General features: G+C 46.3%; 6 protein-coding genes across 16 annotated transcripts; 4 read left to right on the top strand and 2 right to left on the bottom strand.

Annotated features, from left to right (window-relative positions):
- Window positions 1-25,347: 25,347 nt before the first annotated feature.
- PNP (purine nucleoside phosphorylase) lies at window positions 25,348-31,775 on the bottom strand. The gene is made up of 6 exons (XM_032624014.1): window positions 31,625-31,775; window positions 29,646-29,815; window positions 27,222-27,325; window positions 26,848-27,023; window positions 26,544-26,734; window positions 25,348-25,984 (listed from the first exon to the last, which is right to left on the bottom strand). Exons 1-6 carry the CDS (start codon window positions 31,633-31,635, stop codon window positions 25,767-25,769), a joined length of 870 nt encoding a protein of 289 aa, XP_032479905.1. The 5' UTR covers window positions 31,636-31,775; the 3' UTR covers window positions 25,348-25,766.
- Window positions 31,776-39,645: 7,870 nt separating this feature from the next.
- Window positions 39,646-43,336, top strand: PIP4P1 (phosphatidylinositol-4,5-bisphosphate 4-phosphatase 1). Of its 2 annotated transcripts, none has more exons than XM_032624874.1 (7): window positions 39,646-40,040; window positions 40,381-40,571; window positions 40,903-41,009; window positions 41,451-41,556; window positions 41,761-41,813; window positions 41,911-42,001; window positions 42,487-43,336. In XM_032624874.1, exons 1-7 carry the CDS (start codon window positions 39,650-39,652, stop codon window positions 42,628-42,630), a joined length of 1,083 nt encoding a protein of 360 aa, XP_032480765.1. In that variant the 5' UTR covers window positions 39,646-39,649; the 3' UTR covers window positions 42,631-43,336. The 2 variants fall into 2 exon arrangements, with proteins under 2 accessions (XP_032480765.1, XP_032480764.1); XM_032624873.1 differs by having other exon boundaries at window positions 39,646-40,061.
- A 76-nt stretch (window positions 43,337-43,412) lies between these two features.
- Window positions 43,413-46,528, bottom strand: APEX1 (apurinic/apyrimidinic endodeoxyribonuclease 1). Of its 3 annotated transcripts, none has more exons than XM_032624806.1 (5): window positions 46,465-46,528; window positions 46,040-46,165; window positions 45,642-45,829; window positions 44,355-44,547; window positions 43,413-44,213 (listed from the first exon to the last, which is right to left on the bottom strand). In XM_032624806.1, exons 2-5 carry the CDS (start codon window positions 46,095-46,097, stop codon window positions 43,696-43,698), a joined length of 957 nt encoding a protein of 318 aa, XP_032480697.1. In that variant the 5' UTR covers window positions 46,098-46,165; window positions 46,465-46,528; the 3' UTR covers window positions 43,413-43,695. The 3 variants fall into 3 exon arrangements, with proteins under 3 accessions (XP_032480697.1, XP_032480698.1, XP_032480699.1); XM_032624807.1 differs by having other exon boundaries at window positions 43,415-44,213; window positions 46,339-46,502; XM_032624808.1 differs by lacking the exon at window positions 46,465-46,528 and having other exon boundaries at window positions 43,415-44,213; window positions 45,966-46,051.
- Window positions 46,529-46,830: 302 nt separating this feature from the next.
- Window positions 46,831-53,682, top strand: OSGEP (O-sialoglycoprotein endopeptidase). Its single transcript, XM_032624346.1, has 11 exons — window positions 46,831-47,180; window positions 48,281-48,400; window positions 48,582-48,757; window positions 51,400-51,495; window positions 51,633-51,682; window positions 51,829-51,907; window positions 52,545-52,610; window positions 52,723-52,813; window positions 53,052-53,127; window positions 53,228-53,326; window positions 53,481-53,682. Exons 1-11 carry the CDS (start codon window positions 47,066-47,068, stop codon window positions 53,518-53,520), a joined length of 1,008 nt encoding a protein of 335 aa, XP_032480237.1. The 5' UTR covers window positions 46,831-47,065; the 3' UTR covers window positions 53,521-53,682.
- A 3,104-nt stretch (window positions 53,683-56,786) lies between these two features.
- On the top strand, window positions 56,787-86,193 carry KLHL33 (kelch like family member 33). Of its 4 annotated transcripts, XR_004348360.1 has the most exons (9): window positions 56,787-58,723; window positions 59,477-59,564; window positions 61,451-61,569; window positions 62,789-62,961; window positions 63,409-64,185; window positions 68,124-69,048; window positions 69,164-69,331; window positions 69,438-70,650; window positions 86,183-86,193. XR_004348360.1 is itself a non-coding variant. In XM_032622128.1 (8 exons), exons 5-8 carry the CDS (start codon window positions 63,429-63,431, stop codon window positions 69,988-69,990), a joined length of 2,403 nt encoding a protein of 800 aa, XP_032478019.1. In that variant the 5' UTR covers window positions 56,787-58,723; window positions 59,477-59,564; window positions 61,451-61,569; window positions 62,789-62,961; window positions 63,409-63,428; the 3' UTR covers window positions 69,991-71,997. The 4 variants fall into 4 exon arrangements, 3 of the variants coding, with proteins under 3 accessions (XP_032478019.1, XP_032478020.1, XP_032478022.1); XM_032622128.1 differs by lacking the exon at window positions 86,183-86,193 and having other exon boundaries at window positions 69,438-71,997; XM_032622129.1 differs by lacking the exons at window positions 61,451-61,569; window positions 86,183-86,193 and having other exon boundaries at window positions 69,438-71,997.
- On the top strand, window positions 79,107-121,350 carry TEP1 (telomerase associated protein 1). 5 transcript variants are annotated; one of them, XR_004348358.1, is made up of 55 exons: window positions 79,107-79,345; window positions 83,186-83,866; window positions 86,306-86,488; window positions 86,767-86,901; window positions 87,646-87,807; window positions 88,218-88,379; window positions 88,680-88,754; window positions 90,295-90,419; window positions 90,634-90,791; window positions 95,713-95,822; window positions 96,256-96,346; window positions 96,574-96,760; window positions 99,857-100,025; window positions 100,514-100,672; window positions 101,130-101,207; window positions 102,706-102,836; window positions 103,163-103,222; window positions 104,446-104,604; window positions 105,319-105,495; window positions 105,658-105,778; window positions 106,330-106,454; window positions 106,725-106,838; window positions 106,933-107,050; window positions 107,209-107,403; window positions 107,530-107,705; window positions 107,793-107,949; window positions 108,042-108,221; window positions 108,680-108,772; window positions 109,049-109,181; window positions 109,321-109,471; window positions 109,723-109,856; window positions 110,045-110,133; window positions 110,421-110,535; window positions 110,979-111,219; window positions 111,414-111,537; window positions 112,349-112,473; window positions 112,594-112,693; window positions 112,903-113,058; window positions 113,205-113,417; window positions 113,632-113,785; window positions 113,895-114,107; window positions 114,739-114,899; window positions 115,127-115,240; window positions 116,221-116,328; window positions 116,935-117,067; window positions 117,151-117,227; window positions 117,334-117,450; window positions 117,602-117,738; window positions 117,898-118,022; window positions 119,117-119,260; window positions 119,408-119,504; window positions 120,237-120,342; window positions 120,449-120,654; window positions 120,784-120,888; window positions 121,118-121,350. XR_004348358.1 is itself a non-coding variant. In XM_032622125.1 (55 exons), exons 2-55 carry the CDS (start codon window positions 83,210-83,212, stop codon window positions 121,238-121,240), a joined length of 7,974 nt encoding a protein of 2,657 aa, XP_032478016.1. In that variant the 5' UTR covers window positions 79,107-79,345; window positions 83,186-83,209; the 3' UTR covers window positions 121,241-121,350. The 5 variants fall into 5 exon arrangements, 2 of the variants coding, with proteins under 2 accessions (XP_032478016.1, XP_032478017.1); XM_032622125.1 differs by having other exon boundaries at window positions 117,334-117,466; XM_032622126.1 differs by lacking the exons at window positions 120,784-120,888; window positions 121,118-121,350 and having other exon boundaries at window positions 117,334-117,466; window positions 120,471-120,647.
- Window positions 121,351-127,238: the final 5,888 nt, after the last annotated feature.

Raw genomic sequence — 127,238 nt, 5'->3', positions numbered from 1 at the left:
TGCAGGGAGTTTCTAGGCCACTTGGCACAGAGAGGGGAACCCAGGCAGGGTCTATCAGTCTGTCTGAGTTGAGGAGATGGAAGTGCAAGGAAACCAAGGCAACTAGAGTTCACTGCAGAGTACCAGAGGGGACAGGACTGCAGAGAAAGAGCTCCAGGGAGCCACATCAGAATGGCTAAAATTAAAAAGTAGTAACAACGTGGTCCTACTATATAGCACAGGGAACTATACTCAATATCCTGTGATAAACCATAATGGAAGAGAATTTTTTTAAAAAACAATGTCTATATGGGTATAACTGAGTCACTCTGCTGTACAGCAGAGATTGGCACATTGTAAATCAACTATGCTTCGATAAACGCGTGCGCGCGCGCACACACACACACACGGAAGTAGTGACAAAACCAAACACCGATAAGGATGCAGAGGAACTGGATCTCTCATACACTGCTGGTAGGAATTTAAAATGATACAGTGACACTGGAAAACAGTTTGGCATATTCTTAAAATATTAAACATATAATTATACAACCCAGCAATTGCACTCCTGGGCACTTATCCCAGAGAAACAAAAACATAGGTCCACACAAAACCTGTACATGAATGTTCACAGCAGTTTTGTTCAGATTAGCCCAAAACTAGAAATAGCTCAATTATCTTTCAAGAGGTGAAGGACTGAACAAACTGTGGTGCTTGTATCCCATGGAATATCTATACACCTGACAACCTGCGTAGAGCTCAAGGGCATTATTCTGAGTGGAAAACTAATACTATTAAATGGTCGTTATTGTATAATTCCATTTATATAATATGGAGAACATAGTAATGTTTGCCAGGGGTTAGGATGGTAGGATAGGAATACAGATGTGACTATAAAGTTGTACTACAAGGCAGACCTTTATAGTGTTGAAATAGTTCTGGATCTTGATTGCAGTGGTGGTTACATGAATCTATACATGAAATAAGATGACACAGAACTACACACACACACACACACACACACACACACACACACACACACACACACATTATGCTAATGTCAATTTCTTGGTTTTGATATTACACTATAGGTAAGATGTAGGGCTTCCCTGGTGGCCCAGTGGTTGAGAGTCCACCTGCCGATGCAGGAGACATGGATTCGTGCCCCGGTCCTGGAAGATCCCACATGCAGCGGAGCGGCTGGGCCCGTGAGCCATGGCCGCTGAGCCTGCGCGTCCAGAGCCTGTGCTCCGCAATGGGAGAGGCCACAACAGTGAGAGGCCCATGTACCACAAAAAAAAAAAAAAAAAAGATAGTTTTACACAATAATAAAGAGAAACACACACACAAGATCCTCATCAAGACTGTCATTTACATTTTGGTGTACATCCTTGCAGTCTCCTCCCATACCACCCAACCCTGTGTTGATGCTAAGTTCAACATGTCTATTAAAATTACATTTCAAGGTGTCAAACGGCAGTTGAACATAGTGAATACAGGAGTCAAGTTCAAAGGAGTCTGAGCTGCAGATATAAATTTAGGAGACATCAGCATAGGACTAGGTATATAAAGTCACAAGACTGGAGAAGACTGAGTGTCAAGGAAAGGTTGGTGTTTTACTTTTTTTTTTTTTAAGATGGGAAAAATAACAGCTTGTTTACTGATAATAAAGACCAAATAGAGAGGACAACCTGATAAGGCAGGAGAGCAAGGAAGGAATTGTTAAAACAATAATTCTGAGTGCTTAGACTCTGAAGATGCATTGCCTGGGTTTACGAGTATAAATGTGTTATTTTATCTAGGACTTACCCTACAGGATAGTAAAAGGGACATACAACATGTTTGCTATAAAAGATTGAATCTAGTCACATGGTTGAGAAGCACTGGTTTAAAAGAATTAGTAATGGTCAGTGGCCTTGTTACACTATGGACGGGAGAACTTTTCCCTCATTCTGCAGTAGCAAATGTTACGGCTTGTTACAATTGACTGGATATGAGAATCCAGGTCAGCCTTGGGCTGGAAGCTCTCCAGCTGCGAGGAGTTTCTTAGGATAGGAGACATAGAAACAAAAGAAGGGTAAGAATGCTGAACAATGTCTTACTAATAAGGAATCCAACTCTGCTTGGGTCCCAACTAAGCTTTTTTCCCAGGGTTTTTATCACTCACATGCCCTCCAGATAACACAAAAGTCCAGGGATGAGGGCGGTCACTTTTTTCAAAGCTGGACACATTATTTGAGATGACCTGTTATCTAAACACTGACCATTGTTAGATCCCAGAGTGCTCATTTGTGTACAGAACTTAGCATCAGTTTACTCTGACCCACTGAACACAATAAGGTCTAGTCTATTAAGGGTATCGGCAAATATCCTGCTAGTGAATGCTTCCTTATGATATTATGTAGTGTAGTTCTTACAGAAACCGTTCTAAAGGTTATGCTCTGCTCCCCAGCCAAGGGGACAAGTAGAGAGTAAAACCTAATTCGTGCTCTGCTCAGCAAACTGTACAAACTGGCACAGAGCTGATTTCCCCCAGAGCAAGGGGCTTCTCTTCCAATCCATGCAAAGGTGGTGTTTAGGTTTTCTAGGGACCTAAATAGATGGCTTTGCATTTTAGTGCATTTTCTCAGAAATGACCTCATATGACCCTTACGACTTCTACACAAAGTAAGAAGCACTAGAATTATTTCTCCTTTTTTAAAATCAAACTGAGGCCACAGAGCTAATGGGTGGCAGGACAAGAATGGAATCCTGATCTACCTACTCCCACGGATTGTTCCTTCTCTTACACTATCCACCTTGCCCCTGATAGTTTGTTCCAGTTAAAGTCATTTCCTTATGGATCTAGAGAACAATCGGTTACCATTGATGCCCAAAACAATCTTGCATATATATAAGATGGGTATTTTCAGTTATTATTGAGAATCATAACAAATCACATTTGTAAAATGTAATACACAGACTGGCTCACAATCTGTAGAACCCAGCCCTGCTAACCTCGGCCAGATCTTTCCCTCTCATAATCCTTTCATCCCCTGTCTAATCACTGCAGTTCTCCTGATTCAGGCTTTTACCTTTTCAGGTCCTGCGTAGCCCTCGGTCTAACTGGTAGATGACCCTATGGGGGTGTTATGTCTTGTTCTTTCTAAATGAGTGATTTGGGCAGCTCTGTGACATTGGAGGAGTTTCGTTAATAACATATGATCAATGAAAGTGACCACAGCCACCTTACTCTGATGCAACGAGAACTTTCAGAACCAACAAAGTCTAAAGAAGGAGCTCCCCCAAATCACATCCAACCTTCGACTCCTCTATCCAAGTTCTCTGTCTTCTCACAGCCTACACCTTTGCTAGGAAATATGCAGCTCACTGACATTCTGGGTTGTATTCTCTATAAAAATTATGTTCATCCGTTTTTATCAATCAAAACATTCACTGACTTCTTTGAAATAGGCTTAACAACTATCTTTAGAGACATTTTGTCTAGAAAAATTTTTGATATGACTTTATTACCTGGTTTTGCATGCCAAAGAAGCAAACAAATTTCCCTGAAGTTATACTATTCTTAGTATGAAAATTATCAGCTACAAAGTAATCACAGGCATTTTAAGGCCCTGTTACCTTCAGATAGTTTTTGTTTTACTCTAATGCTTGCCTGAAGCCTCCCCTATAAACTACAGGCCAGAATTTGTATCTTCAATTAAAAAAAGAGACCATCGGCCTTCCCTGGAGGCGCAGTGGTTGAGAGTTCGCCTGCCGATGCAGGGGACGCAGGTTCGTGCCCCGGTCCGGGAGGATCCCACATGCCGCGGAGCGGCTGGGCCCGTGAGCCATGGCCGCTGAGCCTGCGTGTCCGGAGCCTGTGCTCCGCAACGGGAGAGGCCACAACAGTGAGAGGCCCGCGTACCGCAAAAAATAATAATAATAATAATAAAAAGAACTGGACCAGATACTTCAAGCCATTGACACTTTAAAGCATAAACTCTCTTAAGTACAGTGTACCCTCCATATCCTCGAGCGTGGAACCCGAGAATACAGAAGGCCAATTGTACTGCGCCATTCTACGCATACAAGGGACTTGAGCATCCCTGGATTTTGATATTCCCAGGGGTTCTGGAACAAATCCCCTGCGGATACCAAGGGACAGCTGTACTGGCTTTTGAATTGACATAACTTAGACATCTTTCATACCAAACCAGTGGACTGAGTCAGGATTTCTAAAACTCTTTTTAGTCAAAAGCAGACAGCTTCTGAGGCTGCTGACTTAAAATCCAGCAGAACAAGAATTAGTTGCATAAGACTGAATGAACTAATAAGGAACATTTGTGGTTATTTGTTAGGAATATTGTTTTAATGTTCTGCCTTAATGCTAATGCTGTTTTAATGTTCTATTCTGAATATATAAATATGGCTTTTTTCTTTCTTCTTAAACTCTGTGTAATCCATAACAAATTACTAGACTCTGTTTTGTTCTTTTTTTTTTTTTTTTTTTTTTTTTTAGCTACACCACACAGCATATGGGATCTCACTTCCCGGACCAGGGATGATCTCACTTCCCGGACCAGGGATGATCTCACTTCCCACACCAGGGATGGAACCCATGCCCCGCTGCGATGGAAGCATGGAGTCTTAACCACTGGACCGCAGGGAAGTCCCTAGACTCTGCTTTTTTAACTGAAATAAACATTCAAAGATGATATTTGATTCTCACTGACTCACGCATTTGACCCATAACTTAACCAAATCTCCGTACTTTTCATGGCAATATAGCTATTTGCATAGGTTCAGTAAGAACCTGCCCTCCTTTTACTAACATATAATGGAAAAATCAGTTATGCAACCAAGGCCTTGCCCAGATATCATTTTTGAGAATGATGCTTTTTAAATCTAATATGATGAATCAATACTTACAAAGTCTTCTCAGGAAAACATCTCAGGACCTGGCTTACTGGATTGTAGGTTTGCAGGAGATAAGGAAGATCACTTCCTGGCAGGCCAGGAACTTTAAGAAATTGTAAGAACCTTGAGAAAAAAGGGATTCACCCAAATTTATATGTACTATAGGTGAAATCTGGTGGAAAGAGTTTCTTGGGCTTGGTTTCTCCAAACTCAAGATAGCAAATGATAGAGGCTTTCAACAGTCCAATCTGAGATTCCTTAAGGAAACTTCCAGAAAGAAGTTACTCTTGTGGCCTTATCAATGAATATGGCTCTAGATTTACAAAGAAGATTTAAGGAGCCTATACGGTAAATTAACCTTGCTGCACCTGCATGAATAATCAGGCCAAACAAAGAGCCTTGCCCCTTTGCTTTTTTTCTTTCTCGCCGAACTGAAAGTTTCTTATCCTATCGCTCTTCTATTCTCAGTGCCTAGCCCAGTGTCTGGCATAAAGAAGGTAACTAACATTATTTATTAGAAAAGTCAATATCAGTTTATGAAACTGTATTCGCACCTGATTCCGACTGTGAGGCAGTGAGGAGAGCTAGGGAGGCAGGGTGAGGAGTCGAACCCACCACACGTGGTTCCCTCCATCCAAACCCCAGCTTTAACTCAGGGAGAAGGACAGTCGTTAGAAATAAACTCATCAGGACTTCCTGGCTGTCCAGTGGTTAAGATGCTGCGCTTCCAATGCACGGAGCGCGGATTCGATCCATGCTGAGGGAACAAAGATCCCACATGCTGCGCAGGACAGCAAAAAAATTAAAAAAAATAACTCATAATTAGCTTAAAAATACTCTAGGAATAAATGAGCACAGATAAAAATAATAAAATAAGAAGGAGAAACGAAACAAGATAGGCAAAACTTTGATTATTGTTGGAGTTGCATGTGGTAGGCACTTGGAAACTAATCATACTCTTCTTTCTACTTCAGGGCATGTCTGAATATTATTCATAATAAAAAGTTTTTAAAAATCACCTTGAAGGGGAAGGAAAGTACAAAAAAGGGAGTCTGAGAGCTCTGTGTGGAAGGAGGTGAGGGATGAGTGAGCTCAGGTAGTTTTTCTGCTTTGTTTGGGGATTTTTGCACGTAGTGATTCAAACTACTCCCTGACTTACTTCTGCTTTCCCTAGCTGACTGTTCAGGAAGAAGATATGCAAAACATCAGAGGTTTCAGGGAAAAGTGAGCTTTAGGAGGAAGTGCTCAAGAGGCTTTGTGTTAGCCCTGAGTGCTGGCAAGCCTCACCCTACACAGGAGCCTTTGGCTGAGCCAAGTCAGATCTGAGACTGGGCAGTGACCAGATATCTCCGTGAGTAGAATAGGAATGGAATGCTCTAAGGTCTGAGGGTAGGGCAGGGAAGGGGTAAGATGTAGGTGGGCTGAACCAGTGGAATCACTGCTAGAGACCACGGGAGAGACAGGACGGACGAAGGTGGGAAGCACTGTGCCCTCTATTTGTCATTTTCTACCACAGCGCTGACACTGCAGGGAATCTGGAGCAAGTGGAGTCCTGGAAGAAAGAAAGCAAGAGAAAGAACAGAGGGCTTCCCTGGTGGCTCAGTTGTTGAGAATCCGCCTGACAATGCAGGGGACATGGGTTTGAGCCCTGGTCCGGGAGGATCCCACATGCCGTGGAGCAACTGGGCCCGTGTGCCACAACTGCTGAGCCTGCTCTCTAGAGCCCGCGCACAGCAACCAAGACCCAACGCAGCCAAAAATAATAAATAAATAAAATAAATAAATTTAAAAAGAAAAAAAGAGAGAAAGAACAGATGTTGCTCACTTGCATTAAACTACAAACTTTCCTTCAGATCATCTCAAGATCTCCATGGCTGCACATAGAGCCAGCCTTATTTGTGAAAACAGGATAAAAATCACCGAATGACATTCATCTTTCCCTGCCCTTTCTTTTTTTAAATGAAATGATCCCCCCAAAAGGTTGACACATTTAATTGGGTTTAAAGTCAATATCAACTTAGCTAACACAACATTGTAAATCAACTATACTCCAATCAAAATTAATTTAAAAATTAAAAAAAATAAAGTCAATATCAACTTAGTGTGATTTCCTATAATGGGACGCCTTGCCACTAGGAGATGAAAAGAAATAATAGCTAGCGTTTATAAAGTGCTGATTAAGTGCCAGGGAATTGTCTTAAGTATCTCACCTAATACTGTGAGGTAACTGATACTATATTCCCATTTTACAAATGTGAAAACAAAGCATTAGGAACCTTAGTAAAATACCCAGGATCATAGAGCTAGTAAATGACAAGGGCAGCATTTGAACTTGGATCGGTCTGACTAAAAGTCTATGTTCTTGGAAGTTCTAGTATGAACAGGAAGAAGTATGGAGATAGATGGTCAGGTCAGCGAGGGATTCTTGGCAATTCCTGAGGTGCATAACGGTACTAGACACTAAGAGTGAGAAAGAAAGAACACTAGTAAAGAAATGTGTGGTGTGTGAGTGTGTGTGTCTCTTGGAGTGGAAGATGACCATTTGTAAAATGGCTGAAAGGTCATTGTAACACAACTCTTTTAGAACAAAACACTGAAGCAGTAAAATTCACAGGGAAAGGACCAAACTTCAAATAATTGTCACTGTGTGGTATTTCAACTTGAGGCAGTCGTCAAACAAGTTTTAGTGGAACCACATTTAATTCAAGTGGCAAAAAGCCTCTGAAGTCAAAAGAAGATATACCAGTTAAAATGATGGCTTCTAGGACTTCCCTGGTGGTCCAGTGGTTAAGGGTCCAGTGGTTAAGACTCTGTGCTTCTACTGCCAGGGGCAGGGGTTCAATCCCTGGTTGGGGAACTAAGATCCTGCAAGCTGTGTGGTATAGCCAAAACCAAAAACAAACAAAAAAACCTGGTGACTTCTAATCTTTTAATTACCAAAGACAATTTTATTATTCCCAGACCTCTTGGTTCCTGATAACCTATATTTGTTAAGCTACAATGATTCTCTTGTTTAGACTGAGGTGAGATAACAAAAGCATCCAGCAAAGCCAGATGGCCACGCAGGCACGGCTTCAAGTGGTGGAGTCAGCACAATGACCCAAGCCACACTGGGTCCGTCCTCAACTCACGGGTCCACGTTTGATTTTGTCTGGATTGACTCACACCAACCTATCCCCAAATAAAACCATAAGCAAGAGCTACATTGAAAAATTTGGACAGTGAAAAATAAACCTGCCCCAATATTTTCTCCCTGACTTAAGTGGGAGAGAAAACCGTGAAGAGATATTTGCTTGGTGAGCAGGAGAGGTGAGTAGCGTTGAGGTTTATTCACGCCAGGACGAGGGTGGGGAAACATTTCTCACTCAGAATTAAGGACTGAGCCAGCGTCTTGCCCCTGAGCAGTGGTGGCTTACAAGGAGGCAATTCCCGAAATTTAGAATTTCCCTTTCTAATCTCCAAGCTTCCCAAGCTCCTCCTTAACATACATTAGCATGCTTGTTGGTTTGTATTCTTTTATACTCCACCTATTCCAAGGTAGGATTAAAGGCAGGTTGTAAAACTACCTACAATAAATGACAACACAAATCAAATTTAGGTAAGAGAAAAAAGGCAAGATACACTTTGATTGATTGTATTTTAGCTGTGAGGATGCTAAAATCGCTGTACTTCCCTAAGCCTACATTTTGGTCCCCAAACTGGAATCTGTGGGTTCTTAGTGGCCACCCCCAACTCCACTAATACATTTGGAATTTCAGTGGTTTGATTTTACAAATGGTGTCAACTGAAGAAAAACACACAACTTAAAATTTGCGTGTTATGTTTTATTCAGTGACCCTACTGAGGACTATAGCCCAGGAGACAGCCTCTCAGATAGCTCTGAGGAACTGTTCCCAAGACGTAAGGGAGGGGGCTTCTGTGGTGGTGCAGTGGTTGGGAATCCACCTGCCAATGCAGGGGACACGGGTTTGAGCCCTGGTCCGGGAAGATCCCACATGTTGCGGAGCAACTAAGCCCGTGTGCCACACCTACTGAGCCTGTGAGCCACAACTACTGAGACCGTGTGCCACAACTACTGAAGCCTGCATGCCTAGAGCCCGTGCTCCACAACAAGAGAAGCCACTGCAGTGAGAAGCCTGCACACCACAACGAAGAGTAGCCCCCGCTCACCGCAACTAGAGAAAGCCTGCGTGCAGCAACGAAGACCCAACGCAGCCAAAAATGAATAAATTAAATAAATAAATTTTAAAAAATAAAAGAAGTAAGGGAGGAGCCAGGATATATAGGAGTGTTTGCTGAAAAAAAAATGTAGTTGGACATCAAAAGATTACTGCTAATTGCAAAAAACAGACATCTCAAGTTAATGATTTTAGTTCTTTTCTATGTATGGGAAAATACAAGAGTCTGGGGCTCACTGAAATAGTTCCTTAGATATGCATCTTAACTGTCTAGGGCCAGTATCCTGTTTTTTTCCATCTTGAATTCCCACAGGGTGTACAATCAGGGCGTACTGTCAGGGCAGCAGCACTGACTAACGGCTTGGTGGTGGGCAACGTTTCTTGTTTACTGGAATGGCAAGTGATGTTTTTTGTCCACAGTGGCTACTATTTACCAACTGCTGATCTAACCAGATTTAATTCTCAGATGGCACTAAAAATTTCAAGTTTTAAGAAAAGTTTGCTAAAAAAAAAAAAGAGGAAAGTCTGCTGTTATACTTATGAATCACCACAATGTAATTTTTCCATTTGTATTAATAAAAAATAAAAAAAACCTTGCCAAAATCTTTGATAAGGATGGGATAACCAGGGTTGCCATAATGCATTGCTATCATTCAGATAAACTTTGTTTTAGTTAGCATGTTGCAGTCTTATTTAGAGTAAATTTGTGGTCTTCATTAAGATTTCTGAAATGGGGCTTCCCTGATGGTGCAGTGGTTAAGAATCTGCCTGCCAATGAGGGGGACATGGGTTCGAGTCCTGGTCTGGGAAGATCCCACATGCCATGGAGCAGCTAAGCCCATGCACCACAACTACTAAGCCTGCGCTCTAGAGCCCGCGAGCCACAACTACTGAGCCCCCGTGCCTCAACTACTGAAGCCCGAATACCTAGAGCCTGTGCTCCACAACAAGAGAAGCCACTGTAATGAGAAGCCCATGCACCACAACGAAGACCCAATACAAGCAAAAAATAAAAATAAAAAACTTTCTGAAATGTTAAAATTATCTCACAGACCTCCATGTTTACCTTCTTATACCTAGGAACATTCTTGAAAGGACAACCAACAACTCTATCCAAAAACAAACAAATAAACAAAAAAGCCTGAGCCAACAAAGTAATCACAGGTGCCCTTCAATTTGCAAATCAGATATTTTCCCTGCACAAAGAATTATCCCATGGGAGAGCAACTCAGCTAAAATTTCAGGGTAAAGGTGTTTGCTTTCTCTTCATGAAACTGTGTCTTGCGCTCTGGTCAGGTAATGACGATCATCAGGGCAACTATCAGTTCAAGAAACACAGGCTTTTTTCCCCAGGAAGCTCCTCATATACTCTGGTAAGATCAGCAGATGGGTAAGCCAGTCCTATGGGCATGATGCTCCTAAATGACAGGTTACAGACCAAGGGGGCCTGGGTTCGATCCCTGGTTGGGGAGCTAGATCCCACATGCCTGCCACAACTAAAGATCCCGCGCGCCACAACTAAGACCCAGCGCAGCCTAAATAAATGAATAAATTTTTTTTTTTTAATGAACTGACATGATGTCTGCAACAATTTACTTTCAAACGGCTCAGAAAAAAAAGGAAGTGTATATGTGGCTAAGAGTTAACAATTGACGAATTAAGTGTGATAAATGAAATATTGCCTGCCATATCAGTAAACGAAGGATGTCACAGTCATCAGCGATTACAGTCACAGCAGATGGTGAGCTGGTGAGCCCTGAGGGAACTCAGGAAGGGAAAGAATACCTGCCATCTAGCAGCCACCAGCAGCCCTGGTTAGCCCTGAGGAAACTCAGGACATGGAAACACAGGATACTGGCCCCAGATAGCTGAGGTACATATCAAAGAAATGACTTAAGTGAGGCCAGACTCTTGCATCTTCCCATACACAGAAAAGCGCTAAATTCCTTAACTTGACATATCTGGGTTTTTTTTAATTAACAATAATCTTTTGACATTCAGACTACCTGCCTTTTGTTGCAAAACTCCTATATATCCTGGCTCCCCACCCTCGCCTCCTTGAAGCAGTTCTCTCAGGGTTACTTGAGGTGCTGCCTTCTGGGCTTGAAGTCCTAAAAATTCCCACCAAATAAAACATAACTCTCAACTTGTAGGTTGTGAATATATTTTTTTAGTCGACAGGTAGAAGGTATACTAGTGTTCATTGCACTATTCTTTCCACTTTTCTATAGGCTTGAAGATTTTCAAAGTATACAGTTGGGGAGAAAATGAACATTAAAAATTTCCAAAATTAACAACATGGATTTACTATATAGCACGGGGATCTATATGCAATATCTTGTAATAAACTATAATGGAAAAGAACTTTTAAAAAAAGGTATAGATATATACATATGTATACGTATAACCAAATCACTTTACTGTATACCTGAAACTAACACAATATTGTAAATCAACTATACTTTAAAAATTTTTTTCCAAAAAAATTAAAAATCCATAGTAAGTGCACCAAACTGCTAACAGTGCTTATCTTGGCTGAGGTGATATAGGGGTTCTTTTTTTTTTTCTTTATATAGTCCAGTTGTTCTACTGAACTGTATTGTTTTTGTAATCATATAATATTTTTATTTCAACTTTTAAATATGTATATGCATATATTTTTTAAAGGCCACAGTGGGGACTCTTTTTTTTGTCCCTGTGGCCTCTTTCTGCACAAAACACCCGCCAGCCTCACGGCCCCAGCAATGCAAGCCCCCTACAAACCACATTTCTCAACAAGTGCTTTCATGCATATCACTAGCCCCATATCTCCATTCCCCACAAACACTTCCCTCATGAACTACTGCCCACACAAAACATACTCCTTCTAAACTGCTCTCCCGGAACAAATGGCTTTCTTCACCACTGACTGCACTTCTGGCAAGGCTTCCGCCCATAAATCACTCCTTCCTCAAAGTTCCTGTGTAACCCTTCCACACCTATCCTTTCGGAGTTACTGCCTCAGTCCCCTGGTGAATTCCTCCGGGTGTGCTGCTAAAGATTTCTCAACTGCTGAGTTTCCCGTCTGATGAAGCGGTGAATTGCTTCCAATTTGGTCTGGAATCAGTCACAGCTCCCAACTCTTCCTAATCTAGCCTCCCAACTCCTCACCTCTTACCTTCTTCAAGAAGAAGTGGACATGCATAAACATATAATTATTGCAACATGAATGTATAGTGTAACATCTAATCTTCCTTCCATATAACTTAAGTGTTGGGGAACTGTACCAATCAGGCTTTTGCAAACAAGTCTTGATGTTTCAAGCTACTTGATTTTTAGTGTTGGGGAAGAGTATCATCGTTATTCAGGCTTTTCCAAACAAGTCTTAATGTTTCAAGGTACTTGATTTGCATAGAATTTTAGAGGTTGTAAGGTCAAAGATTTCTCTCTATGGCTTTGCCAAATATTCATCTAGCCCCTGTTTCCACACTTGAAGAACTTAACAATTTCTTTTTTGTGGAGCTCTTCACAAATTGAGTGGAACCTCTCTTCCGGTCTAATCTTAACTCACCAAAATTGCACAAAATAATTTTGATTCTTCTTTTACATCAACAATCCTTTAAAACGACAGAAGACAGTTCCTCACTACTCCATTTCATCTCCAATTTGCCACCAAGCATAACTCCATCGGACCTTCATTTTCAGCCCAAACATGTGATGTGTTTCCACACAGTACCCACCCACATCACTCTCTGTAGATTCAAAGATTTGGAGACAAAAGTTGTGAATATGAATCTTAGCTTAGTCATTCCTTTGCTGTGTGATGGTGGAAAAGTCAGGTGACCTTTCTCTAAGCCTCTCTTTTTTCATCTGAGAAATGAAAATGAGAATAATATTAATGATACTCAATAGTCTCCATAAATATCAAAACTAAAAAGGACAAAGAATGTAAAATCTTTTGTAGATTGTAAAGCACTTTGTACATGTTACATGCTACGGTTATTCACATTAAAGATCCAGTCACAGCAGGAGTGTCTTCCTCTCTCCCCACCCTCTTCCCCTTACAGATTAAATCTTTCTCTACTTGACTTTTTTTGGCTTTTTTTTTTTGTAAACTTTGGCCACACACTTTGAGATTCAGCCTCAATGGGTCCTTTGGAATGATTGTGGCAGTGAATACTCCCCCAGAATCAGTTTATTTATACTAACAATGGTCTAGCCTCATTCTTTTTAAGGATGCTTCCACAAAATAGCTGCAACTTCCCTCCGTACTGGCCATTCCTCCACATTCAATTAACTTTACAATTGCTTCCTTACCTGCTTCCTTACCTCCAGATCTCAAAGCCTGGCCACACTATCTGAGAATGTCCCACAGTCTGGAGGCTTTGGGGTCTCCAAGCTGAATTTTAGCATTGAGGTTCTGGGAAGGAAGGGCTCAGTTCCCTCTAATATCTTTGAAAATTATGTAATATTACCCTGCAGGGACAACCTTGCAGGGCTCTTTCTCTGCTGCCCTCTTATGGACAGCTATCAAGTCAAAGTCCAAGCTATCAGTGTGGACTCATTTCTTTTCACTATCAAGAGTCCCTATCGCACGGCGCAGTTGTAACTATGCGATAAACAAGTCATCGGGTACTGCATGGATAATCAACTAAAGGTCCCATTTAACTCCCAGTCAATAGTATAAACCATCTTGTCTCCTCCCTCATATCATATGCAAGTCCCATTTGGGGCCTCTCTGTTTCAAGGTGTCTCCCATCGTTAAAAAATTTAAAAAAAATTTTTTTTAAAGCCTCTTTCTTAGACCTCACATCTTTCCTCCAACCACTACTCCCCTATGTAGCAAAATTTCTCAAATGAGTTATTTGTACATGCTGTCTCTACTTCCTCATCTCTCATTCTTTCTGGTGTCCAGTCTAATCAAGGTGTGGAAGCTGAATCCGGCCTCTGTACCCCGACACCGAATTAAATCTCGGAGACAAAGTTTTGGATGCAGTAGAAAAGAATAGCTTTATTGCTTTGCAAGGCAAAGGGGACCACAGAGGGTTAATGCCCTCACAATTGTGTTTTGAGGCAACCTGAAGGGGGTAGTGAGGAGTTTTATAGTAATGGTTCACAGAGGGCGTGATCAGCTAGTGGACATTCTTCTGATCGGTTGGTGGTGAGGTAAGTGGGAGTCAGCATCATCAACCTTCGGGTTCCAACCAGTCTACGTGCTGGTGAACAGCATACAGTTAACTTCTCCTACCAGGTGGGGGTTTCAGTATCTGCAAAACAGCTCAAAGATATTGTTATGCATATCCCTTGAGGGCTGGAACAAGGACTCTGCCCCAAGGTTGCGCTATTGTTTCTTGCCTCTTCCTCCCTTGTCTCTGCATCCCTTCCCTTCCCTAATTAGCATCTGTTTGAACCCGCCCATTGGAACTCAGAGAAGGTCATGGAGTCTGAAAGAAGCCTATTTCCTGTAACCAAGAAGTGGGGGCGGAGGGGAATTCCATGGCGGTTCAGTGGTTAGGACTCCGTGCTTCCACTTCAGGGGACACAGGTTTGATCCCCGGTCCGGGAACTAAGATCCCTCATGCCACGAGGTGTGGCCAACAAACAAACAAAAAGAAGTGGGGGTCACAGAAAGGCTTTTGTGCCCAGGAGCCCCACAGGGTCCTGCTTGGTATCAGTGTCGTTCTTGTTGCTCCACTAAGACTGAAACAGGAGGGGAGGGGGCAGGGCACGACATTTGAAAGAATGACATAGCCTGAGGACAGGATATAAATGGATTAGAACCAAATGAGTCCAAGATGGCGGACAAGTTGACTTCCACTAGACCCTGAGCCTCAGTATACGCTCACTGTAACACATCAGCAAGCTAAATGACACATCCACAGGCGCCATGACAGTTCCAAGGCCGACCATAAGGATCAAAAAGTGTGCAGTGGCCCAATTCCTGGAAATCCCCGTCCCTTCCCAAAAGAGCTGGAATACTCCTCCCACTCATTAGCCTATGAAATTACCCACTCCTATAAAAACTGACAGTCACATACCCTGGTGCCTTTCTCACCTTCTGGGATGGCCCACACGCTGTCTGTGGAGTGTGTTTTTCTCTAAATAAATCCACTTCTTACCTATCACTTTGTCTCTCACTGAATTCTTTCTGCCATGAGACATCAAGAACCTGAGCTTCATTAAGTCCTAAAACCAGGTGTGCGATCTCAGTTGGAAGACTGTGGGTTTTGGCTGGGTTCGAGTCCCGGCTGCGTGGGTTCAAGTCCCAATCTGAGGTGCATGGTTTCAGGACTACATGTCAAGGTAAGCAGTGAGTGACTTTGACTGCTCTCTTCACTTGTCCTCCAAGACATCCTATTTTCTGATTTTCCTCCTACCTCACTAATGGGTCATTCCCAAATTCCTTTGCTGAATCATTCCCTACATCCTGATTTCTGTCCCCTAGATAATATCATTTAGATCATTTGCTTTAATGCCATCTACATGCTAATGACTTCCAAATTTATGTACCTAGCTTAAATCTCCTTTGATTCCAGACTCATTTATCCAACTGCATACCCCACGTGTCCACCTGGAGGTCTAGACTTTTAATACTTATCAGCTATAAAAGCAAACTGCTCCTCCCTAAGCGTCTCATCTCAGTAAATGGCAGCTCCATTCACCTCACCTATTGGGGCAAAAAGTTAGGAACAATTCTTGATTCTTCTTTTCTTCTCATAGTTTTTTCCAATCTATCAGAAATTCTTGTCTGCTCTATCTTCAAAATATCTCCAAATTCTGACCTCATCTTACCACCTCCTTCACCATCACTGATGCAAACCAACTTTTAACCTGGTCTACCACAATGGTCTCTTCTCTGATCACCCTACTTCAATTTTTGCTCCATACCATGGATTTTCTACAAAATAGGCAGTTGAGTTGTTTGTTGTGGTTGTGTTGTTTAGGGTAAATCAGTTTTAAAAATCCTTTCATGCTCAAAATAAAATCCAAACTTCTTACCATGACCTACAACACCTGCCCACATCTCCAACTTTGTCTCCCACCATTATTTCCATTGTTCATGCTACTCTAATAATATTGGCCTTCTTGCTGCTGCTAAATTGCTAAGTTCCCTCAGAACCTTCATGCTAGCTGCTTGAACACTCTTCCCTAGTCATTCCATTGCTCACTCCCTCCTCTACTCAGGTGTCTATTCAAATGCCAGCTCCTCAGGGAGGCCTTTCCAGCACTAACCTATTCGAGAAATCTCTTGCTTCTTTATTACTTTCTCTCCCTCTCCCTTTTTTCTTTCCCCTTGGCCATGCTGTGCGGCTTGCAGGATCTTAGTTCCCGACCAGGGATTGAACCTGGTCCCTTGGCAGTGAAAGCATGGAATTCTAAGCACTGGACCACCAGGGAATTCCCTCTTTTGTTTAATAGCCTTAATGAGGTATATTTTACATGTCATAAAATTCACCCATTTCAAGCGTACAATTCGATGATTTTTAGTAACTTTACTCAGTCGTGTGACCACAACCATAAATCAGGTCTGGAACATTTTTACCCCCTGAATAAGATCGCTTATGCCCATTTACATTAATCTCCTTTTCTACTCTGAGCCCCAGGAAACCATTAATCTACTTTCTGTCTCTATAAGTTTGTCTTTTCTGGATATTTCATATAAACAGAATCATAGGATACATGTTCTTTTGTATCTGAACTGTCTTACTCAGCATGTTTTTGAAGCTCATCCATGATGCAGCATGTGTCTACAGTTTGTTCCTTTTTATTGTTGAAAAGTATTCCATGGTATGGCCATACGTTTTATCTATCCATTCACCAGTTGTTTCCAGTTTCCATTATTAGTAAATGTTGCTGTAAACATTTATGTGTTAAGTCTTTGTGTGGTTGTGTTTTTATTTCGCTTGAGTAGATACCTAGAAGTGGAATTGCTGGGTCACATAGTGGTTTTAATTTTTTGAGAAACTGTCAAAGTGTTTATCCAAAGTGGCTACACCATTTTACATTCCCAGCAGTAATGTATGAGGGTTCTTGTTTCTCTGTATCCTGCCAACACTTGTTAATGTCTGTCTTATCTATTATAGACATAATAGTGAGTGTGAAATGGTATCTCACTGTAGTTTTAACTTGCCTTTCCTTCCTCTATTACTTTCCATCCCCTTATTTTGATTATTTTTTCTTAACACTTATTGTTACCTTAGATTTTTTTTTTACATTTGTATTTATTTGTCGTCTGACTCCTGAGTTAAATATAAACTCCTTGAAGGCAAGAACATTGTCTTGTTCTTCTCTGTTTCCCCAGTCTCTAGAACATTTGTTAGTAAATGGATAAACAAACCCTCTTCACGTTTATCTTTCTGTCTGCGCAGCAGCCTGGAGAGGTGCACTCAAGTTTTCATGGACAGACAACAGTTTATAAGTTGATAATTTGGGGGTTTAGCATACATATATGTATGTGTATATGCATATGTATGTACACACACACACACACACACACACACACACACACCCCTTGGCATTTCTATATAAGCCTTAATACATCTGATTATCAAAAGGACATAGTTCAAAATAATTGTGGAAAAAATGAACAAATATCAATGCAATACAGTGTTGTCAAGTAAATGTTATAGTTATCTGAGTGACCTTTGTTGAAAAATGTCAATACTGGGTAAAGGCTGATGACAAGACCTGACACAAACATCACTTGAATAACCAAACAGGGTTATTTATCCAAAGGGCACAAAATAAAGTCAGCTCAGTCAGAGAGATGAATAAATGTTTCAATTCAGACAGAAGTACAGACATCTTAGAAAACAAACTTATGCTTACCAGGGGGGAAAGGGGGTGGGGAGGGATAAATTGGGAGACTGGGATTGACATATACACACTACTATGTATAAAATAGACAATAAGTACCTACCATATGGCACAGGGAACTCTACTCAATACTCTGTAATGGCCTGTATGGGAAAAGAATCTAAAAAAGAGTGGATATATGTATATGTATAACTGATTCACTTTGCTAGACACCTGAAATTAACACAACATTGTAAATCAACTATACTCCAATAAAAAATTTTTTAAAAAAAAGCACAAACATCTTGACTCCAGCACCTTCACCAGAAGGTGTATTATTACTGAAAACTTTAAGTAAGTGAGAGTCATATTAGACTCTATGGAAATATAACAGTATTTCTCTGTCTAGTCCACTTGTACTCCTAAGCAAGTGTGGATATGCCCAGAGCCCCTCCTTGGGTAGAAGCACCTCAAGTTTCTGGTTTATACAATGTACAATCCTATTGCAGGGTACAGTTTGGTTCTCTAAGGCACCTCTCTCAGACTCTCCAGGCTAGTATATTCTGGTCTGAGAACATTCCTGAATCCAGTATTGTGTAACCTTACCAAGGATCAGTTTTCTAGATCTTTGGGAGTCCTGCTAACAAGCCTTTAGACCAAATGTAGAGCTATCCTGAAGTAACGAGTCCGTAGGTAGGAAATATTTCAGAAGCTGGACACCATAAAGAACGGCAGAATGGCAGAACATATCCAAAATTACCCTTACCATAATTCCATATTTGTTTTTTTAAACAGTGTTGGTTCCTATCTGTTTGTGAAGGAGGAGGGTAATTTAGGGGAGCAAGCATCCAAGGAAACCTAATGACTTCCTTCTGTCCCTCCAGATTCATGATCTTGCAGGTCTATCAGTGAAACTCCAGAGTGAGAACCTTCCCACCTCCAAAACAAGTATATCAGAAACAATCACTGTGGGCTTCCATGGTGGTGCAGTGGTTAAAAATCCAACTGCCAGTGCAGGGGACATGGGTTCGAGCCCTGGTCCAGGAAGATCCCACATGCAGTGGAGCAACTAACCCCGTGAGCCACAACTATTGAGTGCACGTGCTGCAACTACTGAAGCTTGTGAGCTTAGAGCCCATGATCCACAGCAAGAGAAGCCACTGCAATGAGAAGCCCGCACACCACAATGAAGAGTAGCCCCCACTTGCCGCAACTAGAGAAAGCCTGCACGTAGCAACGAAGATCCAACACAGCCAAACATAAATAAATAAAAAATAAATTTATTAAAAATAACAACAACCACTGTGCCAAATATCAACTATATTCCTTGATGGCAATTAAATTATTTTCACACTTCATTTGATGGAATGGGTAGGATATTAACAATGGTAGTAGCTCTACAGTATTATTTGGAGGGAACAGTGGAGATTAATACTGTGAACTGGAATTGACCTGGACGGTCTTTGATGGGTAAAAAGAACACTGGATAGAACTAGAACACGTCAGGCTACATATAAAGTCATACTATATTCCTACCAATCTTTTATTGTAAAATTATAGCCAAAGCTCAAGTAGAAACAGCTCAAAATAAAATAGGAAAAGCAAAGAAAAAGACCAATATCAAATAGCTGGCTGACAAGCAAAATGGTATTTTAAAAAATGAATAAAAGAGAGAAGGGAAAGAGGACAAGAGAAAAAGTGATTTGCAAATGAGCTAAAGTAAGCCTCCTAAATGAACAAACTCAGAATGGAAGTGAAAATGAAAACCCGATGGAGGGGTGGAGGAGTTCTCTGACCCGACCCCAAAACAAGAGAACAAAGGCAGATTAATACCAAACAATTTCAAATCTAATTTAGACTAAAGCTAAACGTCTGGCAAAAAGATTAAAGACAGGAAATTTTCCATTTTTATTAAAATCCAAATTTACAATAACAGAAAAACAAGGCAGATAGCCAGTGTTTATTCAAATGGCGTCCCTTAGAAACAAAATGTAATTATGAAAAACAGAGGCCTATTTACAAGAAAGAGCAATGCAAATCTAAGCCAGATCAAATTTAGATGCAAGGCACAGCACGGAAGGAACAGTTCCATTCTTCTTCACCTTCTTGTTTTAAAGGGGCAGCAACTCTTCGTATCTATTTGTAATAGTAATCAACTCAGACTGGGAAATAGCTAAAAACAAACAAACAAAAAACAAAAAAACCCCAAGCATACTCTTCCTTTGGTTCTAAAAAATTTGAGTGACAGACATGTATTCTTGACAGCATGGACCTAATTCATCAAGTAAGCACAATAATTAACAGATGTGAAAAGATCTCCAAGATACATTAAGGTAAAATAAAATAGCAAGGTGTAGAACAAGAAGTATAACATGCTAACTTCTGTGTATAATAATAGGAGAAAAAATAAAAATATGTATTTTTATTTGTTTATATTTTTATAAATCCTGGAAGAATGCACAGGAAGCTAATAAAAGTGATTCCTAGTGGGGTGGGGAAGGAAGGGTAGATGGAGGAGACAACTGAGATGAATATTTTCACTGTATACATTTTTTGTGGCATAATTTTTTAACTATGTGATTATATCACCTATTCAAATTTTAATCCAAAAAAAAGAGAAAACTAATTTGACTTAAGTGTATATTTTTATTTCTAAATTGCTTACACTCTTGTCTTTATGTTTTTTGTTTTATCTGTGGTACGCGGGCCTCTCCCGTTGCGGAGCACAGGCTCTGGACGCGCAAGCTCAGCAGCCATGGCTCACGGGCCCAGCCGCTCCGCGGAATCTGGGATCTTCCCGGACCAGGGATCGAACCCGTGTTCCCTGCATTGGCAGGTGGATTCTTAACCACTACGCCACCAGGGAAGCCCTGGCAGGTGGATTTTTAACCACTGTGCCACCGGAGAAGTCAGAAGCCTCCCCCCTTCTGGTTAGGCTTTAATCCATCAAAATACTACAGTGTGATTTTCCCATCAGTCCTTAGTTAAAAAGCCTTCAATGGCTGGCCACTTGCCTAGAGAATAAGGTTCGTACTCCTTAGCCTGAGATCAGAGCTCTAAACAATCTAGCCCCTCTCCACCTTATCTCCAACTGCTCGCATTCATGCTTTCTTCATTTTAACCTTTCCAGTCTGTTAAATTAGACATTCCTGAATTGGCTTGCATGTAGTGCTTTCAGCTATATCCTCCTCACCTCTCTTTCCTATAAAGCCTAACTTGAGTCCTACCAATCCTTTACCCATTCCCCATCCTCTGTAGCACGTTATCATTGGCACTTAGCATGTACTACTTTTCACACATTATTGTATTCCTCTTTCAAAAACAATTTTTCTAAACAATGACAATATAACACACAAAAAGACTAAAAGTAGGCATAGAGGGTACCATTAATTCAGCCTTGTTTTTCCTTTTTTATGCGTATATCCTGTCCCCTGTCTAGACTGAAAGCACTTTGCCTTATTACCAATTTATATTATGGTTTTTAAGACAATGTTCTATACAAAATACATGATTAGTAACATTTGTTTTTTTGCTGTACGCGGGCCTCTCACTGTTGTGGCCTCTCCCGTTGTGGAACAACAGGCTCCGGACGCGCAGGCTCAGCGGCCATGGCTCACGGGCGCAGCTGCTCCGCGGCATGTGGGATCTTCCCGGACCGGGGCACGAACCCGTGTGCCCTGCATCGGCAGGTGGACTCTCAACCACTGCGCCACCAGGGAAGCCCAGTAACATTATTTTTTTTTAATAAGTTTACTTATTTATTTTTGGCTGTGTTGGGTCTTTGTTACTGTGTGCGGGTTTTCTCTAGTTGTGGCGAGCGGAGGCTACTTTTCGTTGCGGTGCGCAGGCTTCTCATTGTGGTGGCTTCCCTTGCTGCAGAGCACGGGCTCTAGGTGCATAGGCTTCAGTAACTGTGGCACGTGAGCTCAGTAGTTGTGGCTTGGGGGCTCTAGCGCACAGACTCAGTAGTTGTGGTGCATGGACTTAGTTGCTCTGCAGCATGTGGGATCTTCCTGGACCAGGGCTTGAACCTGTGTCCCCTGCATTAGCAGGCAGATTCTTAACCACTGTGCCACCAGGGGAGTCCTAGTAACATTACTGATGTAGGTAGAGATGACCATGATAGGGTCAGGGAAGAGAACATGACTTGATGGGGTAAGTGTGTTTTGATACATATGATGAGGCTCAAGAAACTGAACCCATTTTTTAGGCATTCTGTAGGCCCCTCTGGAGAGTTTTTTTTTCGAGAACTACCCTTCTGTAGGCGCCCCCCCCAGACCTATCTCTCTGACTTTGTGTTTTTATTCTTTTGCTCACCTCAATTGATACATTCATCTTGGGCTGGGTTGGTTGGCATTTTGAAACTGAAAATACTTGATAAACCAAATGTGGTGTAGCCATACAAGGGAATATTATTTGGTTATAAAAAGGAAGGGGCTTCCCTGGCGGCGCAGTGGTTGGGAGTCCGCCTGCCGATGCAGGGGACATGGGTTCGTGCCCCGGTCTGGGAAGATCCCACATGCTGCGGAGCGGCTGGGCCGGTGAGCCATGGCCACCGAGCCTGTGCGTCCAGAGCCTGTGCTCCACAATGGGAGAGGCCACAGCAGTGAGAGGCCCACATACCACAAAAAAAAAAAAAAAAAAGGAAGGAAATACTGATACACGTTACAACTTAGATGAACCTTGAAAACATTATGCTAAGTGAAAGAAGCCAGTCACAAAGTCCATATCATTCCATATATGATTCTATTCATATGAAAGCCCAAAATAGTTCACTCTACAGAGCAGAAAGTAGATTAGTGGTTGTCTGGGGCCAGGGAGGGTGGGAGTGGGGGTGGAGTGTAGAGTGACAGCTAAAAGGTATAGGTTTCCTTTGGAGGTGATGGAAGTGTTCTAAAATTGACTCTGATGACGACTGATTGTACTTATCTGTGAACATACTAAAAATCTTTGAATTATACACTTTAAATGGATGAATTTTATTTTATGTGAATTATATCTCAGTAAAGCTGTTTTCTAAAAATATTGAAGACACTGTGTGGTCATGTTTTTCCTCCCCAGCCCATACCCACCTTGAAACTAGAATTCTAGTGAATTTAGAATTAATAATTATTATCTATAATTAAATGACTAGGGACTTCCTTCGTGGTCCATGCTCCCAACGCAGGGGGCCCGGTTCGCTACCTGGTCAGGGAACTAGATCCTGCATGCCGTAACTAGAGATCCCGCACATCGTAACTAAATATCCCGTGTGCCGCAACTAAGACTCGGAGCAGACAAATAAATAAATATATTTTTAAAAATGATTATTACTTGCCTGTAGCTACTTTCCTTGTCATAGCTTACTTTGTACTATAAAGAATATATAATTTTGTTTTCTGTCACCATGGGGGTATATTTAATGCCCTAACATGAATATAGTAATATATACTTGTATAAAGTAGGTGAGTCCTAATTTTTGTGCTTAGATCTAAGGAATTAGACTCTTGAATTAGGACATCAAATGCATAATCTTCTTCATTAATCTAGTATTCTATTATGAAATACAAGATACCTTCTAAATCTAAAAAGCTAGAAATGCCCTTAAATATTCCACTCAAGTCTCTCTGGGACATATTTTTCAGATGACACCATTCTGATTCCTGATCCATCTCACCAAGAAGCAGATCCAGGGTAAGAAAGCCAAGCACCAAATGCAGCCCTCCTCTAACCCCCAAGTACCCATCTGCTATGTCTCCATGTCTTCTGTTCTAGTCACACCTGATGTGACAATGACCCACAAACATTGTGAGTGCTTCAGCTCACCCTGATGTGAAATCCTTCCTCCCTTTCATCCTTGAAGACTAAGCTCAAAGTTAAACAACCTTTCTCTCAATAACCAATCTCAAAGTCCAGTGTATACTTAAAATCAGTTCATCCTTTGGACTCGCATAACATGTGACTTGTACCTATTTTATACTGCCTTATATGAACAATTAATAGCTTTACAAATGTGTATCTGTTAAGACTGTAGGGCCCTTGAGAGGGAAAGACCATTTTTATATTCTCAATTTAACATTTTATTAGGCTAAGAGTGTTATACAGAAATATTCAATAACTTGATTAAAAAGAAATGTAACTGTGAATCACTGTATTGTACATCTATAACATAGAATATTGTACAACTATATTTCAATTAAAAAAATAAATTAAAAAAATGTCTATAAGCATCTCATCAGATGAACAAGTTACTGTGATGTGTATGTATCTAAAGGATGCACAGTCCTTCCCTCTACACCAGCTCTCTCAGAGACAAATGACAGACGCTAGCAGATTGCCAGGTAGGGTTTTAGAGGTGGATGAAGGTACAAAGAACGAATGAAAAGAAGAGTAGTTACAGGGCCACTTCAGGATACTTTTTCTTTGTGCTGGGCTCAGCTAGGTAGGTCAGGTAGCAAACAAAGGATGATTTGAAAGTTTTCGAAAGCTTTCCTGCCAAAATGCCTCTTCCATGTTTGTTTTTTTTTTTTTATGCGGTATGCGGGCCTCTCACTGTTGAGAGGCCTGTCACTGTTGAGGAGCACAGGCTCCGGACGCACAGGCTCAGCCGCTCCGCGGCACGTGGGATCTTCCCGGACTAGGGCACGAACCAGCGTCCCCTACATCGGCAGACGGATTCTCAACCACTGCTCCACCAGGGAATCCCACCTCTTCCATGTTATACTACTAACTGAAATGTTACCACTGTTGTAGAGTCATCCAGCTCTACCCGCTGTCAAAAGGCAAACAGAACTGAGGGGGTGGAGATAGTATGATTTTCAAACGTGCCAGCCAGCTGAATGCAAGTTGATAAGCGCCAGCAGTGCAATGGGCCAAAAAAAGGTAATGCCTAGGCTCCTGTCACAGGGAGGTTCTGACCAAGAATGGTGAAAAGGAAAACTAACACCCAGAAAGAAAGCAATAGGAAGCAAGGAAGTGCTCCAAGAGAAGAGGCCAGAGTATGAGTCAACTTCACAGGGGCTGGCAGGACGCTAACCAGCAGTGGAGCTGCCGGCAGCAGAGAAAGGGGTATTTGCCACTGCACTGTCGGAATGGAGTGACAGAATGTATGGGTGTCACGAACTATGGCAGAGGTTAGCGGCGGCGGTGGGGGGGGCGGAATTGAAGGAAACCAACAAGAAATACAATTAGGGCTTACCAAGGATGTGGCAACTATGGAACATAAGCTGAGATCAGTGAACGAATTCGGATATTCATGAGAGCTGACAGAGAGAAACAACCAGAAAGCCAAAGGACAGGGGCAAGACTGATCTGAGGGAAGTGGCCATCATGCACAGTCCTTCCTTATCTTCTAACACTGTCTTTCACCTCTTTGCCTTTCCTCCATCCTTTCCTGCATTCACATACCATCTACCTCAATTCTTAGCTGTCTGAGAGGCAGAGAGTCAAACCACAAGACATGTGGTCTCGTGATTGGTTTCATGCCAGTCTTGGCCTGTGCCCCACCCTTATCCCAAATTACACAAAAATAAAGAAATTATTTCATCTTTCTCTTTATTCTCAAAATATGATAGTATAAAACTCCAAAAGGAAGAGGCTGTTCCTTGTGTGGTCTCCAGTGCTTTGAGGAGCAGAGCTGAGCCCCCAGGAATGTAAGAGGATCATCTCAAAAAGCTAGCAGTAGCTACTAGGCTGAGTTCGACAGCCCCAAGTCAAATCCCTGGATGTGTGGTAGGGCTTGGGCTCTTTAAGAGGAATAGGGGTGGAAATCATTTTGTGATGACAGCTGAGCAGAAGAGCACTCTGTATCAGAAAGGTCTGGTGGGAGAAGCAGGGCAGGTGACACTCCTTTCTGCCACTACCTAAGGGCAGAGGCACGTGACTCCAGCAAGAGGCCAAAGTAGGTAGTAGCTCCTTGGATCCCAGAAGGGAGATGCCAGACCACTCCAGGGCTGGTTAACTGGCATTGTCAGGCAGTGGAATGCTAGCCATAAGAATGGAGACAAATTGCTCCAATTTCTGCGCAACTTGCTTCCCAGCATCTAGTACTTCCTTGTGATTGGCCTTCTGCTGGCTTTCATAATCCAAGATGACCTTGTTAGTGATGAGGGAGAAGCCAAAGACTCGAAGTCCACAGTGCCTTGCAACTATAACTTCTGGTACTGTGCTCATGCCTGATGTGGAGAAAGAGGGAAACCAACTGTCAGGATCCGCAAATGACTCTTTTCCTCGCCCTTTAGCCTCACCTCCATTAATCACCTCGTTGACAATTTAGCATCAAGAAAACATCCAAAGCAGCAGCTAAATTCGTGTCAAGCTTAGGCTGTTCTGTATTGCCTAAAAGAGTCGGGCCTCAGAGGGCCTTGCACATCTCTTATAAATAGAAATTTCTGTTTGTGGTCATTCTAAAGTCAGTTCTAATGATGCAATTCTATCTTCCAGCCAAAGGGTATAGAAGGTGGCTATAATGATATTTGTTAAAATAATCAGAAACAGTCATCAAATTATGGACCGGTCATTAGCATTACAGTGGTTAGAGCCCTTGGTGGTGGGTGGTGAGTTGATGGCTACGATGCAAACCTTCCACCACCTTTCAAGTCAGTTTAATTCAATCTTCCCTTAAGTCAGGCCCTCTTTCAGTTTATCATCTAGGTCTACAATCTTTTTCTCTTTTCCATCTTATTTTACCAGAACCCTCCCTCTTCAAGCCTCCAGCCAAGTTCCCCTCCTCACCAACAGCATCTGCCCCCAGCTTCTGCAGCAGACGACACTCTGCCACAGTCTCAAAGCTGGGGCCTGCCACCATCACATAGGTTCCTTCCTGTAACTCTCTCTGCTCTCCCATTTGTTTCCAGGTACTGTGAGCCTTCTGCCTCATATCCCGGTCGTAGGCATCAGACATGGCAGGGAAACGAACTCCAAACCTAGGGCACAGGTTAGATTATCTCAGATTAATGGAATAGAGTAAGCTCTCTCCCAACTCCCAGACAAGTCCTTAGAGCCTACCCATCTATACAAAGAGGAGCAGGATAGCTACCTTTCATCATTGGGCCCTCTGAGAGGGTTCTCACCGCAGAAACCAGGTAGATTGATGTGATCGCGGATCAGCATGATATCTCCAACCTCAAACTCGGGGTTGAGCCCTCCAGCTGCATTGGTGACCACTAGAGTGTCCACACCCAGAAGATGGAAAACCCTCACTGGGAATGTCACCTTAGAAGCAAAAGATAAAAGATCAGAGAGTGTTCTTTAAAATGTCACCAATCCACCCATGCAGATAAACATGATACAGCATAAAAGACGAGAAAGAAGGGGACCAAAAATCTACTTTGCCCGGGTAGTTAGGTAATAAAATAGGAGAGCTCTCTCCCCCTTCGTCCAGACCCAATCAGGTTTGTGTCCCTGATTTACCTTCCAGAGCGGGTAGCCTTCATACATGTGGAACCTGCCCTGCATCATCACACAGCCTCTGCCATTCAAGATCCCAAACACCAGTCGGCCAGCATGACCTGGCACTGTACACAAAAAAGAAAGGGAAATGCATGGACAGATGCTTTCATACAACACATATCCACTGAGTACCTACTCTGAGCCAACTCACTGTGCTCAACAGGTGAGGGTATACTTAATCAAAAGAAAACATTATCATCTCCACTCTCAGAAAGTTTAAGTCTGGTGGGGGAGATAGAAATTAATCATAAACTTAGATATAAGTACATCCTGAGATTAGAGCTATGGGGGTGAGGATGTTCAATGTGAACACACATCAGTTTCTTTTTAAAGAAATTTCAAAAGAATGAGAAAGCCATACTGTAAGAGAATAAAAGAATAAAAAATAGAATAAGTGAGTAATAATGAATGCAGTGAGTGTCGTAATTATAGACCTCTTTTCCAAAATTTCCAAAACTCTCAAAATCTGTATCCTTACTACCCTAACTAAACTATATGCTTCCTCCCTCCTGAGAGGGAGCTCATGGTATATTCTAGCTTCCTAAGGAGGCTAGGAACAAGGAAAGGGGCTGAGGTTGGACCCATACAAGTCTCCTTTGTGACCCACAAAACAATCCTGTGGGAATACGTACCCTGAATGGGGCATGCAGGGGCATGGGAGTGCAAAGATAACTCTCCACACAGACACAGTAACCATTATTACCATTTCTCTCATCTAACATTTCTCCTTTAATGGACATGGCTAACCTATCCCTTAGAGAATGGATGGTCTGGGAGAGGGACCAAAACAAAGAGGGAGAGTTGAGGGATACTCAGAGATTGAGGAGCTTGCTTATAAAAAAATTACAGGGCTTCCCTGATGGCGCAGTGGTTAAGAATCCGCCTGCCAATGCAGGGGACATGGGTTCAAGCCCTGGTCCGGGAAGATCCCACATGCCACGGAGCAGCTAAGCCCGTGAGCCACAGCTACTGAGCCTGCACTCTAGAGCCCGCGAGCCACAACTACTGAGTCTGCGCTCTAGAGCCCGCGAGCCACAACTACTGAGCCCACGCGCCACAACTACTGAAGCCCGTGCGCCTAGAGCCCGTGCTCCGCAACAAGAGAAGCCACCGCAATGAGAAGCCGGCACACTGAGACGAAGCCCACACGCAGCAACAAAGACCTGACACAGCCAATAAATAAATAAATTTATTTTTTAAAAAATTGCCAGTAGTAGAGCAGAGGTGACACAGTTAGGGAAACCCAAATAAAGTATAAAAAGTAAATTGGTAAAGTTTTAAAAAATTAATCCACTCAGTGCAGTGCCCTTCTCACTGCAGGTAGGAGTGGCAGGTGGAGCCAGTCACTACTATCTCTCTTAGAAAACTTTGCACTCCCTTCTCTCACTTTTTAATATTTCCTTCTCCAACCCCATCCCCACCTCCCTGCTCTGGTCTCCCAGTCTTGCTCCAAAGGGCATGAAAAATATCTGTTAAAACTCTTAACTCTCCAGGGAAAGAGGAAGGAAAGTAGAATCTGAAAAATTAATAAATAAACCAACAGAAGTTAGTTATCTGAGAAATTAATAAGTAAACCAAATAAACTACTCTTGCCCTTTACTTGGCCCTATTTTACCTGGCCCTTCTCTAAGCCTCATCCTCAGCATGCGGAACTTCCCCGACCAGGGACTGAACCCACGCCGTTGCAGTGGAAGTGTGGAGTCTTAGCCACTGGACCACCACGGAAGCCCAGCCTTAGAGCTTTTGGCTGCTATTAGGATGCTGGATACACTATCCTCAGAACTCCACTGTGCATAGGGGGCCCTTTCCCCCTCCAAAGGGTCAGTGTGAATCAAGTCTTGTGTATTCATGTATCACCTGGGTATTTGTCTGCAAGAACGTGGCAGTCTGTGTGTTCATTTGTTGCTGTGCACCAGTGTGTGCCTTACCCTAGGACTGGAGTTAGAGCTGGGGAGATTGGGAATGGCAGGAACACATGGGACAGGGAAGGCCTGACTTTGTCTGGGAGCTTACAGGCACTGCTCTTTCCACTTAGGCTATAGACTGAAAGAAATGAGAGAGGTGTATGAGGATATGGTGACCATAGTGTGTATGGGGAAAGAGTGTGCAGGGGAAGTGTTGTAGAGCTTTAGGGAGCTGAGTCATTAAAGCACAGGAAATATGTCATCATACAGTAACATTGACATAAACATGCCCTACTAAAACATTTCTACTGGGGGAATTTCCTTCTAAAGTCATTCTGATTCTTGGTGGGTTTTTCCCTCTGTTACAACAGTTATCTCTAGTCAAATGCTATAGAGGATAGCCAGGGTGTAGAAGCATCGCCCTCCCATCAGAATCACATCAATATCCCTCAGTCCTATCCCTCCTCCCCCTTGCCAGCACCTGTACTTTTGGGAAAGTTCGGTATTTCACTGTAGTCAAAGATCTGGGCCTGAGTTAATCTGTCACTCAGACCTCCTAACCCAGAACCACAGATCACCGCCACTTGAGGTCGGTGTTTGGTGTGAGACAAAAGCCATTTTGCAGTGTTCTGATAATCTTCATACTTGAATCTAGGAAAAAAAGGAAAACCAAGGTGAGTTTCACTTCCATCCCAAGGGTATCATAAACTAATGACCTTCAGCGTACAAAGGCTGACTGAGGTACCAAGGTGACAGGGGACAGAGAAGTTGGCCAAGGAGCTAGACAAGCCACTGCACAAAAAAGCAAACCCAGGCCACAATTTTGATTGTCAACGGCTGGAGCAGAACTGACTGCATAAGTTTCTCAGCAGCTGCTTGTGAAAACTAGACTCTGGAGCCCACCCCTACAGAATGGGGAGAGACCCCAGAATCGCTATTTCTTACAAAAGTGCCTCAGGTAATTCTGATTCAAAAACCAGGTTTCAGAATTCTAGTCTTGAGGAAGCAGAACTCAACAGGGATTCTAGTCCCAATTTTGTCTTTTTTAGGCAAGTAACTTGTGCTTCAAATTCTTTCCTCTAATGTAAAGCAAGGGAATGTAATCGGCCTCACTTATCTAACAGGCTCAGTTTGAAAATGAATTTAAAATTTACTAACAAGCTCCAAAGACCTTTGACTCCATAAATCATGGTTCAGGTCCACAGCACCTGAACCTCTTTTACAACTTTCCCCCCCTGTCCGTGTTTCCTCCCTGCCTTCTCCCATCTTTCCTTCTCTTCATCAAGGTCCAAGGTCCTTTGCCCTTCAGAGACCTAAAGGCATACGCTTATGCAGAACCCAGACATCCCCAAGAATCAACTGGGAATTTTTCTCACAATTCCAGTCCAATTCTCTCATACCTAGTTGGAAAAAACAAGGAGGGACGGGGCAGGGGAGGAAACGACGACTGAGGTGTGACAGAGCTGAACACAACTAACCAAGCCTCCAGAGGAAACCTCTTTCTTCAAAAGTGCTGCCTTTACAATACACCGGGCTACCCTCAGGGAAGTAGCTGGGTAAGGGACCGGGTTGGGGCAATAGAACCGGGGTCATAGAATGATGAAGAGAGAAGCAGTGAGATGGTAAAAGTGAATCAAATAGCTTCCCCAACAGGTGCCAAGGAAATGAAATATGTGTGAAGCCCTGGCCACCCAGCACATCTAGCCACAGCTTACAGGACTTCCTCATTGGCCAGCAGTCTCCCAAGAATGCCCTGAATCCCTGGGTACCCAAAAGCCACTTTGATCCCTACTGCTGGAGACTTGGGCTGGGACTTCAAGGACCAAAGCCGAAATAAGCGTTTTCAAAGGTGAAGTGGGGGGAGTAGGCAGGATCTGTTGCTCAATTCAGTGATTAAGAATTTCCTTCTCTCCTTGGAGACGACATCCCCAACTTAATTGAAACTCCACCTTGGAGGAAAGAGAGGCGTTGTCGAGGGACGTGAGCAATCTCTCCTCTGAAGGAGGAACTCTAGATATGGGCGCCAAAAGTACCTCGCGGCTTTACTTAGACTCTAGAATGGGAATCTGTGACGAGCACGTGGGTTGAAAAGACCTCTTCTCTGTATGTGGGTGGGGGAGTACGCTCCCTCTACATTCACATCGCAACGCGTGCGTGCACGCACACACACCGGCTTCTTTGGCGAGTCGTCTACGGTCTACTAACCTGTCCCCTTCCTGCTCTGGTGGCGCCACCCCTACTCGATTCCCGCGCGCGCCCCTGCCAGCGCTGGCCGCCCCACTGCTCTGCCGCTTTGCCCCTGATACTGGGCTCCGAGCCAGGCCTCTCTGCATCCCCGGGGCACTCGTTCCCTCTCCTGGCCTTCTCGGGGCCCAGAGTACTGGGTTTCCAGTTCTCGATGACAGCCATTTCCCCTCCCCAGGGGCCTACGGGGTTCCCTGGGCCTGGTGCCCGCCTCACCCGTCGTCCATGGTCCCGCCGACGCCCTCTCGATCAGTTTGCCCTTCTCCGCTCAGACCTACTCCACTGAGCTGAGCTACAGCCAGTCACTGGGTACGATCCACACAGCGCGTTGTTTGCAACGCGCTGGCTTATATCCCCAGCTCAGGAGTCCCAGCCAATGGCAGGCGAGTACGCGGCTGGCCCCGTCTCCATGGTGACACGCCCCGACTCAATCGCCGGAGGCTAGGGTGTCAACCTAATCTGAGGTCTTCCCAGCTGCAGTACCTTTCTTGATCCTCACCCTACCCACCGCGGGGGAGGGGTAGGAGCATCCAGCATTTCGCCGCTGCACCCATTTCTAACTGCAGGTCCGGAGTTTCCGGCACGGAAGCCTATGAGGGAAGAGGGTAGGAGTCGGGAGGAGAGACCCCGAACCATCTACCTGAAACCCCATTCCTGGTTGTGTCTACAGCAAATCATGAGATATTTGAACAGAGAAAAATTTAAACCTTACGTGGTGCAAATCCAGAATAAAATTAAGTGAGCCTGTGTCTGAGTTGCTTCCTGGGCAAAGGAAAAAGGGTCGACTCTAGCAATAATGCTGCTCTGGAGGTTACAGGATATGGGAGAACACATAAGGGGTCTAAATCCAGGCCCAGAGGAGGAGAAGACAAATTTCTTCGGGTAAGTATCCCAGGATCCTCGCAGGAGGATGCAGCAAATCCCCTTCTCCAGGTGTTTCCAAATTCCCTATAGATATTAAGCTTTGGGATTTGGGAATGAGAAGTAGGAATTTCCCAGTATTCCCCAAATTATAAGTTATTCATAGAATACTTACTTCCATACATTCTTTACTCATTATTATGGATATCTAAAAAAATTGTTATATAAATAAGAAACAGTAGTATTTACAAAGAATTGTAACCTATAATAAAGTTTTATTGGAAAACACACACACACAATTCCTGGATCCTTGATACAAAGGATGGTGATAGGGTGGGGATGGGAAGGGGAAATGCAGACAGACCCTTGATTTACACGATACTCATACTCGATCCAAGGAATTCAGATAATTACAGAAGGATTCTTCCCCAAAATGAAAATTCCTGTAACAGAACTACGCAGCATAATGTCTTTGTAAGAATTTAGCTATTTTCTGCCTCCACTTTTATAATTTTAACCAAATTCACATCAAATCACAAATTGTCCTTGCTTAGCTATTGGAATCCTCCACCTATTTCCACCCTCCTGAGCTCTAACCTTTCCTGCTTGCTGTGTTAGCCAACACCATGACCCAAACCACTGTTTCCCAGCCCCGTTTCTATCTCATTCATGTAACAAATACTTATTGAGCATCAACTATGTACCAGAACTGTTCTAGTGTTAGGGACACAAGAGTAATGACAATATATGTAAACACAAAAATAACATATATAAAGAACTGAGGACAGTGCCAAATGAACGGTTTATTCTACTGTCATTATTGGATTATTATTATTATCCTTATTCATCCAGTAATTTTAGCAAAGGTAACAATAGGGTGAGCTAAAGGTAAAGTTTCACCTTAGTAATGTAACTCTGTACAATTGAGACACTGAAAGCATGATTTTGAATGATGGGTAAGTTCAGTCATAAGTAAAAATCAGCCCAAGGGTAATATGTATCAATATTTGATTGCTGAAAGTTTTTTGCGGTACGCGGGCCTCTCACTGCTGTGGCCTCTTCCGCCACAGAGCACAGGCTCCCGACGCACAGACCCAGTGGCCATGGCTCACAGGCCCAGCCGCTCCGGGGCATGTGGGATCCTCTCGGACCGGGGCACGAACCGGCATCCCCTGCATCAGTAGGCGGACTCCCAACCACTGCACCACCAGGGAAGCCCTGAAAATTCCTTTTTAAACACCTCAAATCCAATCAAGTTTACACAAAAAACAAGAGTAGAACATAATTACATCTAAGAAAGCACAAACTTAATTAATTTTTTTTTTTTTTTTTTTGGCCTTGCGGGGAGGCTTGTGGGATCCTAGTTCCCTGACTCTCGTCAGTGAAACCACTAAGTCCTAACCACTGGACCACCAGGGAATTCCCTTAATTAATTTTAATGGACTCTGTCTAAAGTAAGTGTAGATGATCTTCAATATATCTACAAAAGGAAAACTGAGGGACAAGGCTCAATCTTCTGTAGTGTTTCTCCTATGTCATGTAGGGAGGAACATACAGAATATATAAACATTCTGGGCACCAAAGAAATGTACTGCTATATGACAGGCAAGGACAGGTTACCAGACTGCACCTTGGCCAGGATCATATAACCTTCAGAACCATACAATATACTTTATTCTGAATTCAAGGTCAGCAACCAAGCTTCTGAACAATCATTTGGACCCCCAATCTTTTTAATCTCGGATTCACCAGTGGCCCTTTGAGTTACCCTATGAGGCCTAGCAGGCCTCCTCAGGACACATCTTAGTGGTCTATCCAACAGAAGGGCCCAGGTTCCAGATTGCATCAAGCCCTTGAGTCCCATCCTACCTCTAACCTTGGTTTGTTTGCATCTCTCATTGCTTTCCTCACAGGATTTTTACCTTTAAAGGGTACAGATTTAGGCGTTCTGTGTGTGTCTGTATATGTGTGTGTGTGTGTGTGTGTAAAATACTTAATGATCATATATATGAAATGTCCACTAAATGTCTATTATTTCTCTTTAGGCCATCTCAAGCCAAGCGTCCATAGTCCATTTTGATCTCTTTGCAATACCCCAGTCCAGAGGTTCCCAGTTTCTTAATTTATAGGGCACTTAGGAGCTCAGAAATTTTTTCACAGCACCCCTAGGTCCAAAGAAATACCTAAGAGTTTTGCTTTTTAGGTAGCTGGTGCCTAACATCTTAGTAACCATTTGAAAAAATAATACAGACAAGTTGAAAGAAAAAATATTTTTTGTTTTTTTCTTAAATAAGCACAAATAGTTACTAATGGAATGTGTGTGCCTGTTGGGCACTGCCCAACTTCTCAAACCTTGCAGTCCAGCACTACTACCCACATTTCCTGTTCTGGGCTGATTTCCACACAGTACTTACTTTTTTATCAGACGACCTCCTAAAAGCCAGCTTTGCAAAGATATTTTGTCATCAAAGGAATGTAGCAAGTCTTTTTTTATTTTTTATAAATTTATTTATTTATTTTTGGCTGCATTGGGTCCTCGTTGCTGCGCGTGGGCTTTCTCTAGTTGCAGTGAGCTGGGGCTACTCTTCCTTGAGGTGCGTGGGCTTCTCATTGCGGTGGCTTCTCTCGTTGCGGGGCACGGGCTCTAGGTGCTTGGGCTTCCGTGGTTGTGGCACGTGGGCTCAGTAGTTGTGGCGCACAGGCTTTGCTGCTCCGCAGCATGTGGGGTCTTCCCAGAGCAGGGCTCCAACCCGTGTCCCCTGTGCCACCAGGGAAGTCCCAATGTAGCACAATCTAATGTTCAAATTGTGAACTACCTTGAGCTAGCAGTTCTCATAGTATACAAGAGATGTCAAATATTGCTGTGTTTCCCTTAAAAAAATTTAAATATCCCACAGTACTCCTGTGAATTTGCCCTTTGGCACAGAGTTTGGGAACTATGGCCCCAGGCACTCCTTGCCACCTCATTCCTGAATCTGTGTAGTGTAAATGAGTGGACTCTAATCAAACTACCTGTGAATGAATTCCATCTCCACCCGTTACCTACCAGCTTGTGATCCAAAGCAAGTAAAAAAAAAAAAAATCTCATTATGCCTCAGTTTTCTCATCTGTAAAATGGTGATAATAATAGTACTTACTCTTGTTGCAAGGATTATATAAAATGCCAGTTAAATGTTTAGATAAGTGCCTGGAATTATAGTAAGTACACAGTAAATATTGACTATTATTATTTTTCCCCTTTGTCTCTTTTTCTTTTTGATTTCTCTAGACCCACCTAACCATGAATTGGATCAGAACAAAAACTAGAGGTACGCCCAGCCCATCAACAGCAACTCTAATCCTGCATTGTTTAAAACAGAAGCCACTAGCCAAATATGGCTATTTCAATTTAATAAAATTAAAAGATAAAATAAAAAGTAAAAATTCAGTTCTTAGTTATACTAACCACATTTAAACTGCTCAAAAGCTACATGTGGCTAGTGGCTACCACATTGCAAAGCACAGAAACATTTCAATCATTACAGAGAGAATAGTGCACAACACTATTCTTACCTTTTCTAGTCACTGCTCCCCAGTCTCCACATTTTACAAAGCTGGAGCTATGTTTTATTCTGTACTTGTAGGGTTCCTGTAGTCAGGAACCAAACAATTATCAACTTTAGGGTGATTATAGCTCATTACTGCCTTATTACTCTTTTTCTATCTTCTTCTCACCCCTCTTTGAAGTTCTGAGGTACTCCCATGTCCAGGCACACATGCAGTAACACACCCATCTTCCATGCTCAATATCAAGGAAACTGAAGAATGGAAGTGGTAGTTTCTAAGTCACTAAGTATTGGCTTATGGAGTGGGAAGATATCTCGAGATAGTGACTCCTAATGGCAACTTTTATAGAAGGAGGCTCAGCCTCTTAGGACTTTTTAGGCAGGAAACCTATTTTATTCCTGCCATCTCAACTGAAATTTCTCATTCTCTCTAGACCACAAGATAGTTGTTCTCCTATTTAAATACCTACCCCACCATCACCAAGAATCTTTGACCTTCCATTTTCTCCAATTCCTGAAACTAAAATGTTATTTTAGTTTAGTTCCTCCCGCCCCACCCCCACTCCCTCCACCTCCCCGTAAAAGGATCACTTTCATTTCTCTTCTCTGTGTGAGATCCCTATTTGTGCCTCATTCAGTGCAGGAACAGAGTGAAGATAAACAGACTGACCTAACAGATCAATCCCCAGATAGAGAAGCTGACTACACCCTAAAGGAAGGGGCAAAGCACTGGGGCATGGAAAGGACACAAAACAGAAGGGAACAAAAGTGTAGAGTGATAAAGAGAAATAACCCCTTAAAACTAGACCACACCCTACCCCACTCCATCCAACTGCCCATACTACACCTCATCTTGGTTAATTCACTCTGCACATTACCAGAAACATTCTTTGCCCTGGAAATGGAGTAAGGGACTGTGTTGGTTTCACACAGGTGGCAAACTACCACCTCAGGAAAGGGTGAAGAAGAAATAGGGTAAGTGGAAAGAGAAATCAAATTGGGACCCTGGGTGGCAGAAGCCCAGCAGATGCCTCCAGCCCCATTCTCTGCCATCTACACCGTGTGATAGTTACCACTTGGTTGGAAGCCTGAAGAAAAAAACCTTCCAAATCTTTGCAGTGTCTTTCTTTATATCCTCCTGTTATGGACTCTTAGGGACTATCTCAAAACTCACATGTTGAAGCCCTAATCCCTTAACCCCAAAGTGACTATATTTGGAGATAGGGTCTTTAAAGAGATAATTAGGTTAAATGAGGTCACAAGGGGCCCTAATTCCTTATAAGAAGAGGAAGAGACAGCAGGGATGTGTGCTCAGAGGGAAAAGGCCCTGTGAGGACACAGTGGAGAAGGTGGTTATCTGCAAACCAAAGGCAGAGGCCTGCTGACACCTTGATCTTGGGCTTCAAGGTTCCAGAACTGTGAGAAAATAAATTTCTGTTGTTTAAGCCACCCAGTCCGTGATATTTTATTATGGCAGTCCTAGCAAACAAATGTACCTCCATAGCCTGATTTTTCTCAGTCTATGTGAGAAGCCCCCATCCCATAAGTAAGATACCTGGTACCAGGGGTAACATTGAAATTATTTACCTGTATAGTACAGGAGCCAACCAATCAGAACAAATGCCAGCCATAAACTGATACCAGCCACACTGGAGTGTCCCAGCTGAATATCCACCCAGCTTGGGACTACAGCTGACGGTATTGCTCAGTACACAAATTTCCCTCAAGATAGGGCTTAAGGTAATTAATTAATTAGTTTAATAGTCATTTATCTGGCAACTTCTTTGTGCCAGGTATTGAGCATCAAAAGGCCTCCATCCCAGATACCATGCATTCTGCCACCTCTGCACTTCTGCATTTTCTATATGCCTAGTAGATGATGTGCGTGCAAAAGCATTAAATCATAAGTCAGGGACTTCCCTGGTGGTCCAGTGGTTAAGACTCCACGCTCCCAATGCAGGGAGCACAGGTTCAATCCCTGGTTGGGGAACTAAGATCCCACATGCTGCACAATGCGGCCCAAAAAAAAAGAACCATAAGTCAGAAGACCTCGACTTGGTACGGTGAGGGGAAAGAACAAGCTATGAAAAACTGAGATGTTGTCAGTTAACAGGGTGCTAGAAAGAACTTATTATAGAAATGGGCTTGTGTTAAGAGATTTTGAAAGTGTTTAAGGAAATGGGATTTTGCTCTGGATTGAATGCTGTCAGGAAGTAGAGTAATTCTATGATTGGGTATCTAATACATTTTGTCTAGGAGAGAAGACCAGATAGAGGCTAAGCTCTAATACGTAAAGAAGTAGCAGTCAGGGCTTCCCTGGTGGCGCAGTGGTTGCGAGTCTGCCTACAGATGCAGGGGACACGGGTTCGTGCCCCGGTCCGAAGAGATCCCACATGCCGCGGAGCAGCTGGGCCCGTGAGCCATGGCCGCTGAGCCTGCGCGTCCGGAGCCTGTGCTCCGCAACAGAAGAGGCCACAAGAGTGAGAGGCCCGCGTACCAAAGAATAAAAAAAAATGAAGTAGCAGTCATTCATATTAGCTGGGGGAGGAGGATATTGGGGATTTTTGTAGCTTGGAGTATGTTCATGTTTTGTTTTGTTTTAAATTTTTTAAAATTTGATTTATTTTACTTTATTTTTGGCTCCCTTGGGTCTTCGTTGTTGCGCGGAGGCTTTCTCTAGTCGCGGTGAGCAGAGGCTACTCTGTTGTGGTGTGCAGGCTTCCCGCTGCGGTGGTTTCTCTTGTTACGAAGCACGGGCTCGAGGCACACAGGCTTCACTAGTTGTGGCACGTGGGCTCGGTAGTTGTGGCACACGGGCTTAGTTGCTCCGCGGCAGGTGGGAATCTTCGCGAGCCAGGGATTGAACCCATGTCCCCTGCATTGGCAGGCGGATTCTTAACCACTGCGCCACCTGGGAAGTCCTGGTTGTATGTTTAAATGTTTGAGCTGCTTAAGATCTTTTCCGATACTTGTCAGAAAAACCTCCATTAGCAGTCTCCTGGCTGGGGGCAAAGCAGAGACAAGTCTAAAGACTGTTATGCCATATAAGGTGACTAAAATCTCTTTGAACTTGATTGGTAACTCAGTCAAAAAACTCTTATCATACATATATGTTTATAATTGGGGGTCACAAAATTGAGTAAAATGATGAGACATCCTTGCAGCGATAGAGACAGACTCATACAAAGATGCTTTCATAATTTAACCAGGGATGGTGGGAGGGTGAGATCTGCAAAGCAGCTTCCTGGAGAAGCCGGTCTTGTGTCCTGTTCCAGAAGTGAATTCAGTGAGAAAGCCTGGGGTGAAAATCTTAACGTTTTAATTCATTTCCTTCTGGCACATCTTCACCCTCACTTTTTACAGGTATTCCTTTGAGTAGAGTGGCTAACTATTGCCTACCGTTCCTACTCCCGGTGCTTAGAACAGCCCAAACTCCCTCACGCTTTCACTGCAGCTCATTGAGCCACGCCTCCAGGTTCTGGCTCTAAGTTCGGGCCAATAAAGTTGCGCTCCAAGGATCGCAGGACCAGGGAAGGGAAGCCTCCAGCCAATGAGAGGCCAATTATAACCTCAAAGAGTAGAAAAATCTTTTAGTGATGTTTTTGGACTAATGAGGAGCAATGACTATGCGCCCGCTCTGGGCGACTAACAGAGGACCGGCGGCTGCCTGAAACACCAGTGAGCTGAAGCAGCCCTGCCCCACCTCCTGGTCTGGAGGTAGCGCGATGGGCCACGCTTCCAATAGCTCGAAGAACTTCTCGTCACGTGCAGTTTTTGCAGGCCCAGCGGCGTCCTGAAAGTCATGTGACAGTTGACGATGGCGCCACGCTCCCCAATGGAAAATAGGAGCTGCCTTCACAGGACCAGAAATTGGTTTGTCTCCGCGAATAATAGCACGACGGGGGCGGGGATAGCCTATCAAGTGCTGTGGGCGAAACGGGGCGGGGCAGGCCACTGGTTGCGGGCGAGCTGGCCGCGCGGCGCGCAGGCGCCCTGGGGACCCGGTAGCGGCGGCGGTGGCTGCGGTGACGGCGGCGGCGAAGAGCCGGATCCTTGGCCAAAGCGGGAGGCGGCGGTGGAGGCCATGGCGGCAGATGGAGAGCGATCCCCGCTGCTCTCTGAGCCCATCGACGGTGGCGCCGGCGGCAACGGATTAGTGGGGCCGGGCGGGAGTGGGGCTGGGCCCGGGGGAGGCCTGACCCCCTCCGCACCACCGTACGGAGCCGGTAAACATGCCCCGCCCCAGGGTAAGACGGGGCGGGTCCGAGGTGTTCCCGGGGGTACTCTGAGAGGAGCAGGGGGCGGGACCGAGGGCGGGGGCGGGGCCCAAGCGCCAGGTGCGGAGCTGTTGCACCTGTGACCGGGGGCGGCTTCCTTCCCTCCGCAATCGCGACCGGAGCTTCGGAGCGGAAGGGGGTTCTGAGGAATCTGATCGAAGCACTGATCATAAGATCCCGCTGAGCTTGTCAGAAGGCTTGAGGACCAGCAAGAGTTGCCTTACTCCGTGTAGCTTCAGTGGGGGTGTCAGCAACTGATGCCAGCCCTTCTTTTTACCTTCCTCTCCAGCATTTCCCCCGTTCCCCGAGGGACACCCAGCCGTGTTGCCTGGGGAGGACCCACCCCCCTATTCACCCCTGACCAGCCCGGACAGTGGGAGTGCTCCCATGATCACCTGCAGAGTCTGCCAGTCTCTCATCAACGTGGAAGGCAAGATGCATCAGCATGTAGTCAAATGTGGCGTCTGCAATGAAGCCACTGTGAGTTATACAAATCTGTGAAATGGGCCCTGTTTCCTAGATCCTCTTTCTGATCCCTTGATTCTAGACCCGGACCTTCAGGCGTTAGCTAAGTGCTCTTGATGAAACCCAGGTTTCAGTGCCAGGAGTCTCACACAGCCATTTCCCCAGAAGCCACTCACCAAAGCTAATATTTACCATCCCTCACCTTCATACCTATCTTGGATGCTTAAGCTTAGTTTTCATTTGCAAATCTCATGTTACATGCCTTTCATTTCTCTGTCCCGTCTAAGATTTTATCTCTCTGATTGGGATTAGAGGTTTGCTTACCGATGTCCCCATTATTCTCTAGCCAATCAAGAATGCACCCCCAGGGAAAAAATATGTTCGATGCCCCTGCAACTGTCTCCTTATCTGCAAAGTGACTTCCCAGCGGATCGCCTGCCCTCGGCCATACTGGTGAGAGGGATAATTTGGGGAAGGGCATTAGTGGGGAAAATCGGAAAGCCGAAAAAGGGTGAATGTTTATCGAGAATGTAAAGGTGAGAGAGCCTGGTGTTTATTTAGAAGGAGAAAAAGCTAAGGACTGTTGTGTTATAGCCATCTTTCTCATCTCTCAATAAAAAGATTGGGAGAAAAGTGGTGTCCTTTAGGAAGATGGAGAGTCTCAGAGACTGGGTGAATTATCCTGAGGTAAAAGGGAAATTAGAGGCCTGAAGTTTAAGCGATGCTCTTCCTCAAGGATTCTCTGCGGTAGAGCTTGGGGGGGGCAGAGTATCTTAAATGTACAGAGAAGTAGAGGGACTTAGAGAGCCAGGGAGTGGGGGATGTAAAGGAGGAATAATGTAGGGATCCTTAGGATTGAAAACTTTAAAAGCATAGTCTTTTTCTTCTGTACAGCAAAAGAATCATCAACCTGGGGCCTGTGCATCCGGGACCTTTGAGTCCAGAACCACAACCTGTGGGTGTCAGAGTCATCTGTGGACATTGCAAGAATACTTTTCTGGTGAGGAGAGGTATTGGGAAGCCCTGGGGGACGGGGGGTGGGCAGCGGAGAAGTAGTCATGAATATATTTCTGAGTTATGATAATGAATCCTGAAAAGGTCTGTTTTATGAGGACCCATTTCCCAGCCTCCACTGCCCCAGGGCTCTCATTGAAGATGACGCTGCTTCTACTATTTATTGGTTTCTCTTTTCCTTTCTCCGTAGTGGACAGAGTTCACAGACCGAACCTTGGCCCGTTGCCCTCACTGCAGGAAAGTGTGAGTGATTCGAGAGCGGCATCGTTGAGCTGGGTAGTGAATAGAGTAAAAGCTACAGGGCCATTGTAAGTATCCATTTTTGTTTGCCTCCCCACAGGTCATCTATCGGGCGCAGGTATCCACGAAAGAGATGTATCTGCTGCTTCTTGCTTGGCTTACTCTTGGCAGTCACTGCCACTGGCCTTGCTGTGAGTAACCTTGATCCAACCCCTTTCATTCTGCAGCCTCGTCTCTGTAGGCTAAGATTGGGGAAATGGCTATCCTAAAAGGAAGTGAAAGAAAGTGTTTTTGTTTGTCTTGTTTTAACGTGTAGATGAACTGAAGTTGAAGGAGACTGATAAACGGTCTTCACTGTTACTATCAGAGTAGAAAACAGCTATCTTCTTTATGCAGAGGATAGAACAATAGAGCAGTGGTTTAGATTGAGTTGCTATTAGGAAACCTGGCTTGGTTGTCCGACATGAAGAAAAACTGACAGATGTCTGGGATTGTTTATGTTCCTGCCTAGTGGAGGGAGCTAGACAGCTGGGCCTTTTAAAAGGTCCCTGAAGGCGGCTGCATGTGGATAGGGGGACAGAGACTGAAGCTTGAGTTCCATGTTACTGTTACTAGGGCTCCTACAAAGTGGTGAGAGATCAACAGTAACCTCATTTTCCGTTTTCTTCTTCATCAGTTTGGCACATGGAAGCATGCACAACGATACGGAGGCATCTATGCAGCCTGGGCATTTGTCATCCTGTTGGCTGTGCTGTGTTTGGGCCGGGCCCTCTATTGGGCCTGTATGAAGGTCAGCCACCCTGTCCAGAACTTCTCCTGAGCCCCACGATGACCCACAGACTGCCTGGGCCCGTCCAGGTGGGGACAGTGACACTATAAAGGGAGTGATGGTAAAAGGCTCCCTGGGCTTCTGTAAGGGGAGCCAAGCCAAGCAGCTGCCTTCCTTTTCCCTGCAGAGAGGTAGGAAGGAACCAGGCCCTCACCTAGGTTTGGAGGAATAAGTAAACCACTGCTGGCCATCTGCTTTCCTCCAGTGGTTGCTGTGTTTAGGGTGAAGTAGGCGGAAAGTTTCCCCTAAACCTGGGTCCTAAAAGACGGTTCTAGCCTTGTCCTTCCTATATGCTCCCTGAGAGCCATTCCTGTCCCTTACACATTCCAGGGCAGGGTGGGGGTGGGTAGCCCTGGGGGTCTCCCTCCCTCTTGTGCACCATTAGGACCTTGCTGCTGCTATTGCACTTCATCAGGGGCTGGCTCTGGTCTCAGCACCCTCAGTCTCCTCTCCCCCATTCCACGTCCTCTGGGGGTGGGGTCAGCCGCTGCTCTGTACAGAACCACAGGAACTGATGTATATATAACTATTTAATGTGGGGTATGGTCCCCTAGTCCTGTATTTCCTATAATTCCTCCTTTTCAACCTTACCCCCCAGTTGCAGTATTTAACTGGGCTGGGTAGGGTTGCTCTGTCATGGGGGAAGTTAGGGAGTCATCCTGTGCTTGTAAATAAATAAGGTCATGACTCTACTCTTCCAGTTGTTAAATCTGTGTGTATGAAAGGAGGGGAATTTGTAGCCCCACAAAGGGGTAGAATACAAAGACAGCAAGGCTGAAACTATGACTCTTTATTTTCACATGGACAGTTCAAAGGAAGTCATCAGTAGTTTTGTTTAATGTAAAAAAAAAATCCCCCACCCCCAACAACACACACACACATAAGTCATGGAGAACTTAAGTCTGTTTCTAGAAGCCTGGTTAAAGAATTCATAGTTTAGAAGGGAAATAACAGTGCAGGTTTCTCTAGAGAGCAGTTTTTAAAGCTTGGGAGTAAGAAGTTTAAAGCTAGTTTAGTGGGCTTATTTCCCAGGCTCAAAGTGATTTGGGGGAGGTGTCACAGTGCTAGATATAGGGTGATGGGACAGTGGTCACTGCCCAGAGCCTTGGAACGGATCTTGCTGTCACACAAAGCAGGCAACAGAGAGTGAGACAATAAGAAATAATCAAGGCGCCAACCAACGTTTTTGGATCGCGCGTTCATCATGTATGTCCAAAAGGTATAGGCATAGGCCGTGTTGGGGTAGAGGTGCCGGAAACTGTCAGTCAGTGGCACAGCCTGCAGCAATTCCCCAAAGCCACGACGCTCTTCTGGAGTGAAGCCAGCATTCTTTTTGTTTCCCTTTGGGTTGCGAAGATCAATTTCTTCATGAGCCACATTGAGGTCCCCACATAGCACAAGGGGCTTGCGGGAAGCCAAACCCTTCAGGAATTTGCGAAAGGCTTCATCCCAGCGCTGCCGGTACTCCAGGCGCACCAGACCTCGGCCTGCATTAGGTACATAGGCTGTCACCAGCACAAATGCATCATATTCAGCCACAATCACTCTGCCTTCCTGATCATGTTCCTCTTCACCTACAGAAACAATGAAACAATTAGCAAAAAGAAGTTTAAGAAAGGGAAAGCAAAGAATAAAGGGATCAAGAATTGGGGCTGGAGTGGGATATCAGCAACTGGTTTGGAAGAGCTGCGCTTTAGGAATCAACAGGGTCTCACCAATGCCATAGGAGACTTTGAGTGGGCACTGGCGGGAGAGTAGGCCCACACCACTGTACCCTTCCTTGTCTGAAGGAGCTGACCAGTACTGATGGGATAGTCCAGAGAGTGCTTGAAGTTCAGCTGGTAGTTTGTTCTCAGAACATTTGGTCTCTTGGAGGCACAGGATATCTGGGGCTTCCTCCTTTACCCACTGTGAGCGAAATGAAAGGTAGAAAAAGTATTATCAATTCAGCAGACATTTACTGAAGAATCTATGTGCTAAGTACTAGAGATACACAGGTGAGGGACTTCCCTGATGGCACAGTGGTTAAGAATCCACCTGCCAATGCCCGGGACATGGGTTCATCCCTGGTCCGGGAAGATCCCACATGCTGCGGAGCTACTAATCTCGTGTGCCACAACTACTGAGCCTGTGGGCCTAGAGCCCGTGTTCTGCAACAAGAGAAGCCACAGCAATGAAAACCCTGTGCACCACAACAAAGAGTAGCCCCTGCTCACCCCAACTAGAGAAAGCCCGTGCGCAGCAACGAAGACCCAGTGCAGCCATAAATAAATAAATAAGACGGTCTCTGCAGAAGGAGTATAAGTCTAGCAACACAGTATTTGAAGTTATAAATTACATAAGTGGCAGGGAGACAAGAAAGAGTGTTCCATGCAACACTGAGAAGATTGGTTTTTTCCCTATAGGCAATGGATAGCCAGCTAAGATTTTTTAAGTAGTTATTTAAATGTTGGATATGCAGGAAATAAAATGGAGCAAGTCCAGTAACAAGGTTTTTCTGACATGCTAGAAAAAGATGAGGACATTAAATAAAACAACGGCAGTGGAACTGGTGGAATGGCATCTAAGAAATACAAGTGGGGGGCTTCCCTGGTGGCACAGTGGTTAAGAATCCGGCTGCCAATGCAGGGAACACGGGTTCGAGCCCCGGTCGGAAAAATCCCACATGCCACGGAGCAACTAAGCCTGTGCGCCACAACTACCGGGCCTGCGCTCTAGAGCCCCCGCTCCGCAACAAGAAAAGCCACCGCAATGAGAAGCCCCCGCTAACCACAACCAAGAGTAGCCCCTGCTCGCTACAATTAGAGAAAGCTCCCGCTTAGCAACTAAGACCCAACGCAGCCAAAAATAAATAAATTTATAAAGAGAAAAGAAATACAAGTGGTATGACTTGGTGAAAACTTTGTATCTCTGCCACAAGAAAACGACAGTGCTAGGAACTAAAATGGGAAAAGGTGATTAAACCCCAAGATCAGTACCCCCCTCCCCTTAATTCCACTCACATCTAAACCTTTCTTCTTAATCCAGGCTCGAAGCCCATCCACATTCCAGGAGCAGATCTTCAGTGTGGCTGATTTGCCACCGGGTGAGGTTTTCTGATCTGGGGGGTCCTCATACATGACTGTCCCCTCTCCTGTTGCCTCTTTTTCATTTTTTTTTGCTCCCGCCTTGCTCTTCTTGGCCTCTGGCTCTATAAAATAAGTAATACACAATGATGTAAGTTGGCGATAACCAACTTTGATCCGCAGTTAACTATAGATCCACCGAGAGCCTGCAGTTGCCGCGACTTAGCAAACTGCAAAAATGAGTATACAGTCCGTCCGTACCTTCCGTTCATCAAGGGAATTATAGACATTCCCATCGCAGCCTCTAGGGAGATGGGCCTATTTCATTCTCTTACCAATCTTGGGCTCTTCCCCGTCTTCTGCCACCGCTCCCTTTTTCCCACGTTTCGGCATCACTGTAACAAACACCCTTCTGCACCAGTTCCACGTCGCCCACCGAAGCAGTATATTTATCGCGTTGCCTACAGACGCAAAGAAGTAGTGAAACCAGCTAGGCCTGGGGAAGACTCCCCCCTCGGGCACCAAGTCCCGCCTTTCAAACCGTATTATCTCTGAATTCTTTTCCCGCCTCAGTGCACCATCGGCCTTTCAGCCCCTCATTCTCAAGACTAGATCATTTCATAGTGCCTCCTACCCTCCTCACGAGATCGGCCCTCCAGCCAATCGACGGACTTAATTAAGAATCCCGACTTAGGCTTGCCGATCAGAAGTCCAGAGAAGTCCCTACGATGGGCAAAACAACAACAACCCTGTAGCTGACCTGCTTGGGTCGCAGCGTGGCTCCTCCTTAACTCAGCACAAAGAATGGAGCACGATGTGCCCCACGTGGGTAACTGGCGTGGTCACGTGATCCGAGATGCGCCTCCAGTGGCGGAGGAATGCGGGTGATTGGTCTGTTTGTACCACGTGACCGAAAGCTCAGCCTTCCCAGCCTTCTCCGTGACCCCGGGGCACTGAAGGCCCCAATTCTCCATTCTTGGGTTGTTCATCGCTATGCCAGAATCACGACTCCTTCTGCCACCTTGACCGGAGATCCCAGAGCTGTCTGAGAGACAACAAAATCAGTGGAGAAGGCTGGGCTGGACCATGGGAGAGAGGCAGAGGAACGGATAGGAATTTAAGGAGCAGATGCCGACTCAGTGTTCCTGGCAGTTAAGAGAACAGGTCCTCGAAGGGGCCTTAATGGGTCGCCGTGACGACAGGGGTTGGAGCTGGCGCCGGCGCGCTACCAGGGGGAATTCTTTGGTGTCTGTTCTGGTGCGTGCTGCTCCTTAGCGGTCACCGACTCGTTTTCTTCAGCGACCCAGAGTCTGCGTCGCGGACTGGTGCGGGCTCCACGGCCCCAGTGGTAGCTAGGAGCCATGCCGGCGGTTTTGGGTTTTGAAGGCAGCGCCAACAAGATTGGCGTGGGAGTAGTACGGGATGGCGTGGTGCTGGCGAACCCGCGGCGGACTTACGTCACGCCTCCAGGCACAGGTACGGGAGTAGGGAACTTATAGTTTGCGGCGCAGTTCTCCGCACAGCATCACCTGCAGTCTTCCTAAACATTGGTGAAGAAAGGTGTGGAGCGCATTGTCCCCTCATAGTTCTTGATCTGAGTCTCTGAGATTATGTGACAGTGTTATCACAAGGCTGATGGATGGAAGAGTCACAGGCACTTGAACCTGGATCTTCTGAGCTCGTTCAGCATCTTTTACGTGCTAATGTCAGCTGGTTGTTGGCTACAAAAATAGATGTATAAGCTTGTTATGGAGCTGGACATATAGACAGAACTTCACATTACAGTGTGATAAATAGTAGATGCAGTCAAAATACACTAGAATGAGAAAGAGTGTAAAGACTCCCAGCCTAGATGTAGACAGAACTGGCTGGCTTTGCAATATTCAGTAGTTGTTTTTGGACTTCTGTATTCTTAAAATGAGAATGGTAATACCTGCATCATTGGGTCTTAAGAATTAAAGAGCCAGACACATTATCACTTTTAGTAAACGTTATTTGTAAATTATATTGTAACTTGTCTACCCTCCCCGCAAACATCTGCTTATGTAGGAGAAGGCAACTGACTTGCATATACCTGAAAAGCCTCCCTGAGCAGGTGATGTTGTGACAGGTTACTCATTAGGAATGTATATGTATGTTTAGCGCTCACTCTTGGCATTTGGGCACCAAGAATGTGAAGATAAATAGCCAGTGCTTTGAGATGCTCATGGTTAAACTGGGAAAAGTACGGCTAATTATAATGCTATAATTGTTATATGTTACGTAAAGTATGTTAAATTCAATGATGTGTTAAATTCATGCACACGATTTGTAGGGTCTCAGAAGATCACCGAAAAGTATAAGATAGGTATCACTTGAATTGAGTCCTGAGTCGGAGTTGGGTACGAAGAAGGGCATTTCTGAGAGCTGTTTAGCCTAGCTGAACAGGCTGGAAAGACTATATCTGAACACATAGAAGACAGGATGCTTGAGAAAAGGGAAAGGACTCTTCCTACCCCACTAAAACGTCTGTTTTGACTTCTACCTCCCTTTCTATAGAAAAACTCTGTGATCTCTGACTTGTGTCCATCTCTTAGGATTCCTTCCAGGTGCTACTGCCAGGCACCACCGAGCTGTTATCCTGGACCTGCTGCAGGAGGCACTAACAGAGGCTGGATTAACCTCCAAGGATATTGATTGCATTGCATACACCAAAGGTATGGCTGGGAGAGTGGGTGACAATGGAAGAATATACCTGGAGCCTGGCTAGGTCAAAACAGCCTGCAGCTCACCTCTGCTACCACCACTACCGCCACCCAACCTTCACACCCCCTGCTTCCCCCGGCTCTGTTTTTCCCAGTCTCTATAGGATTCTCACTCCCATTTCTGTGCCCGTAGGTCCTGGCATGGGTGCCCCACTGGTTTCTGTGGCCGTTGTAGCCCGTACTATGGCTCAGTTGTGGAATAAGCCATTGCTGGGCGTTAACCACTGCATAGGCCACATTGAGATGGGCCGCCTCATCACTGGAGCCACCAGCCCAACTGTGCTGTATGTCAGTGGAGGAAATACACAGGTATTTAACAGTACTTCACCGTTCCTTCTTTTTGTTTCCCCTCAGATTTTTCGTTATTTTTAATGACTGAAAACAGGTCTAAAACCACAGCTTCTGGAAGAACCATTTGTTCTTGCTGGTCTCTCTTCAGACTTGACCTTGGCCTCTTGTTGGGCCGTGTGTTTAAGAGCAGGGTCTCTGAAGACATGCTTGCTGACAACAGTTTTTTCCAAGGGGATATCCACAGAGTACCTTGTGGGCATGAGGTGATTATAGTTACAAACTTTCACAAAAGACTTGATCTCTGACCTCCTGGCGATTTTCTTCTTGCCAGTGATAGCCATCACTTTGCAGGGATAGCGAGATACCATCATCAGTGTTCTTCATGATGACCCACCAGGAGCAGCACCACCTTCCCAGGTTTCATGAACTTGTCCATTTTGACGGAAACCACTCAGGACTACGGCAGAAAAGCTCCACCATTCCTTCTTAATTTCTAAGGCACTGTACCAGCAACTTTCATGTTCCACCTGAGTGGTGGGAATTGCAAGAGCAAAGCTGGGCTCATCTGAAACTAAAATATGATATACTAGAAAACCCACAACAGAGTTTGTGATATCGTATGTTCGGGCAGTATGATAGAACATTAGATGACCTTTATATATATGGCTGTAGAGATAAGGAATTTCCAGTTTAGAGAAGGAAAGAATGGTAAGGATTGAAGTATTCAAAATAATGAAAGGATTTTCATTTTCATTATTTTGAAGCTTATTTTTCCTATGAATCTTAGCAGTTAAAACTAAGGGGCACTATCCCATTTGTATCTTTACAACAATTGCATGTTTTTAGTTACTGGTGATAAATATATAGAAGTTTTTACTCTAAGAGTATGAAAATATAAATAATTTAGAAAACATTTTATGAATGGCAGAAGGTATTTTAAACTTACAGGTGAAGCCAGAGTTGTTTGGGATACCTTATAAGATCTTTTTAGGTTGGGATTAGAGAACTCCAGGCTTCCTTTCCCACATAACACCTGATGGGATTATTGTCAGGAATGGTCATTGTCTCCAGCTTATGAAAGGGTTATGTTCTAAAACTTCATCTTGTGAAATAGTTATTAAAGATGAAGCACAGGGCTTCCCTGGTGGCGCAGTGGTTGGGAGTCCGCCTGCCGATGCAGGGGACGCGGGTTCGTGCCCCGGTCCGGGAGGATCCCACATGCCGTGGAGCGGCTGGGCCCGTGAGCCGTGGCCGCTGGGCCTGCGCGTCCGGAGCCTGTGCTCCGCGACGGCAGAGGCCACAGCAATGAGAGGCCCGCGTACCGCAAAAAAAAAAAAAAAAAGATGAAGCACAGGGGCTTCCCTGGTGGCGCAGTGGTTGAGAGTCCGCCTGCCGATGCAGGGGACGCGGGTTCGTGCCCCAGTCCAAGAAGATCCCACATGCCGCAGAGCGGCTGGGCCCGTGAGCCATGGCCGCTGAGCCTGTGCGTCCGAAGCCTGTGCTCCGCAACGGGAAAGGCCACAACAGTGAGAGCCCCGCGTACCGCAAAAAAAAAAAGATGAAGCACACATTCCCGTAAAAATAATGTGGCAACTTTAATGGGTAGTGAACAAGTAACTGGTTGAGGCCTGAAGGATATCATACAAGGTTACGGACTTGAGGTGTGGAAAGTATCAGTGGAAGCTTACAAGAGTTTATGGAGATGAGCGGCGATGGAATTTTCTCTTCTTTTCCTCCTCCCTTTTGAAGCCTGCTTAGGTGTGAAAAACAGAAGATGATTGGGTAGGGAAGTGTAGCTGACAGAAGTAGAAAGGCAGAATTTTTTCTTTCCTCTTTTGTTGCCAGCTTTTGACAGTAGAGTAAGAGCTACATCAGAATGAAAGAAAATCCCTAGCAGCACCAGAAAGGGAAAGGGACTTATGGTCCTTAGGAAGTACTCACTGTCAGCAGTATGGAGCATATGTGTCAGTGGGTGATAAATACTCTCTGTGCTAGAAGCTGGTCACGTATGAAGAATGGACATAAGTTGGTTGCCAGTGCTGAGTTGGATGGGCCATTAGTCTGACCCAGAATGGGGTTTTTGAGTTTGGGGTTTTTTTTGTTGTGTTTGCTGCACTGCGTGACTTGTGGATCTTAGTTCCCCAACCAGGGGTTGAACGAGCACCTTCAGCAGTGAAAGAGCAGAGTCCTAACCACTGGACCGCTAGGGAATTCCCTGGGATTTTTGAGTTTCTTTTAACTCTACCTTGGAGGTTTCCAAATACCACCACCCTCGTAGGATAACCTAGAAGAACTCTGGTTTCCTGCTTCCAAGAAGGAAAGCCTTCCCTAGTACACACTGTCTAGACTGCTTTTAAAGGAATATTAGGAACCTCCAAGCAAGAAAAATGCATCCAGAGTGATAATTTGCTTCTCCCCTGACCTAGACTACCTTCTGTAGACTAGGAATCTCCTCTGGGAATCCTTGGGGTATATATAGACTTCTCAGATAAGCGCTATTAAAAAGTACCCATTGAGGGTTTGGGAAAGTAGTTTTTCCCATTGCTTATTGCTTTTTGGAAGCTCTAGTGACCATGTTGATCCTCTGCTGTGTTCTTCCCCAAAGCCAAATGCTCCTCTTTACAGACTTGAGGTTTCATGGACATCCTCATCACCCTTAGGTGATTGCGTATTCAGAACATCGTTACCGCATCTTTGGGGAAACCATCGATATTGCTGTGGGTAATTGTCTGGATCGTTTTGCTCGAGTGCTGAAGGTAAGCCATTGAGGCTACAGAGAACATAAGATGTGAATGTATTTGGGGAGAGCCATGGAAAAGGAGGAGAAAAGTAGTAAATTAGCTTCTTATGCTTCCTGGATACCTGACTTCATCCTCTGTTTTAATTCTGCTAGATTTCCAATGACCCAAGTCCAGGCTACAACATTGAACAGATGGCAAAGCGGTAAGGGGAATAAGGTGGAAGGAGGCTGACTGGTGGGGCGCCAGGGATTTCCTTGTGTATGTGTTAATGAGGTTTGGGAGGGCTATGGAGGGTGAGCAGCCAGCTGACTACAGGCTTAAGTGCCTCATATACTCACTCCCACGTAGAGGCAAGAAGCTAGTTGAGCTGCCATACACTGTAAAGGGGATGGACGTCTCATTCTCAGGGATCTTGTCTTTCATTGAGGTGAGTGTGGGAGAGGTGAGGAGATGGGCACTTCTCATGCTTTTTAATGAAGCACATGTGTTTTGCTCACCAGTGTATTTTCTACATATAGCATAGTACTGGCCCATGTTAGATGCTGAATAAATTCATTTAGCAAATATTTATTGAACGTCTTTTGTGTGCCAGGTGCTGTTCAAGGCAATTGTGATACAAGATGGAGCAAAACAAAAATCCCTGCCTACTTGGAGCTTGCATTTCATCAGTGGGGGTGGGAGACAGAAAAAGAAACAAAAAAAAAAGAAGAGGGGAAATAATAAAATAAAAAGGGTCAGATGGGGACAAGTGCTCTAGAGAAAAATTAACTGGGGTAGGGAATGGAGGGTGCCAGGGTAGACATTCATAATTACTGAGTCTTTTTTTTAAGATAATCACAGTATTTTCTTTTTTAAAAAATTTTTTTCCCATAATTATTGAATGTTGAAAGACTTCTGCTGGTTTTATAGCTCAGTGCCAGTGAAGGGCAAGGTGTCGTATGGGATGTACTGGGAAATTGAATTGTGGTGAAACATGGTGATACTCCAAGTGCACTAATTTTTTGCTCATATGTCATCCCCAAACCACAATTCATTGTTTTGTATGTTTTCCCCTTTAACTATAGGATGTAACCCAGCGGATGCTGGCCACGGGCGAGTGTACTCCTGAGGATCTGTGTTTCTCCCTGCAGGTAATGGAGTGAAAAGCTGGGACAGAAAGTTGAAGCTGGAGGAGCTTTTATATAGTAGACAGAACTAAGCTGGGATTGTCTTTGATGTTTTCACCTTGTTTGCCTTCTGTAGGAAACTGTGTTTGCAATGCTGGTAGAGATCACAGAGCGAGCCATGGCACATTGTGGCTCCCAGGAGGCCCTCATCGTGGGAGGTGTGGGGTGTATGTATCACTGAACTGTGCTTCTCTTTCCTATTTTGGGGCATGTATATCATCCTCCTGATACTCTAAATCTCTAAGGGTTTGGGGAAATTACTCGTTTTATTTCTTGTCCAGTGCTTCCCACTCCTTGCCCCTGGAATCCCTACTTCGTTTTCCTAAGTCAGTGCACATGAGGTGTACAGCCAGACTGTGGAGAAATGGCTAAAAGTAAGCCAACTGTACCCCTACCTCTTTGTAGGTAATATGAGGTTACAGGAAATGATGGAGACGATGTGCCAGGAGCGTGGAGCCCGGCTTTTTGCCACAGATGAGAGGTAAAGGCCCTTTCCCTTTCTTTATTTCTTTTTTTTCCCCTCCAGTTACTGTGATTTTCCATGCTTAGATCATGAATTTCATACCTCTTTTCCTTCCCAGATTCTGCATTGACAACGGAGCCATGATAGCCCAGGCTGGCTGGGAGATGTTTCGGGCTGGACACAGGACTCCTCTCAGTGAATCTGGGGTCACACAGAGGTGAGCAGCCCCTTGGAGGAGGTAAACAGGATTAAATGGGAGGTAGGCAAAAATGATCAGCAGGGAAGAGGATCCAGAATCGTGAGGGCAGAGAAGAATGGAAGGTGCTAAGGGGTAACTGTCCGCCAAGTTCTTCCTATTTTTTTTTTTACAGGTATCGGACAGATGAAGTAGAAGTGACCTGGAGGGACTAACAAGGTTAACAGAGTCGGAGTAGACAGCGCCCTACGTGGAGACCAAGGGACCCTGGGCCTTAATCTTTATCCTGACATAAGAATCCTGGCAAGGCTGTGGATGCCCCTCTCCTATCATTTGAACCTCAAGATGACTCAGCATTAAAAACATTTTTGTTTTTATATGTTGATAATCAACTTGTGTTCAGGAAGGATACACAGTTGGCACTGGATAAATTCTTGTTGATGGGGTGATGGGTAAGGAGGCAAGGGGTCAGAGCGGCACCCTGGCTGACTATGCAGGTTGCCTTGGGAGCTGCTGCTCTGGAGCTAAAATTGAGGGGAATCTCTTAGATATTCTAACATTTTCTTAGTAATGCTATTATCATTGATACTATTTTAGCATCAGATCTTACGCTAATTGCTTTATATTTATCATCTCATTTAAATTCTTTGAAGTATAGGTACTCAGAATTTCCCTGAAAATAGCCTGAAGCCAGGTGTAATTTCATGCTAATTTATAACTCAAAAGTAAAACCATCCCTCTTCCATACACTTAGGCCTACAGACATTTCCATTGGCAGGCTTGAGGGGGCGGGCCCCAGGTATACACATCCTCTCTGAAATTAACAGCCAGTCATTAGCAAAAATCCCACGTATGCTCAACCTTTTCTCTGTATGTTCCCTTTTTATAGTCCTGCTCTGAGCCCTGATTTCTCCTGAGGACTCTGCTTCTTTTAGTAGTGGTGGTGGTTTCTCTCACACCCATTGTAGCACTGGGCCTGGAGGCAGTGCAAGTGTCCGCATTTTTTCTCATACTATATATTTTTTAATATTTATTTATTTGGCTGTGCTGGGTCTTCGTTGCGGCATGCAGGATCTTTAGTTGTGGCATGCGAACTCTTAGTTGCGGCATGTGGGATCTAGTTCCCTGACGAGGGATCGAACCCCGGTCCCCTGCACTAGGAGCATGGAGTCTTAACCACTGGACCGCCAGGAGAGTCCCTTCCTCATACTATTTTTAAGACTGTTCTCTCTCATCTCTAACATACCTCAGCTTTGAAACACAAGTCAGTACCTGTCATAAATCTTGGTGATTTAAATATCCATGTAGATAATCTTTCTAACACTCTGGTCTCAGTTCTTTGCTCCTCCAGTGATCTTGTCCTCCACCCCCACTTCAGCTACTCATTCCCTTGGTCATATTCTAGACCTACCACTACTCCATATCTCAATCTCAAACATCCCACCCTCCCACCATTACTTCCTGTCTTTCCAGTTTATTCCACATGCCTTCATTTCCCTCCTCCCACTAAATTCCAGTCATGAGCCCTTCGTTAAGGGCTTACCTCCCTTGCTTCTCTCTGGCTTTTGTCACACTCAACTCTTCACCAACTTTACTCCTAGATCCATGCAGCTGAAAGGGCTGGGAAGAAACAGGTTGACTTGTCTTTAAATTCATTACCATAAAACTTGAGTGAGTCCTTTATGCTACTAGCAATATCCCCTAGTCCTTTTACTTGCCCTTCCTTTTTTTTTGGCCATGCTGCATGGCTTGCGGGATTGGAGTCCTAACCACTGGACCACCAGGGAATTCTCCACTTGCCCTCGCTTCTGATCCATTAAATCTTCAACATCCCTCATTCTCAGTTTTACTTTGGTAGAAAATAGAAAGAATCAGAAAAGGTTCACAAGCTCCTACCACTATACCTACATACCTTCCAGCATTTATACCTGTAAGCTCTGCTTTCTCTCTTGTTATTGTATACCAGTGATTCTCAACTGGGACTGAGTTTGATCCCAGAGGACATTTGGTTGATCACAACCAAAAGGAGGTGGTGCTGCTGGGTAGAGGCCAGGGATGCTGTAAAATAGCCTACAATGCACAGAACAGCCCTCCACAACAGAACTGTCTGGGCTTAAATGTCATTGGCATCAAGGTTGAGAAATGCTGCTCTAAACAAACTGTCCAGGCTCCTGTCCACCCAGTCCCATCATCTGGCTTTCAAGGACATCTTTCAACAGTTCTCCCTCCTTTTCTGTAGCGTCAGTATTCCCCTTTCTCTCCTGGAATATCCTGTTGGCACACAAATATGGTGTCATTTTTCTTACCTTACAAAGACATAAACCTCTCTTGACCCCATTTCCCCTTCCAGTTGCTTCCAATTTTCCTGCTCAATTTTTTAAAAACGTTTTGTTTGTTACTAAGTTTTTTTTTTTGTTGTTGTTACTAAGTTTTTAAGTTGAATTATAGTTGACTTACAATATTAGTTTCAGATGTACAGCATAGTGATTTAGTAAGTATTCTTACAGGTTATACTCCACTTAAAGTTATAAAATGTTCACTGTATTTCTTGTGCTGTACAATATATCCTTGTAGTTTGTTTATTCTGCTCTGTTTTATAGCAGAACATCTTAAAAGAGTCTTTTCCACTTTCCACCAATTCCCTAGTAAGTCCACTGCACCATGACTGTTCTCATCATGGTCACCAAGGACTTGCACAAACCTAAATCTAATGGCATCTTCTGCTTTATCTTGCACAGGCTATCAACAGCATTTGACACCCCCTCTTTGAAACATTGTCTTTACTTGGCCTTAGGACATATTCTCTGGTTTGCCTCCTAGTTTACCAAGTACTCTTTCTTAGTCTGCTGGTTTCTCCTCATCTCCATAGTGCTCTAGAGTTCAGTCTTTGGACTGCTTTTCTGTTTACATACATACCTGGAGTGATTTCAGCCAGTGTTACACATTAGAGCCATTTCAATGTGGATAACTTCGCATTTTTTTAGCTCCAGTCAGGACTTCTATCCTGAATATCTAGCTGCCCTTGGCATCTCGACTTGGATGCTTAATAGGCATCTCAAATTTAACATATACAAAACCGAACTTATTTTCTCCCCAGCTTGCTGCTGTAGTCTTTCCTATTTCAGGTAATGACAACTCCATCCTTCTAGTTGTTCATGTTAAAGTGTCTTGGTATTATCTTTGGCACCTCTTTTTCATCTCCTCCAATTCATCAGATCACGTTGAGTTTACCTTCAGAATACATCCAGAATCTAATTGGTCACTTCTCTGCTGCCACCCTAGCCCAAGCCACAATTTTCTGCCTCCAAGATCAGGGGTCCCCAACCCCCGGGCCACGGACTGGTACCCGGACTGGTACCCGTCGGTCAGCGGCCTGTTAGGAACCTGGCTGCACAGCAGGAGGTGAGCAGTGGCGGGAGGGCGGGGCGAGCGAGGGAGCGAAGCTTCATCTGCACACACACACACACACCCCCCACCCCCATCGCTCGCGTTACCACCTGAACCATCGCTTGCATTACAGCCTGGAAAAATTGTCTTCCACGAAACTGCTGTCCAAGATTATTGCCGTAGCTGGTCTACCTGCTTCCACCATTTCCCTCTTACAGTCAATTCTCAACACAGCAGCCAGAGTGAATAGTGTTAACACGGAAGCCAGATTGTCACTCTTCTCAAAACCCTCTGTGTTTTCCTACCTCAGAATAAAACCCAGAGCCCTTTAAAGGCCTGTAAAAGCCTCCATGACCTGCTCCACCCTTCCTCAAGTAATGCTTTGACCTCACTTCCTGCTACTTATCTCCTTGTTCACTCTGCTCCAGCACCATTGGCCTTTTGTTCTTCCTTAAACACTGAAGGTGTGCTGCCCCTCAAGGCCTTTAGACTTGTTGCTCCCTCTGCCTGGGAAGCTCTTTCCGGAGGTATAGCCTTTAAATCTGCTCAACTTTTTTTCGTGAGGGCTTCCTGACAACCCTACTTAAAATTGTACTCCTCTAGCGCTTTCTAGCCCACTCCCCTGTTTTATTTCTCTTTGTAGCACTTAGCACCTTGTAATTTAATAGTTGTTTTTATTATGTTCATTGTCTATCTCTTCTTGTTGGAATATAAACTCCCTGAGGGGAGGTGTAGCTTGTATTCATTGGCATATCATCTCCCAGTACTTAAAACAGGGTCTGGCACATAGTGGACATTCAGTTAGTATTTGCTGAATGAATATATAAGCTGATGAGGAACTAAACCAAAGAAATAATCAAAGGACTATAAGGTAAGACTTGAGCTAAAAGATTTTAAAAATTAGGATTACATGAGCTTGGGAAAAGAGGAAGTTTCTGATTACTTACTAAGTAGAAAGTGATGATAAATCCTTTTTTTTTCATTTACAAAGGATAGACGCATAAATGGGTTGAAATGCATTAAGGCGTGGAGGTTTAAAGTAGAAACTTCGAGATGGAAGATAGAAGATAAATTCTTGTTGAATATATTTGAGAACAGGAATAATCTTTTTCTAGGCTTCAGGAGTTTTCAAGTATGTTATTACACAGCCTCAGGTATTTATTTGTAAGTTTTTATTAATATCATGGGGTGGAATGGATTGTGGAGGAAGGACCTTTGGCACTGCAGCCGCAGTTCGTATTGCGTAGTCGGGGGGTTCTCTCCCTAGGAAGCTTTGGGCTGTTGTAAAATCCTTGTGTGTCCAAAGCTTTGGGCTACCCAAGGGTGGACTCAAAAAGTTTGTGGAGCCGGGAGATTAAAATCTTGGCTCCTTGAGTCCTAAATTATGGACTCCTCTTCCTAGCTGTCTTTCCTCCTGAGTCTCACTAACAGTATAGGGTGAGTGTGTACTGCTGATTTCAACAAATGAAGGCAATGGGGGATGTCAGGCCCCTAGACAGCATCTCCAGCCAGGTCATGTATAGGGCCCCAGGGCAGGCTGACTGAGGGATCACAGGTAGGCTCCTGTTACGTACGAAATGGAACCTGTTCTTCAGCTTCTCTAGCCATTGGACTAGTCCTACCCCTGAGCTCTATGCCCCTGCAGTTTGAAATCTTCCCAGATTCATGACTGAGGGCAGCCATAGGACTTCATGAAGGCATGAATATTGTCGTACCACTTTATGAAGGCACATGTGCAACTCTGACTGCATGGTTAGGAAAAGTGAGCAGGGACGAGGTGAGCGCCTTTGTCAGTTTGTGCTCTGGGACGACTGCCCCCACTTTTAACGGCCCTGTTCCTGTATAACTACGTGCTTTTGGTTTGTCTTCAGGTCCTGCTCAGGGATGTAGCCTGAGGGAGCAGGAGTGTTGAGAGGTAGATGCCAAGTTCTCCTTTGGTGGTGGCTTCTGCACCTGCTGTAAGACCACCAAGTCTTCAAAAGCCTTTTGGCTACAGAGAAAGGAAACCCCAGATACAGAAGGGAACAGAAAGTATGTCATCCTCTGAAATTCCTGTCCTTGGGGATTTAGGGATAATAGGGCTTCTTCACTCTTTAGTTTTTCTGTTTTGCTGTCCAGCTGGCATTTCTTTCAAACTGGTAACCATAAACCTGTTCAGATGTAGGTAGACACTAGCCAGTGTCTCCCCACAGCCAGCACCACCCCTGCCACAGAAACTCCTCTTCCATCAGATTTCGGCTCCTCCTACATGAATCCACTTAAGTCATTACTGTTTTTTGAGCATCTACTCTATGCCGGGCAGTGGGCTAGGTAAGCTTTATCTCTCTAATCTTCCCCTCTGGTTCACTCACCTGGTAGTAATCAGAGAGCCCATAGAGGCAAGACCCTGGCTTTCAACATCTGCCGAAGTACCAGCCATACTGGCACTCTGACCCTAGGCAGCGCCCACTCTGCACACCCAGGTCGGTCCTATTTCCTAAAACATCTCAAATCATACAGGAGCCTGGAAATGAGATTTAGGGCACAAACACTCCTTCATGGGAAGAGAACCCCAACCCAAAGCAGTAGGACTGTCTAGGTACCACCAGTGCCAAAGCGGGTAATGGAAGTGTGTGTGCATGGGGTTGGGGGGGACAACCAAATCTGATAATCAAAGAGCACCATACAGTTCATTAATGAAACGGGGGATGGAGAGCACCGGTGGAGGAGGGGATGGGGGCCTACCTGCATATAAGCTACTTTTAATATAATTGATGAATGTCTCTGGCTCATTTCATCACCTAGCCCCTCAGAGAAGCGGAAACCAGGGTTCCAGGTCATTCTGCTGAAGGCAGGAGTGGAGGGCCTTACCAACTGTGGCAGAGATGCCCAGGTAGGAAAGTATGGTCCACGTGATGGCAAGGATGGTTCCTTTGGGGACAGCTGTAGCAGGGTCCGGGGAACAGAAGTTGAACCATCAGTGGAGAGGGAAGAGGGGTGATAGTGTGCTCCATGCCTGGACATCCGTGTCACCTTGAGGTCCCTAGAGATACTGGTCCTGGTGAGTACCCCAGTGGCGGAGGAGAAGAAGATGGAAAACATACCAAGGAAACTGCCCTCTGGACTGTGCCCACCACTGCGGGACAATATTATGAAAGAAAATGCTTTCTACAGAAAGGAACAGAGAGAAAAGATGAGGTTTTGAGGAGCACCTCCTGCCTTCCTCTGTTCAGCCCAAATTATTACCCCTCTACCCAGTTTAGTGTCAGTGACTTAGGTTAGGCTGGGAAGCATAAGGGATTTTTGGCCCAGGGACTTAACAGGACTCTGAGTGGTCTGATGGCCAACTTGTGAATGATATACAGAATCAGAAGTTGAGGGTTCTTTTCTGAGGAGGACACATTTCTCAGTCAGTTTCCCACTGTCTCACCTTGGTACCCAAAGAAGCCAGTGGCTTGTTGGCTGGGGTTTGTGGGGAGGAAGTCCCCAGCAGGTAGTTGGTAAGAGAAAGGAAGACCAGGAAGAAGATAATCTGGGCCTGTAATAGCATAGGTGACACCACCTCCCTCCACAGAGAGAGGGAGAAAGAGGGAGGGAAGAAGGGACAGAGACAGAGAGGTGAGTGGAAGGGAAGTAGTTCTCCTCCTCACTTTTCTTGTCTCATCTTCACTCTTCTCTCCAATCCTCTTGTTCTGTTTCCTACCAACCTCCTCCCATAAAGGAATGTGGCTAAATGGGTGTCCTTTTCCTTCTTGCCTCAAACTACAAAGCATCCCTTCCCATGCCAGGGGGGTGAATATCAACGTTGTAAATACTGGGAGCAAGAAGCAGGGCATTTCTCATCTGGTAGTCATGTCGTGCTCATCCCAACAGATCCTCAGAAGGAGTCCTCCTTACTTTCCCCTTCAAAAACTGGCATGTGGAGTCTCTCCCAGCAGAACCGGCTAGCTTCAGGTCTGGGTCCCTGGAAATCTGCTCTGTCAACTACCCATGCACACAATCCCACATCTCCCCACATTCCGCCCCTTCCTGATCTGTCCAGCTCTCACTGCCATCCCCTTAGTCTTTTCACCCCCAACTCAATTCCCCCTCGCCTGCCTTGGACTCCCACTCCACGCCTGCCAGTGCCAATGCCTACAAGGATAGTCACGGTCACCAGGCCCACCACCCGAAACTCATTTTCAGGATCCATGTTTGGTAGCTGCACCCCATGCTCCTGGAAGGGCAGAACACAGAGGTAGGGGGTCACAGAGATTTTTTTTTTTTTTGCGGTACGTGGGCCTCTCACTGTTGTGGCCTCTCCCGTTGCGGAGCACAGGCTCCGGACGCGTAGGCTCAGCAGCCATGGCTCACGGGCCCAGTCTCTCCATGGCATGTGGGATCTTCCCGGACCGGGGCACGAACCCGTGTCCCCTGTATCGGCAGGCGGACTCTCAACCACTGCGCCACCAGGGAAGCCCAGTCACAGAGATTTTTAATTGGTCCATCTGATTCTTAAAATGACTTGTCCAGGCTGGAGCCACGAAAATGCAAGCTGGGTGGTCAGCTGACTTGAGAAAAGGTTGCATGAAGGAAGGGAATGGGCATTACCCGGAACAGGTCCAAAAGGGTCTCTGTGAAGCCCACTGTATGCACAGCCACAGCTACTGCATAGGAGAAAGCAAATATGATTCCAGTGGAACTGCCAAGCTCCAGACCCAGGCTGTGCAAGACAAGGAAGTAGGTACCACCTGAGAGGAGAGGAAAGAAGAGTCAATCGGTCTCACCAACTCCCAACAGGACCGGGGGCCCTAAGAGGTCATGGAGTCACAACAGACTCACCAGCCTTGACTTTGCCATTGGTGGAGACGGCTGAGATAGACAGGCTGGTGATAGTAGTGACTGAAGCCGAGAGCAAGGTAAGGAGCGATCTGAGCCCTGGAGTGGGATGGGAATGGGGCTCCTTTAATTCACTGAGGCCGCATCCCAAATCCCTTCCTGCTGTCTAGCAGAGTGCTGAGCCCACACCTATGCCGGCCTGAGCAGTAATCCAAGGCAGCTGCAGGTAGAGGATGATGCCCCTGATCATCAGGGAGGGAGGAGTCAAGGTCACCCTCAGCCCTTTCCTCTCACCCTCAGAGGGACCCTTGAGGCTGTCCTCTGGAGCGAAGTTCTCTTTTCCTGCTTCCATCCCGAACCTTTCAGAACCCTAAGCACCAATCCGTTACCATGACTCCCATGACCCAGATGAAGCCAATGGGGCCTTGCCAGGCCTGGCCCCCCAATTCTCCACATCATTTTTGGGGAGTGTGGCTCCACATGGGGCTCCTAAGCAGAGGTGGAAGTAATACTGTCCCCTGGCTGAGATGCCAAGACCCTGCCCCAGTCAGCAGGTCAGCAACAAGAAGGACGGCCAACAGACCTGGAGGTGCTATGGGGGGAGGTCAGTCATAATGCATTTAATGGAGGGTGGATGATTGCACAGAAGAGCAGGTTTCATCCAACCTTCGGGGATTCGCTGTGGGGTATGGGTCCTGCCATGGTGGAGCCGAGCAGAGCCTCCAGAGACTCGTGGCTGTGGTGGAGCTGTCCCAGGACCATGGGGTTGGCAGAGAATGCAGATCAGGGTCCAGTGTCCTTGTCCTTGTTGGCAGAGGGAGGGCAGAGGCTGACCTGGGGCTTGTCTCTGCCAGATAGCGGTTCCTCCTCTTCCTGGTGGGGGCCCAAGGTGTTGGCCACCTTGTCTTGCAAAGGAGAGGCCATAAGAGGATCCACACAGAGGCTGGTCACTATTGCCCATTTCACAAGCCAGGACAACCATGGGCTGCCTCTCTGTTTACCCATTTGGAGGAGTGCAGCCTGAGGGTTGGGTTTGGCTCTCTCACCACCAACTCCACGTTGGCACAGGGAGGAAACCCCTCGCTACGGGTGGGTCACCCATGGTCGGTAGCCCTGACCCATGCCCCTTCACCTCCCCCACTCCTCTGCCCTTGTTGGACCAGATGGATGGGTTATGTTTGAGTTTCACGTCAGGATTGTTCGCTCTAGGGTCCCAGCTTTATCACGCACAGAAAAATCAACAAAGGCCAGGACTGACCCCAAACACACGCTTCACTCTTTCTCCCCACTTTCCTGCAGGTGTGCAGAGTCCAGACTTTCTTCACGCACCCCCTCCAGCCCAGTCCAGTGAAGGAAGACTTTCTGGCCTGGCTCACTCCACCAGATCCCCACATCCTACTTGGCTTCTGAATTTGCCTCGCTCAGCACCAGGGCATGACCTACAAGTGGAAGGGGAGAGGAGGTCATCTCAGGTCAGGCCCAGGGGATTGGGTGTCAGAGTTTGGGCACCTGGAGACCAGCCCCCAGCCTGCCAGCACTGCCTATAATTAGCTGGGTTCGGTCAGGGACGGGGCCCCGGGGGCGCGTTCCCTCTGCCACACTGTCAGGAGTAGAGCAGGCTCAAGTGAGAGGGCAAGCGGAACGCTGGTGTCTTAGGAGGGTGACTACTGGCATAGGGGCAAGACGGGCAGGGTACAGTTCTGGGTACTGGATGTTTACACATAGATCTTGCGCGCTTTGCTGCACCTGGGGAACCTCAGAGTCGCGCGGTGTGGCCTACACGCTCGAGCCCTGGGATGGGGAGAGGGGGTTGAAGTAGGAAGAGGGACTGACATGTCGCCGGACTGGAGGCAGGGCTTCCTCTGGCCTCTGTGGGCCCAGCTCTTACCCTCTCTTCTCTTTCCTCTGCTTACCTGCAGCAATCCAGTGAGCTTGGGCCATGAGCGTCTCGGACTCGGCACATCGTCCCTCAGAGCCTGAACAAGTCTCTCTTCCAGTCCAGAAGGACGGCCTTGGCCTCCCTTTGTCCACCAGGAGAACCCCCTCCTGGCCTCCGTCCCCAGACCAGGATCCTGGTTTGCCCCCCTTTCCTCTGGAAGAGCCTGGCCCCAGGCCCATGGCCCCGGGGAGCCTTCCCTCTCCAGCCTTGTCCCTAGACAAAGAAGAGGAGGAGGAAGAGGATGAGGGCGGAGAAGACGCAGAGGAGCCCGAGGAGCTGCGCAGCGAGGCGCATCCCAGCCAGTTTTTCGCGGAGGCACAGCGGCTGCGAGAGCAGAGGTTGTTGCTGGATGAAGACGTGTCGGTCGGGGGGCGAGTATATGGGGTGCATCGGGTGATCTTGGCCGCAGTCAGCAGCCTCTTCAGAGGCAGGTTGCTGGGCAGCAGAGGTCTGCAATGCCCCCTCAGCCTGGATGTAACCCCCGGGGCCTGGGAGGCCATGCTGACCTTTGCCTATGAGGGGGTGCTGGGACCCGCCCCACGGGAGGATGTGCTGGTCGCGGCTGAAGCCCTGGGCGCACCCCGGGTGAAGGCTGCGGCCCAGTGGGGACGTGAGGGGGCTGGAAGCACCCGGGAAGATGAAAAGCAGCCCAGCCAGGCAGAGGAACTGAGAGAGAACCTGCGCACCATGGAGCTCCTGTACCAAGAAGGCATCGGATGTGACCTGGAGCTGGAGGCAGACGGCTGCCGGCTGCAGGGTGAGGGTCTGTGGGGCATTACGTTAATGCAGGCGCATATGCCACCTGAAATGGTGTGTGCAAGCAGCGGGTGGTTCAGTCCCTACCATAGTGGTTTTGATCCCTGCTGCAGTCAGAATTTCCCCAGGGTGACCTTTGGCACCTCTCCTGACCCACTGAGAATGGAGCATGCGCAGTTGAGTTGTTTTCTTAAGAGCACTGACAGATTTATGCTGTGGCTTTCCCTGTGCCCAGAAACAAGAAATTTACAGTCAGCTGGCTGGAGCTAAGGGTATATAGTCCATGCCAGTAGAACAAGCAGGAGGTGATTGACTCAAACAAAGATTAACCAAAGGCCCTTCTTGGCATCTTCTATTTAGGACACAGGAAAAGCCAGAGGAACACAGTGGAAAAACTCAGTGTGTCCTTTCCCCCCAAGTGAGCTTGACACCATGGCAGACGTGGACCCTACAGCTAGTGAGCAAGGTCTGGTACTGTTTGGCCAGAATCTTAAGGCTACCAGTTCATGGCACTTTGAAGTTAACTCTGCTCATCACCAGGAAAGCTGAAGAGGGTTGAATAAGTTGAGATTTATTCAGATTCTACTAACATTTAGTGAGGTACTGGGTACCAGGAATTTCTTTTACACATGCCATCTCTTTTCATCTCACTGAAAACTAGTGAGTTAGATATCATTATCCCTGGGTGCAGATAAAGAATATTAAATTCAGAGATGTTAACAGGTGAAAACCAGGATACAGGCCCACATCCACTAACCCAGTCTGCTCTCACTAGGCCATGCATTGCCTCCTATGCAGTCAAGTCAAAGACACATAGCACCTGGCAAACGGAGTCAGAGTGCAGACACATAAAAGTTTAACATTAAAAGGGATTTGTTTAGATATTATCTAGTTCAGCTCTTACACTTTATTGATAAGGAAATCGGTCTTAAAGACAAGTCCAAAGTCACATAGCTACTGCTCATTGGAGGAATGCCTGGCACCCAAAGTGCTTCTGGGACTCCCCAAAGGAAAAGGATCCTATCTTAGTCAGCTTGGGCTGCTATAACAAAAATACCATAGACTGGGTGGTTTAACAATAGAAATTTATTTCTCATGGCTCTGGAGGCTGCATCAGGGTGTCAGCAAGGTCAGGTTCTGGTTAGGGCCCTCTTTCTGGTTTGTAGATGACCACCTTCTCACTGTATCTTCACACAGCAGAGAGAGAGGGAGATCATCTCTCTCATGTCTCCTCTTATAAGGGCACTAATCCCATTCATGAGGGTTTCTACTCTCATACATAATTACCTCCCAAAGGCCCCACCTACAGATACTATCACGTTGGAGATCAGGGCTTCAACATATGAATTTGGTGGGGGCGGGGAACACAAACACTCAGTCCATAACAGACTTCTAAAGTGTTTGTTATCATTTCCAATAGCACTAGATGCAGGGGGAATTTAAAATTTCATAGTTATAAAATTCTCACGAGGGTTTGGAATTTAAACATCCTTGTATTCAATATCACTGCTTTCACTTCCTTTAAGAAACATTCCAACTTAGTGGTGGAAACCTGTCACTTAAAATTCTAAGGAATAATGATGAGTGAGAAGGGGCACAGAATACAAGTGGTTGTGAATCCTTTGTCAGTGGCTCTGAGCTATAGGCTGATTGATGGTATGGAAGATGAGATGGCTTACCTGCTTTACGGAATGCAGATTTTCTCAGGCAATATGGAAGCTGTCACTAATGTTTACTGCTTGGGAAGCACCAAGCTACTACCTACTGCTCAAAAAGACAGTGGAAAGCCACTCCGATATCACCTGCCCTTTGAGAGAGGTGAACATGCTGCAACTGATCAAAGCAGCCTGAGGTTCATAAGCCTCACTGGGAGCTTGGGTCTGTGTGACCTGCCCGAGAGGACTTCTAGCAGCATTTCCCCTCTTTTTTTTTAAATAATTAATCAATTAATTTATGTTTGGCTGTGTTGGGTCTTCGTTGCTGTGTGCAGGCTTTCTCTAGTTGCAGCGGGTGGGGCTACTCTTTGTTGCGGTGCGGGGGCTTCTCATTGCGGTGGCTTCTCGTGTTGTGGAGCACGGGCTCTAGGTGCACGGGCTTCAGTAGTTGTGGCATGCGGGCTCAGTAGTTGTGGTGCATGGGCTTAGTTGCTCCGTGGCATGTGGGATCTTCCTGGACCAGGGATCGAACCCGTGTCTCCTGTATTGGCAGGCGGATTATTAACTACTGTGCCACCAGGGAAGTCCTCCTCTCTTTTCTGTTATGAAGCATTTCAAACATAGCAAAGAAAAGAGAATATTAAGGTGAACACTCAAACACCCATCACCCAGACTTAACAATGAACATTTTACTATATTTGTTTCATTTCTTTCTTTATTTTTTGCTGAAGTTTAAAGTAAATCTCAGACATTTCACTCACAAATACTTGGGTATGTGTCTCTCTAAAAGAGGACATTTTCTCATGTAACCACAATTTATCATATCTAACAAAATTAACAATGATTTCTTAATATTGCATAGTCCACATTGAAATTTTCCCACTTGTCCAAAAATGTGTCTTTTAGAGCTGCTCTGTTCAACCCAGGAGCCAATCAAGGTTTGCACTGAACTCAGATATATGTCTCTTAAGCTTCCTTTACTCTCGTACAGTTCTCTCTCCCTTTTTTATGACTTACTGAAGAAACAAGATTAGTTGTCCTATAGAGTGCTCCATGTTCTAGATTTGTAAGCATTTTCCCTCATGGTTTTGTTTAACTCATTCTTTCAGCCTCTCAATTTCCTATAAACTTGAATTTAGATCTGAAGGTTTGATTAGATTTCGGTTAAATATTTTGGTAAGGATACTCCATACTTGATGCCAACTGCCTCAAATTGAGTTACATTAGGGAGCATATAAGGTCTAGTTATTTTATTTTATTTTTTTTGCGGTACGCGGGCCCCTCACCGCTGTGGCCTCTCCCGCTGCAGAACACAGGCTCCGGACGCACAGGCCCAGTGGCCATGGCCCATGGGCCCAGCCGCTCCGCGGCATGCAGGATCCTCCCGGACCGGGGCACAAACCCGTGTCCCCTGCATTAGCAGGCAGACTCTCAACCACTGCGCCACCAGGGAAGCCCAGGTTTAGTTATTTAATAGCTTTTTTGAATAGGATATTTTCAGAGTCACGAGGGCCATGCAGATAAGCAGGGAACTGATACACAAGTATGCTCACTGCAGCCTGACATCAGTTACAGTGATCTGCCCAGACAGCCCCTGTATGGAGATAGAAAATAAATTACTGCCTTTCACTAGGACTCAGTTTTCATATCTTAAAAGGAGCAATTGAAGCAGGTGATTTTGAAGGCTTCCAGTTTACAAGCCCTAAATCTTGGGTAAGAGGAGATGGCAGTTAGATGAGTGTGGCTCACAACCATTCCTGAGTGTGGTACCACTTTCTGAGTAAAATCTGACTAGCAGAATGGCTGATGTCAGTGGCTCTTATAATTGTAGAGGAAAGAACTTTATTCTGTGCACAATATAGAAAGACCTATATAAGTTGCACATCGGTCTTTGCAGTTTATCTTGTACCCCCTCTTAGCAAATGTTCTCTGTAGCATCTTCACTTGATTGATCAAGACCCTTTCTCTAATTGGCCTGCATCAAGAAGACTAAAGCAATGTTTTTCAAAGTGTCTTCAGGCCACTAACATGAGAATCATGCAGGGTGCTTGAATATGTTAAAACACAAATTCCTAGGGTCTGCGTCTAGAGCTACTGAATCAGAATCTCTGGAGGTGGGTCCGTGAAACCCTCACTGTAACAAGCACCCCACGTGGTTCTGGTGCATGTACCGCAGTTTGGCCTGTGGTCTTGGGTGGTTGGCCCAAAGTTGGGGCTGTGAAGACAGGGGAGTGCCTTGCAGTTTGCAACACTCTGGGTCCCCCTCTGCTTCTCCCTCTTGCAGTGCACCGAGCAGCCCTCGCCTGTGGCAGTGAGTTCTTTGGGGCCATGCTCCTGAGCGGGATGAGGGAATCCCAGGGCACAGAGGTGTCTCTGCATACCATCTCTGCCCAGGACCTGCGACTCCTTGTCTCCTTTGCCTACTCTGGGGTTGTGCGGGCAAGGTGGCCGGGACTGCTGAGAGCCACCCAGGCTGCTCTGCGGTACCAGAGCTCTTCCTGCCTGGCTCTGTGCCAGAGAGCCTTGGCACAAGGCCTCAACCCTGCCCGTTGCCTGGCCCTGATCCCCATGGCTGAAGCCCCTGGGCTGGAGAGGCTCTGGAGCAAAGCCCGTCACTACCTCCTCACCCACCTGCCTGCTGTGGCTTTGTGCTCCACTTTCCCGTCCTTACCGGTTGCCTGCCTGGCTGAGCTCCTGGACAGCGATGAGCTACACTTGCAGGAGGAGTTCGAGGCCTTTGCGGCTGCACTGCGTTGGCTAGCTGCCAACCCTGACACCCAGGAGTCAGAGGCCAAGGCCCTGCTTCGATGCGTTCGCTTTGGCCGTATGTCTACCAGGGAGCTGCGGAGGGTATGGGCAGCTGGGCTGCCTCCACCCTTGAGCCCGGACTTGCTGCGTCAGCTGATGGTGGAGGCTGAGGTTCCAGGACAAGAGAGGCGGAGGGAGCCTGACCAGGCACTAGTAGTGATTGGCGGGGACGGGCTCAGATCAGACATGGCCACGAGACAGCCGTCCCGAGAAGTGTGGTGGGCCCGGGCCTTTCGCTGCGGCATAGGACTGGTTCGAACTGTGGAGTGGGGACGGCTGCCTGCCCTGCCTGCCCCCGGGCGCTTTCGGCACGGGGCTGCGAGCCTAGCCGGAAGTGAGCTCTACGTGTGTGGCGGACAGGATTTCTACGGCCACTCTAACACCCTGGCTTCGACTCTCAGGTATGGCCCCCTGAGAGCGGCCGGTCCCAAGGTGGGCAGCTGCGGGAGGTTGGCAGCCCAGCCAACCGCAGACTCCCAGGGTCACTCTTCCCATCTCTTGTCCCACTGTGTCCAGGTGGGACCCCAGGCAAGAGGACTGGGAGGAGATGGCGCCTTTGTGCCAGGCTCGGAGCTTTTTCCCCCTGGTGGTGCTGGATGGACTGCTTTATGCCCTGGGTGGACGAGACAGTGGTGTTGCCCTCAGCTCTGTGGAGACTTATAGCCCCAAGCTCAATATCTGGAGGTGAGCAGGGAAGGGGGTGTTTCAGGCATCAGGGAGAGGCTAGGAGTCTTGGAAGAGGAGAACGGAAGATGACTGTTGCCTGATCACGTGCCCTGTTCTCCCACAGGCCGGCACCTGCCCTTCCAGCACCACGCTTTGCCCACGCAGCTGCTGTTTTGGAGGGCCAGCTGTACGTGAGCGGCGGCTGCAGTGGGACTGGCCAGTACCTGGCCTCGTTGCTGCACTATGACCCCAAACTTGAGAAGCCGGGGACACTTCTGAGCCCTATGGGGGTACCTCGGGCTGGCCACGTCATGGCTGCTCTGGGTGGGCGGCTGTATGTAGCGGGTGGGCTAGGTGAGACTGGGGACCTGCTGAGCTTTGAGGCCTATGAACCAAGGACCGATAGCTGGACTCACCTGACACCCCTGCCCTCGCCCCATGTCGGGGCTGCAGGCGCTGTGCTGCAGGGGGAGCTAGTGGTGCTGGGGGGCTACAGCCACCGTACTTATGCCCCCTCCCACCTTATCCACGCCTTCTGTCCTGGCCTGGGCCGATGGCTGTGCCTGGGAACTCTGCCGAGGCCTCGGGCTGAGATGCCTGCCTGCATCCTGACACTGCCCACCGTGCAGCAAATAGCTTTGGTTCCCACACGACACCAAACTAAACCTGCCGGGTGAAGGGGGAGTGGCGGTGGATGGTGTGAGGAAGGGATAAGAAGCATTTTGAGAGGATAGAAATGATGGGAGCAGGGATAAAGAGAAGGCTTTTTTCACGATCATATTTCATTCTAGCACAGTGCTTTACAACTCACACAGCGCTTTTGTATGTATGATCTGCATTGAGGAAAAGGTGGTTCTGGAATTCCTAGGGAAAGAGCGTTGGGGAAGGAGAGGCAGCTGAATACCTAGGTAAGGAGAGGAGACCCAGGGGCAACTATACAAGGTTTAGATTCTTGGTGGGGAAAGTGCATCTGGCTGGGCAGACAGTCAAGAAGCGTCAATAGCCAAGGTGTAGGGGCCATGAGAGGTCAGTTGGGAAAATGATATTCTGATCAATGGACGAAGGAGAAAAACGTGGAGAGGCCATCCGTGAAAGAGCTGAGGAGTGTGGGGGAAGGACTGCAATTGCTGCTTCTCTTTACTCTCCAATCCCTGGGACACCCAAACCCTCCTGACGAGGTTCTTTCTCAGGTAAACTTGTAGACACAGTCTAACGTTTCCTCAGCCATACACCACAGGCTGCCCCTAAGAGCCCCTTGGTTTTCAATCTGAGGAGGACGCTCCTGTCTGGACCCGGCACAGCACAGGGGCCCGAGATGCCAGGGCGACGAGGTGGGAGTGCTGCAGGCGGGGAAGATGAAGACGGGAAGGAGGGAGGCGCCCATGGCGGCAAAGGGATGAAACAGGATTTGAGGGCATGGGGTGGGAGAAGTCAGGAGCCTGGCTGGCTTCTTTCCTTCCCTTTGGGGTGAATCGAGGGATCAGGAGAGAAAACAGTACAGTGTGGTGTGAGGTCCTAAGTTGTGAGAGGAAGTGGCAGAGAGAAGAGTAAAAGGCAGAGGAGGCCCAGAAAAGTGGTTCCTTCCTCTGTCCCTTTCTTCCAGAGTTTTTTGAATCCATTTCCCTTTTTCTTGGCCAGGGAAAGTTGAGTCAGATGTTTCCTCTCTCTCTTTCTCCACCCTGCTTTTCCTTCCCTCTTTTTGCTCTCTTCTATCTTTTCTCCTTTCTCCCTCACAGTTATTAATTATGTACTGTGTGCCGGGTACGATGTGGGGCACTAAGGATCCCAAGGTCAGGGAGCTCCCGACCAGCACACAGACTTGTAAGCAAATACAAGTTTGACAGTGGACTTAGAGGTATGGACACTCGCCTCATACCTCTCCCGAGAGCCGCGTACCTCACATGCCTCGTAGTTGAAGGTATGAGAGCCCAGAGGATGGAGGAGAGAACTCTGTCCAGGGAAGACTTCTGTTAGGAAGGCATCATCAGATGGGTGTAGATTGAACTGGATCTTGAAGGCTTCCTGGAAACTCACCTTCAGAGAAGGAGGGAGGCATTCCAGTCAAAGGAAAGAAGCAAATGGGGCATGTGGTGCCCTGTGTCTCCATAGCAAAGGGGAAGTCAGTATTCCAGGGATTCTTCAGAGAATTCTGCTCTGTGCCAGCCTACTCTCTTCCCTGGATCCTTCCTGAAGACAGTGGCTTTCACCTAATTGTATGTTCTCTTCCTCCACAACTCCCCTACGTCTTTCCTGTCTGGTATTTCCACTTCTGACCTCTGAGCAGCTTAAGGCAAAGAAGGGCCACTTCTTTGTACAGGTCAATTTTCTCTTACCCTTGCTAATTTAGATTCTCATGCCGCTAAGGGTGAGATGAGGGTGCCTCCCTCGCATCTTTCTTCATCCCAGCCAGGAGAGACTTGACATGTTTTTGTTTATTGTTTTGAGATTTCATTATTTTATTAAGGTTTCCTTCTATATCTCTGTTTAGGAACATAGTTGAAAATGAGGAGGGGTAAGTAGGCTATATATGAGAACAGAGAAGAAAGATTGAAGAAGACAGGGAAGAAGGAAATCGGAAACACTGAGAAACTATGAGGATTGAGTCTTTAGGGTGAACTTCTGTGAACACGCTCTGTGATTTGTATGCAAAGACAGGCTTAAATAAAGGTTTCACCATGACTGAATCATTCTTGTCTGAGTTTCTCTATTGTAAAAAAACATTCAATATCCCTTGTAATTTGGCTTCTGTCTCCACCACACTACTGAAACCATCCTCTTTCATTGTCACCATGACCTACTTCTCACCAAATCAAACAATCTAAGGCCATTCTCATTTTCCTTCATCTTTCTGCAGGAATTGGCTGGCTTGAAAATTGGCCTAAAAATTTCTCCTTCCCTGGCTCCAGAGATAGCACACTCTCCTACTCTTCTTACTTCTCCAATCCGAGGTGGCAGAAAGTCAAATCATAGTGTCCAAGAGGGGGTGGTGCCATCTCAGGCAGAGCTGACAGCCAAAGGTCCAAAATTATGTAGATGGGGGAGTTAGCTGCAAAAGGCTCTAGCTTTCATTTCTTAGTTTTTTTTTTTGTTTTGTTTTGTTTTTGGCTGCACCCCACGGCATGCGAAACCCGTGCCCCCTGCAGGGGAAGCACAGAGTCTTAACCACTGGAGCACGAGGGAAGTCCATTTGTGAAACTGTGGTTAGAATGAGAAGAGAGGAGGTTTCTGATGTGAAGCAGGACACTGGTCTTGCTCTTGGACCACTCTTCAGTGAGAGGGGCCTGATACAGGCAAGGCAACGAGCTGGGGCCCTGGGCAAGTGCACTGAGATTCAGGGTAGTATTTCGACCCCAGAAAGGAAGTAGAGTAAGGATCAGGAATTGGGACAGAAATCATTCCTACAGAGCAGGCAATCATGGCAATCCAGGGATTAGGCTACAGTCTGGTGAGTTCCTAGAGATGTAGGATTCTTATCTTTGGTAAATCAGATAATGAACAAAGGTGTTGTAGGTACTCCCCTACTACCTGCCCCCACTCTTCCTTCAACTCTTCCTTTGTGGGTGAGGGTGGAATTTACACACCTGTGCTCATCTTTTCCAGGTCAACTCAGGAACTGGATAGAACTGGGGGTGTAGGTTCAATACCAATAAGTGTGTTGGACCATATGAGTCTCCTATGCATAATTTTGGGCTGCCCATGTGCTTCTCTTACTTTGCTTCATGATCCTCTTCAGAAAGCTCACCTGTCCTCTATCCCAAGCCTTAATGACTCAACTGGGTTCTAGTCGTATTATTATTATGTTTTTTTAGCAGCCCTCACCTCTACTTGGATTTACCACTGTCATCGGTTCCGACTCATCATGCTTTGCTGGCACTATCGTTTTTCCCTTTTCCTAGACACAAAACTTTGTGCTCATCTTGAGCTTGCTCTCATCTTTTTCTTCACTCAACTCATCATGTAATTTTTTTTTTTGCGGTACGCGGGCCTCTCAGTGTTGCGGCTTCTCCCGTTGCGGAGCACAGGCTCCGGACATGCAGGCTCAGCGGCCATGGCTCACGGGCCCAGCTGATCCACGGCATGTGGGATCTTCCCGGACCGAGGCCCGAACCCGTGTCCCCTGCATCGGCAGGCGGACTCTCAACCACTGCGCCACCAGGGAAGCCCTCATCATGTAACTTTGAACTACCAAAATAGAAACTTACTGGTCTCTTCTCCAGATACTTTCCCTGTCAAATATACTATATATATATATAATGCCCTGGACATCTGGAAAATCGATAACAGAAAAGGTTAAAAAGTGAAAAAAAAAGGAGGGGTAAAAATCACATAGAAATCCTACTAGCTGCAAAACTAAGCGCTATTCTTTATCCAGACTGACAGTCGAGGAGGTAGAAGCAACAATGTCTAACCAAGAGAGTGAAAAACTGGATAGAAAGATTGTTTAATAGAACCACGGAATGAAGAGATTTTGGATAGTGCAATTCAAACCCTTCTCTACACAGTGTAGGAAGCCAAGGCAGGTGGCATAGTCTGGATAATGAACAGGAAGGCTTTTCAATGAGAGCAGTCTCCAGGTGACATCCTTATAACATCAGGACCAAGAGACTCGCTGAGACAAGCATCACAGGTTAGGTCTACAGGCAGGACAGTAATTATGACATAATTACTCTGTCAGGGCCACAGACTACATTTCAAATCCTAGCTAACTCTTGGGATCAAGGGATCATAGGTGGAAAAGTGTGAATTTATCACAACTTTTGCTAATACAACTACAAAAATATACATACATTACATATATATACATGCCTATGCATAAATACATGCATGAATACATGTATATGTCATTAGTGGTGAGATTATAGTCTTTTTTTCTCTGAGAGATAGAGGCTTACGGTATTATTATTATTATGGCTGACGATTCAAGATACAATAACCTGTATTTCTGATTTAGAATTGTGAAAAAAGTATAGCTTGAGAGTGTGAATTAGAGTGAATTAGAATCAGTATCTTGGATTCAAGCCCCAAATCAATTGCTGTTTTGGTAATCATGGGTAAGTCCTTTAATCACTTTGAATACCAGTGTCTTTTATTTTTATATATATACATCTTTATTGGAGTATAATTGCTTTACAATGTTGTGTTAGTTTCTGCTGTACAACAAAGTGAATCAGCTATATGCATATGTATATCACCATATCCCCTCCCTCTTGTGTCTCCCTCCCACCCTCCCTATCCCAGCCCTCTAGGTGGTCACAAAGCACCGAGCTGATCTCCCTGTGCTATGCAGCAGCTTCCCACTAGCTATCTATTTTACATTTGGTAGTGTATATATGTCCATGCTACTCTCTCACTATGTCCCAGGCTCCCCTTCCCCCTCTGTGTCCTCAAGTCCATTCTCAACGTCTGAATACCAGTATCTTAATCCATAAAATAGAGATAATACCTGTGCTATCAACATCATAGTGTTATTATAGTCATGAGCTCCAGAGCTTGGGATAGTCCTAAGGATCTCTACACACATTTCAAAAAGTGTACCCTGGTACTCTGAAATTAAGTTTCCAGGCTATACCCTTTTAGATTAGCAAGCTAGGTGACACCAAACAGGGTGGCCAGTGTGCTGTAGCACCCCTGAGACCATGAGTGCCATACAGAGGGTTACAGGTTTATCCCCAGCTACTCCAGACTAACACTGCTCCTGAGATAGGGATATGGATTCATGTGGACTGCAGCTGAGGCTAAGGCATTTAGGGAGCTAGAGGTCTTCTAGTTGTATACCAGCTTGACTCATTACCAGACAGGTAATCTGAGCCTCAATGCACTGCACACTTTTCAAGCAAACTGTCAATGATTAAAGCCAACTCTCTCACAACGGAGTAAGAACTGCTTGTTTTAGAATATAGCTAACATTGTTTAAGTGCCTGCTATGTGCCAGGCAGTGTGTTAACTGCTTTACATGCATTGTCTCATTTAAATGCCAAACAACCCATAAAAAGTGGATGCTATTATTATCCCCATTTTACAGATAGGAAAACTGAAGCTTAGAGGAGTGAATTTACTCACCAAAGGTCACACAGTTTAAAATGTTGAGCATGTATTTAAACACAGGTAGAAGGACTTCCAAGCCTGCTGTCTTTATTATGCCACACCTCCAATGTAGATTCACCTCCATGGAGTGGTAGGCTTTATTCACAAAACTCATACTTAGACTCTACAAGTGGGAGCAGTTAAAGGGTATTAATATCTTTTAACAATCTATAATGGAAAAGAATCTGAAGCTCCTCTGGGGTACCAAGTGCAACCGAATAGGTGCTTGTCCATAAATCACTGCTTGGGTGATTCTTTGAAGCTGGCAGTGGATAGACTGAATAGAAGCACAAGCTGTGAATCTAAAGGTAAATATTCACAAAAGGGAAAAGAAAAATCGGGTGAAACCAAGGGTCTTTATAATCCCCAGGCACTCACTGCCCTCTTAGCTTCTTATCAGAGATCTACCCTTCCCAGTTCAAAGTCTACTCCCTCCAGGAAGTTTCTCACAGTCCCCCCTTCACAGAATCCTGAGTTTGTTCCTTAGTAGAATATAGCATTTCCCATAATTTGCCTTGTATTCTTGTGTCTCCTGCATGTGTCTGTCTCCTTTACGAGACCATGAAGCCTTGAGAAGAGGCCATGTTTTATACACTTTACATACTGTCTTGCACTTCACAGGTGCTTAACAGGTATTTATTGACTCAAAATGGGGGAGGATAAGAAGTATGCAATAAAACTGACTAGAAGAGGTGAGCAATTTTTAAAAATTTAACTACAATTGATGTACAATTTCAGGTGTACAACTTCAGATTCTTTTCTATTATGGACTGTTACAAGATACTGAATATATTTCCCTGTGCTATACAGTAAATCCTTGTTGTTTATCTATTTTCTATATAGTGGTGTGGACCTGTTAATCTCATACTCTTAATTTATCCCCCCACCCCTTTCCCCTTTAGTAAGCATAAGTTTGTTTTCGAAGTCTGTGAGTCTGTTTCGTAAATAAGTTGATTTGTATTTTTTTTTTAGATTCCACATATAAGCAATATCAGATATTACTTGTCTCTGACTTACTTCACTTAGTATAATCATCTCTAGGTCCACGAATATTGCTGCAAATGGCAATATTTCATTCTTTTTTAATGGCTGAGTAGTATTCCATTATATATATATATCACATCTTCTTTATCCACTCATCTGTGGGTGGACATTTAGGTTGTTTCCATGTCTTGGCTATTGTGAACAGTGCTGTTATGAATATAGGTGTGCATGTATCTTGTCGAATTAGAGTTTTCATCTTTTCTGGATGTATGTCCAGGAGTGAGATTGCTGGATCATATGGTAGCTCTATTTTTAGTTTTTTAAGGAACCTCCATGCTGTTCTCCATAGTGGCTGCACCAACTTACACTCTCACCAACAGTGTAGGAGGGTTCCCTTTTCTCCACACCCTCTCCAGCATTTATTATTTGTAGACTTTTTGACGATGGCCATTCTGACCATCGTGTGAGGTGGTACCTTACTGTAGTTTTGACTTGCGTTTCTCTAATAACTAGCGATGTTGAGCATCCTTTCATGTGCTTGTTGGCCATCTGTATGTCTAAAGGTGAGCAATTTTAATAGGTGGTAGGGCCCTTAATAAAGGGGCTTCTAAGGGCTGAGGAGATGGCACAACTTCACCCCAGAAAGTAGTAAGTCTGGACACTGCACCCATCAGTTGGATATTGTAGCTTAATACCACTGATCAACAATTATGGGTGTAGGTTACCTATGGAGGAGAAAGTGAGTCATCCTCTAGGAACTTGCAAATAAGCTCTATGAGAGTTAACCCAGTGGGGAATGGGGCGCCTCCTCAGCTCTGGTAGTTGTTCAGTTGGCAAAATGACAGTAATCTGAAGAAAGATTGCTTCAATTCAAGGGAGTGGCTAGTTTAGAAAAGCAGGACTCAAAGGAACACATAATACAGGGTGCATTTAGCACTGTCCACTGAAAAGAAAAGCTGAGTTTGGACTTTGTAAACATCTTGTGAATTGAGAGATTTCCTCTGTTGCAAGGCAGAGACAGTTCGTCTGGTTGTCTCAAAATCCAACTGAAATATCCTTTAGAGATCAGTCAGTTACTGTCTCTCTGCCTAGAGAATCATTCTAGACTGGTGATTTTCAAAATGTGGTTCCTGGATCAGAGGTCAGAATCCCCAATACCCAAGAGTTTCCTAGAAATGCAGATTCTCAGGTCCTATCCTAAACCTACCAAATCAGAAATTTTCAAGGGGGGTGAGCAACAACCCTAGTTTTAATCAGGGGTTCTTAACCTTTAGCATGTATCAAAATTGCCTGGAGAGCTTGTAAAATACAAATTGCCGGGCCTGGACCCTAGGGCTTAAAAATGTAGATTCCAGACCCCACTCCACCTGTCTAGATCAGTGCTTCTCAAAGTTTAATGTAAGTGGGAATAATCTGGGAATCTTGTAAAATTACAGATTCTGATTCAGTAGGTCTGAGGTGGGGCCTGAGAGTGCATTTCTAACAAGGTGATGCTGATGTTGCTGGTCCACAGCCCATACCTTGATTAGCAAGACCCTAGGGCAGAGATTCCCAAACTTGTCTGCACATTAGTATTATCTGGGGAGTTTCAAAAACTTCTAATGCCCGGGTCCTCCTCTGAAGATTGTGATTTAATCAGTCTAGGGTGTGGCCTGGGTTTGGGGGTTTTTAAAAAAGATTTCCAATGGTTCCAATGTGCTGGCTTTGAATTTCTTTGCTCTGGCAGCTAACCAGAAAGGAAACTCTAGATTCTCCTAGTCAACCAGGAAGCAATGGTCACCAGTTGCTACTCTTCCTGTACCACCAGTGTGATGCTAAAATACATTATGTATAAGTTGTAGTTCAGGATCATAAAGGTGACAGAAAAATATTTCTTTTAAAAAGAGTGTAGGGACTAATGGGGTAGGTGGTAAGAGAGGCATCTAAGGAAGTTAGGTGGGATCTGGCTCAACAGATTGAGAATAAAGGATGCCCCTGATTCTGAGCTGAAGCTTCAGTTGTTACCTGAGAATGCAAGGGTACCCGCTACCCTTAGAAAAGGGATATTTTCCAGAAGACAGATAATCTATCTTACATGAGGTAAGCATGTTTCTCCTGCTAATATCTGTTTGGCCCTGCTCTTTATGAAACAGCACCAGCATTACCATCCTAAAGGTCACTTGTCCCTTTCCTGAGCCTGGTCCCACTTTCTGAATGGCTCCAAAAAATTCTTTGTCCAGGGACCTATTCCAGATGGACATAAGCTGCTTAGTTCACTCTGCCTTAATTATTTGATATCTACACCCGGTTACAGGCCATTGCTTTAGACTTTCCGTCTCTTTTTATTTCTATTTTCACCAAGTAACTTTCTCATGAATTAAGAGTCCCACTATACTATTTGATACCAGGACAAAAGGTGTCCAGATCGGCAGCGAACATGACAAAATCTTTTTCAAGAAATGGTGTTGGAAGATATTACAAAAGAGAGGAAATTTAGCAAAAGAGCGGAATTTGGTAGAAGAGGAAACCTGAGGGACAGGAGAAAAGAGGACGAGGAAGGGGGGTGAGGGGGGAAAGGCAGCGAGAGGAAGTGGGACTAACCTCTGGCCCCAGAAAAGGCTGCAACACCCTCACTGCAGTTGCATCGCCAGCCGCGCATCTCTCCTCCCCGCGGGCCGCAACCGCCCCGCCCCGCGTCTGCGGCGGCGCGCTGTCTCCTCCCCGCTTCCCGCGTCTGCGGCGGCGCGCCGTCTCCTCCCCGCTCCCCGCCTGGCCCCACCTCAGGCTTCCACTCAACCCACCCGCGGAACCGAGAGCCCGGTCCTTTTCCTGCTGCCGAGGACTGAGCGGCCCCGCGTGACAGCCAGCTGCTCCAGGCCCGGGTGGCTCCGGGGACGGTCGAGCGCCGGCAGCAGCTGGCCCTGGCTCCGGGTCTAGGCGTGGGTTCGGCCGCGGGGGCCGGTGGGAAGGGCCTAGCGCGGCCAGGTAGTGACCTCCCGAGACTCCTCTGGGCGGGCGCCGGGAGGGGTGCCTCGGCCCTGTTCCTCCGGCAGCTCCGGGAGCGGGTGTGGTGTGTGAAAGGGGGAGTGGGAAGGATGAGGGAAAGGGAGGGCCCGGGGATAGAAGGCCACAGGAAGAAGGCAGAAGAGACCAAGTGAGAATGGGTCGCTCTTCCTTGCTCTGTGTTCTCCTTCGAACGGAAACCCGGGCTGTGCTTAAGCAGGATAGGCTGTCACACAGCCAACTTAAAAGTGTCGTGGCTATTAATGTGTTAACACGGCAAGGTCTCCAAGGCATACTAAGTGCAGAATAGTCTCTAAAGTATGATCCTCTTTGTGTAAAACAAAACAAAACAAAAAGGGGGGTGGTGGTGGATATGGGGGAAGGGAAGGTACAGACCTATACATATATTTGTATATGCATAGAAAGTGTCTGAAACTCTTCATATAAAACTTAGCAGTGGTTATCCCTGGAGAATGGAATTAGAGATGGATATTTTTACTTTTAATTTGTAGAGACTTTTCATTTGTAGGTTAGCTGAATCTCCCTTCACAAACACCAGGGTGTGAAAAACATGTAACTATTTTTCTGTTAACTTAATTTTTTTCCTTTTTTTAAAATTTATTTATTTTTGGATGCGTTGGGTCTTCATTGCTGCGTGCGGGCTTTCTCTAGTTGCGGCGAGCGGGGGCTACTCTTCGTTGCGGTGCACTGGCTTCTCCTTGCATTGGCTTCTCTTGTTGTGGAGCACGGGCTCTAGGCACACGGGCTTCAGAGGTTGTGGCTCGTGGGCTCTAGAGCTCAGGCTCAGTAGTTGTGGCACACGGGCTTAGTTGCCCCGTGGCACGTGGGATCTTCCCAGACCAGGGCTCGAGCCCCGTGTCCCCTGCATTGGAAGGCGGATCCTTAACCTCTCCACCAACAGGGAAGCCCTGTTAACTTAATTTTTGTTATGAGATGACTTCTTTTGAAAATCTTGAGTCGATTCTGAGATTCCCCAGTCCTTTCGCTGGGGGCTTATATAGTGCAAAGACATGAGGGAAATGTACAAGCCTATATAGGCCATCATTCTTGATGCAATTTGCCTGCACTTATGTCCAGTGAGATATCCATTGTTCTTTCTGGTTCTGGATTGTCAGTCCATTCAAGTCTTCTTGGAAGTATTCTACATTCCTGTCCATAAGCTCTTGCATATTAAGGATTAAGCAATTGACTTAACAACATACTTATTCCTAAAATACATAAATGTAAATAGGAGATAAGCATTTGTCCAAATAAGAGAGTATGCACATTCATAATGATATAAATTCAAGCATCCTCTCAGGCAGAGGTTCTTAATTTGTAGTTAATGGAGATTCTAGGAGATCCGTGGGTGGACTCCCTGAAAATTGAATGCAAAGTAGTATATACTCATGCTTTTTCTGTGAAAAACCTCCATGGCTTTCACCAGATTCTCAGAAGCTTATGAATCCCACTGACTAGACATTGTTGCAACAATGGTGAGCAAGGCTAAAGAGTCTCTGTGCTCAGGAATTTATAGTCTGGGGGGATGAAAGACAAATGACCAGGCAATTACAATACAGAGGATGTGTTCTATGCTAGAGGAAGTACAGTGTGGGAACATAGAAGGACCACCTGTACCAGACTGGGGGCTGGGTGTCACCTGAGGCTCCTTGGAGGAACTGACTATTAAACTGAGGCCTTCAGAGTGAGAGGGAAGTAGAATTTGGCCTAGTAAAGGAGGGGCTGGGGAAGGGGGGTGGTCTTGGTAGAAGGAAGAATGTTCTAGGCCTCTGCCTATGCAAAGTCCAGAGTCAAGAGATACCTTGGCAATTCATAAGCTGAAAACAGTTTGTATGGTTCAAGCTTAACATTAGATGGGAGTAGCAGTAAGAGGTGAGGCTGGGAGATCAGAAGCCAGGTATGTGTGTGATGCTGGGCATGCAGAGGTGAATAAGACACAGGAGCCCTGACCCTCAGGGAGTTTTATTTTATTAAGGAGAAACCAGGAACAAGTAGGCAAATGGGCTAAGAAGATAAATTTTTATTATGATGAAATAAACAAGGTGTTGTAAATGGTGGCTGGTATGTATTGGGAGCTCCTTTAGGCAGATCTACATACTGTGTGCCACGTGGATTGGAGGGTTTCAGCGATGACGGTGGCAGGCAGAACAGAGAATTGGATAGATCTGGGAGACATTGAGGGAGTAGAATCAATAGGATTTGGTAATTTATTGGATGATAACAATAATAAATAATAATAGCTTCCACTTATTGCACACTTACTAACTCTAAGTGCTTGATTTATTTATTCCTATACGACTCTATGAGGTAGGCATTTAGTTCAGTTTTGTGATGAAACTGTGGCACAGAGAGTTTAAGGAACTAGCCCAAGGTCCCATCAGGATTCAAACTCAAACCTATTTTATACCAAACCCTTGTAAGCATAGGGGGCAATGAGGAGGAATGGATTTGGAGGAGAGGTAGAAAGATGATACATTTGGGATCTATGGAGTTTTGGGTACCTTTGAGTCATCCAAGTGGAGATGTCCAACAGGGGAATGGTAAATGAGTATGAAGCTCAGATGAGATCCAGGTCAAGGAATAAATATGTGAGTTGCCAGCATAGCAGTGTTATGTGGAGCAACAGAGTAGGTGAGACCACCCTGGGAAAGTATATAGAAGGGTTAGAAAAGAACTCTAAGCAGCATCAACATTCAAGGAAGAGCAGAGGAAGAACCCCCCCAAGAAGGTGTGATCAGAGTTGTAAGAGGAAAACCGGGACAGCACCGTGCAAGTCAAAGGGAGAGAGTTTCAGTGAGACAGTGATCACAGGGTCATATTCCACTTGAGAGATGAAGTAAGATAAGCTCCAAGATATGTCTATTCTTATAGTAAGAAGAATGCCATTAGTTACCTGAGAGGACAGCCTTGGAGGGATAGTGGAAAAAGAATCCCATTTAGTTGGTTAAGAGTGAGTAGGAGGCAAGGAAGTTGAGGTTGGTGAGTATAGACAACTTGATCAAAATGTTTGTTTCTCTGGAGCTAAGAATCCAGAGTCCAGATTACGAGTATGGCTCCTGTGCTAAGTTGGGATCATACTGATAGCCCTAGGGGGTCTCCTTTACCCCTTCACGTGGAGACATGTTCCTTTCCTCTCCAGCTCTTACTTTTTATTTATTTATTTATTTATGTCTGGGCCGGGTCTTCGTCGCGGCATGCAGGATCTTTTTTTTTTTTTTGCGGTACGCGGGCCTCGCACTGTTGTGGCCTCTCCCGTTGCGGAGCGCAGGCTCCAGACGCGCAGGCTCAGCGGCCCATGGCTCACGGGCATGTGGGATCTTCCCGGACCGGGGCACGAACCCGTGTCCCCTGCATCGGCAGGCGGACTCTCAACCACTGTGCCGCCGGGGAAGCCCCATGCAGGATATTTTAGTTGCAGCATGCGGACTCTTAGTTGCGGCATGCGAACTCTTAATTGCGGCATGAATGCGGGATCTAGTTCCCCAACCAGGGATGGAACCCAGGCCCTCTGCATTGGGAGCGCGGAGTCTTACCCACTGGACCACCAACGAAGTCCCTTTTTTTGTTTTTTAAACTTCCTTACTCTTAAGCTTCTACCTCACCTTTTCCCTACTCCTTTCCCTTAGAATACTCCCTGTATACATCCTTGGAATGAACCCAGTCCTGGAAAAACAAATATTGGTTGTTTTCTGCCTTCAGGTCACTGGCATTACCAGGAGGACTATGGGAAAGATTTAGTCCCAGTACGCATGCACTCCCAATACAGCCAGCTGCTCATTACCTGTCTTTCTCTCCTTGTAGGCATATACTGGTTGGGCTCCAGCCATGGAGAAACTCCATGGGCATGTGTCTACTCACCTGGACATCCTCTCCTTGGAGAACCGGTGCCTGGCCACACTTCCTGACCTGAAGACCTTGGAGAAACCACATGGGCGTGTGTCTACCCACCCAGACATCCTCTCCTTGGAGAACCGGTGCCTGGCCACACTTCCTGACCTGAAGACCTTGGAGAAACCACATGGGCATGTGTCTACCCACCCAGACGTCCTCTCCTTGGAGAACCGGTGCCTGGCCACACTTCCTGACCTGAAGACATTGGAGAAACCACATGGGCATGTGTCTACCCACTCAGACATCCTCTCCTTGGAGAACCGGTGCCTGGCCACACTTCCTGACCTGAAGACCTTGGAGAAACCACATGGGCGTGTGTCTACCCACTCAGACATCCTCTCCTTGGAGAACCGGTGCCTGGCCACACTCCCCACTCTGAAGAGCGCTGTGTCCACCAGCCCCTTAACCCAGAGTCTCCAGATACCTCACACGATGCAGTCTGGCCTGTGCAGCCTGAGTACCAGCAACCACCTGCTCTCTGAGCCTCCAGCCTCAAGGGCTCAGTGCTTCTCTGAGGGTCTAGGCCTTCTGACCTGCCCCAGGGTCTTGAAAACCATCTCTGCCACAGAGAGAGCTCAGGAAGCAGCTTTGGTAATAGCTCCAAACAGTTGTCTTCACTGCAGCCATGTCTGTTAGAATGTCTGGTCACCAGCTTTCAGTGCCACAGTGTCCCTGTGTGCTGCTCTGTGTCTGTGTAACTTCTTTCCTCAGAGCCTCTTCCAGAGGCATCTTTTACCCGAGGGCTGTCTTCATGAGCGTCATCATTCTTACTGCTTATCTAGTGCAGAGATTCTGGACAATAGAGCATAAGTAGGTTTTGTCCTTGGAAAGCCTCTGCTTGGGAGGAGAGCCGATATACTATTGCAGTAGCAGAGTCAATCAGGTGCTTTTGAGATCTTACAAGGCATGAGAAACAACTACAGTACCACTTCCCTGTGTGTGCATGTACAGACACACGTCCACTTGTACACATCTATATAAGCACGTTTAGTATACAGGTCAGGATCGGTAGACAAACACACATTCCTTCTATGTAGATGTGAGATTTGGACTGAGGGAAAGGCAAATCTGAGCCCTCTACCATTTTTGCTAATTATAAGCCACTCGACCTTGGGCAAGACTCTTTACCTTTTTTTTTTTCTAAATTAATTTTTATTGGAGTATAGTTGCTCCACGATGTTGTGTTAGCCTCTGCTGTACAACAGAGTGAACCAGTTACAGTATATACACATCCCCTCTTTTTTAGATTTCCTTCCCATTTAGGTCACCACAGAATATTGAGTAGAGTTCCCTGTGCTGTACAGTAGGTTCTCATTAGTCATCTATTTTATACATAGTAGTGTATATATGTCAATCCCGATCTCCCAGTTCATCCCACCTCCCCTTACCCCTCTCTGGCATCCACAAGTTTGTTCTCCACATCTGCGTCTCTACCTCTGGCTTGCAAATAAGTTCATCTGTATCATCCTTCTAGACTGCACACATTAACGACACCACACGATATTTGGTTTTCTCTTTCTGACTTACTTCCCTCTGTATGACAGTCTCTAGGTCTATCCATGTCTCTGCAAATGGCACTATTTCGTTCCTTTTTATGCCTGAGTAATATTCTATTGTGTGTATTTACATCTTCTTTATCCATTCCTCTGTTGATGGACATTTTGGTTGCTTCCATGTCCTGGCTATTGTAAATAGTGCTGCAATGAACATTAGGGTGCATGTATCTTTTTGAATTATGGTTTTCTCTGGGTATATGCCCAGGAGTGGGATTGCTGGATCATATGATAGTTCTATTAATATTTTTTAGTTTCCTGTTTTCCATAGTGGCTGTATCAATTTACATTCCCACCAACAGTGTAGGAGGGTTCCCTTTTCTCCACATCTTCTCCGGAGTGGTCCACTCTCGCCACTATTATTCAACGTAGTTTTGGAAGTCCTAGCCATGGCAGTCAGGGAAGAAAAACAAATAAAAGGAATCCAGATTGGAAAAGAAGAAGTAAAACTGTCACTGTTGGCAGATGACATGATACTATATATACATAGAAAATCCTAAAGAGGCCACCAGAAAACTACTAGAGCTTATCAGTGAATTTGGTAATGTCACAGGATACAAAATTAATACACAGAAATCTCTTGCATTCCTATACACTAACAACGAAAGATCAGAAGGAGAAATTAGGGAAACAGTCTCATTTACCATTGCAACAAAAAGAATAAAATACCTAGGAATAAACCTACCTAAGGAGACAAAAGACCTGTACTCAGAAAACTATAGGATACTGATGAAAGAAAGACAGCACCAACAGATGGAGAGACATGCCATGTTCTTGGATTGGAAGAATCAATACTGTGAAAATGACTATACTACTCAAAAACACTTAACCTTTTGAAGCTTTAGTTTCCTCACCTTTAAGATGAGATCAATGAAAATCCACATCATAGGGTCATTGTCAGGATTACAGCTACTGCCATCTTACATTTATTTAGGGCTTTGCAATTGGCAAAGAGTCATACATACATGACCCCACTTAATCCTGTAACAGCCCCATCAGGTATGAGGGAATGAGGCTCAGGCTCACCCAGAGATCCCCCTGAGCCTGAGGCCTCATTCCCATCAGGGGATGAGGAAGCTGAGGCTCAGAGGGTAAGCTCACGATTGCTGGGCGATTGATCTGGGACTTGGTCCTTCTTCTGACTCTAAAACTACCTTAATAGCCTCTTGGGAGGTGTGTTGTGAAGGGCCCCAGGCTCCTAGGCTGTGACATCCATAAAGAGATGAAAGAAGCCGGAAGATCATGAAGCATCTGAGCCAAAGCTCAGAATGTTGATCTGGGAAAGGGCGTGTGTGTGATACTGAGAGATCACTCTTGTCAGACTGGACAGATCCATGCTGGGGGGTGAGGGGAGAAGAGTTTAGGTGCTAGAAGGTAGATGTGGACTCTTCCTAGCCCTGGATGCTGCTTTCAGATCTCTGTCTTGTATGAGGGGCTGTGGGTGAGCGCTGGGATTCATAGCTGTCACTATCCCCAGGGTCGATGGTCTTCTTCTGGAGAGAAAAAGCCAGAAGACAAGGAATGGGCAGAGGCTCAAATGCCTTTTTATAGTCTAAGCTTGGGAGAGGCAGAGAAAGTGGAGGAGCTGACCCTGAAGCTCACCCCTGGGGACTCTGAATCCCATCCTGAGCCTGCTGACCAGGCCCTTCAGGAAAAGAAGGTAAAAGTTCCAGAGCTGGGGAGAGGTTGATGGTGGAGTGGGGGTGCCTAGGGAAGTTGGGTAGAGTGGGCACCAAAGGCTGATCCCCTCCTCAGAGGGAAGGGGAAGGAACTCTGGTTTCTTACTTCCTAATCCCCTTTTCTGACCTCTCAGCCGGACAGACATCCTCCTGAATCTGGGTTCATTCTCTCTGTCTTTGGAAGTTGGCCTGAGTGGATGCTTAAGTTGGTCCTTATTATGTCTTTTCTCCTTTCTTCCCTCTCTTTCCCAATTCCCAGATGGTTCTAATGAGCTTTCTGTGTTCTACTCTGGTGTCAGACGTAAACACAAATGATGCAGCTTACTCTACCCAGGCCTTCCTCCTCCAAGTCTGTAGTGAACTTGCCCCCTTGGAGCCTGAATTTATACTCAAGGTATTGTGACATGAAAGAGGAGATGGGAGTGGGAAGTTAGGAGGAAGGGAATTTGGTTATGGTGTGTGAGGGGGATGGTGAGAGGCTTTATACTAGGGGCTGAAGGAACTTTACTTAGGAAGGTAGTAGGATCTCTGGGTGAGCCTGAGGCCCAGTCCCTAGGGTTCTCTGAGGAGTGGGGCAAGATAGGATTGAGAAAGTATCCTAGGGTTTGTTTATTTAGTAGGTACACAGGCTAAGTACACAATGCTAGGCCTTGAGGGTTATACCAACAGATAAAACGAAACTTGGACCCGGCTCTTAGGGAATGGTATTATTAGCGAAGCAAAAACGATCCCAAATATTATATAAATGCAAATGGAGTAGCAGATAGTGAATGTTTCAGAAGCAGAAAAGAGAGGGAAAATGTTTCCTGTGAAGCTTGGGAAGATGGCAGGATAAATCAGCAATTTGAACCCTGGGTAAGTTTTTGATAGACATTGATGGTGGGAGGTCTTCCAAAGCGGGAAAAGGACGAGGTTAAAGGCCCTTAAATTGGGATAAGTAGACTTAGGAGAAGACTGGTGAATAAGGGCTAGATCATGGAAGATATAGAATGCCAAGCCAAGAGGCTTGGATTTTATATTTACAGACAATATGGAGGGCTCAGGAAAGGTTTTATGCAGGCAGATTAGATAAGCAAATTAGGGCATGGTGCTGTGCAGAAGTGGCTGAGAGGCCAGCGCTCCCTACCCTGTGCCCTAGGCATCTCTGTACGCCAGGCGGCAGCTGAATGTCCGGGATGTGGCCAACAAAGTCTTGGCCATTGCTGCCTTCTTGCCAGTCTGCCGCCCCTACCTGCGACGATATTTCTGTGCCATTGTCCAGCTGCCTTCTGATTGGATCCAGGTAGCCAGGTTCTACCAGGTATGGCATTCAGTTCCCTGACTTCTGACCCTCACTTGGTTTCCTCTCCTTTGCTCACTGCATCTGTGGAGAAAATTCTCAGACACTTTGGCCTGCCCTCAGCTGTCCTCAATCCCGGTGCCCAGACAGGACAGCTTCTCCTGGTACCAGGCTGGGTTGCCCAACAGGGAGAATATGATTGAGAAGGGCTGGACTGAGTTTGAGAAAACTTGGTGTTATTCCGGACCTCGTGTTTCCAATGAAGAGAATAAGAATCTGAGAAGTCTGCCCTCAAGTCCAGGACCACAGAAATTGTCGTTGTAGAGCTGGGGCTGGGGACTTCCTCTCCTGTGCTGTCACTTAACCCCATGAAGTGCTCTCATTTTGTTTTGGAGGGTCTCGCTCCTGAGGGTTTCTCGTCTCTCTGACAGCTCCTGACTGGAGAAGAGGAGGACAGGCTGGTGCCCCTGCCTGCCTGCCTGCGTGCTGCGATGACGGACAAATTTGCCCAGTTTGATGAGTACCAGCTGGCTAAGTATAACCCTCGGAAGCACCGGGCCAAGAGGCGCCCCCGCCGGCCACCCCGCCCTCCAGTGAGTCCCTGCCTCTACCCTGGGCATTCACAGCCTAGGCCCTTTTCCCCCGGAAAGTGAGAGGGATGAGGGAACACGCTGACCTCCTTAAACAGCTGACATGTTTCTATCACCAGGACAGAAGGAGTCAGAGAAATGCAGAGGAGCTGGGTAGAGCTCAGAGGGCAGAGAGGGCAGGGCCTGCCTTTTTCCCAGCCAGTTTCCTTTGTGGTAGAGATGGGCCTTAAGGGCTATTGGAATGGGCCTCTCTAGGGACAGCCTCCACTTCCCCTTTTAAAATGGCTTGTCCTGTCCATACAGAAGGAGCATACATTTTCTGAGACACAGAAATACTTGCCAAAGTTCATTCGGCCTCTTCAGGATGAACAGAGGATGGTGAGTGCCTCGTTCTGGGGTTCTAAACATACACGTACGGTCTTTCCTCAGCTAATGTTTAGAAATGGAATTCCATTTGGTCCAGAAATACTACTAGTGGGTATGGTAGGCACATGCCAATGTCCTACCTGGATAATTCTCAGCTGCGATTATGGGGTTTTGAGAGCCCTGGGAAAGGCTCCTTTTATTTCCATTTTGCTCTCCTTGGTGTCATTCTTTACTGACAGATGGCACATCCAGCTGGATAAGTGAGTTAAAAACATTATGAAATATCCACCTCCCATAGGAAGTTTTAAAAACAAACCAAACAAAAAAAGTTTTTTTCTTTTACTTTAATAACAAGACACTGGTCTTCGCTGTTAAGAGAGTAGAAGCTGGATTCAGACCATCTGGGTTTGAATCTCCCCACCTGCCCCCGCACCAGTTGCTGGCTCTGTGAACCTTGGCTGAATGGCTTACTCCCTCTTGCCTCATTTTACTCACATATAAAATGGGGATAATAGCAGTACCTTCTTCATTGGGTTTTTGTGAAGATTAAATCAGTTACTGTATTTAAAGTATTTCTAACAATACCTGGCACTGAGTAAGTGATGATTTCATCATCATCATCATTAAAATAGATTTTTAGGAAAATATATTAGTATTACAAGAAAATACATCCTCAGTTGGTCCATTGGTCTTTTCTCTTCATCCTATTAATACAACCCAAACTTAGCTCTTCTAACAGAAGATTCTGAAAGCCAGCTTCTTTCATTTTTTAACTCCTCACAGCCTGCATTGTGCTGATGCCTCCATTTACACGCTGCAGGTCTCAGCGATTTATTTATTTATTTATTTTAAAATTTATTTATTTATTTTTGTCTGCGTTGGGTCTTCGGTGCTGCGTGCGGCCTTTCTCTAGTTACGGAGAGCGGGGGCTACTCTTTGTTGCGGTACGCGGGCTTCTCATTGCAGTGGCTTCTCTTGTTGCAGAGCACGGGTTCTAGGCATGTGGGCTTCAGTAGTTGCAATGCGCGGGCTCAGTAGTTGTGGCTCATGGGCTCTAGAGCACAGGCTCAGTAGTTGTGGCGCATGGGCTTAGTTGCTCTGCGGCATGTGGGATCTTCCCGGACCAGGGCTCGAACCCATGTACCCTGCATTGGCAGGCAGATTCTTAACCACTGTGTTACCAGGGAAGCCCCCAGGTCTCAGTGATTTAAATAAGAGCTGCTTTTCCCTCTTCCTCCCTCTAAGAACAAGGTGTTTTCTGTTTATTCAAGCCCCATCTTGCTTGTCACCACCCAGTCATCCCATGTTAACCATTGATAGTTCAACCTTGTGTAAATGAAACACGGTGACCCTATAGACCTACTCTGTTATGTTCATCACAGAAGCTCTTGCTGTTGGAGAGTTTTACCCTCTATTCCTATTCTTTGCCCAAATCTACTTTGGGGAAAGAAATTACCGTAGTTATAGGATAGTCTTGGTTTTTGTTTTCTGAAGAAAGTGACCATGGTCATAGATTGAATGACCCCTGTGGGACTTGTGGATATTTCCACAGTTTGAGGCAACCTGCAGTGCAGTGTCAGAGAAAAAGAATGAGCCAAGTTTCACCCTGAAGAAGTTGGTACAGAGACTGCACATCCATGAGCCCGCACAGCTTGTCCAGGCCCTCCTGGGCTGCAGGTGAGAAGATGTACCCTGAGCACATGCTCCATCCGTGTAATGGCCTGATTCTTCAACACCCATGGCCCCAATCCCTGTAGTTGGACCCCAGCAACATTAGTTTGGGCAGACCTGGCCTTAAATGTGACTCACTAGCTTTGACTGACTCACCATTCCTTTTCTCAGTTATTTTCAGCTGGCTTTGAAATCCTAAGTTTTTCCTCCTCTGTTCCAGATACCCCTCCAACTTACAGGCCTTTTCTCGAAGTCGCCTCCCGGGGCCCTGGGATTCTAGCAGAGCCGGGAAGCGGATGAAGCTTGCTAAGCCAGAGACCTGGGAGCGAGAGCTGAGCTTGTGGGGGAACAAAGCTTCCGTCTGGGAGGAACTCATCGGTAGAGTAAACTTGACCGTCACACTTCTTTCCTCTCTTCCTCATTCATGCCTCTATGTTTTGGACCCTGACTAGAAGCTTTCCATGGCATGGTGCAGTTATTCTCTTACTTGGCAGTTCCATCACTGAAAGTGATTGCATTTATCAGGTCTGCCGTTGACCACACCAAAGTGAACAGTGGCACCTGCTTTGAATAGCACTGGCATCATAGGTAGGTCATAATTCCAGACGTGGTTAGGTGATACACAAGCCTTTATCAACACATGACAAAAGCAGTACCTTCTATCTGATTTCATTTGTGTCAATATCTGTGTAACTCATCCAAACAAGGTAGGACTAGTACGTGGCATACTGGAATCTCCACCAAAAGCCTTTTTTTTTTTTTTTTCGGTATGCGGGCCTCTCACTGTTGTGGCCTCTCCCGTTGCGGAGCACAGGCTCCGGACACGCAGGCTCAACAGCCATGGCTCACAGGCCCAGCCGCTCCACGGCATGTGGGATCTTCCCAGACCGGGGCACGAACCCGTGTCCCCTGCATCGGCAGGCGGACTCTCAACCACTGCGCCACCAGGGAAGCCCCCAAAACCCATTTTTTAGGACATGGATGTTTTAGGTAATTTGCCCACACTGATAAAAAGAATTCAAATGGGGAAGACCAAGTTCGTTTCAGTCTTCTCTTTCTGTCTGTTTCTTTTGCTAGTTTATTTTTAACTATAGAAGGATCTTCCTGTTCCATTTTTTCTTTTATGTCCTCTTTCATCTTTGAAGTCAACTTCTTTCTGTTGAAAAATACCTGATTGTAGCCCATTTGACTGCTTGAGTTTTCTGGACTTCATATTTTGGAGCTTCAGAAGCCCAAGTTGGCTTTTATTGCTCTGTAAGCTGCCATTTATAGGTGTTACTCAGGGCAGCCCAAAAAGCTTAACTGCTTATCGTTCCTCCCACTTTGGGGTTGTCACTAGTGCTGTATGTATCAGAATCACATGGGAATTAAAACACACACACGTGCGCGCACACACACACACACACACACACACACACACACATGCTTGACAACTTATTCTGCAATGTTGATACAACTTTGGGTAGAGTAGGATAAAGGAGCCTGGATGGCAGTCAACATGTGTTGGTGATTCTAGTATGCATCATCTCCCCTTTCCTCCCTCTGCCTCTGAAAATCTGCTATTTATCTTGGTTGAGACTAATGCCCATAATCTAAACCAGTGGTCTCCAGACCACTGGATCACTTATTGCAGAAACAATTTTTGGGATATACCAGAACATATGTATATATATATATATATTTTTAAAATTTTTATACATGCACTAATCAATTATGTGCTTTAGGAACTATATAACATATAATTATATAAATATAGATATGAAAATTAATAAAATAAATATAACTATAAAATATAAGATAAAATATAATTAGATATACAGATCCCTCTTTGGAAACCAGAGGCTCATTAACAACTCATTAATGAATTATTTGGAATGAAATCAGTGAATTTCTCAATCTGTAGGATGAATATTCATTTATTCATCTAGTATCATATCAATAAATATGATATTGAACTTAATTTCTTATCAAAGTGATCTAGAAAATCTTTCATACGTAGCAACATTTGAGCAAAACTAATGAGTTGACAGAGGACGCAATAGTTCATGGGTTGTCACACATCATTTACGTTGTGTATACAACATAATTGTTCTACACAGTCTATAAATCAGAAGTATTATGATTGGAGAACCCCAGGACTTCCAGCAGGCTTAAAGCTTTCTAGCTATAATTCAAACGAGACTTACATCACCTTAAAAAAGGTACCACCACTTTCCCAATGAAAGCTGCTGATGGTAGGGCTAGTGCCTAGGATGTGGGTGGGGACTAACAGGCCTGGTCTGTAATGTAGTCTGAACGCATCTCTGGGTGGTAGCCAGGAAAAATATCACACCTCCTATTTATGTTGACCTTTATCTAAAAGAAAGAATGTTTCCAATGTTTACTGTACAGATTGAACCCCTGTAGTCACTTAGTTCATGTTACATGTTTGTGTGTCATGTATGATAGTTGAGGCTTCTTGAGGAAGAGGAGGCGTTCCTCAATACAAGGGCATTGATGGGGCCCCCTCACTCTTTTTTGGTTTCTGCATAATGAGACTTGTTGCAGCTTATCTCTGAATTGTAAATGGATTTAGAGTTATTATTCAGTATTAACCAAACTAACCCTCTAAAATTGACATAAGCCTTAAAAAGATTATTAAGAAGCTATGACTTGGGACTTCCCTGGTGCGCAGTGGATAAGAATCTACCTGCCAATGCAGGGGACACAGGTATGGTCCCTAGTCTGGGAAGATCCCACATGCCGCAGAGTAGCTAAGCCTGTGCGCCACAACTACTGAGCCTGCACTCTAGAGCCCGTGAGCCACAACTACTGAGCCTGCGTGCCAGAACTACAGAAGTCCGCATGCCTAGAACCCCTGCTCTGCAACAAGAGAAGCCACTGCAATGAGAAGCCCGTGCACCGCAACGAAGAGCAGCCCCCGCCTGCTCGCTGCAACTAGAGAAAGCCTGCATGCAGCAATGAAGACCCGAGGCAGCCAGAAATAAATAAATAATTAAAAAAAAAAACAAAACTATGACTTGAAGGTAATACTAATATCACAGGGACAAGTGAACAATAAGAAAGTGACAGAAGTGAAATTCTGCTTCAGGGCAAATCTTTCTCACCTATCTTTATTTTATTTTTCTTTTAATTTTTTTTTTTAATTAAAAAAACTTTTTTGGCCATACCGTGTAGCATGTGGGATGTTAGTTCCCTGACCAGGGATTGAACCCGTGCCCCCAGCAGGGGAAGTGCAGAATCTTAACCACTGAACCGCCAGGGAAGTCCCTTTTTCACCTATCTTTATTTTTTTTATTTATTTAAAAAATTTTTTAATTTATTTTATTTATTTATTTTACTTATATTTATTTTTGGCTGCATTGGGTCTTCGTTGCTGCATGTGGGCTTTCTCTAGTTGCAGTGAATGGGGGCTACCCTTCGTTGCGATGCGCAGCTTCTCATTGCGGTGGCTTCTCTTGTCGTGGAGCATGGGCTCTAGGCGCGTGGGCTTTAGTAGTTGTGGCTGCCGGGCTCTAGAGCGCAGGCTCAGTAGTTGTGGCTCGCGGGCTTAGTTGCTCCGTGGCATTTGGGATCTTCCCGGCCCAGGGATTGAACCCATGTCCCCTGCATTGGCAGGCAGATTCCTAACCTGCGCCACCAGGGAAATCCGTGTCCTGAAGTTTTAACAATAGAAAATAGAGGAACAGAGCTAGGCTAAAGGTCAAGAAATCTCCGTCCTAACATCAACGCTACTGTTTATTGGCTTTGTGACCTTGGACAAATCACTTCACCTCTCCGAGTCTCAGTTCCTTTTACTCTAAAATTAAGGGATTAGGCTTAATGGTTGCTAAGGTGTCTTTCCAGCTCTGAAAATACAGGTCTGTGATTCTAAGAGTGATTTAGTTTCTCTGCCACAAGGTGGTTTGGTACCTCGTTGTATTACATTTGGAAGGTGAGAGCTTGGGTGCTGCGCTTTGTTTATGGAATGTGATACCTGGGGCCAGCTCATCCATCTGCCAGCTTCTAGGCCAGGACCACCCCTGATCACTTGACAGAGCTTTCCCTATAAGTGGGACACTGCTTCTGCGGGAATAAAATTCATTAAATTAGAAAATTTTAAAATGAGGGTTCCAGGGTCCAGTGAGTTTGACAATCAGGGTTAAATGCATTCAACAGTTTCTAATTTTAAAATGAGGTTTCCAGGGTCCAGTGAGTTTGACAATCAGGGTTAAATGCATTCAACAGTTTGTATTTTTTTTTTACAAGATTTCTCAGAGCCTTTAACACACCAGTATGCATCTTGAATCTCTTAAGAGGGAGAATATGTAGTATATACCAAATAATTTGATTGTGAGATCCATTTTTCTTTTATTTATTTATTTATGGCTGCATTGGGTCTTCGTTGCTGCATGCAGGCTTTCTCTAGTTGTGTCGAGCAGGGGCTACTCTTTGTTGCGGCGCGCGGGCTTCTCACTGCGGTGGCTTCTCTTGTTGCAGAGTATGGACTCCAGGTGCACGGGCTTCAGCAGTTGCGGCGTGTGGGCTCAGTAGTTGCAGTGCGCGGGCTCTGGGATGTGCAGGCTTCAGTAGTTGGGGCCCGCAGGCTCGATAGTTGTGGCTCGTGGACTCTAGATCACAGGCTCAGTAGTTGTGGCGCACGGGCTTAGTTGCTCTGCGGCATGTGGGATCTTCCCAGACCAGGGCTCAAACCCGTGTCCCCTGCGTTGGCAGGTGGATTCTTAACCACTGCTTCACCAGGGAAGCCCTCACGTATCTTTAAGTAAAAAATGATGACTATTTAATCAGCTCATACAAGACATTGACCAAAAAACTTAAGAATTATCAAGAAGACTATTTGAAATATCAATTTACACTCACAGTAAATGGTGAACCTTTACTTTAAATGTATATCCTGCCTTGAAATATTAACTAATGATTGTACTACATGTATATAATTTATAAGATTACACTAGGAAATTTCTCTTTAGCCATCTAAAAACTTTGGAAATCATTACTGTGGATTAGAGAATGTATTTTGCCTGTTGAGCCCAATCTCAGGGCTGGAGCCAGCAGACAAAGTGATACCCTCAGTTGTTTATTGAAATAGCTAATCCCATAAACAGTGTTGATTAGGTTTTGCTCCAAGCTCAGGCAACCCAGTTGTTATCTTTCCAGACCTTTAAAACATTTTGGGTAGGATAGATCATATGTTTGTACCTCATTTGCTCCAACCTGAACATTCTGCATGGCTCTGGTCTCCGACCTCTCTCACTCATCCTTTGTTTGCTTTTCTCACCCTATGTCCTACCTTCCGTAGACAGTGGGAAGCTTCCCTTCATGGCCATGCTTCGGAATCTGCGCAACCTGCTGCGGGTTGGAATCAGCACCCGCCACCACAACCTTGTGCTCCAGAGACTCCAGCATGCTGTACGTGTGAAGGGCAGGGAGCCAGCCTTCTCCTAAGTGGCTGGGGAAGGTCATAGCCACCAAGCTATTTCCATATGGGCTGTAAACAGATATGGAGCTTCAGATAGGTTGAGGGAGACAGGTTTGGGGGTTCATCATCCCTTAGAGTATAGAGTATAATAACTTACCTTTGTATTTTCTGTGATTTAAGTAACTTCAGAGGGAGTCTGATATAAAAGAAACAGGGAACCTTCTGTTACTTCCTCTCCTTTCCTCGTATTCTCACGGGACATCTTTCTTTATTCTTCTCCACCTTTATCTAATATCCATTTGGGTCTTCCTCACCTTCCCACAGATCTAATAGAGTGGTTATCTCATCTTCCGGGTCCCTGGAGCCTCTGATGCTCCCCATGCTTCCTGGTCCTCTGCTCATGACCCCTCTCTTGCTTTGCAGAAGTCAGTGATCAACAGTCGGCAGTTTCCATTCAGATTCCTTAATGCTCATGATTCCATCAATGACTTTGAGGCTCAACTCGAAAAGAAAGGTATTATCTCTCTTCTTCCAACTCCTGTTTGTCTCTCAAGCCTGAGAACAGATGAGACAGCAGCACTGGTATTTTCAGCCTCTTGCCTTCCAGTCTCAGGGTATGGGGTGGGCAGAGGTCAGACACTGGCCAGCCCAAAGGATCAGGACTCAGGACAGGCAATGATGGGAAGACAAGAGGAGGGAATAGAAGCTGCCTGACTCAGATGCTTACCTGTCGCCACCCAGAGTTGCCACTTCCTTCCAACACAAAACTGATAAAGCGGATAATAATTAAAAACACAAGATATGGCAAGAGGTGTGCCTATTCCTGGCAGTTTTACAAACCAAGTCGTCGGGAACTTCGGGCAGCAATGATGATCCCCGTGATATATGAGCAGCTCAAGCGGAAGAAGCTGAAAATACACAAGGCCAGGTGTGTGTGTGAGTGTGTGCTATCTGGGAGCAAAGGGTGGGCAACAAGAGGTACCCTGAAAGGGCTTGGGAGTCATCTGGAAACCCCAGCTTTTATTCTGCAATGACGTGCTTGTCAGTCATTCCAATGGCTGAGACTTGCCTGTTTCCAATCTTCTCTCACACAGCAAGCCTTGTCTTTAACATTGTCCTGTAGAGAGATCATGAAACAAAATCTGTGTTTGGGCCTCCACTCTATTATCTGTGACTGCCTTATTGGTTTCTGTGGACTCCTTCAGCCTGTGTAGCATTTCCCTTCCTATTAGTACATGATAGTGCCTCTCTACTTATGCTCTGGTTCACATTTTCTTTCTTTTTCTTCTCTGTGATATCTGTTTTTCTTTTTGTTTCTCTCCTCTGTGTATTTTCTGACCCATTCACTTTCCTTTTCCTTTTGACACATGTAAAGATAGTTATCATCAAGCAGACTCAAAGTCAGGCATAAAACCTGTTCTATAAGCTTGGTGAAGTCCCAGCACTCTGTCCTTTTAGATGCATCCACAGTATCTTTATTTATTTTCATTCAAGACAAATGCAGGGCTCATCTAACCTTCTAGTAGGACTCAGTGGCCAGGACTCACCTGAATCAGTGAATCAGTGGCAGAACATGGGGCCATTAAAGAATTAAGCTGAGGAGGTAGTCCAAACAGGATGTCTTTGCTGGCCAGTTTGGTAGCCACTAGCCACAGGTGGCTGTTGAGCTCTTGAAATGCGGCTAATGGGAACTGAGATGTGCTAGATTTCGGGGCAGTGTGAAAAAGGATGTAAAATATCTCATTTGTAATTTTTGTTTAATTACGTGTTGAGGTGAAAAAATATACATATATAAGGCTAAATTAAATGTAATATTAATGTGTCCTGTTTCTTTTTACTTTTTTAAATGTGGCTGCTAGAAAACCTTACATTACATGTGTAATTTCAATTTCATTTCATTTCATTAATTGTAATTTATTTCTACTGGATAGCACTGGTAGAGACTGCTGGATTCTCTAGATTAAAAAAAACTGAAAAAATGTAAACGTGTACAAAAGTAATGAGAATAATATAATGGACTCCCATGAAACTGTTAGCCACTTTCAGTGAAAATCTAGATTTTGTCAGCCTTCCTTTCCTGATCCCTCTCTCTTCTCTTCTTTTCTTTTTTTTTTGAAGATTTTTAAAAATTAATTAATTTATTTATTTTTGGCTGCTTTGTGTCTTTGTTGCTGCGCACGGGCTTTCTGTAGTTGCAGCGAGCAGGGGCTACTCTGTTGTGGTGTGCGGGCTTCTCATTGCGGTGACCTCTCCTGCTGCAGAGCACGGACCCTAGGCACACGGGCTTCAGCAGCTGTGGCACGCGGGCTGTAGAGCATACGCTCAGTAGTTGTGGCACACTGTGGCACATGGGCTTAATTGCTCCGCGGCATGTGGGATCTTCCCGGACCAGGGCTCGAACCCATGTCCCCTGCACTGGCAGGCAAACTCCCAACCACTGCGCCACCAGGGAAGTGCCCCTTTGAAGATGTTTTAAAAAAAAAAAGCCAAATAATATGATACATCTTACTTCACCCCTCCATATTTCACGTGTCTCTTAAAACAGACGTTTTCTTATGTAATCAGAATGTCATTAATATAGCTAACAGAACTGAAAATAATTCCTTGGTATTATCATTTATTACCTAGTCTATATTCAAATTTCCCAGTTGTCTCAAAAGTATCATTTCACAGGTTTATTCAAATCAGGATCCAAACAACGCATACACACATTACATGTAGTTATTAAGATTTACTTAAATCTCTTTTTAATTAATTAATTAATTAATTTTATTTTTGGCTGCATTGGGTCTTTGTTGCCACGCACAGGCTTTCTCTAGTTGCGGCGAGCGGGGGCTACTCTTCGTTGCAGTGCGCGGGCTTCTCATGCGGTGGCTTCTCTTGTTGCGGAGCATGGGCTCTAGGCACACGGGCTTCAGTAGTTGTGGCTCGTGGGCTCAGTAGTTGTGGCTCGTGGGCTCCAGAGCGCAGGCTCAGTAGTTGTGGCTTACGGGTTTAGTTGCTCCATGGCATGTGGGATCTTCCCGGACCAGGGCTCGAACCTGTGTCCCCTGCATTGGCAGACGGATTCTTAACTACTGTGCCACCAGGGAAGTCCCAGATTTACTTAAATCTCTTAAAATCTTTTAATTGTTTTCATGCCATTGACTTGCTGTGGAAATCAGGTTCAGGGGGCCCCACAGAAGGTCCCATATTCTAGATTTGTCTACTTCTCCAGTGTCATCTCACTTGTTTCTCTATTTCGTGTACCCTGGGCATTAACTCTAAAAGCTTGAATAGATACATATTTAACTTTTTTCTTACGTGAATATTTCGTAGGTGATCCTTTGTACACAATGAGTAAGACCACCAGAATTTTTGTCTCCTGGTAGGACACAGGATCAGGAGGCACCAGAAGCCTACCTGTCCCACTCATAGTGTTGATGATTGATCAGTGCTTTTAGGTTATGGTAGCCTGATTTCTCCACTGTAAAGTTAATGGTTTATCCATTTGATAGTCTATGCCCAAATCAATTGTTTCATTAGCAGTTGCAGAATGGGGGTTTTCTATCATTCCCATATTTATTAGCTAGAACTCTAAAAAGAACTTCCCTCGTGAACTAAAGCTATTTAGTTACTTTGAAATAGAGATTGTCTTGGGAAGGTGGGATGAATGTTCGATTCTTTCTCCTTTAATTGCCATTTTTTAGAATAAGAAGTTAGCATGTGTTCTTTAAATTACAATGTAAAAATATGTAGCAGTTAAATCTTGCCTCATGAAGTAAGTATGGATTGATGTGGTCAGCATGGCAAGCGATTTCAGAGAATGGGTCTACAGATGACTTCTCTCCTGCCATGAGAATGGATTAGGATAGTCTTGTAGAATGGGGGCCAAGGGAAGTTCTGTCCCTGTTTTCTCTACTGACATTGGAGATGGGCTGTGGAGGGGGTGAAGACTTTATACTTGAGTGGCAAGTTCTCATCTTCCCATCCACCTCAAAGTGGCAAACAGTGAAGCCCCTGTCTGTTTCTTTCCTGCCTGCAGACAGTGGAAATATGACCGTGCAATGCTGGCTCAGTATCGACAGGCCCTGGAGACAGCTGTGAACCTCTCCGTCAAACACAGCCTGCCCCCACTGCCAGGCCGCACCCTCTTGGTCTATCTGACAGATGCTAATGCAAACAGGATCCTTCCCAAGAGCAACCCACAAGGGGTAAAAGAATGAAAAGATGGGGTGATATTGGTAGGATGCTGGAGATCCTGAGAGGCATCCTGTTCCCAGACCTGGTTCTCCCAGGCAAACACTCAGAACTAAAATAAGTGACATGCATTTGCTTCCCAGTATCAGACCTTGGTTCCTAGGGATAATTCCTAGAATGTGGTCTCAAGCATGTTCGTGGATCGTAGCACTAACCTTTCACATTTGGCTGGTCCTTAATACTCTCTAAATTTCTGTCACCAAAATATGTGTCACTTTCACCTCCTTACATCCCAGTGTTGAATTTGGGCAGGGATCCTGGCCCTTCTCCACCTCCTACCTGGTCATCTCTTCCTGGGGACTGCTGAAGCTGCCCCATCTTAATTGGGGATTTTGTCCACTTTTCCCCAACCAGTGGAGACGTTTGGCCTCTAGAGCTGGGTGGGCAAAGGTGGATTCTAAAATAGGGGAGTCTTATTTTACCCTGATGCTTGTCCAATCAGCCCCCTCTGAACTATGTGCTGCTGTTGATTGCAATGATGATGACACGGACAGAGCAGGTGGATCTCTTGCTGTGTGGAAGTGGCACTGTGAAGACTGCTGTGATTAAGGCAGAGGAAGGTATCCTGAAGACTGCCACCAAACTCCAAGCTCAAGTCCAGGTCAGACACCCACCATGCAAATATATGTGAATAGACAGAGGCCTGGGAACAGCCTGACTAGGAAAGGCTCGGTTATACTCAGTTTAGAAGATTTCTTTCTTTCTTTTTTTAAAAAAATATTTATTTATTTATTTGGTTGCACCAGGTCTTAGTTGTGGCAGGCAGGCTCCTTAGTTGTGGCTCCCAGGCTCCTTAGTTGCAGCTCACCAGCTCCTTAGTTGCGGCATGCAGGCTCCTTAGTTGTGGCATGTGAACTCTTAGTTGCGGCATGCACATGGGATCTAGTTCCCTGACCAGGGATGGAACCCAGGCCCCCTGCATGGGGAGCATAGAATCTTAATCCACTGCGCCACCAGGGAAGTCCCTCAGTTCTGAAGATTTCTTGAGCAGACTATAGTATTTGTTGTTTAATGATCATCTCCCATGCAACCACATGACACAAGTCTCTTTCCTTCAGGAGTCGGATGAAAAGTGTGAATGGTCCCTGCCTACTTTTGGGAAGCACTTGCTGTCCCTGGCTACCCAAAGGGTCCCTGTGAGTACTGCCCAGTCCCTGAGAAACCCTCCCCTCCCCAACATTTTCCTCCACACTGATGTATCTCATTTCTCAAAGCCTCCTTGCACGCTATGCACAATACCCTGCTGGCTGCAACCCCCTAGTCAGTGACATGCTGGTAAATATTTAGCAACCAGCAATCTGGAAAAATAAGTCTTGGTTAATAGCATTTTCTAATTTCCATGATGTAATTACTCCTTCCACGGCTGATTTCAAGCTACCAACGTGCTGTCAGTGAACACAGAGTGGGGAAGAGGTACTCAGAGGTGCTCAGCACAGTTTGTATAGTATTTCCACAATAGAGATAAAGTAAATGTAAATAAGGTCAAGAGTAGATAATAGTGAAATGTAGTAAAATAATTAGGAAGTAATGATTTTTTAGTATTTGTTACCTTTGTTTTTAATATAATTTATTCAATTATAAGCTTATACAATTTAATATTTAATGATGGTCCATGTTTAACATCTGGCTCACAGAATTCCTAAAAGTTTGACAGTCAGCTCTTGTCAGCCTGAATGACCAGCTACACACTGCCCCACCCCAAACTCCACTTTATGTTAAAATTTTATTATTTTTATTAAAATTAAAAAATTTTTAATATAACTTTTAAAGGCTACTTTCCATGTACAGTTATTACAAAATATTGATTATATTCCACCTGTTGTACAGTACATCCTTGAGCTATCTTATACCCAGTACTTTGTACCTTCCACCCCCCCACCCCATATTATCCCCCTGCCACTGGTAACCTCTAGTTTGTTCTCTGTATCTGTGACTCTGCTTCTGTTTTGTTTTATTCACTAGTTTGCTGTATTTTTCAGATTTCACATATAACTGATATCACACAGTATTTGTCTTTCTCTGTCTGACTTATTTCACTTAGCATAATGCCCTCCAAGTCCACCCATGTTGCTGCAAATGGAAAAATTTTGTTCTTTTTTATGGCTGAGTAGTATTCCATTGTGTGTGTGTGTGTGTGTGTGTGTGTGTGTGTGTGTGTGTGTATACACACTAAATATATATACATACACCACATTTATATATATGTGTGTGTATATATATATATATACACACATACACCATATTTCCTCTTTTTTTTGGCTGTACCATGTGGCTTGTGGGATCTTAGTTTCCCAACCAGGGATTGAACCCGGGCCTTCAGCAGTGAGAGCACAGTATTCTAACCACTGGACCGCCAGGGAATCCCATATACCACATTTTCCTTATCCATTTATCTGTTGATGGACACTTAGGTTGCTTCCATGTCTTGCCAGCCCCAAACTCTACTTTGATGCCCCTCAAGTCAGGGTGGAGTGGGCTTTCCCACCCTGGGTGCTCTCAGAAAAGGCCGTTTTCACCCCACCTCAGAGTTTTCCTAATTCCCCAGTCCTCAGAGACCTCTTGATGTCCTGAGCTCTTTGGTACCTCTACTATCCCTCTGTTCCTCATCTTAGCCCCTCCCTTTTCATCTTACAGGTGGACAGGGTCATCGTCTTTGGCCAGACTACAAATGAGAAACTGATAAATGCAGCCAAACAGCTTTTCTGGCAACACGTGAATCCCAAGTGCCTCTTTGTTGGTGTTCTCCTAAGAAGGACAGGTTACCTGTAAGGGCGCTCACATTCCTTGCCCAGTGCCAGCAGATAGAGATCCATATTTCCTGTCTGCCTCTACTAAAGCGTGGGACACTCGCACTCACCAGACCCCTCCCCATTTCTGTCTCTTACCTCTATTGCACTTCAAGTGCTAGAACCTTCTCTGAAGTCTTCAGGCCGGCTCCATACCCCTTCGTGATGGTCCACCCCAGTCCCAGCCTAGCACAGAACCCTATTAAAAGTGCACAGGTAGGGTGTCCATCCTAGGATGTTAGGGGCAGTGACTCTGTGTTCTTGGCACTGTTTCTGACTGGTAGTGACTACTCTTCCTTTACCAGATACACAGATTTGAATCCCAATGACGTGACACTCTCAGGCTGCACTGACGGGATACTGAAGTGAGTACAGGATGGACACTGGAGAGGTTGGGGGCTTTGTTAGAACATCTTTTAGAGATTATCTGTGGCCTCTGCTCTCTTCACTTTCTTTTTTAAAAATAAATTTATTTATTTTATTTTTGGCTGCATTGGGTCTTCATTGCTGCGTGTGGGCTTTCTTTAGTTGCATCGAGCGGGGGCTACTCTTCATTGCAGTGCGCGGGCTTCTCATTGCGGTGGCTTCTCTTGTTGTGGAGCATGGGCTCTAGGCGCACGGGCTTCAGTAGTTGTGGCACAGGGGCTTAGTTGCTCCGCAGCATATGGGATCAGGAATTCCTGGACCAGGGATCGAACCCATGTCCCCTGCATTGGCAGGCAGATTCTTAACCACTGCACCACCAGGGAAGTCCTCACTTCCTTTTTAAAAGCAAGATAAAAGTTTATTCCTCTTTTACAGATGTCTAAGCATGGCAACAACACAGTATTACAGGGACCTGGGCATCTTCTATCTGTTGCTCTACCATCCTCAAATACTCTGCTTCCACCTCATAGTTCATGATGGCTGCTCCAGTTCCAGCCATTAGTTTTGTATTACATCTAGTAGGAAAGTAGAAAAGGGGACATGGGAGATTGTGCTGTTTGCTTTTAAGGGAACAACTCAAGAGTTGGTCACATCACTTCTATTCATTCTCTGTGGCCTCTGCTCCGTTCCGTTTCAGAGGAAATTCCATGTTAACTTTATTTATTTATGCCAGATCCAGAAATCTTTTAACTTTGTTTTTCTCTCCACTACTAGGATTCCCATTTATTTGTTTTTTTCCCCTGCCTTTTCCTTTGGATGCTACCCATTGCCCCCTACTCCTGTTAGGAAGCCTCATACACTTCCCTCCCTCTCCAGGGAGCTTTCATGGCTGGTACTGAGCTGATCAAGCCCAGACTGGAATAACCTGAATCTTTACACCTTCATTCAGCCCAGTTGCCTCTGGCCCAACAGAAAGCCTATGATAACCACGCACACAGCAGAAGAGGCTCTAACTGGGTTTCATCTTTGTTCTTTCATTCCTGTGGTTCTGCTGCCTCGCTTATTTCAAGTCTACATTTACTGTTTATGGTCTTCTTAAGGAGCTCCAGTTAACTGGGTGAACCTAATCTTGCCATATCTTTGTCCCCTGCCCCCTTGGAAGATCTTCCTGATTCTCACTCTGCTATTTCGCTCTCATTTATTTTGTCACTCTTTATGACAGGTTCATTGCAGAGCGTGGGGCCTCCCGCCTTCTAGAACATGTAGGCCAAATGGACAAAATATTCAAGATTCCACCGCCCCCAGGGAAGACAGAGGTCCAGTCTCTCCGGCCACTGGAAGAGAATACTCCAAGCCCCTTGGCTCCTGTTTTCCACCGTGGGTCAGTCTGTGTTTTATGCCTCTGTGAATTGGGAGGGGCTTCAGTTGAAACCTAGAGAAACTCAGGAGACTGAAATTCTGACTGTAGAGATGCTGCTTGTTCTGTTCGCTGAGGAATGCTTCCTCTTTCCCAGGTAGGGGTGTCTCTAACACAGATGGTGAACATGCCTGTTTCTCTGCTAGGGAAAGGGGTTAGGATGCGAGGCGCATGGCAGGCACCAGGGCTCAGGCAGAGGGCTTAGGGGTGCAGGCTCTGGCTTTTCCATCCTGGCTTTGCCACATAGTAGCTTGAAACTTGGGCTAGTTGCTTGATGTCTTAAGCTGTAGTTCCTTGATCAGTACAATGGAGGTAATGCTTGTGCTTACCTCACAGCGCGGTCATGAGCATTTCACGGGCAGAGTGTAGGTGTGTAATAATTATTGCTGACACAGGAGGGGTGCCCGAGAAATGGCAAGTGGGTTTATTTATTTATTTTTGGCCGCGCCGCGTGCCACGTGGGATCTTAGCTCTCTGAACCTGTGCCCCTTGCACTGGCAGTCCCCAGGTGGGGTTTAATTTCTAGGCTCTGCAGTTGAGGTTACAAGCAGGTTATTCTCTGGAGGCCTGCTGGACGCCCACCCTGCAGTCTGCTGTATCTGACTTCTCAGTGCTGAGGGGAGGTCACAGCCCTGTGTGTGAAGCTGGGCTGTGGGCTGATCCCCGGCTTTCCTGCAGATGGCACAGTGTCCGGCTTTTCATTTCCTCCACTTTCCGGGACATGCATGGGGAACGGGACCTGCTGCTGAGGTCCCTGCTGCCAGCACTGCAGGCCCGAGCGGCCCCCCACTGCATCAGCCTTCATGCCATCGACCTGCGCTGGGGCGTCACCGAGGAGGAGACCCGTCAGAACAGGTATGGGGGCCACAGAGAAGAGGGGCTGGGTCGGCGATGAGGGGCTTGAGTGGGGGAGCTGACCTGGGCAAATGCCAAGGGTACGGGATGCTCTTTGGATGCTATCGGTTGTGAGCCAGAGCCCCATCTCCCTGACATGATGCCCCTATAACCATCCTTCAGGCAGCTGGAAGTGTGCCTAGGGGAGGTGGAGAACTCGCAGCTGTTTGTGGGCATCCTGGGCTCCCGCTATGGCTATGTTCCCCCCAACTACAGCCTCCCTGACCATCCTCACTTCCTCTGGGTAAGACAGACAAGGTTGGGGCAGGGATGCGAGAAGCCTCGGTACGTCTAGAACCCTGGGACTCTGCACAGGCAGATCCTTGAGACCTGAAGTGCAACACAGGTAGAAAGTTCTGTGAGTGATCAAATCCTAGATGAGGGAATTCCTTTGGGAAATACCTCTGGGTTGGCCATGGGGTGCGAGAGGTAAGTGGTAGGGCTGATCAGGCTTTGCTGTCAGACAGAGCTGGGTTCTGATCTCCCTTCTGTCATTGTGCAGCGTTATGGAAAACGGTTTATCTTAATCTAGCCCCAACTTCTTCATATATTAAAGAGAAACAGTGATGTCTACAGTGCAGGGTTATTATAACAATTAGAAATCTACTTTAAAAATGCTCCACATGTGAAAGGCATTCCATCAACGTTAGCTATTAGCTATATTTTACTGGCTTGTATCTGGAGGGAGAGAGGAACATTACTGAGATGAAGGGGCCCTGGGGTCTTGGCAGGTCTCAGAGGAGGGGTTCGTGTGACCAGGACTGAACCTGCCTGCTCTCTGGCCTCTCCCTGCAGGCCCAGCAGTACCCTTCAGGTCGCTCTGTGACGGAGATGGAGGTGATGCAGTTCCTGAATCGGGGCCTCCGCCTGCAGCCCTCTGCCCAGCCTCTCATCTACTTCCGGGATTCTAGCTTCCTCAGGTACCTTCTGTTGCCTCCAGGCCTCAGTCTCCAAAGAAGGCCAGACAGGCTCAGTGGACGTGTCTTCTGTCTGTAACATTCAGAGTACAAGAGGGGGACCTGGAATGGAGAAACAGGGACCAGAGGGCTTGCCTTGCAGCACCAAAGCAGCCTTGCAGGAGATCTCCACTTGAGGGGTTTCAGGGAACCACAGCCAGGTCTGGTGGTTGGGGACAGAGAGAGGCTGGGGTCTGAATCCAGCCCCGCTCTTGGGGTATCTTTGGTGGTCAGCTCTGTGCCAGATGCCTGGAAGTCTGACTTTATTTCTGAGTCTGAAGAGGCTGCCCATCGGCTCTCAGAACTGAAGAGCTACCTGAGCAGACAGGAAGGGATCACCTGTCGCAGGTGAGCTGGGAGAGGTAAGGAACACCTGCACGGAGCGAGGTGGTGAGGGGGCCCCGGCCCGCTGTGACCCTGCTTGTGCTCGCTTTTCCTGCAGATACCACTGTAAGTGGGGTGATGTAGCAGCTGGCCGGCCCTATGTTGGGGAGCTGGAGACGTTTGGGCAGCTGGTTCTGCAGGATGTGTGGAATATGATCCAGAAGCTTTACCTACAGGTCAGCAGGAGCTCTGGTGGCCAGGGGAGTGGAGAGGGGGTAGGCTGGGCCGGGTAGTCCTGGGTGGGAGGTAACTTGGTGGGGGGCACAGTGAGTTTTAGGCCTGGGGTCCTGAGGAACATGGAAACATAGGTAGTCACTGCCCCATGTGTTCTCAGCCTGCGGTCCAGCTGGAGCAGCCAGTGCCCATCCAAGATGATGACTTGGTCCAGGCCGCCTTTCAGCAGCTGAAGAACCCACCGAGCCCTGCCCGACCGCGCCTTCTTCAGGACACAGTGCAGAAGCTGAGGCGCCACGGGGGGAGGCTGAGCCTGGTGACCGGGCAGTCGGGACAGGGCAAGACCACCTTCCTGGTACAGAGTCTCAGAGGCCTGGACAGGAAGGGAGGGCTGCGTGAGCTCAGGAGGGCTAAGGAGGTGGGAAACAGGAAGCTTGTGCATGTGAAATGTGACCATGTTTTCTGGTTTCTTCCCATGCAGGCATCTCTTGTGTCAGCCCTGCAAGCTCCTGATGGGGCCACGGTGGCCCCCTTAGTCTTCTTCCACTTTTCAGGGGCCCGCCCTGACCAGGGTCTTGTCCTCACCTTGCTCAGACGCCTCTGTGCCTATCTGCATGGCCAACTGCCAGAGCCAAGTGCCCTCCCCAGCACATACCGGTGTGTTTCCTCCCCCACTCAGCCCAGCCTTGTTGATAGCGCGTGACACCACCCCTGCCGACCTTGGTCTTCCTCCTGCACACACAGGGGCCTGGTGTGGGAGCTGCAGCAGAGGCTGCTCCCCAAGTCTGCTCAGTCCCTGAAAACTGGCCAGCCTCTGGTGCTGATCATTGATGGGGCTGACAGGTTGGTGGACAAGCGTGGACGGCTGATCTCGGACTGGATCCCTAAGACCCTTCCCCGGGTAAGTGTGAGAAGGAGGTGGGGTGGGATGCAGTAGGGAGCGTTCTCCTCCTTTTCCTTCAACGTTTTTACCCTGTTGCCCAAATCCCACAGTGGGTGCACCTGGTGCTGAGTGTGTCCAGTGATTCCGGCCTGGGGGAGACACTCGAGCAGAGCCAAGGTGCCCATGTGGTGGCCCTGGGGCCTCTGGAGCCATCTGCCCGGGCCCGGCTGGTGCGAGAGGAGCTGGCTCTGTACGGGAAGCGGCTGGAAGAGTCACCTTTCAACAACCAGGTTGGGTGTAGGCCAGGGCGGGTGGGTGTGTGGGGTGAATCTGGGAGCTGGGAGAACCCTGCGTGCTGAAGCTAGCAGCTGCCCCACACAGACCAGCTCCTTCATTTTCTCAGCCGAGGGAAGTTGTCAATAAGATAACTGCGATTCCTTATAATGTCACCCATTCCTTTTCTCGTGGTGAATGGCCTCTCCAGGGCCTGTCCGGGCGAGGGGAGGAGAAAGCTGTGGCTGTCGAATGGGGTAGGCGGGGTTTTCTGAAAGCGCGGCTGGCTGGCTAGAGCAGTGCGGGGGCAGGGATGGCTGTGTCCTGAGGTGATGCCATGGGTCTCTTCCCCGGTGGGGCCTCTGAGAGGAGAAGCTGCCCCGCCCTGGGCTTGGTGCCAGGACGGAGGGCAGGCGGTGGAGGGCTGGCTGTGGCCAGGCTCGCTGGTCCTGTGCTGAGTCCTCTGAGTCTTCAGATGCAGCTGCTGCTGGTGAAGCGGGGCTCAGCCCTGCCGTTCTACCTGCGCTTGGTCACTGACCACCTGAGGCTCTTCACGCTCTTTGAGCAGGTCAGTGGAGGACGTGAACGCTCACTCTTCATCTTCGAAGTCCTAATCCCACTCCCCAGTCTCCATTCAGCCTCTTTCTCCCACCCTCATCCTTTGCCATCTTGTGATCACCCATTCCTCATCCACACCCCCAAGCCCTGCTTCTCTCCCACCAGCGTTGCTCTTTCCTTGTCATCCCTTCGCATTTTGTTTTCTGATGTCCCCTCCCCTACCCACAACCAAAGCTGCTTCTCCCCCTCCCCTCACTGACTGAGGCCCCTCCCTGTCCCCTCCCAGGTGTCTGAGAGACTCCGGACCCTGCCCGCTACCGTCCCTCTGCTGCTGCAGCACATCCTGGGCACCTTGGAACAAGAGCACGGCCCTGATGTCCTTCCCCAAGCCTTGGCCACTCTTGAGGTCACCCGCAGCGGTCAGTACTTGGAGTGGGCTCGGGGGTTGCATGACCTTCAGTTCGGTTGGGGCCTCAGCAAGCGGTACAAGGAGGGACTAGGTGTCATGGGGGTGGGTACGTTGCGTGGTTTAGGGCCTCAGAGAGCTTGGGTTTTTAGGTCTGACCGTGGACCAGTTGCATGGAGTGTTGAGTGCCTGGCGGATACTTCCCAGGGGGACCAAGACCTGGGAAGAAGCAGTGGCTGCTGGTAACAGCGGGGACCCCTACCCCATGGGTTCGTTTGCCTACCTCGTCCAGAGTCTGCGCAGGTATAGGTGCCCCCAGCTGAGTTCCCACTGACTTCTGTACCTCCCTGTCTTTGAGCGAGGACCCCATGTGATCCTCCCTTCATTCTACCCTTCCCTCCGTATAGCCCCTGACACTTGTCTCCCAGACCCTGAATGGCTGTCACTCAAGTTACCACTGTTTGAGGTGGGAATGGGAACCCACAGCTGTGCCAGATGCTCACTTACAGGCCTCCTCCCTCTTGTCCTGCCTTCTCTCCCTCACACGGGATCAGTTTGCTAGGGGAGGGACCCCTGGAGCGCCCTGGTGCCCGGCTTTGCCTCCGTGATGGGCCCCTGAGAACAGCCGCTAAATGTCGCTATGGGAAGAGGCCAGAGCTGGAGAAGACGGCACACATCCTCATCGCAGGTGACTGCAGCCCAGTGAACCCCCGGGACACTGACTGTGTGGGACCTGGTACTCCACATCGGCTGGCCCCCTCACCTGCTACCCCAGGGGGGTGGATGGCTCTTGCAGTAGCCTGAGGTATGTGATCTTTGGAGATGCTTCAGGGCCGAGCCCGTCTCAGTGTCTGTTCCTGTGACCCACACCTGCAGCTCAGCTCTGGAAGACGTGTGACCCTGATGCCTCAGGTACCTTCCGAAGTTGCCCTCCTGAAGCTCTGGGAGACCTGCCTTATCACCTGGTTAGTCCCCAGATCCTATAGGCACCCTCTCCCAAGGAACTTCTTTGGCTCTTCTGAGACCTCTCTCCCCCATGACCACCACCATCATCTCCACTGCCGTTATCACCCCCACCCCCTTCCCAAACTCCGTGTACCTTTCTCCTTTCAGTTTTCCTGCCCTCGTCCTTCAGGTCCTTTGTCCCAGCTCCTAAGTCTAGGTCTTAGCTGCACAGGCAGGGTCCAAGACTAGACGGTCCCTCCTCACCAGGCTCATCACATCCCTAATGAATCCAGTCTGACTTTCCCAGCTCCAGAGCGGGAACCGTGGCTTTCTTGCAAAGTTCCTTACCAGTCTCCACGTGGTGGCTGCACACCTGGAACTGGGTCTGATGTCTCAGCTCCTGGAGGCCCATGCCCTCTATGGTGAGATGAGTTACTGGGTGGAGTCTTCTCCAAGCAGTGGCTCCTGGGTGTGTTCATGGGGGTCGGCCTGCTCGGAGGGAGGTGTAATGGAAAGAACAGTTGAATTTCTGTTCCAAGGTGAAAAGGCAAGAGGGTAAGCATGTGATTCTTGGGAGACCTTTTGCTTAGGTCTCTTAAACCAGAGGCTCTCACACTTTATTTAGTGGGCATACAATTACTTGGGAAACTTGTTGAAACTGCTGATCCCTGCGTCCCCAGATTCTGGTTTCCTAGGTCTGGAGTGGGACCCAAAGCTTCGTACTTTTAACAGATGTTCCTGATGTGGGACCAGAGGGCCACACTTTGAGACTTAGCATTTTAGACATATCATATGATTGACTTGGTGCTGGGGTTAATGGGGGTCCAGGCTGGCTCCCCAGTGACACCCCACATCTCTTCTATAGCTTCCTCAGTCCCTGACAAGGAACAGAAGCTTCCTGAGGCTGATGTTGCTGTATTTCACACCTTCCTGAGGCAGCAGGCTTCAGTCCTCAGCCAGTACCCACTGCTCCTGCACCAGCAGGCAGCCAACCAGCCTCTGTACTCGCCCCTTTGCCGCCAGGCCCCCCAGCTCTCCCAGCGATGGCACCTCCAGCGCATGCTACGTTGGCTTAATAAACCCCAGACCCTGAGGGGCCAGCAAAGGTAAAACCCTTGACCCCAGATGCTGGCAAACCTGCCAGAGAGCAAGCTGCAGCCCTCTCTGAAACTGGAGAGTAAAGAACAGACCGCAGTCACCATGGAGAGGGGGGTTCAGGCCCAGAAATGCAGAAACGAATTCCCATCCTCTTCCTTGCCTCATTCCTCATCTCCTCCCTTTCTTGCTGTTCTTCCTCTAGCTCCAGCCTGTCCCTGGCAGTTTTCTCACCCCCCACAGCTGCGGCCTTCTCCCCCAATGGGCAAAGAGCAGCTGTGGGCACTGCCAGTGGGACGGTTTACCTGTTGGACCTGAGAACCTGGCAGGTACGGCACACAAGGCGGGGTGGGATTTACCTTCAGAAGAGCCTCACGTCCTGCCCCGAAGCCCGAGGCAAGCCAAACCCACCAGTTATCACCCTGTTTGATTCGGCACTATACTAAACACTGCAAGGAACACAGGGCTTAGGACATTGTCTTTGCCCACCAGGTGGTCAGTTTTGTTGAAAAACAAGGCATACAAGGTAAAAAAGGAACCAAAACATAGCCATGTGGCATAGGTAAGAGGTAAGTGAGTTGTGCAGTTACTGGAGGACGCAGGATGGAGACGGGGAGGCGTTCCGGGTTGAGTGAGGAACCCGGGCGAAGACGCTGGGGGCATGTTCCCTGTACGTTGCTGAAAATAATGGCAGCAGGCAGTAGGACAGTAGGCGGGAGATGTGGGCTCTGCAGCCACAGCTGCCGTCTCCTCTTCCACCCATGTCAGTGCCCCCCGCCCCCCATAGGCGTGTGTGTGACATCATTCCCGCCTCAGGAGCACCAAACCTTCTGTGACTCGGGGGTTATGTATGGGGTTCGAAGTGAGGGGGACGATGTGACCTCACTTGGATCAGGACGTCCCACTTGAAGCTGTTCGAGCTTGGCCTAGGTCTGGAGTAGGGCCCAAAGCTTTGCACTTTTCACAGGGGCTCCTGCTGTGGGACCAGAGGGCCAGAGTTTGAGACGTAGCAGGGAGTGTAGAGAGCGAAGGGCTCCAGCCCTTCTAGCCATTGCCTCCTTCCTGGTTGGGGCTTGGAGTGGCTGGACGTGGACTGGTCAGGGGCGTGTCCTGAGTGCGCTTCCCCGCTCACTGTCACAGGAGGAGAGGTCTGTGGTGAGTGGCTGTGATGGGGTCTCCTCTTGTTCGTTCCTCTCCGACAACGCCCTCTTTCTTACTGGCTTTGACGGGCTCCTGGAGCTCTGGGACCTGCAGCACGGCTGTCGGTAAGGGGCCCCTCACGTCTCAGCGTGAGGGCCGTCCCTGTTTGTTGGAAGCCCAGGGGGAGGGGGACGAGGAGGGAGTCTGTGGCCAGGGGGCCCCCTGACCTTGTCTCCCTGGGGTAGGGTGCTCCAGATCAAGGCTCACCAGTACCGGATCACCGGCTGCTGCCTGAGCCCAGACGGCCGGCTTCTGGCCACCGTGTGCCTGGGGGGAGGCTTGAAGGTAAGGACCAGGGGGCTGTGGTGGTGCAAGCGGCCCTGAACCCGGGGTCAGCCCTGTGAGATCGTTCTCCTCAGTGCGGCAGAGGCTCCGGCTGCTTGGCCTGCTGAGGGCAAGGGACTGGACAAGGTGGCCCCTGGAGCTCTGGGACTGAGCGGCTCAGGCATCTGTGTCCAGCACCCTGAGTCCTCCTCCCCTTCTCTCTCGTCCAGCTGTGGGACACGGTCCGCGGGCAGCTGGCCTCCCAGCACGCCTGTCCCAAGCCCCTCAACTGCGTCGCTTTCCACCCAGAGGGGCAGGTGATAGCCATTGGCAGCTGGGCTGGCAGTTCCAGCTTCTTCCAGGTGGATGGGCTCCAAGTCACCAAGGTGAGAGGAGCCGGGTGGCCCTGGGGAAGGAAGCACGGGAGGGTGGGAGTGGAGGGCGGGAAATGGCGGGCACCTGCATCCTGGGTCACTCTCAGTTTGGGTTGAGAGCAGGGCCCTGACGTTCCAGTTTCTACCTCTCCGTGCAGGAGCTGGGGGCCCCAGGAGCCTCTGTCCGTGCCTTGGCCTTCAGTGCGTCTGGGCGGGCTGTAGCTGTGGGCCGGCTGGACGGGATGGTGGAGCTCTGGGTCTGGCAGGAGGGGACACGGCTGGCTGCCTTCCCTGCGCACCACGGCTTTGTTACTGCCGCCCTTTTACTGCGTGCTGGGTGCCAGTTACTGACAGCTGGAGAGGATGGCAAGGTCAGGTTACAGAGGGCTGGCGGTGGGCTATGAGGAGGGTTGCAAAGGTGTGGGACTATTTGGGGGAGGGTGGCGCCTTTGCCGAGGAGTCTGGAGGAGCTTGTGCTACGGGGAGGGGGTGCGGTGTGTGCACAGTAGCTCTCGGGGACGAGTCTCTGGAAGGAGGACTTTAATGGGGGGTGGGTTATCTTTAAGCCCCTTTCTTGGCCCTCAGGTTCAGGTGTGGTCCGGGTCTCTGGGTCGTCCCCGTGGGTGCCTAGGTTGCCCCTCTCTCTCTTCTGCCCTCTCCGTGGCCCTCAGCCCAGATGGCGATCAGGTGGCTGTTGGCTACCGAGCAGATGGCATTCGGATCTACACAATCTCTTCAGGTACCGGAGGGAGAAGGGTTGGAGTGTCTGAGCCTGGAAAGGGCCCCTCTCCCCCAACTCTGGCCCTCTTTCTGAGCGTCTTACTCTGTTGTTGTCCCTCATTCTCTAGGTTCCCAGGGGGCTCAGTGTCAAGCGCTAGATGTGGCAGTGTCTGCACTGGCCTGGCTCAGCCCTAAGGTGTTGGCGAGTGGTGCAGAAGATGGGGCCCTGCAGGGCTGGCTGCTCCAGGGAGGCTCCCTTCAGTCCCTCTGGCTCTTGTCCAGACACCGGAAGCCTGTGCTGGCACTGGCCACGTCCCAGGAACTCTTGGCTGCTGCCTCAGGTACGGCTGGGCAGTGGGCATGGGCAGGGTCGTGAATCACTGTTCCTTTCAAATGTGCTAACACCTTTCTTCGATTTGTATGTATATGCGTGCATGAAAATACACACGCCTATATAACTTTGTTTTTTACAACTTGCAAAGTGCTTTTAAATGCGTTTATCTTGCATAGTCAGTCTAGGCTGTTTCTTCTTGTTCCCTAACCCTGATTCTGGGACCTCTTTTTAATTCCTGTCACCCTTTGAGTTTCTGCCTAGTGCTGTGTAAAAGGGATGGGTCTCCCTTAGGAGAAGAGAGAGACGTTAAGGTGAAAATGGCCTTAGTCCTGTCTAGGTAAGAGGCTTGTTCAGAGTGACACTGTGCACCTTAGGAGAGGAGGGTGTGGAGGTGCAGTCGGGAGTTAGAAGGAGACGGCTGCAGAGCCAGAGCCGGGAGTGCCTGGCATTCCTGCCCTGTGCCTCACATGGTGAATGATCCTTGTCCAGGACCTGGGTGGGACTCACGGCGTCCCTCCCTTGGAGCTGTGCCCTCAGACATCACCTTCAGCCCCCATGATTCCCTTTGTCTTTGGCCTCCCAGGCCTGTGTCACTTCCTCTTTCAGAAAATCTTCCTCTCTCTCCATTTCTAATGCAGAGGACTTCACAGTGCGTCTGTGGCCAAGGCAGTTGCTGGCACTGCCACAAAAGACAGAAGACTTTCCCTGTGGCACTGAGCTCCGGGGACACGAGGGCCCCGTAAGCTGCTGTAGCTTCAGCACCGATGGATGCAGCCTGGCCACCGGGGGCAGGGATCGGGTGAGCTGCAGGGCCCTCCTCCCCGTGGGCCTCCAGCCCCTCTGGTCCTGGATTCTTGAGCAGCTCGCTTCCCACTGCTTCCTCCAGCTTTTTGCTTTGCTCAGTGGCCTGCATGGGATCTGCCCACCCGTCCTCCTTTGATATTCCCTCTTTCCTTGAGACCTTTTGCCTGAGATGGCCCTGGTGTCCTATGGTCCTGATGGCTTCCTCTCTTGGGGCCTGTCCAGAGTCTGCTCTGCTGGGATGTGAGGACACCCAAAGCCCCTGTTCTGATTTGCTCCTTCTCTGCCTGTCACCGAGACTGGGTCACTGGTTGTGCCTGGACCAAAGACAACCTCCTGGTGAGTGAATGGGTGGGGGTGGGGGTGGCACAAAGCTCAGCAGGGTTCCTGGGGGAGGACAACACATTCCACCTCATCCTGTTCCTAATACCCATGTATAATATAGTATATGATTTTCTAACACCTAATATAATAGCTCACATTTATTGAGCACTTAGTATGTGCCAGACATTGGACTAAGCCCTTGGCATATATGGCCTCGTTTAGTCTTTACAACATCCTGTAAAGAAGATAGTACTATTCTCTCTATTTCATAGACAAGGATATCGAGCTCAGCTAGATTAAAGACCATTTCCAGGGTCATGTAAGTGAAGAAGCTGAGCCAGTAAACTTTATGATAAGAAAGCCCATGCTCTTAACAAGAACACAGAACTGTCTCCCCAAGGGCTTAGGATGCCCTGTGTCTGCAGGTAAAGGTAGTGCTATGATTTCTTTGGTCCTAAGTGAAAAATGGGTCTCAAATTATGCACTCAGCGTTGGTAAAGCCTAGTTTTCCAACTCAGAGTCCCTGTTGTTCTCAAAAAGAAACGAGTAGCAATTGAATAGACTTGTCATTGTCTGTCCTACCCCTGACTTCTAGGCAGCCAGATCTCTCCTGGGCGTTGCAGACTTCTCACCTTTGTCGGGGATGAGAGAAAGTTGTTGTTGACTGACATTATGTTAATAACAAGGACAATAGCTACTATTTATTCAATGCTCACTATGTACCAGGCATCCTGCTAAGTCCTTTACGTAGATGCTTCAGCCCCATATCAGTAGGTACACTGCCATTATCCTAGTTGAGCAGATGAGAAGCCTGAGGCCCAGAGAGATGAACTTGTCCCAGGTCACCAAGGAATGAATGGTGGAACTAGGATTTGAACCCAGGACAGCCCTTGCTGTTAATCACAAGGCTTACCGCCCTCCACCCTATGTTATAAGTATAGAGAAATGCTGGAGGGATGCTGATTATTCCACTCCTCTGCCCTCTGACTCTGCAGGTCTCCTGCTCCAGTGATGGCTCTGTAAGGCTGTGGGACCCAGAGTCGAGACAGCAGCTTGGTCAGTTCCTGGGTCACCAGAGTGCCGTGAGCGCCGTGCTGGCTGTGGTGAGAAGGCAGTGGAGAGCTCACTGGGGGTCCCTGGGAAGGTTAAGGGGGCTTTGGGAGACTGGATGCATTGCGTATCTAATCCCAAAGGCAAAAGGAGTATAAAGAGTGAGATGCTTGGGCTTCCCTGGTGGCGCAGTGGTTGAGAGTCCGCCTGCCGATGCAGGGGATGCGGGTTCGTGACCCGGTCCGGGAAGATCTCACATGCCGCGGAGCGGCTGGGCCCATGAGCCATGGCCGCTGAGCCTGCGCGTCCAGAGCCTGTGCTCCGCAACGGGAGAGGCCACAGCAGTGAGAGGCCCGCGTACCACAAAAAAAAAAAAAAAAAAAAAAAAGTGAGGTGCTTGGGCCTGAATTAGAGCAGGATTAGGGTATTGAGGCTGAGGGTTGGTGTGAGGGGAGGGAGAGGATGAAAACACAGTATCTCAGTATCATGACCTCGTGGCATGATGAAAGTCCTGCGCCTCCCAGCCCCACTATCCGGGGTGTCCTCATTCTTTGACATCTTCTAGGCCCTTAATACTGAACCCACACCTCTGTGGCGGGAGTCGTAATTCCCATGTCCCACTCAGTGTGACTCTTCTCTTATCCTGTGCTCTGGGGCAGGAGGGGCACGTGGTATCTGTGGGCCGAGATGGGACCTTGAAAGTGTGGGACCATCAGGGTGTGGAGATGACCAGCATCCCTGCTCACTCAGGACCCATCAGCCACTGTGCAGCTGTCCTGGAGCCCAGTGCAGGTAATGAAATGTCAGCCACCTTCCCGTCCCCGCTGCCTGTTCCCTTCTCCCCTTCTCCTGACTCAGTTTCTGTATCTTATCAGCTGGCCAGCTGGGGTCAGAGCTTCTGGTGGTAACTGTGGGATTGGATGGGGCCACACGGTTGTGGAATCCACTCTTGGTGAGTTCCCTGAAAGGCCTTGGGTGGGGGCAGTGGAGAGGGTATGATGGTACAGCGTCCTGTTGTGTCACCTCCCCACTGTGCCATCTCCATCCTTTCCTCCTAGGTGTTTCAAACACACACCCTCCTGGGACACAGTGGCCCAGTCAGTGCAGCTGCTGTTTCAGAAACCTCAGGCCTCCTGCTGACTACCTCAGAGGATGGTTCCATACAGCTCTGGCAGGTACCTGAAGAAGCAGGTGAGGTGTGGAGAGACTCAAGGTGTGAAAGGGGGGTGTGTTTGTCGGACCAAGAAGGTCAAGGGTAGCCTGCTATCTCCTCTTGTATCCCAACAGTGGTCCAGCTCCTAATGAATCACTTCCTTTCTTCTCCAGATGACACATATATACCCAGGAGTCATGCAGCCATCACTGCTGTGGCCTGGGCCCCAGACGGTTCTATAGCAGTGTCTGGGAATCAAGCTGGGGAACTCACCTTGTGGCAGGAAGCTAAGGCTGTGGCCACAGCACAGGTGAGTTGGGTCAACTTCAGTTCTTTGTTTATGTGAATTCTGCCCTGGCTATGTATCTGATGGTATGTGCCGGGGTTAGAGGTTGCGTAGATGCCTGGGATGGGGAAGAAGGTTAATCCTGGTTCCTCAGAAATACTGAAATAAACTTGTATTCACTAGGCTCCAGGCCGCATCAGTGCTCTGATCTGGTACTCAGCACACACCTTGATTGTTGTCAGTGCTGATGAAAAAGTCAGTGAGTGGCAAGTGGAACTGCAGAAGGGTTCAGCACCCAGAAATTTCAGGTGAAATGAGGCGGCTGGGTTAATGAATACAGTTACATCTGGGATTTTGCTCAAATCACTCCCTTCTACTTCTGAACTAGGTCAATAGGATGTTAGTAAGCAGGAAAAAGTCACTGGGAAATTGTTTTCTGCTCATCATGTCAATTTAAGTAATAATTATCAAGTGCCTACTTTATGCTAAGCTCTGGGCCAGGCAGTGTGAACCAGATTGAAATTAATTTTTAACTAAGGGAGCTTACAGTACAGGAATGTGCACATAAGTAAACTGCCAACAATATGCAGAGTGATTACTGCTATAATAAAGATATATATATATATTTTATATATATATATATATTTTATATACATATATGTAAAATTCCTGGGGCTGCAGAATTTAAGACATTTACTGTTTACAAAAGAGTTGCTATTTGAGATTGGGCTTAGAGGATGAGTAGGAGTTTTCTGAATCAGTAAGGGAAGGGAATGGTGTTTTAGGAAGAGGAGGTAGCATTAACAAAAGGCATGGAGGCATGAGAGTGTGTGGTGTGTTCTGAGTATAGCTCAGTCTTTGGGTTCTTGGTGCGAGTGGTGGTGGGGAATTGGGTTGAAAAAATAAACTGGGGCCAGGCTGTAGAGGGCACAGTGCTAAGAATTTTGAGCAGAATAATTATCTGAATTTTAGAAAGAGAACTCTAGTGGCCACACGGAGGATGGTTAGTAGTAGAGAGATACTAAACGTAGGGTGACCACATTTACAGCTGATGCTCTAGTCCAGGGAAGACAGAACGTGAGCCCTGACCTGGGCAGTGGGGATGAAAAGGAAAGATAAAGATTTAGGCATGTGTTGCCAGTAGAGTCCACAGTGCTTATCAATCAATTGGAGGTCAGGAGGGAAGGAAAGGACAGGAATGTTAGAGATTCCTGGTTTGAGCAGATAAGGTGATGATGGTATGATGAATACTAATATAACAAAAACAGAAAGAGGAACACAATTTGTAGGGATGGTGATATATTTTGTTTTATACTTTACTCCTGAGGAATTCATGGGGAACTGAGAGAGACGGACTAAGGTAGAATCTTTCTCTGTCCATGTATCCCTTTTTGCGCTATAGTCTTCACCTGAACCGAGTTCTGCAGGAGGACTTAGGGTTCCTGACAGGTGTAAGTCTGGTCCCTGACGGTCACTCCCTCATCTTGGCCAAAGCAGATTTGCAATTACTGCACATGAAGCCAGGTGATGAGCCCTCTGTAATCTGGTAAGATCCAAAATGTTTTCTCTTGGGCTGGAGAAAAGAGGAAAAGTGGGTTAGTGGCTACCCTGAGTTTGGGTCTAACTAGAACAAACATTGGGGTCTTACAGAGAGGTGTTCCTGGGCTTAGCCTCTTTCTTTCTTATCAACCAGGAGAAGCTATTCAGAAGATCCTATAATGTTGTCCACCCACCAGGACTATGGTGTGTTTGTCCTGCAGTCAATGAACCTCAGAGTTCTTTCTTTCTCAGTAAGTTCTGTCTGGGTGTGTGTTAAAACAAACATTTGTCCAGGACCAATGTTTTAAAGCCTTGGGGCCATGATGGAGGATAAGAGGAAGGAAGGGCAAAGCAGTTGGTTCCAAATCCCCTTCTCTTCCTTCAACTATAGCTCTACTTAAGAGCATTTTATATCGGGTTTCCCTATAAGATTTCATTGATACTAAAAAGGATTCTAGTGTTTAAAAGAATCATGGGAAATGATAAACCTAGTTGTTTTCATTGCATTTTCTTCATATCTGTCTTGTCTTGCCACTGTGAGTATTAGCAGTGTCTTGAACAGTACAGATATATATCATAGACATTATGTTGGGCGAAAGAAGCCAGACACAAAAAACTACATATTACATGATTTCACCTAAATGAAGTTCAAGAACAAGCAAAAGTAATGTATAGTGACAGAAGTCAGAATATTGTTAGCTCTGGGGGTGGTGATACTCTGGTATTGACTGGGAAGGGGCATGAAGGCGACTTTCCAGGGTGATGGAAATGTTCTACATCTTGATCTGGGCAAGGATTACATGGATGTATACACGTGTAAATTTTATCAAGATGTCCATCTAAGATTTGTGTATCAGTACTTTCCTGTACCTAGGATACGATTTTGAAAAATCTTGACCAGCCCAGAGCAGAAAAGAGTTGCTTTGTCTGGGCAGCAGTAAGTGATACAAGTAGGCTAATCAAAATGATCTATCCTTTCACAGAGCCAAAAGGAATTAGGAGAGTTTTCAGAGTGCCCAGAATTTGATCTGAGCTTAGAGAATCCTAATAAGACCCTCATATCGGTAACTCAGGCCAAACCTGAATCTGGTGAGTGGTGATGGGAGGGCCCAAGGAATCCAGAGGTGGCCTAGGGGAGGATGGTGGATCCTTCAAAGTCTAAGACCTGGCTCAAACTCTGCCCTTGAAATGGCAGAGTCCTCATTTTTGTGTGCCAGCTCTGATGGGACGCTGTGGAACCTAGCTAGATGCAATGTTGAAGGAGAATGGACCACAGATAATATCTGGCAGGAAAAAGTAGAAATGCCTGAAACCCGAACTCCAGAGACAGATGCGTGTGTATGTGCTGACACGTATACCTGTCCAGCAGTCCCACAGCTAAAGACACGGCAGCGTAGAAAGGTGAGTTTGAGGGAAAGGTCACAGACATTGGGGAGGAGGCTCTAGGTCTGACCCAGCAGACTTCTCTGCTTCCTTGTCTGAGGCGGGTCCACTGAGAACTCACCACACCTCTTCCCCTCCCTCCCTAAGATTCACACAGGCTCTGTCACAGCCCTCCACGTGCTGCCTGAGTTGCTGGTGACAGCTTCAAAGGACAGAGATGTTAAACTGTGGGAGAGACCCAGTATGCAGCTCGTAAGTGTGTGTGTGTGTGTGTGTGTGTGTGTGTGTAAGGAGGGCTAAAGGGATGTCATAGAGCAAACTTGGGGTAAGAAAGGGCAAAAGATCAAGACTGTGTTCTTCTGTCCTTCTTGCAGTAATGTGCAACTAACCTGTTTCTAAACAAAAGTCATTGGTGTGAGACAAATAAGTAAGGAGGCCCTAGGCTTGTAGCCCACATCTCCCGTTTTTGTTCCCATTGTAGCTGGGCCTGTTCCGATGTGAAGGGGCAGTGAGCTGCCTGGAACCTTGGCTGGGTCCTAACTCTGCCCTGCAGCTCGCAGTGGGAGACACACAGGGCAATGTATACTTTCTGTCCTGGGAATGAAGATCACTGCTCAGGGCAAAGAGACCGCTTGAGCTAGAGATGCAAAGCCTGAAGACACCAGTGGCTACGTTCTTGATACAATTATATAAATAAAAGGTGGGAAAATCTCACATGCAGTGCTGCCTGTGTTCTTAATGTGGATTTGGACCAAGAGGGAAGAATATGAATGTTCTTATGTCTCTTTTCTGATTTAACATTAATCCTTACCAGAACTGCAAGAAAGTGAACCAGATCTTTAGTATTCTTTGAAATTATGCTTTAGAATTCTTGTGTCATTTTCTGGCCCCAGGACCGTAAGGTATAACTCCTACCAGGAGGAGGAATGAAAGTGATGTTGACCAGCACTTAGTTTGAACAGAAATCTGAAGACCTCTCACTTGTTCAAGGAAGAGGAAGAGAAGGAAGAATGAGTCACTTGGGCCCTGGTTCAGGGTATTTGGAAAGAACTGGGATAGAACCAGGACAACGCTAGGTTCCTGTCACAGAAGCAGCCCCATCTACTCAGAGCCAACTGCCCAGGTGAGAGGTGAGAAGCCAGGGCTCTGAGAGCAGAACGTGTCTTCTGGCTTTCACAGCCTCTGACAGGGCAAGCGGCAGCCACTTGACTTGGAAGCATTAGTCAGTATAGTAATTTGCATTCTTGAAGGAGATCACAAAAGGGTATCTCTCTCAAATTGAAGTTCATGAAGATAAAATGAGTTGAAAGGTGGAACAATGCCTACACATGGACTTGCTGTGGACTGTGACCCTCTTAAGTAAACTGTGACCCTCTTATTTTCCTATAAGTCTGTTTTATGGGAGAGGAAGTTCCCTGAGGCCCTTTCTTTCTAAGGGTTAAGGAAGGGTTAAGGGTCTTTGGTGTCCAAGAAGTCAAGGACTTGTGTATGATAAGCCAGAGCTATTACAGGATTTTATCCTGGGTTGGTAGGGTTCTCTTAGAGACATATCACTGTACTCTGGTCTAGAGTTTTCTGGATTTAGGGAGTTGAGGGGTACTCAGTTTCATTCTTACTTTGCCCTGATTCCAGATTTTATGTGGAGAAATCACCTGAAGGACTTTATCTTATTTCTACCAATGCCTCATATTCTCTCTCAGCCTGAGGGTAAAGACATAAGGAATGCCATCAGCTGATAAGTTTTAATCATAGGTCATGCTTCTATCTTTTCTCCCATGCCTCATGCAGGGCTCTAAATATACCTTCTAGACTACCTGCTCTACATGAACCTTGTGACTAGAAGTCTAAGTTAAGGTAATTTGAAATTTATGATTCATACTACTACCCAGAAATGCTACAGAGAACCATGGCACAGCATCATCCTGGAAGTCACTGGTTTCAATCTTTTGCCTTTTGTTCCCCTGAAAGCATGGGCCAAGGAAGGAGGAAGCCCTAGATGTCTGTCTTCCATGCTCTAAAAATTCTACAAAGGCACCCCAGCTGAGGATGGAGGAGTAGGGCTGGAGAAAGTAAAGCATACCTTGCTCAGTAGACTCAGCTCTGTTTACCAGGTCCACCTGAAGGGTGTGATCTTTCTTATCTTGGAGATATAATTGCTATGAGTGAAGAACAGGTTCTAGGTAACAGTAAATATGTCCCCAAGGGAGTTGAAGGGAAAATCAGTTTAGGTTTTACGTTAAATATTTTCTGAGTTCTTATCATTAAACAATTTCAGTGTCTCCCAGTGCCTGGATGAGTTCAATTATAGTCACTGGATTATAGGATCATAGGACATTGGAACAGTCTTCTTCAACCCACAGAAGCACCTTTCTCATGTGTCAGTTTTTAACATCTGTTTTTAGACATCTGTGCAGTTTGGGTTTTTTTCTTTGTTTGTTTTGGCCATGCCGTGCGGCTTGCAGGATCTCAGTTCCCTGACCAGGGAATGAACCTGGGCCACAGCAGTGAGAGCCCAGAATCCTAACCACTCGGCCATTGGGGAACTCTCACCACAATTTGTTTTTGAAATCTAGAACATATCTATTCAAAGCTTGGTTTGTGGGCTTCCCTGGTGGCGCAGTGGTTGAGAGTCCGCCTGCCGATGCAGGGGACACGGGTTCGTGCCCCGGTCCGGGAAGATCCCACATGCCGCGGAGCGGCTGGGCCCGTGAGCCATGGCCGCTGAGCCTGCGCGTCCAGAGCCTGTGCTCTGCAATGGGAGAGGCCACGACACAAAAACAAAGTTTGGTTTGTGGACCAGTGCTGTTCCACAAATTCTTGATGGTTCATTTTCCTGGTACTTCATTTTTATTATATTTTATGAAAGTGTTGTTCCATGACAGGTCAGAAATTTGTTTTAACAAGACTGCTTCCCTTTCCCCATCTGTAAAATAGGCATAATAATATTGCCTATTTTTTAGGGATGTTGTGAGGATTAAATGAGTTAAAACATGTGAAACACTTAGAACAGTAGTTGACACTTACATGGTAAATGTTCAGGAAGTGCTTGACTGTTCTTTTCCTTATCCACTAGTGCAAGTATCACCTTGTTATTCTTTCTCAAAAATATCTTGGTTATTGGTATATATTTAATCAGTCAGATGAAATATGGACTCAATTTTTCATTTAAAAAATATATATATGGGGAACTGATAGAATTTTTAAAAAAGAAAAAAACCCTACTTGTTGGCTCTAAATCTACCTGGAAATAAAACACATCACTTCCACTCATATTTTATATAAGTGAGCAAAGCAAGTCACACGGCTCTGCCTATTGTCAAAGGGGAGGGAAGTGTCATCCTACCATGTATCTGGAAGAACTAGGAACCAGATACACAGTTATACCCTCAAAGAACCTGTGTTGATGCTTTTCCAGTAGAATGGCTCTTAGTCCTTTTTTTAAAAAGATCAGTTAAGATTTACACAGAATATTCCCACATACCCTTCTTCACCCAGCTTCCTCTAGTGTTAACATCTTACATAACCAAAAAATTAACATTGATACAACATTATTAACTACATATGTGATTCGATTTCCTCAGTTTTTCCACTAATATCTTCATTTTGTTCCAGGTTCAATCCAGAATACCACATTGCATTTAGTCATTATGGCACCTTAGTCTAATCCTTCAACTGTGACCCTGTCTCAGACTTTCCATAGTCTTGACATTCTTGGAGATTTCTGGTCAGGTGTTTTGTAGAATATCCCTCAGTTTGGCTTTGTCTGCTGTCTTCTCATGAACAGACTGAAATTATGAATTTAAAGGAAGAATACAAGAGATGATGTGCCCTTCTTGTTACATCATATCAAAAGCAATGATATCAACATGACTTACTACTAGTGGTGTTAACCTTGATCACTTGTAAGGTTGACGCGATGTTTGCTAGGTTTTTCTTACTGTACCTTCTCCATATTGTTTGTTAGAAGCAAGTCATTAAGTCTAGCTCACACTCAAGGGGAAGGGGATTAAGCCTCTAAGAGGGAGATATATCAAAGAATTTGTGGTAATCACCACAAAATCAATAAATTTTGAGGTAAGTTTTTTTAGACTGTGCAAATATTCTATTTTCACTGACTTTTTAATATTCATGCATCAATCTTGCCTGAGCAATTATGACTGATTTTCTAATGGTGATTTTCTATTTCCCTCAGCCCTTCTTTATTAATTGAAATTCTAAAGGGAATGTTTATCCCCTCTTCCCCACTTATTTATATATTGAGTCATTCACATATCAGTATGGACTCATGAATATCTATTTTACTGTTTGGGAGCCTGTTGCATTTTATTACTTAAACTTCATAGTATGTATATTTCAATGCAACTTTTTTGGCCACTATTTATAAAGGAAAAATATATATCACAAAAATTCAGTATAGTATTTTTAATTGAGATATAATTCATTTTCACCTTTTTTTTTTTTTTCTGGCTACACTGCACAGCATGCGGGATCTTAGTTCCCTGACCAGGGATCAAACCCGTTCCCCCTTCCCCGGAGCCTTAAGCACTGGACTAGTGGTGTTAGGGGAGTCCTGTTTTTCACCCTATAATTCAGTGGTTTTTAGTATATTCCAACACTGCAACTATCACCATTAATTCCAGAACATTTTTATTACCTCCAAAGAAACATTGTACCGAATCACCCCCCTCTCACCCCTTCCTCCAGCCACTGGCAATTGCTAATCTACTTTTCATCTCTATGGATTTGCCTATTCAAGACATTTTATATAAATGGAATCATACAATATGTGGCCTTTTGTGTGGCTTTCACTTAGCATGTTTTCAAGGTTTATCCATTTTGTAGCATGTATCAATACTTTATTCCATTTTATAATAATAATACAATATAACAATAAATAATACAATAATATTCCATTGTATAGATACACCATATTGTGTTCATCCATTCATCAATTGATAGAAATTCTGGTTGTTTCCACTTTTTGGCTATTATTATGTTGCTATCAACAGTCAACGTACAAGTATTTGTGTAAACATTTCTTTTCAATTCTCTTTACATACCTAAGATCAGGATTAGTAGGTCACATGGTAACTATATGTTTTAACTATTTGAGGAACTGCCAAACTATTCTCCAAAGAAGCTGAGCCATTTTACATTCTCACCAGTAACATGAGAGGTTTCTAATTCGTCCACATTTTCACCACTACTTGTTATTTTTGGTCTTTTTAATGGCAGCCCTGCTAGTGTTTGTCAAGTGGTATCTTGTGATTTTGATTTGTTTCTTTAATATTTAATGATGTTGAACATCTTTTCATGTGCTTATTATTGGACATTTGTATTTCTTTGGAGAAATTTCTATTCAGATTCTTTGGTTGGTTTTTAACTGGGTTATTTATCTTTTTGTAAATAAATTTATTATTTATTTTTTTGGCTGCGTTGGGTCTTTGTTGCTGCGCGTGGGCTTTCTCTAGTTGTGGCGAGCGGGGGCTACTCTTCGTTGCAGTACACGGGCTTCTCATTGTGGTGGCTTCTCGTTGCGGAGCACAGGCTCTAGGCACACGGGCTTCAGTAGTTGTGGTACATTGGCTCAGTAGTTGTGGCTCGTGGGCTCTAGAATGCAGGCTCAGTACTTGTGGCACACAGGCTTAGTTGCTCCGCAGCATGTGGGATCTTCCCGGACCGGGGCTCAAACCCATGTCCTGTGCATTGGCAGGTGGATTCTTAACCACTGCGCCATCAGGGAAGCCCCTATTTATCTTTTTATTGTTGAATTGTAAGAGTTCTTTATATATTCTGGATACTGGATCCTCATCATGTTATGATTTGCAAATATTTTCTCCCATTCTATAGGTTGTCTTTTCACTTTCTTGATAGTGTCCTTTTTTTTTTCTTCCCCTAGTATATCTGTTTATTTATAATTAATTAATTATTTTTTTGGCTGCATTGGGTCTTCGTTGTGGCACGTGGAGTATTTTGTTGCATCACATGGCCTCTTTGTTTCAGCGCATGGGCTTCTAGTTGTGGTGTGCAGGTTTTCTCTCTCTAGTTGTGGCACACTGGTTCCAGAGTGCGTGGGCTCTGTAGTTTGCAGCACGTGGGCTCTCCAGTTGAGGAGCATGGGCTCAGTAGTTGTGGCACGTGGGCTTAGTTGCCCTGCAGCCTGTAGGATCTTAGTTCCCCGACCAAGGTTCGAACCCGTGTCCCCTGCATTGGAAGGTGGATTCTTTACCACTGGACCACCAGGGAAGTCCTGATAGTGTCCTTTGATTAACAAAAGTTTCAAATTTTGATGAACACTATTATTTTCTTTGGTTGATTGTGCTGTCGGTGTCATAGCTCAGAAACTATTGCCTAATCCAAGGTCACAAGATTTCCATGTGTTTTCTAAAAGTTTTATAGTTTTAGCTCTTACATTTAAGTCTTTGACACACTTTGAGTTAATTTTTGCATATAGTGTGAGGTAGTATTCCAAATTGATTACTTTGCATGTGGCTATCCAAGTTGTCTTGATACCATTTATTGAAAAAACTATTCTTTCCCCCTTTTAGTAGTCCTGGCATCCTCGTTGAAAATCAGTTGACCATAGATACATGTATTTATTT

Source organism: Phocoena sinus, chromosome 2 (assembly GCF_008692025.1).
Source record: "Phocoena sinus isolate mPhoSin1 chromosome 2, mPhoSin1.pri, whole genome shotgun sequence".
Classification (NCBI taxonomy): Eukaryota; Metazoa; Chordata; class Mammalia; order Artiodactyla; family Phocoenidae; genus Phocoena; species Phocoena sinus.
This window is presented reverse-complemented; position numbering and strand designations above follow the sequence as displayed.

What these genes read in the sequence shown, in the direction of transcription:
- PNP (XM_032624014.1), bottom strand. An exon ending in GAACTTTCCCAAAAGTACAG is followed by an intron (nt 27,326 to 29,645) that starts GTGCTGGCAAGG and finishes TTTTGTGTACAG; the next exon opens with TGCCAGGTCATGCTGGCCGA. An exon ending in AGAGGGCCCAATGATGAAAG is followed by an intron (nt 26,735 to 26,847) that starts GTAGCTATCCTG and finishes CCTGTGCCCTAG; the next exon opens with GTTTGGAGTTCGTTTCCCTG.
- PIP4P1 (XM_032624873.1), top strand. Translation starts at nt 39,650, where the DNA reads ATGGAAAATAGGAGCTGCCTTCACAGGACCAGAAATTGGTTTGTCTCC. An exon ending in TAAACATGCCCCGCCCCAGG is followed by an intron (nt 40,062 to 40,380) that starts GTAAGACGGGGC and finishes CTTCCTCTCCAG; the next exon opens with CATTTCCCCCGTTCCCCGAG. An exon ending in TCACTGCCACTGGCCTTGCT is followed by an intron (nt 42,002 to 42,486) that starts GTGAGTAACCTT and finishes CTTCTTCATCAG; the next exon opens with TTTGGCACATGGAAGCATGC.
- APEX1 (XM_032624806.1), bottom strand. Translation starts at nt 46,097, where the DNA reads ATGCCGAAACGTGGGAAAAAGGGAGCGGTGGCAGAAGACGGGGAAGAG. An exon ending in CGGGGAAGAGCCCAAGATTG is followed by an intron (nt 45,830 to 46,039) that starts GTAAGAGAATGA and finishes CTTATTTTATAG; the next exon opens with AGCCAGAGGCCAAGAAGAGC. An exon ending in TTAAGAAGAAAGGTTTAGAT is followed by an intron (nt 44,548 to 45,641) that starts GTGAGTGGAATT and finishes TTTCGCTCACAG; the next exon opens with TGGGTAAAGGAGGAAGCCCC.
- OSGEP (XM_032624346.1), top strand. Translation starts at nt 47,066, where the DNA reads ATGCCGGCGGTTTTGGGTTTTGAAGGCAGCGCCAACAAGATTGGCGTG. An exon ending in ATCTGTGTTTCTCCCTGCAG is followed by an intron (nt 52,611 to 52,722) that starts GTAATGGAGTGA and finishes TGCCTTCTGTAG; the next exon opens with GAAACTGTGTTTGCAATGCT. An exon ending in CTTTTTGCCACAGATGAGAG is followed by an intron (nt 53,128 to 53,227) that starts GTAAAGGCCCTT and finishes TTTCCTTCCCAG; the next exon opens with ATTCTGCATTGACAACGGAG.
- KLHL33 (XM_032622129.1), top strand. Translation starts at nt 63,429, where the DNA reads ATGAGCGTCTCGGACTCGGCACATCGTCCCTCAGAGCCTGAACAAGTC. An exon ending in AGACGGCTGCCGGCTGCAGG is followed by an intron (nt 64,186 to 68,123) that starts GTGAGGGTCTGT and finishes TCCCTCTTGCAG; the next exon opens with TGCACCGAGCAGCCCTCGCC. An exon ending in CCCAAGCTCAATATCTGGAG is followed by an intron (nt 69,332 to 69,437) that starts GTGAGCAGGGAA and finishes GTTCTCCCACAG; the next exon opens with GCCGGCACCTGCCCTTCCAG.
- TEP1 (XM_032622125.1), top strand. Translation starts at nt 83,210, where the DNA reads ATGGAGAAACTCCATGGGCATGTGTCTACTCACCTGGACATCCTCTCC. An exon ending in AGTCACCTTTCAACAACCAG is followed by an intron (nt 108,222 to 108,679) that starts GTTGGGTGTAGG and finishes CTGAGTCTTCAG; the next exon opens with ATGCAGCTGCTGCTGGTGAA. An exon ending in GGAGGCCCATGCCCTCTATG is followed by an intron (nt 110,536 to 110,978) that starts GTGAGATGAGTT and finishes TCTCTTCTATAG; the next exon opens with CTTCCTCAGTCCCTGACAAG.